Source organism: Hemitrygon akajei, unplaced genomic scaffold (genome assembly GCF_048418815.1).
Source record: "Hemitrygon akajei unplaced genomic scaffold, sHemAka1.3 Scf000178, whole genome shotgun sequence".
In the NCBI taxonomy this organism is placed as follows: domain Eukaryota; kingdom Metazoa; phylum Chordata; class Chondrichthyes; order Myliobatiformes; family Dasyatidae; genus Hemitrygon; species Hemitrygon akajei.
Window position 1 is genome coordinate 455,898 of NW_027332064.1, and position 144,179 is coordinate 600,076.

Sequence of the window (144,179 nt, forward strand, 5' to 3'; positions counted from 1 at the left end):
TGTGTCTGACCCCTGGCTTTTGTGATGGGACTATGTGGAGGGAGATTCAATCTGTTTCTGACCCCGGGATCGTGTGATGGAACGGTTTGGATGGAGGTTCACTCTGAGTCTGAACCCGGGAGTGTGTGATGGGACGGTGAATAGGGAGATTCACTCTGTGTCTTAAGCCGGGCTTTTGTGATGGGACGGTGAGGAGGGAGATTCACTCTGTGTCTGACACCGGAAGTTTGTGATGGGACGGTGTGGATGGAGATTCACTCTGTGTCTGACCCCGGGAGTGTGTGATAGGACGGTGAGGAGGGAGATTCACTCTCTGTCTGACCCCGGCAATGTGTGATGGGACGGTTTGGATGGAGGTTCACTCAGTGTCTGACCCCGGGAGTTTAAAAGATGTGACGGTGTGGATGGAGATTCACTCTGTGTATTACCCCGGGAATGTGTGATGGGACGGTTTGGATGGAGATTCACTCTGTGACTGACCCCGGGCTTTTGTGATGGGACGGTGAAGAGGGAGATTCACTCTGTGTCTGACCCCGGGATCGTGTGATGGAACGGTTTGGATGGAGGTTCACTCTGAGTCTGAACCCGGGAGTGTGTGATGGGACGGTGAATAGGGAGATTCACTCTGTGTCTGACGCCGGGCTTTTGTGATGGGACGGTGAGGAGGGAGATTCACTCTGTGTCTGACCCCGGAACTTTGTGATGGGACGGTGTGGATGGAGATTCACTCTGTGTCTGACCCCGGGAGTGTGTGATAGGACGGTCAGGAGGGAGATTCACTCTGTGGCTGACCCCGGGAACGTGTGATGGGACGGTTTGGATGCAGATTCACTCTGTGTCTGACCCCGGGAGTGTGTGATGGGACCGTGAGGAGTGAGATTTACTCTTTGTCTGACCCCGTGAGTTTGTCATGGAAAGGTGTGGATGCAGATTCTCTCTATGTCTGACCCCTTGAATTTGTGATGGAACGGTGTGGAAGGAGATTCACTCTGTGTCTGACCCCGGGAGTGTGTGATAGGACGGTGAGGAGGGAGATTCACTCTTTGTCTGACCCCGGGAGTTTGTCATGGAAAGATGTGGATGCAGATTCTCTCTATGTCTGACCCCTGGAATTTTGTGATGGGACGGTGAGGAGGGAGATTCAATCTCTGTCTGACCCCGGGAACGTGTGAAGGGACGGTTGGATTGAGATTTACTCTGTATCTGACCCCGAGAGTGTATGTTGGGACTGTTAGGATGGAGATTCACTCTGCGTCTGACCCCGGGACCCTGTGATGGGACGGTTTGGATGGAGATTCACTCTGTGTCAGACCCCGGGAGTGTGTGAAGGGACGGTGAGGAGGGAGTTTCACTCTGTTTCACACCCCGGGAGTTTGTGATGGATAGGTGTGAATGCAGATTCACTCTAAGTCTGACCCCGGGAATATGTGATGGGACGGTGAAGAGGGAGATTCACTCTGTGTCTGAGCCCGGGCTTTTGTGATGGGACGGAGAGGAGGGAGATTTACTCTATGTCTGACCCCTGGAATTTGTGATGGGATGGTGTGGAAGGAGATTCACTCTGTTTCTGACCCCGGCAATGTGTGATGGGACGGTTTAGATGGAGTTTCACTCTGTGTCTGACCCCTGCAATTTGTGATGGGATTGTGTGGAGGGAGGTTCACTTTGTGTCTGACCCCTGGAGTTTATGATGTGACGGTGTGGAGGGAGATTCAATCTGTGTCTGACCACGGCAATGTGAGATGGGACGGTTTGGATGGAGATTCTCTCTGTGTCTGACCCCGGGCTTTTGTGATGGGACGGTGAGGAGGGAGATTCAATCTGTTTCTGACCGCGGGAACGTGTGATGGGACGGTTGGATGGAGATTCAGTTTGTGTCTGACCCCTGGCTTTTGTGATGGGACGATGTGGAGGGAGATTCAATCTGTGTCTGACCACGGCAATGTGAGATTGGACGGTTTGGATGGAGATTCACTCTGTGTCTGACCCCGGGCTTTTGTGATGGGACGGTGAGGAGGGAGATTCACTCTGTGTCTGACCCCGGGAGTGTGTGATAGGACGGTGAGGGGGGAGATTCACTCTGTGTCTGACTCCGGGGACGTGTGATGGGACGGTTTGAATGCAGATTCACTCTGTGTCTGACCCCGGGAGTGTGTGATGGGACCGTGAGGAGGGAAATTTACTCTTTGTCTGACCCCGGGAGTTTGTCATGGAAAGGTGTGGATGCAGATTCTCTCTATGTCTGACCCCTGGAATTTTTGATGGGATGGTGTGGAAGGAGATTCACTCTGTGTCTGACCCCGGGCAATGTGAGATGGGACGGTGTGGATGCAGGTTCACTCAGTGTCTGACCACGGGCTTTTGTGATGGGACGGTGAGGAGGGAGATTCACTCTCTGTCTGACCCCGGCAATGTGTGATGGGACGGTGATGAGGGAGATTCACTCTGTGTCTGACCCAGGGAATGTGTGATGGGACGGTTTGGATGCAGATTCACTCTGTGTCTGACCCCGGGCTTTTGTGATGGGACGGTGAGGAGGGAGATTCAATATATGTCTGACCCCGGGCTTTTGTGTTGGGACGGTGTGGAGGGAGATTCACTCTGTGTCTGACCCCGGGCTTTTGTGATGGGACGGTGAGTAGGGAGATTCACTCTGTGTCTGACCCCGGGAGTGTGTGATGGGTCGGTTAGGAGGGAAATTCACTCTGTGTCTGACCCCGGGCTTTTGTGATGGGACGGTGTGGATGGAGATTCACTCTGAGTCTGACCCAGGGAAAGTATGATGGGACGGTTTGGATGGACATTCACTTTGTGTCTGACCCCGGGTTTTTGTGATGGGAAGGTCTGGATGGAGATTCACTCTGTGTCTGACCCCGGGAAATTATGATGGGCCGGTGTGTATGGAGCTTCACCTTCTGTCTGACCCCGGGTTTTTGTGATGGTCCGGTGTGGATGGAGATTCACTCTGTGTCTGACCCCGGGAGTTTGTGATGGGACGGTGTGGAGGGAGATACACTCTGTGTCTGACTCCGGGAGTGTGTGATAGGACGGTGAGGAGGGAGATTCACTCTGTGTCTGACCCCGGGAGTGTGTGATGGGACCGTGAGGAGTGAGATTTACTCTTTGTCTGACCCCGTGAGTTTGTCATGGAAAGGTGTGGATGCAGATTCACTCTAAGTCTGACCCCGGGAATATGTGATGGGACGGTGAAGAGGGAGATTCACTCTGTGTCTGAGCCCGGGCTTTTGTGATGGGACGGTGAGGAGGGAGATTTACTCTATGTCTGACCCCTGGAATTTGTGATGGGATGGTGTGGAAGGAGATTCACTCTGTTTCTGACCCCGGCAATGTGTGATGGGACGGTTTGGATGGAGGTTCACTCTGTGTCTGACCCCTGGAATTTGTGATGGGATTGTGAGGAGGGAGGTTCACTTTGTGTCTGACCCCTGGAGTTTATGATGTGACGGTGTGGAGGGAGATTCAATCTGTGTCTGACCACGGCAATGTGAGATGGGACGGTTTGGATGGAGATTCTCTCTGTGTCTGACCCCGGGCTTTTGTGATGGGACGGTGAGGAGGGAGATTCAATCTGTTTCTGACCGCGGGAACGTGTGATGGGACGGTTGGATGGAGATTCACTTTGTGTCTGACCCCTGGCTTTTGCGATGGGACGATGTGGAGGGAGATCCAATATGTGTCTGACCACGGCAATGTGAGATTGGACGGTTTGGATGGAGATTCACTCTGTGTCTGACCCCGGGCTTTTGTGATGGGACGGTGAGGAGGGAGATTCAATCTGTTTCTGACCGCGGGAACGTGTGATGGGACGGTTTGGATGGAGGTTCACTCCGAGTCTGACCCCGGGAGTGTGTGATGGGACGGTGAAGAGGGAGATTCACTCTGTGTCTGACCCCGGGCTTTTGTGATGGGACGGTGAGGAGGGTGATTCACTCTGTGTCTGACCCCGGGAGTGTGTGATAGGACGGTGAGGGGGGAGATTCTCTCTATGTCTGACCCCTGGAATTTTTGATGGGATGGTGTGGAAGGAGATTCACTCTGTGTCTGACCCCGGGCAATGTGCGATGGGACGGTGTGGATGCAGGTTCACTCAGTGTCTGACCACGGGCTTTTGTGATGGGACGGTGAGGAGGGAGATTCACTCTCTGTCTGACCCCGGCAATGTGTGATGGGACGGTTTGGATGGAGATTCACTCTGTGACTGACCCAGGGCTTTCGTGTAGGGACGGTGTGGAGGAAGATTCACTTTGTTTCTGACCCCGGGAGTTTTTGATGGAAATGTGTGGATGCAGATTCACTCTGTGTCTGACCCCGGGAGTTTATGATGTGACGGTGTGGAGGGAGATTCAATCTGTGTCTGACCACGGCAATGTGAGATGGGACGGTTTGGATGGAGATTCTCTCTGTGTCTGACCCCGGGCTTTTGTGATGGGACGGTGTGGAGGGAGATTCAATCTGTTTCTGACCGCGGGAACGTGTGATGGGACGGTTGGATGGAGATTCACTTTGTGTCTGACCCCTGGCTTTTGTGATGGGACGATGTGGAGGGAGATCCAATCTGTGTCTGACCACGGCAATGTGAGATTGGACGGTTTGGATGGAGATTCACTCTGTGTCTGACCCCGGGCTTTTGTGATGGGACGGTGAGGAGGGAGATTCAATCTGTTTCTGACCGCGGGAACGTGTGATGGGACGGTTTGGATGGAGGTTCACTCCGAGTCTGACCCCGGGAGTGTGTGATGGGACGGTGAAGAGGGAGATTCACTCTGTGTCTGACCCCGGGCTTTTGTGATGGGACGGTGAGGAGGGTGATTCACTCTGTGTCTGACCCCGGGAGTGTGTGATAGGACGGTGAGGGGGGAGATTCTCTCTATGTCTGACCCCTGGAATTTTTGATGGGATGGTGTGGAAGGAGATTCACTCTGTGTCTGACCCCGGGCAATGTGCGATGGGACGGTGTGGATGCAGGTTCACTCAGTGTCTGACCACGGGCTTTTGTGATGGGACGGTGAGGAGGGAGATTCACTCTCTGTCTGACCCCGGCAATGTGTGATGGGACGGTTTGGATGGAGATTCACTCTGTGACTGACCCAGGGCTTTCGTGTAGGGACGGTGTGGAGGAAGATTCACTTTGTTTCTGACCCCGGGAGTTTTTGATGGAAATGTGTGGATGCAGATTCACTCTGTGTCTGACCCCGGGAGTTTATGATGTGACGGTGTGGAGGGAGATTCAATCTGTGTCTGACCACGGCAATGTGAGATGGGACGGTTTGGATGGAGATTCTCTCTGTGTCTGACCCCGGGCTTTTGTGATGGGACGGTGAGGAGGGAGATTCAATCTGTTTCTGACCGCGGGAACGTGTGATGGGACGTTTGGATGGAGATTCACTTTGTGTCTGACCCCTGGCTTTTGTGATGGGACGATGTGGAGGGAGATCCAATCTGTGTCTGACCACGGCAATGTGAGATTGGACGGTTTGGATGGAGATTCACTCTGTGTCTGACCCCGGGCTTTTGTGATGGGACGGTGAGGAGGGAGATTCAATCTGTTTCTGACCGCGGGAACGTGTGATGGGACGGTTTGGATGGAGGTTCACTCCGAGTCTGACCCCGGGAGTGTGTGATGGGACGGTGAAGAGGGAGATTCACTCTGTGTCTGACCCCGGGCTTTTGTGATGGGACGGTGAGGAGGGTGATTCACTCTGTGTCTGACCCCGGGAGTGTGTGATAGGACGGTGAGGGGGGAGATTCTCTCTATGTCTGACCCCTGGAATTTTTGATGGGATGGTGTGGAAGGAGATTCACTCTGTGTCTGACCCCGGGCAATGTGCGATGGGACGGTGTGGATGCAGGTTCACTCAGTGTCTGACCACGGGCTTTTGTGATGGGACGGTGAGGAGGGAGATTCACTCTCTGTCTGACCCCGGCAATGTGTGATGGGACGGTTTGGATGGAGATTCACTCTGTGACTGACCCAGGGCTTTCGTGTAGGGACGGTGTGGAGGAAGATTCACTTTGTTTCTGACCCCGGGAGTTTTTGATGGAAATGTGTGGATGCAGATTCACTCTGTGTCTGACCCCGGGCAATGTGTGATTGGACGGTTTGGATGCAGGTTCACTGAGTGTCTGACCCCGGGCTTTTGTGATAGAATTGTGTGGAGGGAGATTCACTCTGTGTCTGACCACGTGAAAGTGTGATGGGACCGTTTGGATGGAGATTCACTCAGTGTCTGACCCCGGGCTTTTGTGATGGGATTGTGTGGAGGGAGATTCACTCTGTGTCTGACCCCGTGAGTTTGTGATGGACGGTGTGGATGGAGATTCACTCTATGTCTTACCCCTGGAATTTGTGATGGGCCGGTGTGTATGGAGATTCACTTTGTGTCTGACCCCGGGCTTTTGTGATGGGACGGTGAGGAGGGAGATTCAATCTGTTTCTGACCGCGGGAACGTGTGATGGGACGGTTTGGATGGAGGTTCACTCCGAGTCTGACCCCGGGAGTGTGTGATGGGACGGTGAAGAGGGAGATTCACTCTGTGTCTGACCCCGGGCTTTTGTGATGGGACGGTGAGGAGGGTGATTCACTCTGTGTCTGACCCCGGGAGTGTGTGATAGGACGGTGAGGGGGGAGATTCTCTCTATGTCTGACCCCTGGAATTTTTGATGGGATGGTGTGGAAGGAGATTCACTCTGTGTCTGACCCCGGGCAATGTGCGATGGGACGGTGTGGATGCAGGTTCACTCAGTGTCTGACCACGGGCTTTTGTGATGGGACGGTGAGGAGGGAGATTCACTCTCTGTCTGACCCCGGCAATGTGTGATGGGACGGTTTGGATGGAGATTCACTCTGTGACTGACCCAGGGCTTTCGTGTAGGGACGGTGTGGAGGAAGATTCACTTTGTTTCTGACCCCGGGAGTTTTTGATGGAAATGTGTGGATGCAGATTCACTCTGTGTCTGACCCCGGGAGTTTATGATGTGACGGTGTGGAGGGAGATTCAATCTGTGTCTGACCACGGCAATGTGAGATGGGACGGTTTGGATGGAGATTCTCTCTGTGTCTGACCCCGGGCTTTTGTGATGGGACGGTGTGGAGGGAGATTCAATCTGTTTCTGACCGCGGGAACGTGTGATGGGACGGTTGGATGGAGATTCACTTTGTGTCTGACCCCTGGCTTTTGTGATGGGACGATGTGGAGGGAGATCCAATCTGTGTCTGACCACGGCAATGTGAGATTGGACGGTTTGGATGGAGATTCACTCTGTGTCTGACCCCGGGCTTTTGTGATGGGACGGTGAGGAGGGAGATTCAATCTGTTTCTGACCGCGGGAACGTGTGATGGGACGGTTTGGATGGAGGTTCACTCCGAGTCTGACCCCGGGAGTGTGTGATGGGACGGTGAAGAGGGAGATTCACTCTGTGTCTGACCCCGGGCTTTTGTGATGGGACGGTGAGGAGGGTGATTCACTCTGTGTCTGACCCCGGGAGTGTGTGATAGGACGGTGAGGGGGGAGATTCTCTCTATGTCTGACCCCTGGAATTTTTGATGGGATGGTGTGGAAGGAGATTCACTCTGTGTCTGACCCCGGGCAATGTGCGATGGGACGGTGTGGATGCAGGTTCACTCAGTGTCTGACCACGGGCTTTTGTGATGGGACGGTGAGGAGGGAGATTCACTCTCTGTCTGACCCCGGCAATGTGTGATGGGACGGTTTGGATGGAGATTCACTCTGTGACTGACCCAGGGCTTTCATGTAGGGACGGTGTGGAGGAAGATTCACTTTGTTTCTGACCCCGGGAGTTTTTGATGGAAATGTGTGGATGCAGATTCACTCTGTGTCTGACCCCGGGAGTTTATGATGTGACGGTGTGGAGGGAGATTCAATCTGTGTCTGACCACGGCAATGTGAGATGGGACGGTTTGGATGGAGATTCTCTCTGTGTCTGACCCCGGGCTTTTGTGATGGGACGGTGAGGAGGGAGATTCAATCTGTTTCTGACCGCGGGAACGTGTGATGGGACGGTTGGATGGAGATTCACTTTGTGTCTGACCCCTGGCTTTTGTGATGGGACGATGTGGAGGGAGATCCAATCTGTGTCTGACCACGGCAATGTGAGATTGGACGGTTTGGATGGAGATTCACTCTGTGTCTGACCCCGGGCTTTTGTGATGGGACGGTGAGGAGGGAGATTCAATCTGTTTCTGACCGCGGGAACGTGTGATGGGACGGTTTGGATGGAGGTTCACTCCGAGTCTTACCCCGGGAGTGTGTGATGGGACGGTGAAGAGGGAGATTCACTCTGTGTCTGACCCCGGGCTTTTGTGATGGGACGGTGAGGAGGGTGATTCACTCTGTGTCTGACCCCGGGAGTGTGTGATAGGACGGTGAGGGGGGAGATTCTCTCTATGTCTGACCCCTGGAATTTTTGATGGGATGGTGTGGAAGGAGATTCACTCTGTGTCTGACCCCGGGCAATGTGCGATGGGACGGTGTGGATGCAGGTTCACTCAGTGTCTGACCACGGGCTTTTGTGATGGGACGGTGAGGAGGGAGATTCACTCTCTGTCTGACCCCGGCAATGTGTGATGGGACGGTTTGGATGGAGATTCACTCTGTGACTGACCCAGGGCTTTCGTGTAGGGACGGTGTGGAGGAAGATTCACTTTGTTTCTGACCCCGGGAGTTTTTGATGGAAATGTGTGGATGCAGATTCACTCTGTGTCTGACCCCGGGCAATGTGTGATTGGACGGTTTGGATGCAGGTTCACTGAGTGTCTGACCCCGGGCTTTTGTGATAGAATTGTGTGGAGGGAGATTAACTCTGTGTCTGACCACGTGAAAGTGTGATGGGACCGTTTGGATGGAGATTCACTCAGTGTCTGACCCCGGGCTTTTGTGATGGGATTGTGTGGAGGGAGATTCACTCTGTGTCTGACCCCGTGAGTTTGTGATGGACGGTGTGGATGGAGATTCACTCTATGTCTTACCCCTGGAATTTGTGATGGGCCGGTGTGTATGGAGATTCACTTTGTGTCTGACCCCGGGCTTTTGTGATGGGACGGTGAGGAGGGAGATTCAATCTGTTTCTGACCGCGGGAACGTGTGATGGGACGGTTTGGATGGAGGTTCACTCCGAGTCTGACCCCGGGAGTGTGTGATGGGACGGTGAAGAGGGAGATTCACTCTGTGTCTGACCCCGGGCTTTTGTGATGGGACGGTGAGGAGGGTGATTCACTCTGTGTCTGACCCCGGGAGTGTGTGATAGGACGGTGAGGGGGGAGATTCTCTCTATGTCTGACCCCTGGAATTTTTGATGGGATGGTGTGGAAGGAGATTCACTCTGTGTCTGACCCCGGGCAATGTGCGATGGGACGGTGTGGATGCAGGTTCACTCAGTGTCTGACCACGGGCTTTTGTGATGGGACGGTGAGGAGGGAGATTCACTCTCTGTCTGACCCCGGCAATGTGTGATGGGACGGTTTGGATGGAGATTCACTCTGTGACTGACCCAGGGCTTTCGTGTAGGGACGGTGTGGAGGAAGATTCACTTTGTGTCTGACCCCTGGAGTTTATGATGTGACGGTGTGGAGGGAGATTCAATCTGTGTCTGACCACGGCAATGTGAGATGGGACGGTTTGGATGGAGATTCTCTCTGTGTCTGACCCCGGGCTTTTGTGATGGGACGGTGAGGAGGGAGATTCAATCTGTTTCTGACCGCGGGAACGTGTGATGGGACGGTTGGATGGAGATTCACTTTGTGTCTGACCCCTGGCTTTTGTGATGGGACGATGTGGAGGGAGATCCAATCTGTGTCTGACCACGGCAATGTGAGATTGGACGGTTTGGATGGAGATTCACTCTGTGTCTGACCCCGGGCTTTTGTGATGGGACGGTGAGGAGGGAGATTCAATCTGTTTCTGACCGCGGGAACGTGTGATGGGACGGTTTGGATGGAGGTTCACTCCGAGTCTGACCCCGGGAGTGTGTGATGGGACGGTGAAGAGGGAGATTCACTCTGTGTCTGACCCCGGGCTTTTGTGATGGGACGGTGAGGAGGGTGATTCACTCTGTGTCTGACCCCGGGAGTGTGTGATAGGACGGTGAGGGGGGAGATTCACTCTGTGTCTGACTCCGGGAACGTGTGAAGGGACGGTTTGAATGCAGATTCACTCTGTGTCTGACCCCGGGAGTGTGTCATGGAAAGGTGTGGATGCAGATTCTCTCTATGTCTGACCCCTGGAATTTTTGATGGGATGGTGTGGAAGGAGATTCACTCTGTGTCTGACCCCGGGCAATGTGCGATGGGACGGTGTGGATGCAGGTTCACTCAGTGTCTGACCACGGGCTTTTGTGATGGGACGGTGAGGAGGGAGATTCACTCTCTGTCTGACCCCGGCAATGTGTGATGGGACGGTTTGGATGGAGATTCACTCTGTGACTGACCCAGGGCTTTCGTGTAGGGACGGTGTGGAGGAAGATTCACTTTGTTTCTGACCCCGGGAGTTTTTGATGGAAATGTGTGGATGCAGATTCACTCTGTGTCTGACCCCGGGCAATGTGTGATTGGACGGTTTGGATGCAGGTTCACTGAGTGTCTGACCCCGGGCTTTTGTGATAGAATTGTGTGGAGGGAGATTCACTCTGTGTCTGACCACGTGAAAGTGTGATGGGACCGTTTGGATGGAGATTCACTCAGTGTCTGACCCCGGGCTTTTGTGATGGGATTGTGTGGAGGGAGATTCACTCTGTGTCTGACCCCGTGAGTTTGTGATGGACGGTGTGGATGGAGATTCACTCTATGTCTTACCCCTGGAATTTGTGATGGGCCGGTGTGTATGGAGATTCACTTTGTGTCTGACCCAGGGAGTGTGTCATGGAAAGGTGTGGATGCAGATTCTCTCTATGTCTGACCCCTGGAATTTTTGATGGGATGGTGTGGAAGGAGATTCACTCTGTGTCTGACCCCGGGCAATGTGCGATGGGACGGTGTGGATGCAGGTTCACTCAGTGTCTGACCACGGGCTTTTGTGATGGGACGGTGAGGAGGGAGATTCACTCTCTGTCTGACCCCGGCAATGTGTGATGGGACGGTTTGGATGGAGATTCACTCTGTGACTGACCCAGGGCTTTCGTGTAGGGACGGTGTGGAGGAAGATTCACTTTGTTTCTGACCCCGGGAGTTTTTGATGGAAATGTGTGGATGCAGATTCACTCTGTGTCTGACCCCGGGCAATGTGTGATTGGACGGTTTGGATGCAGGTTCACTGAGTGTCTGACCCCGGGCTTTTGTGATAGAATTGTGTGGAGGGAGATTCACTCTGTGTCTGACCACGTGAAAGTGTGATGGGACCGTTTGGATGGAGATTCACTCAGTGTCTGACCCCGGGCTTTTGTGATGGGATTGTGTGGAGGGAGATTCACTCTGTGTCTGACCCCGTGAGTTTGTGATGGACGGTGTGGATGGAGATTCACTCTATGTCTTACCCCTGGAATTTGTGATGGGCCGGTGTGTATGGAGATTCACTTTGTGTCTGACCCCGCCAGTGTGTGATGGGACGGTGATGAGGGAGATTCACTCTGTGTCTGACCCAGGGAATGTGTGATGGGACGGTTTGGATGCAGATTCACTCTGTGTCTGACCCCGGGCTTTTGTGATGGGACGGTGAGGAGGGAGATTCAATACATGTCTGACCCCGGGCTTTTGTGTTGGGACGGTGTGGAGGGAGATTCACTCTGTGTCTGACCCCGGGCTTTTGTGATGGGACGGTGAGTAGGGAGATTCACTCTGTGTCTGACCCCGTGAGATCGTGATGGGCCGGTGTGGATGGAGATTCCCTCTGTGTCTGACCCCGGGAGTGTGTGATGGGACGGTGTGTTTGGAAATTCACTCTGTGTCTGACCCCGGGAGTGTGTGATGGGTCGGTTAGGAGATAGATTCACTCTGTGTCTGACCCCGGGCTTTTGTGATGGGACGGTGTGGATGGAGATTCACTCTGAGTCTGACCCAGGGAAAGTATGATGGGACGGTTTGGATGGACATTCACTTTGTGTCTGACCCCGGGTTTTTGTGATGGGAAGGTCTGGATGGAGATTCACTCTGTGTCTGACCCCGGGAAATTATGATGGGCCGGTGTGTATGGAGATTCACCTTCTGTCTGACCCCGGGTTTTTGTGATGGTCCGGTGTGGATGGAGATTCACTCTGTGTCTGACCCCGGGAGTTTGTGATGGGACGGTGTGTAGGGAGTTTCAATCTGTGTCTGACATCGGCAATGTGTGATGGGACGGTTTGGATGGAGATTCACTCTGTGTCTGACCCCGGGAGTCTGTGATTGGACGATGAGAAGGGAGCTTTACTCTTTGTCTGACCCCGGGAGTATGTGATGGAAAGGTGTGGATGCAGATTCACTCTATGTCTGACCCCTGGAATTTGTGATAGGATGGTGTGGAAGGAGAATCACTCTGTGTCTCACCCCGGCAATGTGTGATGAGACGGTTTGGATGGAGGTTCACTCCGAGTCTGACCACAGGAGTGTGTGATGGGACGGTGAAGAGGGAGATTCACTCTGTGTCAGACCCCGGGAACGTGTGATGGGACGGTTTGGATGGAGATTCAATCTCTATCTGACACCGGGCTTTTCTGATGGGCCGGTGTGTATGGAGATTCACTTTGTGTCTGACCCCGGTCTATTGTGATTGGACGGTGTGGAGGGAGATTCACACTGTGTCTGACACCGTGAGTTTGTGATGGGACGGTGTGATTGGAAATTCACTCTGTGTCTGACCCCGGGAGTGTGTGATGGGTCGGTGAGGAGGGAGATTCACTCTGTGTCTGACCACGGGAACGTGTGATGGGACGGATTGGATGCAGATTCACTCTGTGCATATCGCCGGGAGTGTGTGATGGGACGGTGAGGAGGGAGATTTACTCTTTGTCTGACACCGGGAGTTTGTGATGGAAAGGTGTGGATGCAGATTCACTCTATATCTGACCACTGGAATTTGTGATGGGATGATGTGGAAGGAGATTCACTCTGTGTCTGACCACGGCATTGCGTGATGGGACGGTTTAGATGGAGGTTCACTCAGTGTCTGACCCCAGGCTTTTGTGATGGGTTTGTGTGGAGGGAGATTCACTCTGTGTCTGACCCCGGGAGATTGTGATGGGACGGTTTGGATGGGGATTCACTCTGTGTCTGACCGCGGGGAAGTGTTAAGGGGCGTTTTGGATGTAGATTCACTCTGTGTCTGACCCCGGGCTTTTGTGATGGGAAGGTCTGAATGGAGATTCACTCTGTGTCTGACCCCGGGAGTTTGTGATGGGACGGTGTGGATGGAGACTCACTCTGTGTCAGACCCCGGGAGAGTGTGATGGGACGGTGAGGAGGGAGATTCACTCTGTTTCTGACCCCGGGAGTTTGTGATGGCAATGTGTGGTTGCAGATTCACTCTATGTCTGACCACGGAATTTGTGAATGGACGGTGTGGAGGGAGTTTCAATCTGTGTCTGACATCGGCAATGTGTGATGGGACGGTTTGGATGGAGATTCACTCTGTGTCTGACCCGGGGTTTTGTGATGGAACGGTGAGGAGGGAGATTCCCTCTGTGTCTGACCCCGGGCTTTTGTGATGGGACGGTGAGGAGGGCGATTCAATATCTGTCTGAACCCGGGCTTTTGTGATGGGACGGTGTGGAGGGAGATTCACTCTGTGTCTGACCCCTTGAGTTTGTGATGGGCCGGTGTGTATGGAGATTCACTTTGTGTCTGATCCAGGAGTGTGTGATAGGACGGTGAGGAGGGAGATTCACTCTGTGTCTGACCCCGGGAGTGTGTGATGGGACCGTGAGGAGTGAGATTTACTCTTTGTCTGACCCCGTGAGTTTGTCATGGAAAGGTGTGGATGCAGATTCTCTCTATGTCTGACCCCTTGAATTTGTGATGGGACGGTGTGGATGGAGATTCACTCTGTGTCAGACCCCGGGAGTGTGTAATGGGACGGTGAGGAGGGAGATTTACTCTTTGTCTGACCCCGGGAGTTTGTCATGGAAAGGTGTGGATGCAGATTCTCTCTATGTCTGACCCCTGGAATTTTGTGATGGGACGGTGAGGAGGGAGATTCAATCTCTGTCTGACCCCGGGAACGTGTGATGGGACGGTTGGATTGAGATTTACTCTGTATCTGACCCCGAGAGTGTATGTTGGGACTGTTAGGATGGAGATTCACTCTGCGTCTGACCCCGGGACCCTGTGATGGGACGGTTTGGATGGAGATTCACTCTGTGTCAGACCCCGGGAGTGTGTGAAGGGACGGTGAGGAGGGAGTTTCCCTCTGTTTCACACCCCGGGAGTTTGTGATGGATAGGTGTGGATGCAGATTCACTCTAAGTCTGACCCCGGGAATATGTGATGGGACGGTGAAGAGGGAGATTCACTCTGTGTCTGAGCCCGGGCTTTTGTGATGGGACCGTGAGGAGGGAGATTCACTCTAAGTCTGACCCCGGGAATATGTGATGGGACGGTGAAGAGGGAGATTCACTCTGTGTCTGAGCCCGGGCTTTTGTGATGGGACCGTGAGGAGGGAGATTTACTCTATGTCTGACCCCTGGAATTTGTGATGGGATGGTGTGGAAGGAGATTCACTCTGTTTCTGACCCCGGCAATGTGTGATGGGACGGTTTGGATGGAGGTTCACTCTGTGTCTGACCCCTGGAATTTGTGATGGGATTGTGAGGAGGGAGGTTCACTTTGTGTCTGACCCCTGGAGTTTATGATGTGACGGTGTGGAGGGAGATTCAATCTGCGTCTGACCACGGCAATGTGAGATGGGACGGTTTGGATGGAGATTCTCTCTGTGTCTGACCCCGGGCTTTTGTGATGGGACGGTGAGGAGGGAGATTCAATCTGTTTCTGACCGCGGGAACGTGTGATGGGACGGTTGGATGGAGATTCACTTTGTGTCTGACCCCTGGCTTTTGTGATGGGACGATGTGGAGGGAGATTCAATCTGTTTCTGACCCCGGGATCGTGTGATGGAACGGTTTGGATGGAGGTTCACTCTGAGTCTGAACCCGGGAGTGTGTGATGGGACGGTGAATAGGGAGATTCACTCTGTGTCTGACGCCGGGCTTGTGTGATGGGACGGTGAGGAGGGAGATTCACTCTGTGTCTGACCCCGGAAGTTTGTGATGGGACGGTGTGGATGGAGATTCACTCAGTGTCTGACCCCGGGAGTTTAAAAGATGTGACGGTGTGGATGGAGATTCACTCTGTGTATTACCCCGGGAATGTGTGATGGGACGGTTTGGATGGAGATTCACTCTGTGACTGACCCCGGGCTTTTGTGATGGGACAGTGAAGAGGGAGATTCACTCTGTGTCTGACCCCGGGATCGTGTGATGGAACGGTTTGGATGGAGGTTCACTCTGAGTCTGAACCCGGGAGTGTGTGATGGGACGGTGAATAGGGAGATTCGCTCTGTGTCTGACGCCGGGCTTTTGTGATGGGACGGTGAGGAGGGAGATTCACTCTGTGTCTGACCCCGGAAGTTTGTGATGGGACGGTGTGGATGGAGATTCACTCTGTGTCTGACCCCGGGAGTGTGTGATAGGACGGTGAGGAGGGAGATTCACTCTGTGTCTGACCCCGGGAACGTGTGATGGGACGGTTTGGATGCAGATTCACTCTGTGTCTGACCCCGGGAGTGTGTGATGGGACCGTGAGGAGTGAGATTTACTCTTTGTCTGACCCCGTGAGTTTGTCATGGAAAGGTGTGGATGCAGATTCTCTCTATGTCTGACCCCTTGAATTTGTGATGGAACGGTGTGGAAGGAGATTCACTCTGTGTCTGACCCCGGGAGTGTGTGATAGGACGGTGAGGAGGGAGATTCACTCTTTGTCTGACCCCGGGAGTTTGTCATGGAAAGGTGTGGATGCAGATTCTCTCTATGTCTGACCCCTGGAATTTTGTGATGGGACGGTGAGGAGGGAGATTCAATCTCTGTCTGACCCCGGGAACGTGTGAAGGGACGGTTGGATTGAGATTTACTCTGTATCTGACCCCGAGAGTGTATGTTGGGACTGTTAGGATGGAGATTCACTCTGCGTCTGACCCCAGGACCCTGTGATGGGACGGTTTGGATGGAGATTCACTCTGTGTCAGACCCCGGGAGATTATGATGGGCCGGTGTGTATGGAGCTTCACCTTCTGTCTGACCCCGGGTTTTTGTGATGGTCCGGTGTGGATGGAGATTCACTCTGTGTCTGACCCCGGGAGTTTGTGATGGGACGGTGTGGAGGGAGATTCACTCTGTGTCTGACTCCGGGAGTGTGTGATAGGACGGTGAGGAGGGAGATTCACTCTGTGTCTGACCCCGGGAGTGTGTGATGGGACCGTGAGGAGTGAGATTTACTCTTTGTCTGACCCCGTGAGTTTGTCATGGAAAGGTGTGGATGCAGATTCACTCTAAGTCTGACCCCGGGAATATGTGATGGGACGGTGAAGAGGGAGATTCACTCTGTGTCTGAGCCCGGGCTTTTGTGATGGGAAGGTGAGGAGGGAGATTTACTCTATGTCTGACCCCTGGAATTTGTGATGGGATGGTGTGGAAGGAGATTCACTCTGTTTCTGACCCCGGCAATGTGTGATGGGACGGTTTGGATGGAGGTTCACTCTGTGTCTGACCCCTGGAATTTGTGATGGGATTGTGAGGAGGGAGGTTCACTTTGTGTCTGACCCCTGGAGTTTATGATGTGACGGTGTAGAGGGAGATTCAATCTGTGTCTGACCACGGCAATGTGAGATGGGACGGTTTGGATGTAGATTCTCTCTGTGTCTGACCCCGGGCTTTTGTGATGGGACGGTGAGGAGGGAGATTCAATCTGTTTCTGACCGCGGGAACGTGTGATGGGACGGTGAGGGGGGAGATTCACTCTGTGTCTGACTCCGGGGACGTGTGATGGGACGGTTTAAATGCAGATTCACTCTGTTTCTGACCCCGGGAGTGTGTGATGGGACCGTGAGGAGGGAGATTTACTCTTTGTCTGACCCCGGGAGTTTGTCATGGAAAGGTGTGGATGCAGATTCTCTCTATGTCTGACCCCTGGAATTTTTGATGGGATGGTGTGGAAGGAGATTCACTCTGTGTCTGACCCCGGGCAATGTGCGATGGGACGGTGTGGATGCAGGTTCACTCAGTGTCTGACCACGGGCTTTTGTGATGGGACGGTGAGGAGGGAGATTCACTCTCTGTCTGACCCCGGCAATGTGTGATGGGACGGTTTGGATGGAGATTCACTCTGTGACTGACCCAGGGCTTTCGTGTAGGGACGGTGTGGAGGAAGATTCACTTTGTTTCTGACCCCGGGAGTTTTTGATGGAAATGTGTGGATGCAGATTCACTCTGTGTCTGACCCCGGGCAATGTGTGATTGGACGGTTTGGATGCAGGTTCACTGAGTGTCTGACCCCGGGCTTTTGTGATAGAATTGTGTGGAGGGAGATTCACTCTGTGTCTGACCACGTGAAAGTGTGATGGGACCGTTTGGATGGAGATTCACTCAGTGTCTGACCCCGGGCTTTTGTGATGGGATTGTGTGGAGGGAGATTCACTCTGTGTCTGACCCCGTGAGTTTGTGATGGACGGTGTGGATGGAGATTCACTCTATGTCTTACCCCTGGAATTTGTGATGGGCCGGTGTGTATGGAGATTCACTTTGTGTCTGACCCAGGGTTTTTGTGATGGGCCGGTGTTAATGGAGATTCACTTTGTGTCTGACCCCGCCAGTGTGTGATGGGACGGTGATGAGGGAGATTCACTCTGTGTCTGACCCAGGGAATGTGTGATGGGACGGTTTGGATGCAGATTCACTCTGTGTCTGACCCCGGGCTTTTGTGATGGGACGGTGAGGAGGGAGATTCAATATATGTCTGACCCCGGGCTTTTGTGTTGGGACGGTGTGGAGGGAGATTCACTCTGTGTCTGACCCCGGGCTTTTGTGATGGGACGGTGAGTAGGGAGATTCACTCTGTGTCTGACCCCGTGAGATCGTGATGGGCCGGTGTGGATGGAGATTCCCTCTGTGTCTGACCCCGGGAGTGTGTGATGGGACGGTGTGTTTGGAAATTCACTCTGTGTCTGACCCCGGGAGTGTGTGATGGGTCGGTTAGGAGGTAGATTCACTCTGTGTCTGACCCCGGGCTTTTGTGATGGGACGGTGTGGATGGAGATTCACTCTGAGTCTGACCCAGGGAAAGTATGATGGGACGGTTTGGATGGACATTCACTTTGTGTCTGACCCCGGGTTTTTGTGATGGGAAGGTCTGGATGGAGATTCACTCTGTGTCTGACCCCGGGAAATTATGATGGGCCGGTGTGTATGGAGATTCACCTTCTGTCTGACCCCGGGTTTTTGTGATGGTCCGGTGTGGATGGAGATTCACTCTGTGTCTGACCCCGGGAGTTTGTGATGGGACGGTGTGTAGGGAGTTTCAATCTGTGTCTGACATCGGCAATGTGTGATGGGACGGTTTGGATGGAGATTCACTCTGTGTCTAACCCCGGGAGTCTGTGATTGGACGATGAGAAGGGAGCTTTACTCTTTGTCTGACCCCGGGAGTATGTGATGGAAAGGTGTGGATGCAGATTCACTCTATGTCTGACCCCTGGAATTTGTGATAGGATGGTGTGGAAGGAGAATCACTCTGTGTCTGACCCCGGCAATGTGTGATGAGACGGTTTGGATGGAGGTTCACTCAGTGTCTGACCCCGAGGGGTTTAAGATGGGACGGTGTGGATGGAGACTCACTCTGTGTCTGACCACGGGAACGTGTGATGAGACGGTTTGGATGGAGGTTCACTCCGAGTCTGACCACAGGAGTGTGTGATGGGACGGTGAAGAGGGAGATTCACTCTGTGTCAGACCCCGGGAACGTGTGATGGGACGGTTTGGATGGAGATTCAATCTCTATCTGACACCGGGCTTTTCTGATGGGCCGGTGTGTATGGAGATTCACTTTGTGTCTGACCCCGGTCTATTGTGATTGGACGGTGTGGAGGGAGATTCACACTGTGTCTGACACCGTGAGTTTGTGATGGGACGGTGTGATTGGAAATTCACTCTGTGTCTGACCCCGGGAGTGTGTGATGGGTCGGTGAGGAGGGAGATTCACTCCGTGTCTGACCACGGGAACGTGTGATGGGACGGATTGGATGCAGATTCACTCTGTGCCTGTCGCCGGGAGTGTGTGATGGGACGGTGAGGAGGGAGATTTACTCTTTGTCTGACCCCGGGAGTTTGTGATGGAAAGGTGTGGATGCAGATTCACTCTATGTCTGACCACTGGAATTTGTGATGGGATGATGTGGAAGGAGATTCACTCTGTGTCTGACCACGGCATTGCGTGATGGGACGGTTTAGATGGAGGTTCACTCAGTGTCTGACCCCAGGCTTTTGTGATGGGTTTGTGTGGAGGGAGATTCACTCTGTGTCTGACCCCGGGAGATTGTGATGGGACGGTTTGGATGGGGATTCACTCTGTGTCTGACTGCGGGGAAGTGTTAAGGGGCGTTTTGGATGTAGATTCACTCTGTGTCTGACCCCGGGCTTTTGTGATGGGAAGGTCTGAATGGAGATTCACTCTGTGTCTGACCCCGGGAGTTTGTGATGGGACGGTGTGGATGGAGACTCACTCTGTGTCAGACCCCGGGAGAGTGTGATGGGACGGTGTGGAGGGAGATTCACTCTGTTTCTGACCCCGGGAGTTTGTGATGGCAATGTGTGGTTGCAGATTCACTCTATGTCTGACCACGGAATTTGTGAATGGACGGTGTGGAGGGAGTTTCAATCTGTGTCTGACATCGGCAATGTGTGATGGGACGGTTTGGATGGAGATTCACTCTGTGTCTGACCCGGGGTTTTGTGATGGAACGGTGAGGAGGGAGATTCACTCTGTGTCTGACCCCGGGCTTTTGTGATGGGACGGTGAGGAGGGCGATTCAATATCTGTCTGAACCCGGGCTTTTGTGATGGGACGGTGTGGAGGGAGATTCACTCTGTGTCTGACCCCTTGAGTTTGTGATGGGCCGGTGTGTATGGAGATTCACTTTGTGTCTGATCCAGGAGTGTGTGATAGGACGGTGAGGAGGGAGATTCACTCTGTGTCTGACCCCGGGAGTGTGTGATGGGACCGTGAGGAGTGAGATTTACTCTTTGTCTGACCCCGTGAGATTGTCATGGAAAGGTGTGGATGCAGATTCTCTCTATGTCTGACCCCTTGAATTTGTGATGGGACGGTGTGGATGGAGATTCACTCTGTGTCAGACCCCGGGAGTGTGTGATGGGACGGTTTGAATGGAGATTCACTCTGTGTCAGACCCCGGGAGTGTGTAATGGGACGGTGAGGAGGGAGATTTACTCTTTGTCTGACCCCGGGAGTTTGTCATGGAAAGGTGTGGATGCAGATTCTCTCTATGTCTGACCCCTGGAATTTTGTGATGGGACGGTGAGGAAGGAGATTCAATCTCTGTCTGACCCCGGGAACGTGTGATGGGACGGTTGGATTGAGATTTACTCTGTATCTGACGCCGAGAGTGTATGTTGGGACTGTTAGGATGGAGATTCACTCTGCGTCTGACCCCGGGACCCTGTGATGGGACGGTTTGGATGGAGATTCACTCTGTGTCAGACCCCGGGAGTGTGTGATGGGACGGTGAGGAGGGAGTTTCACTCTGTTTCACACCCCGGGAGTGTGTGATGGGACCGTGAGGAGTGAGATTTACTCTTTGTCTGACCCCGTGAGTTTGTCATGGAAAGGTGTGGATGCAGATTCTCTCTATGTCTGACCCCTTGAATTTGTGATGGTACGGTGTGGAAGGAGATTCACTCTGTGTCTGACCCCGGGAGTGTGTGATAGGACGGTGAGGAGGGAGATTCACTCTTTGTCTGACCCCGGGAGTTTGTCATGGAAAGGTGTGGATGCAGATTCTCTCTGTGTCTGACCCCTGGAATTTTGTGATGGGACGGTGAGGAGGGAGATTCAATCTCTGTCTGACCCCGGGAACGTGTGATGGGACGGTTGGATTGAGATTTACTCTGTATCTGACCCCGAGAGTGTATGTTGGGACTGTTAGGATGGAGATTCACTCTGCGTCTGACCCCGGGACCCTGTGATGGGACGGTTTGGATGGAGATTCACTCTGTGTCAGACCCCGGGAGTGTGTGAAGGGACGGTGAGGAGGGAGTTTCACTCTGTTTCACACCCCGGGAGTTTGTGATGGATAGGTGTGGATGCAGATTCACTCTAAATCTGACCCCGGGAATATGTGATGGGACGGTGAAGAGGGAGATTCACTCTGTGTCTGAGCCCGGGCTTTTGTGATGGGACGGTGAGGAGGGAGATTTACTCTATGTCTGACCCCTGGAATTTGTGATGGGATGGTGTGGAAGGAGATTCACTCTGTTTCTGACCCCGGCAATGTGTGATGGGACGGTTTGGATGGAGGTTCACTCTGTGTCTGACCCCTGGAATTTGTGATGGGATTGTGAGGAGGGAGGTTCACTTTGTGTCTGACCCCTGGAGTTTATGATGTGACGGTGTGGAGGGAGATTCAATCAGTGTCTGACCACGGCAATGTGAGATTGGACGGTTTGGATGGAGATTCTCTCTGTGTCTGACCCCGGGCTTTTGTGATGGGACGGTGAGGAGGGAGATTCAATCTGTTTCTGACCGCGGGAACGTGTGATGGGACGGTTGGATGGAGATTCACTTTGTGTCTGACCCCTGGCTTTTGTGATGGGACTATGTGGAGGGAGATTCAATCTGTTTCTGACCCCGGGATCGTGTGATGGAACGGTTTGGATGGAGGTTCACTCTGAGTCTGAACCCGGGAGTGTGTGATGGGACGGTGAATAGGGAGATTCACTCTGTGTCTGACGCCGGGCTTTTGTGATGGGACGGTGAGGAGGGAGATTCACTCTGTGTCTGACCCCGGAAGTTTGTGATGGGACGGTGTGGATGGAGATTCACTCAGTGTCTGACCCCGGGAGTTTAAAAGATGTGACGGTGTGGATGGAGATTCACTCTGTGTATTACCCCGGGAATGTGTGATGGGACGGTTTGGATGGAGATTCACTCTGTGACTGACCCCGGGCTTTTGTGATGGGACAGTGAAGAGGGAGATTCACTCTGTGTCTGACCCCGGGATCGTGTGATGGAACGGTTTGGATGGAGGTTCACTCTGAGTCTGAACCCGGGAGTGTGTGATGGGACGGTGAATAGGGAGATTCACTCTGTGTCTGACGCCGGGCTTTTGTGATGGGACGGTGAGGAGGGAGATTCACTCTGTGTCTGACCCCGGAAGTTTGTGATGGGACGGTGTGGATGGAGATTCACTCTGTGTCTGACCCCGGGAGTGTGTGATAGGACGGTGAGGAGGGAGATTCACTCTGTGTCTGACCCCGGGAACGTGTGATGGGACGGTTTGGATGCAGATTCACTCTGTGTCTGACCCCGGGAGTGTGTGATGGGACCGTGAGGAGTGAGATTTACTCTTTGTCTGACCCCGTGAGTTTGTCATGGAAAGGTGTGGATGCAGATTCTCTCTATGTCTGACCCCTTGAATTTGTGATGGAACGGTGTGGAAGGAGATTCACTCTGTGTCTGACCCCGGGAGTGTGTGATAGGACGGTGAGGAGGGAGATTCACTCTTTGTCTGACCCCGGGAGTTTGTCATGGAAAGGTGTGGATGCAGATTCTCTCTATGTCTGACCCCTGGAATTTTGTGATGGGACGGTGAGGAGGGAGATTCAATCTCTGTCTGACCCCGGGAACGTGTGAAGGGACGGTTGGATTGAGATTTACTCTGTATCTGACCCCGAGAGTGTATGTTGGGACTGTTAGGATGGAGATTCACTCTGCGTCTGACCCCGGGACCCTGTGATGGGACGGTTTGGATGGAGATTCACTCTGTGTCAGACCCCGGGAGTGTGTGAAGGGACGGTGAGGAGGGAGTTTCACTCTGTTTCACACCCCGGGAGTTTGTGATGGATAGGTGTGAATGCAGATTCACTCTAAGTCTGACCCCGGGAATATGTGATGGGACGGTGAAGAGGGAGATTCACTCTGTGTCTGAGCCCGGGCTTTTGTGATGGGACGGTGAGGAGGGAGATTTACTCTATGTCTGACCCCTGGAATTTGTGATGGGATGGTGTGGAAGGAGATTCACTCTGTTTCTGACCCCGGCAATGTGTGATGGGACGGTTTGGATGGAGGTTCACTCTGTGTCTGACCCCTGGAATTTGTGATGGGATTGTGTGGAGGGAGGTTCACTTTGTGTCTGACCCCTGGAGTTTATGATGTGACGGTGTGGAGGGAGATTCAATCTGTGTCTGACCACGGCAATGTGAGATGGGACGGTTTGGATGGAGATTCTCTCTGTGTCTGACCCCGGGCTTTTGTGATGGGACGGTGAGGAGGGAGATTCAATCTGTTTCTGACCGCGGGAACGTGTGATGGGACGGTTGGATGGAGATTCACTTTGTGTCTGACCCTGGCTTTTGTGATGGGACGATGTGGAGGGAGATTCAATCTGTGTCTGACCACGGCAATGTGAGATGGGACGGTTTGGATGGAGATTCACTCTGTGTCTGACCCCGGGCTTTTGTGATGGGACGGTGAGGAGGGAGATTCAATCTGTTTCTGAGCGCGGGAGCGTGTGATGGGACGGTTTGGATGGAGGTTCACTCCGAGTCTGACCCCGGGAGTGTGTGATGGGACGGTGAAGAGGGAGATTCACTCTGTGTCTGACCCCGGGCTTTTGTGATGGGACGGTGAGGAGGGTGATTCACTCTCTGTCTGACCCCGGGAACGTGTGATGGAACGGTTTGGATGGAGTTTCACTCTGTGTCTGACCCCGGAAGTTTGTGATGGGACGGTGTGGATGAAGATTCACTCTGTGTATTACCCCGGGAATGTTTGATGGGACGGTTTGGATGGAGATTCACTCTGTGACTGACCCCGGGCTTTTGTGATGGGACGGTGAAGAGGGAGATTCACTCTGTGTCTGACCCCGGGATCGTGTGATGGAACGGTTTGGATGGAGGTTCACTCTGAGTCTGAACCCGGGAGTGTGTGATGGGACGGTGAATAGGGAGATTCACTCTGAGTCTGACGCCGGGCTTTTGTGATGGGACGGTGAGGAGGGAGATTCACACTGTGTCTGACTCCGGAAGTTTGTGATGGGACGGTGTGGATGGAGATTCACTCTGTGTCTGACCCCGGGAGTGTGTGATAGGACGGTGAGGAGGGAGATTCACTCTGTGTCTGACCCCTGGAATTTTTGATGGGATGGTGTGGAAGGAGATTCACTCTGTGTCTGACCCCGGGCAATGTGCGATGGGACGGTGTGGATGCAGGTTCACTCAGTGTCTGACCACGGGCTTTTGTGATGGGACGGTGAGGAGGGAGATTCACTCTCTGTCTGACCCCGGCAATGTGTGATGGGACGGTTTGGATGGAGATTCACTCTGTGACTGACCCAGGGCTTTCGTGTAGGGACGGTGTGGAGGAAGATTCACTTTGTTTCTGACCCCGGGAGTTTTTGATGGAAATGTGTGGATGCAGATTCACTCTGTGTCTGACCCCGGGCAATGTGTGATTGGACGGTTTGGATGCAGGTTCACTGAGTGTCTGACCCCGGGCTTTTGTGATAGAATTGTGTGGAGTGAGATTCACTCTGTGTCTGACCACGTGAAAGTGTGATGGGACCGTTTGGATGGAGATTCACTCAGTGTCTGACCCCGGGCTTTTGTGATGGGATTGTGTGGAGGGAGATTCACTCTGTGTCTGACCCCGTGAGTTTGTGATGGACGGTGTGGATGGAGATTCACTCTATGTCTTACCCCTGGAATTTGTGCTGGGCCGGTGTGTATGGAGATTCACTTTGTGTCTGACCCAGGGTTTTTGTGATGGGCCGGTGTTAATGGAGATTCACTTTGTGTCTGACCCCGCCAGTGTGTGATGGGACGGTGATGAGGGAGATTCACTCTGTGTCTGACCCAGGGAATGTGTGATGGGACGGTTTGGATGCAGATTCACTCTGTGTCTGACCCCGGGCTTTTGTGATGGGACGGGGAGGAGGGAGATTCAATATATGTCTGACCCCGGGCTTTTGTGTTGGGACGGTGTGGAGGGAGATTCACTCTGTGTCTGACCCCGGGCTTTTGTGATGGGACGGTGAGTAGGGAGATTCACTCTGTGTCTGACCCCGTGAGATCGTGATGGGCCGGTGTGGATGGAGATTCCCTCTGTGTCTGACCCCGGGAGTGTGTGATGGGACGGTGTGTTTGGAAATTCACTCTGTGTCTGACCCCGGGAGTGTGTGATGGGTCGGTTAGGAGGTAGATTCACTCTGTGTCTGACCCCGGGCTTTTGTGATGGGACGGTGTGGATGGAGATTCACTCTGAGTCTGACCCAGGGAAAGTATGATGGGACGGTTTGGATGGACATTCACTTTGTGTCTGACCCCGGGTTTTTGTGATGGGAAGGTCTGGATGGAGATTCACTCTGTGTCTGACCCCGGGAAATTATGATGGGCCGGTGTGTATGGAGATTCACCTTCTGTCTGACCCCGGGTTTTTGTGATGGTCCGGTGTGGATGGAGATTCACTCTGTGTCTGACCCCGGGAGTTTGTGATGGGACGGTGTGTAGGGAGTTTCAATCTGTGTCTGACATCGGCAATGTGTGATGGGACGTTTTGGATGGAGATTCACTCTGTGTCTAACCCCGGGAGTCTGTGATTGGACGATGAGAAGGGAGCTTTACTCTTTGTCTGACCCCGGGAGTATGTGATGGAAAGGTGTGGAAGGAGAATCACTCTGTGTCTGACCCCGGCAATGTGTGATGAGACGGTTTGGATGGAGGTTCACTCAGTGTCTGACCCCGAGGGGTTTAAGATGGGACGGTGTGGATGGAGACTCACTCTGTGTCTGACCACGGGAACGTGTGATGAGACGGTTTGGATGGAGGTTCACTCCGAGTCTGACCACAGGAGTGTGTGATGGGACGGTGAAGAGGGAGATTCACTCTGTGTCAGACCCCGGGAACGTGTGATGGGACGGTTTGGATGGAGATTCAATCTCTATCTGACACCGGGCTTTTCTGATGGGCCGGTGTGTATGGAGATTCACTTTGTGTCTGACCCCGGTCTATTGTGATTGGACGGTGTGGAGGGAGATTCACACTGTGTCTGACACCGTGAGTTTGTGATGGGACGGTGTGATTGGAAATTCACTCTGTGTCTGACCCCGGGAGTGTGTGATGGGTCGGTGAGGAGGGAGATTCACTCTGTGTCTGACCACGGGAACGTGTGATGGGACGGATTGGATGCAGATTCACTCTGTGCCTGTCGCCGGGAGTGTGTGATGGGACGGTGAGGAGGGAGATTTACTCTTTGTCTGACCCCGGGAGTTTGTGATGGAAAGGTGTGGATGCAGATTCACTCTATGTCTGACCACTGGAATTTGTGATGGGATGATGTGGAAGGAGATTCACTCTGTGTCTGACCACGGCATTGCGTGATGGGACGGTTTAGATGGAGGTTCACTCAGTGTCTGACCCCAGGCTTTTGTGATGGGATTGTGTGGAGGGAGATTCACTCTGTGTCTGACCCCGTGAGTTTGTGATGGACGGTGTGGATGGAGATTCACTCTATGTCTTACCCCTGGAATTTGTGATGGGCCGGTGTGTATGGAGATTCACTTTGTGTCTGACCCAGGGTTTTTGTGATGGGCCGGTGTTAATGGAGATTCACTTTGTGTCTGACCCCGCCAGTGTGTGATGGGACGGTGATGAGGGAGATTCACTCTGTGTCTGACCCAGGGAATGTGTGATGGGACGGTTTGGATGCAGATTCACTCTGTGTCTGACCCCGGGCTTTTGTGATGGGACGGTGAGGAGGGAGATTCAATATATGTCTGACCCCGGGCTTTTGTGTTGGGACGGTGTGGAGGGAGATTCACTCTGTGTCTGACCCCGGGCTTTTGTGATGGGACGGTGAGTAGGGAGATTCACTCTGTGTCTGACCCCGTGAGATCGTGATGGGCCGGTGTGGATGGAGATTCCCTCTGTGTCTGACCCCGGGAGTGTGTGATGGGACGGTGTGTTTGGAAATTCACTCTGTGTCTGACCCCGGGAGTGTGTGATGGGTCGGTTAGGAGGTAGATTCACTCTGTGTCTGACCCCGGGCTTTTGTGATGGGACGGTGTGGATGGAGATTCACTCTGAGTCTGACCCAGGGAAAGTATGATGGGACGGTTTGGATGGACATTCACTTTGTGTCTGACCCCGGGTTTTTGTGATGGGAAGGTCTGGATGGAGATTCACTCTGTGTCTGACCCCGGGAAATTATGATGGGCCGGTGTGTATGGAGATTCACCTTCTGTCTGACCCCGGGTTTTTGTGATGGTCCGGTGTGGATGGAGATTCACTCTGTGTCTGACCCCGGGAGTTTGTGATGGGACGGTGTGTAGGGAGTTTCAATCTGTGTCTGACATCGGCAATGTGTGATGGGACGTTTTGGATGGAGATTCACTCTGTGTCTAACCCCGGGAGTCTGTGATTGGACGATGAGAAGGGAGCTTTACTCTTTGTCTGACCCCGGGAGTATGTGATGGAAAGGTGTGGATGCAGATTCACTCTATGTCTGACCCCTGGAATTTGTGATAGGATGGTGTGGAAGGAGAATCACTCTGTGTCTGACCCCGGCAATGTGTGATGAGACGGTTTGGATGGAGGTTCACTCAGTGTCTGACCCCGAGGGGTTTAAGATGGGACGGTGTGGATGGAGACTCACTCTGTGTCTGACCACGGGAACGTGTGATGAGACGGTTTGGATGGAGGTTCACTCCGAGTCTGACCACAGGAGTGTGTGATGGGACGGTGAAGAGGGAGATTCACTCTGTGTCAGACCCCGGGAACGTGTGATGGGACGGTTTGGATGGAGATTCAATCTCTATCTGACACCGGGCTTTTCTGATGGGCCGGTGTGTATGGAGATTCACTTTGTGTCTGACCCCGGTCTATTGTGATTGGACGGTGTGGAGGGAGATTCACACTGTGTCTGACACCGTGAGTTTGTGATGGGACGGTGTGATTGGAAATTCACTCTGTGTCTGACCCCGGGAGTGTGTGATGGGTCGGTGAGGAGGGAGATTCACTCTGTGTCTGACCACGGGAACGTGTGATGGGACGGATTGGATGCAGATTCACTCTGTGCCTGTCGCCGGGAGTGTGTGATGGGACGGTGAGGAGGGAGATTTACTCTTTGTCTGACCCCGGGAGTTTGTGATGGAAAGGTGTGGATGCAGATTCACTCTATGTCTGACCACTGGAATTTGTGATGGGATGATGTGGAAGGAGATTCACTCTGTGTCTGACCACGGCATTGCGTGATGGGACGGTTTAGATGGAGGTTCACTCAGTGTCTGACCCCAGGCTTTTGTGATGGGTTTGTGTGGAGGGAGATTCACTCTGTGTCTGACCCCGGGAGATTGTGATGGGACGGTTTGGATGGGGATTCACTCTGTGTCTGACTGCGGGGAAGTGTTAAGGGGCGTTTTGGATGTAGATTCACTCTGTGTCTGACCCCGGGCTTTTGTGATGGGAAGGTCTGAATGGAGATTCACTCTGTGTCTGACCCCGGGAGTTTGTGATGGGACGGTGTGGATGGAGACTCACTCTGTGTCAGACCCCGGGAGAGTGTGATGGGACGGTGTGGAGGGAGATTCACTCTGTTTCTGACCCCGGGAGTTTGTGATGGCAATGTGTGGTTGCAGATTCACTCTATGTCTGACCACGGAATTTGTGAATGGACGGTGTGGAGGGAGTTTCAATCTGTGTCTGACATCGGCAATGTGTGATGGGACGGTTTGGATGGAGATTCACTCTGTGTCTGACCCGGGGTTTTGTGATGGAACGGTGAGGAGGGAGATTCACTCTGTGTCTGACCCCGGGCTTTTGTGATGGGACGGTGAGGAGGGCGATTCAATATCTGTCTGAACCCGGGCTTTTGTGATGGGACGGTGTGGAGGGAGATTCACTCTGTGTCTGACCCCTTGAGTTTGTGATGGGCCGGTGTGTATGGAGATTCACTTTGTGTCTGATCCACGAGTGTGTGATAGGACGGTGAGGAGGGAGATTCACTCTGTGTCTGACCCCGGGAGTGTGTGATGGGACCGTGAGGAGTGAGATTTACTCTTTGTCTGACCCCGTGAGATTGTCATGGAAAGGTGTGGATGCAGATTCTCTCTATGTCTGACCCCTTGAATTTGTGATGGGACGGTGTGGATGGAGATTCACTCTGTGTCAGACCCCGGGAGTGTGTGATGGGACGGTTTGAATGGAGATTCACTCTGTGTCAGACCCCGGGAGTGTGTAATGGGACGGTGAGGAGGGAGATTTACTCTTTGTCTGACCCCGGGAGTTTGTCATGGAAATGTGTGGATGCAGATTCTCTCTATGTCTGACCCCTGGAATTTTGTGATGGGACGGTGAGGAAGGAGATTCAATCTCTGTCTGACCCCGGGAACGTGTGATGGGACGGTTGGATTGAGATTTACTCTGTATCTGACGCCGAGAGTGTATGTTGGGACTGTTAGGATGGAGATTCACTCTGCGTCTGACCCCGGGACCCTGTGATGGGACGGTTTGGATGGAGATTCACTCTGTGTCAGACCCCGGGAGTGTGTGATGGGACGGTGAGGAGGGAGTTTCACTCTGTTTCACACCCCGGGAGTGTGTGATGGGACCGTGAGGAGTGAGATTTACTCTTTGTCTGACCCCGTGAGTTTGTCATGGAAAGGTGTGGATGCAGATTCTCTCTATGTCTGACCCCTTGAATTTGTGATGGTACGGTGTGGAAGGAGATTCACTCTGTGTCTGACCCCGGGAGTGTGTGATAGGACGGTGAGGAGGGAGATTCACTCTTTGTCTGACCCCGGGAGTTTGTCATGGAAAGGTGTGGATGCAGATTCTCTCTGTGTCTGACCCCTGGAATTTTGTGATGGGACGGTGAGGAGGGAGATTCAATCTCTGTCTGACCCCGGGAACGTGTGATGGGACGGTTGGATTGAGATTTACTCTGTATCTGACCCCGAGAGTGTATGTTGGGACTGTTAGGATGGAGATTCACTCTGCGTCTGACCCCGGGACCCTGTGATGGGACGGTTTGGATGGAGATTCACTCTGTGTCAGACCCCGGGAGTGTGTGAAGGGACGGTGAGGAGGGAGTTTCACTCTGTTTCACACCCCGGGAGTTTGTGATGGATAGGTGTGGATGCAGATTCACTCTAAATCTGACCCCGGGAATATGTGATGGGACGGTGAAGAGGGAGATTCACTCTGTGTCTGAGCCCGGGCTTTTGTGATGGGACGGTGAGGAGGGAGATTTACTCTATGTCTGACCCCTGGAATTTGTGATGGGATGGTGTGGAAGGAGATTCACTCTGTTTCTGACCCCGGCAATGTGTGATGGGACGGTTTGGATGGAGGTTCACTCTGTGTCTGACCCCTGGAATTTGTGATGGGATTGTGAGGAGGGAGGTTCACTTTGTGTCTGACCCCTGGAGTTTATGATGTGACGGTGTGGAGGGAGATTCAATCAGTGTCTGACCACGGCAATGTGAGATTGGACGGTTTGGATGGAGATTCTCTCTGTGTCTGACCCCTGGCTTTTGTGATGGGACGGTGAGGAGGGAGATTCAATCTGTTTCTGACCGCGGGAACGTATGATGGGACGGTTGGATGGAGATTCACTTTGTGTCTGACCCCTGGCTTTTGTGATGGGACTATGTGGAGGAGGATTCAATCTGTTTCTGACCCCGGGATCGTGTGATGGAACGGTTTGGATGGAGGTTCACTCTGAGTCTGAACCCGGGAGTGTGTGATGGGACGGTGAATAGGGAGATTCACTCTGTGTCTGACGCCGGGCTTTTGTGATGGGACGGTGAGGAGGGAGATTCACTCTGTGTCTGACCCCGGAAGTTTGTGATGGGACGGTGTGGATGGAGATTCACTCAGTGTCTGACCCCGGGAGTTTAAAAGATGTGACGGTGTGGATGGAGATTCACTCTGTGTATTACCCCGGGAATGTGTGATGGGACGGTTTGGATGGAGATTCACTCTGTGACTGACCCCGGGCTTTTGTGATGGGACAGTGAAGAGGGAGATTCACTCTGTGTCTGACCCCGGGATCGTGTGATGGAACGGTTTGGATGGAGGTTCACTCTGAGTCTGAACCCGGGAGTGTGTGATGGGACGGTGAATAGGGAGATTCACTCTGTGTCTGACGCCGGGCTTTTGTGATGGGACGGTGAGGAGGGAGATTCACTCTGTGTCTGACCCCGGGAGTGTGTGATAGGACGGTGAGGAGGGAGATTCACTCTGTGTCTGACCCCGGGAACGTGTGATGGGACGGTTTGGATGCAGATTCACTCTGTGTCTGACCCCGGGAGTGTGTGATGGGACCGTGCGGAGTGAGATTTACTCTTTGTCTGACCCCGTGAGTTTGTCATGGAAAGGTGTGGATGCAGATTCTCTCTATGTCTGACCCCTTGAATTTGTGATGGAACGGTGTGGAAGGAGATTCACTCTGTGTCTGACCCCGGGAGTGTGTGATAGGACGGTGAGGAGGGAGATTCACTCTTTGTCTGACCCCGGGAGTTTGTCATGGAAAGGTGTGGATGCAGATTCTCTCTATGTCTGACCCCTGGAATTTTGTGATGGGACGGTGAGGAGGGAGATTCAATCTCTGTCTGACCCCGGGAACGTGTGAAGGGACGGTTGGATTGAGATTTACTCTGTATCTGACCCCGAGAGTGTATGTTGGGACTGTTAGGATGGAGATTCACTCTGCGTCTGACCCCGGGACCCTGTGATGGGACGGTTTGGATGGAGATTCACTCTGTGTCAGACCCCGGGAGTGTGTGAAGGGACGGTGAGGAGGGAGTTTCACTCTGTTTCACACCCCGGGAGTTTGTGATGGATAGGTGTGAATGCAGATTCACTCTAAGTCTGACCCCGGGAATATGTGATGGGACGGTGAAGAGGGAGATTCACTCTGTGTCTGAGCCCGGGCTTTTGTGATGGGACGGTGAGGAGGGAGATTTACTCTATGTCTGACCCCTGGAATTTGTGATGGGATGGTGTGGAAGGAGATTCACTCTGTTTCTGACCCCGGCAATGTGTGATGGGACGGTTTGGATGGAGGTTCACTCTGTGTCTGACCCCTGGAATTTGTGATGGGATTGTGTGGAGGGAGGTTCACTTTGTGTCTGACCCCTGGAGTTTATGATGTGACGGTGTGGAGGGAGATTCAATCTGTGTCTGACCACGGCAATGTGAGATGGGACGGTTTGGATGGAGATTCTCTCTGTGTCTGACCCCGGGCTTTTGTGATGGGACGGTGAGGAGGGAGATTCAATCTGTTTCTGACCGCGGGAACGTGTGATGGGACGGTTGGATGGAGATTCACTTTGTGTCTGACCCTGGCTTTTGTGATGGGACGATGTGGAGGGAGATTCAATCTGTGTCTGACCACGGCAATGTGAGATGGGACGGTTTGGATGGAGGTTCACTCCGAGTCTGACCCCGGGAGTGTGTGATGGGACGGTGAAGAGGGAGATTCACTCTGTGTCTGACCCCGGGCTTTTGTGATGGGACGGTGAGGAGGGTGATTCACTCTCTGTCTGACCCCGGGAACGTGTGATGGAACGGTTTGGATGGAGTTTCACTCTGTGTCTGACCCCGGAAGTTTGTGATGGGACGGTGTGGATGGAGATTCACTCTGTGTATTACCCCGGGAATGTTTGATGGGACGGTTTGGATGGAGATTCACTCTGTGACTGACCCCGGGCTTTTGTGATGGGACGGTGAAGAGGGAGATTCACTCTGTGTCTGACCCCGGGATCGTGTGATGGAACGGTTTGGATGGAGGTTCACTCTGAGTCTGAACCCGGGAGTGTGTGATGGGACGGTGAATAGGGAGATTCACTCTGAGTCTGACGCCGGGCTTTTGTGATGGGACGGTGAGGAGGGAGATTCACACTGTGTCTGACCCCGGAAGTTTGTGATGAGACGGTGTGGATGGAGATTCACTCTGTGTCTGACCCCGGGAGTGTGTGATAGGACGGTGAGGAGGGAGATTCACTCTGTGTCTGACCCCTGGAATTTTTGATGGGATGGTGTGGAAGGAGATTCACTCTGTGTCTGACCCCGGGCAATGTGCGATGGGACGGTGTGGATGCAGGTTCACTCAGTGTCTGACCACGGGCTTTTGTGATGGGACGGTGAGGAGGGAGATTCACTCTCTGTCTGACCCCGGCAATGTGTGATGGGACGGTTTGGATGGAGATTCACTCTGTGACTGACCCAGGGCTTTCGTGTAGGGACGGTGTGGAGGAAGATTCACTTTGTTTCTGACCCCGGGAGTTTTTGATGGAAATGTGTGGATGCAGGTTCACTGAGTGTCTGACCCCGGGCTTTTGTGATAGAATTGTGTGGAGTGAGATTCACTCTGTGTCTGACCACGTGAAAGTGTGATGGGACCGTTTGGATGGAGATTCACTCAGTGTCTGACCCCGGGCTTTTGTGATGGGATTGTGTGGAGGGAGATTCACTCTGTGTCTGACCCCGTGAGTTTGTGATGGACGGTGTGGATGGAGATTCACTCTATGTCTTACCCCTGGAATTTGTGATGGGCCGGTGTGTATGGAGATTCACTTTGTGTCTGACCCAGGGTTTTTGTGATGGGCCGGTGTTAATGGAGATTCACTTTGTGTCTGACCCCGCCAGTGTGTGATGGGACGGTGATGAGGGAGATTCACTCTGTGTCTGACCCAGGGAATGTGTGATGGGACGGTTTGGATGCAGATTCACTCTGTGTCTGACCCCGGGCTTTTGTGATGGGACGGTGAGGAGGGAGATTCAATATATGTCTGACCCCGGGCTTTTGTGTTGGGACGGTGTGGAGGGAGATTCACTCTGTGTCTGACCCCGGGCTTTTGTGATGGGACGGTGAGTAGGGAGATTCACTCTGTGTCTGACCCCGTGAGATCGTGATGGGCCGGTGTGGATGGAGATTCCCTCTGTGTCTGACCCCGGGAGTGTGTGATGGGACGGTGTGTTTGGAAATTCACTCTGTGTCTGACCCCGGGAGTGTGTGATGGGTCGGTTAGGAGGTAGATTCACTCTGTGTCTGACCCCGGGCTTTTGTGATGGGACGGTGTGGATGGAGATTCACTCTGAGTCTGACCCAGGGAAAGTATGATGGGACGGTTTGGATGGACATTCACTTTGTGTCTGACCCCGGGTTTTTGTGATGGGAAGGTCTGGATGGAGATTCACTCTGTGTCTGACCCCGGGAAATTATGATGGGCCGGTGTGTATGGAGATTCACCTTCTGTCTGACCCCGGGTTTTTGTGATGGTCCGGTGTGGATGGAGATTCACTCTGTGTCTGACCCCGGGAGTTTGTGATGGGACGGTGTGTAGGGAGTTTCAATCTGTGTCTGACATCGGCAATGTGTGATGGGACGGTTTGGATGGAGATTCACTCTGTGTCTAACCCCGGGAGTCTGTGATTGGACGATGAGAAGGGAGCTTTACTCTTTGTCTGACCCCGGGAGTATGTGATGGAAAGGTGTGGATGCAGATTCACTCTATGTCTGACCCCTGGAATTTGTGATAGGATGGTGTGGAAGGAGAATCACTCTGTGTCTGACCCCGGCAATGTGTGATGAGACGGTTTGGATGGAGGTTCACTCAGTGTCTGACCCCGAGGGGTTTAAGATGGGACGGTGAGGATGGAGACTCACTCTGTGTCTGACCACGGGAACGTGTGATGAGACGGTTTGGATGGAGGTTCACTCCGAGTCTGACCACAGGAGTGTGTGATGGGACGGTGAAGAGGGAGATTCACTCTGTGTCAGACCCCGGGAACGTGTGATGGGACGGTTTGGATGGAGATTCAATCTGTATCTGACACCGGGCTTTTCTGATGGGCCGGTGTGTATGGAGATTCACTTTGTGTCTGACCCCGGTCTATTGTGATTGGACGGTGTGGAGGGAGATTCACACTGTGTCTGACACCGTGAGTTTGTGATGGGACGGTGTGATTGGAAATTCACTCTGTGTCTGACCCCTTGAATTTGTGATGGGACGGTGTGGATGGAGATTCACTCTGTGTCAGACCCCGTGAGTGTGTAATGGGATGGTGAGGAGGGAGATTTACTCTTTGTCTGACCCCGGGAGTTTGTCATGGAAAGGTGTGGATGCAGATTCTCTCTATGTCTGACCCCTGGAATTTTGTGATGGGACGGTGAGGAGGGAGATTCAATCTCTGTCTGACCCCGGGAACGTGTGATGGGACGGTTGGATTGAGATTTACTCTGTATCTGACCCCGAGAGTGTATGTTGGGACTGTTAGGATGGAGATTCACTCTGCGTCTGACCCCGGGACCCTGTGATGGGACGGTTTGGATGGAGATTCACTCTGTGTCAGACCCCGGGAGTGTGTGAAGGGACGGTGAGGAGGGAGTTTCCCTCTGTTTCACACCCCGGGAGTTTGTGATGGATAGGTGTGGATGCAGATTCACTCTAAGTCTGACCCCGGGAATATGTGATGGGACGGTGAAGAGGGAGATTCACTCTGTGTCTGAGCCCGGGCTTTTGTGATGGGACCGTGAGGAGGGAGATTCACTCTAAGTCTGACCCCGGGAATATGTGATGGGACGGTGAAGAGGGAGATTCACTCTGTGTCTGAGCCCGGGCTTTTGTGATGGGACCGTGAGGAGGGAGATTTACTCTATGTCTGACCCCTGGAATTTGTGATGGGATGGTGTGGAAGGAGATTCACTCTGTTTCTGACCCCGGCAATGTGTGATGGGACGGTTTGGATGGAGGTTCACTCTGTGTCTGACCCCTGGAATTTGTGATGGGATTGTGAGGAGGGAGGTTCACTTTGTGTCTGACCCCTGGAGTTTATGATGTGACGGTGTGGAGGGAGATTCAATCTGCGTCTGACCACGGCAATGTGAGATGGGACGGTTTGGATGGAGATTCTCTCTGTGTCTGACCCCGGGCTTTTGTGATGGGACGGTGAGGAGGGAGATTCAATCTGTTTCTGACCGCGGGAACGTGTGATGGGACGGTTGGATGGAGATTCACTTTGTGTCTGACCCCTGGCTTTTGTGATGGGACGATGTGGAGGGAGATTCAATCTGTTTCTGACCCCGGGATCGTGTGATGGAACGGTTTGGATGGAGGTTCACTCTGAGTCTGAACCCGGGAGTGTGTGATGGGACGGTGAATAGGGAGATTCACTCTGTGTCTGACGCCGGGCTTGTGTGATGGGACGGTGAGGAGGGAGATTCACTCTGTGTCTGACCCCGGAAGTTTGTGATGGGACGGTGTGGATGGAGATTCACTCAGTGTCTGACCCCGGGAGTTTAAAAGATGTGACGGTGTGGATGGAGATTCACTCTGTGTATTACCCCGGGAATGTGTGATGGGACGGTTTGGATGGAGATTCACTCTGTGACTGACCCCGGGCTTTTGTGATGGGACAGTGAAGAGGGAGATTCACTCTGTGTCTGACCCGGGGATCGTGTGATGGAACGGTTTGGATGGAGGTTCACTCTGAGTCTGAACCCGGGAGTGTGTGATGGGACGGTGAATAGGGAGATTCGCTCTGTGTCTGACGCCGGGCTTTTGTGATGGGACGGTGAGGAGGGAGATTCACTCTGTGTCTGACCCCGGAAGTTTGTGATGGGACGGTGTGGATGGAGATTCACTCTGTGTCTGACCCCGGGAGTGTGTGATAGGACGGTGAGGAGGGAGATTCACTCTGTGTCTGACCCCGGGAACGTGTGATGGGACGGTTTGGATGCAGATTCACTCTGTGTCTGACCCCGGGAGTGTGTGATGGGACCGTGAGGAGTGAGATTTACTCTTTGTCTGACCCCGTGAGTTTGTCATGGAAAGGTGTGGATGCAGATTCTCTCTATGTCTGACCCCTTGAATTTGTGATGGAACGGTGTGGAAGGAGATTCACTCTGTGTCTGACCCCGGGAGTGTGTGATAGGACGGTGAGGAGGGAGATTCACTCTTTGTCTGACCCCGGGAGTTTGTCATGGAAAGGTGTGGATGCAGATTCTCTCTATGTCTGACCCCTGGAATTTTGTGATGGGACGGTGAGGAGGGAGATTCAATCTCTGTCTGACCCCGGGAACGTGTGAAGGGACGGTTGGATTGAGATTTACTCTGTATCTGACCCCGAGAGTGTATGTTGGGACTGTTAGGATGGAGATTCACTCTGCGTCTGACCCCAGGACCCTGTGATGGGACGGTTTGGATGGAGATTCACTCTGTGTCAGACCCCGGGAGATTATGATGGGCCGGTGTGTATGGAGCTTCACCTTCTGTCTGACCCCGGGTTTTTGTGATGGTCCGGTGTGGATGGAGATTCACTCTGTGTCTGACCCCGGGAGTTTGTGATGGGACGGTGTGGAGGGAGATTCACTCTGTGTCTGACTCCGGGAGTGTGTGATAGGACGGTGAGGAGGGAGATTCACTCTGTGTCTGACCCCGGGAGTGTGTGATGGGACCGTGAGGAGTGAGATTTACTCTTTGTCTGACCCCGTGAGTTTGTCATGGAAAGGTGTGGATGCAGATTCACTCTAAGTCTGACCCCGGGAATATGTGATGGGACGGTGAAGAGGGAGATTCACTCTGTGTCTGAGCCCGGGCTTTTGTGATGGGAAGGTGAGGAGGGAGATTTACCCTATGTCTGACCCCTGGAATTTGTGATGGGATGGTGTGGAAGGAGATTCACTCTGTTTCTGACCCCGGCAATGTGTGATGGGACGGTTTGGATGGAGGTTCACTCTGTGTCTGACCCCTGGAATTTGTGATGGGATTGTGAGGAGGGAGGTTCACTTTGTGTCTGACCCCTGGAGTTTATGATGTGACGGTGTGGAGGGAGATTCAATCTGTGTCTGACCACGGCAATGTGAGATGGGACGGTTTGGATGTAGATTCTCTCTGTGTCTGACCCCGGGCTTTTGTGATGGGACGGTGAGGAGGGAGATTCAATCTGTTTCTGACCGCGGGAACGTGTGATGGGACGGTTGGATGGAGATTCACTTTGTGTCTGACCCCTGGCTTTTGTGATGGGACGATGTGGAGGGAGATTCAATCTGTGTCTGACCACGGCAATGTGAGATTGGACGGTTTGGATGGAGATTCACTCTGTGTCTGACCCCGGGCTTTTGTGATGGGACGGTGAGGAGGGAGATTCAATCTGTTTCTGACCGCGGGAACGTGTGATGGGACGGTTTGGATGGAGGTTCACTACGAGTCTGACCCCGGGAGTGTGTGATGGGACGGTGAAGAGGGAGATTCACTCTGTGTCTGACCCCGGGCTTTTGTGATGGGACGGTGAGGAGGGTGATTCACTCTGTGTCTGACCCCGGGAGTGTGTGATAGGACGGTGAGGGGGGAGATTCACTCTGTGTCTGACTCCGGGGACGTGTGATGGGACGGTTTGAATGCAGATTCACTCTGTTTCTGACCCCGGGAGTGTGTGATGGGACCGTGAGGAGGGAGATTTACTCTTTGTCTGACCCCGGGAGTTTGTCATGGAAAGGTGTGGATGCAGATTCTCTCTATGTCTGACCCCTGGAATTTTTGATGGGATGGTGTGGAAGGAGATTCACTCTGTGTCTGACCCCGGGCAATGTGCGATGGGACGGTGTGGATGCAGGTTCACTCAATGTCTGACCACGGGCTTTTGTGATGGGACGGTGAGGAGGGAGATTCACTCTCTGTCTGACCCCGGCAATGTGTGATGGGACGGTTTGGATGGAGATTCACTCTGTGACTGACCCAGGGCTTTCGTGTAGGGACGGTGTGGAGGAAGATTCACTTTGTTTCTGACCCCGGGAGTTTTTGATGGAAATGTGTGGATGCAGATTCACTCTGTGTCTGACCCCGGGCAATGTGTGATTGGACGGTTTGGATGCAGGTTCACTGAGTGTCTGACCCCGGGCTTTTGTGATAGAATTGTGTGGAGGGAGATTCACTCTGTGTCTGACCACGTGAAAGTGTGATGGGACCGTTTGGATGGAGATTCACTCAGTGTCTGACCCCGGGCTTTTGTGATGGGATTGTGTGGAGGGAGATTCACTCTGTGTCTGACCCCGTGAGTTTGTGATGGACGGTGTGGATGGAGATTCACTCTATGTCTTACCCCTGGAATTTGTGAAGGGCCGGTGTGTATGGAGATTCACTTTGTGTCTGACCCAGGGTTTTTGTGATGGGCCGGTGTTAATGGAGATTCACTTTGTGTCTGACCCCGCCAGTGTGTGATGGGACGGTGATGAGGGAGATTCACTCTGTGTCTGACCCAGGGAATGTGTGATGGGACGGTTTGGATGCAGATTCACTCTGTGTCTGACCCCGGGCTTTTGTGATGGGACGGTGAGGAGGGAGATTCAATATATGTCTGACCCCGGGCTTTTGTGTTGGGACGGTGTGGAGGGAGATTCACTCTGTGTCTGACCCCGGGCTTTTGTGATGGGACGGTGAGTAGGGAGATTCACTCTGTGTCTGACCCCGTGAGATCGTGATGGGCCGGTGTGGATGGAGATTCCCTCTGTGTCTGACCCCGGGAGTGTGTGATGGGACGGTGTGTTTGGAAATTCACTCTGTGTCTGACCCCGGGAGTGTGTGATGGGTCGGTTAGGAGGTAGATTCACTCTGTGTCTGACCCCGGGCTTTTGTGATGGGACGGTGTGGATGGAGATTCACTCTGAGTCTGACCCAGGGAAAGTATGATGGGACGGTTTGGATGGACATTCACTTTGTGTCTGACCCCGGGTTTTTGTGATGGGAAGGTCTGGATGGAGATTCACTCTGTGTCTGACCCCGGGAAATTATGATGGGCCGGTGTGTATGGAGATTCACCTTCTGTCTGACCCCGGGTTTTTGTGATGGTCCGGTGTGGATGGAGATTCACTCTGTGTCTGACCCCGGGAGTTTGTGATGGGACGGTGTGTAGGGAGTTTCAATCTGTGTCTGACATCGGCAATGTGTGATGGGACGGTTTGGATGGAGATTCACTCTGTGTCTAACCCCGGGAGTCTGTGATTGGACGATGAGAAGGGAGCTTTACTCTTTGTCTGACCCCGGGAGTATGTGATGGAAAGGTGTGGATGCAGATTCACTCTATGTCTGACCCCTGGAATTTGTGATAGGATGGTGTGGAAGGAGAATCACTCTGTGTCTGACCCCGGCAATGTGTGATGAGACGGTTTGGATGGAGGTTCACTCAGTGTCTGACCCCGAGGGGTTTAAGATGGGACGGTGTGGATGGAGACTCACTCTGTGTCTGACCACGGGAACGTGTGATGAGACGGTTTGGATGGAGGTTCACTCCGAGTCTGACCACAGGAGTGTGTGATGGGACGGTGAAGAGGGAGATTCACTCTGTGTCAGACCCCGGGAACGTGTGATGGGACGGTTTGGATGGAGATTCAATCTCTATCTGACACCGGGCTTTTCTGATGGGCCGGTGTGTATGGAGATTCACTTTGTGTCTGACCCCGGTCTATTGTGATTGGACGGTGTGGAGGGAGATTCACACTGTGTCTGACACCGTGAGTTTGTGATGGGACGGTGTGATTGGAAATTCACTCTGTGTCTGACCCCGGGAGTGTGTGATGGGTCGGTGAGGAGGGAGATTCACTCTGTGTCTGACCACGGGAACGTGTGATGGGACGGATTGGATGCAGATTCACTCTGTGCCTGTCGCCGGGAGTGTGTGATGGGACGGTGAGGAGGGAGATTTACTCTTTGTCTGACCCCGGGAGTTTGTGATGGAAAGGTGTGGATGCAGATTCACTCTATGTCTGACCACTGGAATTTGTGATGGGATGATGTGGAAGGAGATTCACTCTGTGTCTGACCACGGCATTGCGTGATGGGACGGTTTAGATGGAGGTTCACTCAGTGTCTGACCCCAGGCTTTTGTGATGGGTTTGTGTGGAGGGAGATTCACTCTGTGTCTGACCCCGGGAGATTGTGATGGGACGGTTTGGATGGGGATTCACTCTGTGTCTGACTGCGGGGAAGTGTTAAGGGGCGTTTTGGATGTAGATTCACTCTGTGTCTGACCCCGGGCTTTTGTGATGGGAAGGTCTGAATGGAGATTCACTCTGTGTCTGACCCCGGGAGTTTGTGATGGGACGGTGTGGATGGAGACTCACTCTGTGTCAGACCCCGGGAGAGTGTGATGGGACGGTGTGGAGGGAGATTCACTCTGTTTCTGACCCCGGGAGTTTGTGATGGCAATGTGTGGTTGCAGATTCACTCTATGTCTGACCACGGAATTTGTGAATGGACGGTGTGGAGGGAGTTTCAATCTGTGTCTGACATCGGCAATGTGTGATGGGACGGTTTGGATGGAGATTCACTCTGTGTCTGACCCGGGGTTTTGTGATGGAACGGTGAGGAGGGAGATTCACTCTGTGTCTGACCCCGGGCTTTTGTGATGGGACGGTGAGGAGGGCGATTCAATATCTGTCTGAACCCGGGCTTTTGTGATGGGACGGTGTGGAGGGAGATTCACTCTGTGTCTGACCCCTTGAGTTTGTGATGGGCCGGTGTGTATGGAGATTCACTTTGTGTCTGATCCAGGAGTGTGTGATAGGACGGTGAGGAGGGAGATTCACTCTGTGTCTGACCCCGGGAGTGTGTGATGGGACCGTGAGGAGTGAGATTTACTCTTTGTCTGACCCCGTGAGATTGTCATGGAAAGGTGTGGATGCAGATTCTCTCTATGTCTGACCCCTTGAATTTGTGATGGGACGGTGTGGATGGAGATTCACTCTGTGTCAGACCCCGGGAGTGTGTGATGGGACGGTTTGAATGGAGATTCACTCTGTGTCAGACCCCGGGAGTGTGTAATGGGACGGTGAGGAGGGAGATTTACTCTTTGTCTGACCCCGGGAGTTTGTCATGGAAAGGTGTGGATGCAGATTCTCTCTATGTCTGACCCCTGGAATTTTGTGATGGGACGGTGAGGAAGGAGATTCAATCTCTGTCTGACCCCGGGAACGTGTGATGGGACGGTTGGATTGAGATTTACTCTGTATCTGACGCCGAGAGTGTATGTTGGGACTGTTAGGATGGAGATTCACTCTGCGTCTGACCCCGGGACCCTGTGATGGGACGGTTTGGATGGAGATTCACTCTGTGTCAGACCCCGGGAGTGTGTGATGGGACGGTGAGGAGGGAGTTTCACTCTGTTTCACACCCCGGGAGTGTGTGATGGGACCGTGAGGAGTGAGATTTACTCTTTGTCTGACCCCGTGAGTTTGTCATGGAAAGGTGTGGATGCAGATTCTCTCTATGTCTGACCCCTTGAATTTGTGATGGTACGGTGTGGAAGGAGATTCACTCTGTGTCTGACCCCGGGAGTGTGTGATAGGACGGTGAGGAGGGAGATTCACTCTTTGTCTGACCCCGGGAGTTTGTCATGGAAAGGTGTGGATGCAGATTCTCTCTGTGTCTGACCCCTGGAATTTTGTGATGGGACGGTGAGGAGGGAGATTCAATCTCTGTCTGACCCCGGGAACGTGTGATGGGACGGTTGGATTGAGATTTACTCTGTATCTGACCCCGAGAGTGTATGTTGGGACTGTTAGGATGGAGATTCACTCTGCGTCTGACCCCGGGACCCTGTGATGGGACGGTTTGGATGGAGATTCACTCTGTGTCAGACCCCGGGAGTGTGTGAAGGGACGGTGAGGAGGGAGTTTCACTCTGTTTCACACCCCGGGAGTTTGTGATGGATAGGTGTGGATGCAGATTCACTCTAAATCTGACCCCGGGAATATGTGATGGGACGGTGAAGAGGGAGATTCACTCTGTGTCTGAGCCCGGGCTTTTGTGATGGGACGGTGAGGAGGGAGATTTACTCTATGTCTGACCCCTGGAATTTGTGATGGGATGGTGTGGAAGGAGATTCACTCTGTTTCTGACCCCGGCAATGTGTGATGGGACGGTTTGGATGGAGGTTCACTCTGTGTCTGACCCCTGGAATTTGTGATGGGATTGTGAGGAGGGAGGTTCACTTTGTGTCTGACCCCTGGAGTTTATGATGTGACGGTGTGGAGGGAGATTCAATCAGTGTCTGACCACGGCAATGTGAGATTGGACGGTTTGGATGGAGATTCACTCTGTGTCTGACCCCTGGCTTTTGTGATGGGACGGTGAGGAGGGAGATTCAATCTGTTTCTGACCGCGGGAACGTGTGATGGGACGGTTGGATGGAGATTCACTTTGTGTCTGACCCCTGGCTTTTGTGATGGGACTATGTGGAGGGAGATTCAATCTGTTTCTGACCCCGGGATCGTGTGATGGAACGGTTTGGATGGAGGTTCACTCTGAGTCTGAACCCGGGAGTGTGTGATGGGACGGTGAATAGGGAGATTCACTCTGTGTCTGACGCCGGGCTTTTGTGATGGGACGGTGAGGAGGGAGATTCACTCTGTGTCTGACCCCGGAAGTTTGTGATGGGACGGTGTGGATGGAGATTCACTCAGTGTCTGACCCCGGGAGTTTAAAAGATGTGACGGTGTGGATGGAGATTCACTCTGTGTATTACCCCGGGAATGTGTGATGGGACGGTTTGGATGGAGATTCACTCTGTGACTGACCCCGGGCTTTTGTGATGGGACAGTGAAGAGGGAGATTCACTCTGTGTCTGACCCCGGGATCGTGTGATGGAACGGTTTGGATGGAGGTTCACTCTGAGTCTGAACCCGGGAGTGTGTGATGGGACGGTGAATAGGGAGATTCACTCTGTGTCTGACGCCGGGCTTTTGTGATGGGACGGTGAGGAGGGAGATTCACTCTGTGTCTGACCCCGGAAGTTTGTGATGGGACGGTGTGGATGGAGATTCACTCTGTGTCTGACCCCGGGAGTGTGTGATAGGACGGTGAGGAGGGAGATTCACTCTGTGTCTGACCCCGGGAACGTGTGATGGGACGGTTTGGATGCAGATTCACTCTGTGTCTGACCCCGGGAGTGTGTGATGGGACCGTGAGGAGTGAGATTTACTCTTTGTCTGACCCCGTGAGTTTGTCATGGAAAGGTGTGGATGCAGATTCTCTCTATGTCTGACCCCTTGAATTTGTGATGGAACGGTGTGGAAGGAGATTCACTCTGTGTCTGACCCCGGGAGTGTGTGATAGGACGGTGAGGAGGGAGATTCACTCTTTGTCTGACCCCGGGAGTTTGTCATGGAAAGGTGTGGATGCAGATTCTCTCTATGTCTGACCCCTGGAATTTTGTGATGGGACGGTGAGGAGGGAGATTCAATCTCTGTCTGACCCCGGGAACGTGTGAAGGGACGGTTGGATTGAGATTTACTCTGTATCTGACCCCGAGAGTGTATGTTGGGACTGTTAGGATGGAGATTCACTCTGCGTCTGACCCCGGGACCCTGTGATGGGACGGTTTGGATGGAGCTTCACTCTGTGTCAGACCCCGGGAGTGTGTGAAGGGACGGTGAGGAGGGAGTTTCACTCTGTTTCACACCCCGGGAGTTTGTGATGGATAGGTGTGAATGCAGATTCACTCTAAGTCTGACCCCGGGAATATGTGATGGGACGGTGAAGAGGGAGATTCACTCTGTGTCTGAGCCCGGGCTTTTGTGATGGGACGGTGAGGAGGGAGATTTACTCTATGTCTGACCCCTGGAATTTGTGATGGGATGGTGTGGAAGGAGATTCACTCTGTTTCTGACCCCGGCAATGTGTGATGGGACGGTTTGGATGGAGGTTCACTCTGTGTCTGACCCCTGGAATTTGTGATGGGATTGTGTGGAGGGAGGTTCACTTTGTGTCTGACCCCTGGAGTTTATGATGTGACGGTGTGGAGGGAGATTCAATCTGTGTCTGACCACGGCAATGTGAGATGGGACGGTTTGGATGGAGATTCTCTCTGTGTCTGACCCCGGGCTTTTGTGATGGGACGGTGAGGAGGGAGATTCAATCTGTTTCTGACCGCGGGAACGTGTGATGGGACGGTTGGATGGAGATTCACTTTGTGTCTGACCCTGGCTTTTGTGATGGGACGATGTGGAGGGAGATTCAATCTGTGTCTGACCACGGCAATGTGAGATGGGACGGTTTGGATGGAGATTCACTCTGTGTCTGACCCCGGGCTTTTGTGATGGGACGGTGAGGAGGGAGATTCAATCTGTTTCTGAGCGCGGGAACGTGTGATGGGACGGTTTGGATGGAGGTTCACTCCGAGTCTGACCCCGGGAGTGTGTGATGGGACGGTGAAGAGGGAGATTCACTCTGTGTCTGACCCCGGGCTTTTGTGATGGGACGGTGAGGAGGGTGATTCACTCTCTGTCTGACCCCGGGAACGTGTGATGGAACGGTTTGGATGGAGTTTCACTCTGTGTCTGACCCCGGAAGTTTGTGATGGGACGGTGTGGATGGAGATTCACTCTGTGTATTACCCCGGGAATGTTTGATGGGACGGTTTGGATGGAGATTCACTCTGTGACTGACCCCGGGCTTTTGTGATGGGACGGTGAAGAGGGAGATTCACTCTGTGTCTGACCCCGGGATCGTGTGATGGAACGGTTTGGATGGAGGTTCACTCTGAGTCTGAACCCGGGAGTGTGTGATGGGACGGTGAATAGGGAGATTCACTCTGAGTCTGACGCCGGGCTTTTGTGATGGGACGGTGAGGAGGGAGATTCACACTGTGTCTGACCCCGGAAGTTTGTGATGGGACGGTGTGGATGGAGATTCACTCTGTGTCTGACCCCGGGAGTGTGTGATAGGACGGTGAGGAGGGAGATTCACTCTGTGTCTGACCCCTGGAATTTTTGATGGGATGGTGTGGAAGGAGATTCACTCTGTGTCTGACCCCGGGCAATGTGCGATGGGACGGTGTGGATGCAGGTTCACTCAGTGTCTGACCACGGGCTTTTGTGATGGGACGGTGAGGAGGGAGATTCACTCTCTGTCTGACCCCGGCAATGTGTGATGGGACGGTTTGGATGGAGATTCACTCTGTGACTGACCCAGGGCTTTCGTGTAGGGACGGTGTGGAGGAAGATTCACTTTGTTTCTGACCCCGGGAGTTTTTGATGGAAATGTGTGGATGCAGGTTCACTGAGTGTCTGACCCCGGGCTTTTGTGATAGAATTGTGTGGAGTGAGATTCACTCTGTGTCTGACCACGTGAAAGTGTGATGGGACCGTTTGGATGGAGATTCACTCAGTGTCTGACCCCGGGCTTTTGTGATGGGATTGTGTGGAGGGAGATTCACTCTGTGTCTGACCCCGTGAGTTTGTGATGGACGGTGTGGATGGAGATTCACTCTATGTCTTACCCCTGGAATTTGTGATGGGCCGGTGTGTATGGAGATTCACTTTGTGTCTGACCCAGGGTTTTTGTGATGGGCCGGTGTTAATGGAGATTCACTTTGTGTCTGACCCCGCCAGTGTGTGATGGGACGGTGATGAGGGAGATTCACTCTGTGTCTGACCCAGGGAATGTGTGATGGGACGGTTTGGATGCAGATTCACTCTGTGTCTGACCCCGGGCTTTTGTGATGGGACGGTGAGGAGGGAGATTCAATATATGTCTGACCCCGGGCTTTTGTGTTGGGACGGTGTGGAGGGAGATTCACTCTGTGTCTGACCCCGGGCTTTTGTGATGGGACGGTGAGTAGGGAGATTCACTCTGTGTCTGACCCCGTGAGATCGTGATGGGCCGTTGTGGATGGAGATTCCCTCTGTGTCTGACCCCGGGAGTGTGTGATGGGACGGTGTGTTTGGAAATTCACTCTGTGTCTGACCCCGGGAGTGTGTGATGGGTCGGTTAGGAGGTAGATTCACTCTGTGTCTGACCCCGGGCTTTTGTGATGGGAATGTGTGGATGGAGATTCACTCTGAGTCTGACCCAGGGAAAGTATGATGGGACGGTTTGGATGGACATTCACTTTGTGTCTGACCCCGGGTTTTTGTGATGGGAAGGTCTGGATGGAGATTCACTCTGTGTCTGACCCCGGGAAATTATGATGGGCCGGTGTGTATGGAGATTCACCTTCTGTCTGACCCCGGGTTTTTGTGATGGTCCGGTGTGGATGGAGATTCACTCTGTGTCTGACCCCGGGAGTTTGTGATGGGACGGTGTGTAGGGAGTTTCAATCTGTGTCTGACATCGGCAATGTGTGATGGGACGGTTTGGATGGAGATTCACTCTGTGTCTAACCCCGGGAGTCTGTGATTGGACGATGAGAAGGGAGCTTTACTCTTTGTCTGACCCCGGGAGTATGTGATGGAAAGGTGTGGATGCAGATTCACTCTATGTCTGACCCCTGGAATTTGTGATAGGATGGTGTGGAAGGAGAATCACTCTGTGTCTGACCCCGGCAATGTGTGATGAGACGGTTTGGATGGAGGTTCACTCAGTGTCTGACCCCGAGGGGTTTAAGATGGGACGGTGTGGATGGAGACTCACTCTGTGTCTGACCACGGGAACGTGTGATGAGACGGTTTGGATGGAGGTTCACTCCGAGTCTGACCACAGGAGTGTGTGATGGGACGGTGAAGAGGGAGATTCACTCTGTGTCAGACCCCGGGAACGTGTGATGGGACGGTTTGGATGGAGATTCAATCTCTATCTGACACCGGGCTTTTCTGATGGGCCGGTGTGTATGGAGATTCACTTTGTGTCTGACCCCGGTCTATTGTGATTGGACGGTGTGGAGGGAGATTCACACTGTGTCTGACACCGTGAGTTTGTGATGGGACGGTGTGATTGGAAATTCACTCTGTGTCTGACCCCGGGAGTGTGTGATGGGTCGGTGAGGAGGGAGATTCACTCTGTGTCTGACCACGGGAACGTGTGATGGGACGGATTGGATGCAGATTCACTCTGTGCCTGTCGCCGGGAGTGTGTGATGGGACGGTGAGGAGGGAGATTTACTCTTTGTCTGACCCCGGGAGTTTGTGATGGAAAGGTGTGGATGCAGATTCACTCTATGTCTGACCACTGGAATTTGTGATGGGATGATGTGGAAGGAGATTCACTCTGTGTCTGACCACGGCATTGCGTGATGGGACGGTTTAGATGGAGGTTCACTCAGTGTCTGACCCCAGGCTTTTGTGATGGGTTTGTGTGGAGGGAGATTCACTCTGTGTCTGACCCCGGGAGATTGTGATGGGACGGTTTGGATGGGGATTCACTCTGTGTCTGACTGCGGGGAAGTGTTAAGGGGCGTTTTGGATGTAGATTCACTCTGTGTCTGACCCCGGGCTTTTGTGATGGGAAGGTCTGAATGGAGATTCACTCTGTGTCTGACCCCGGGAGTTTGTGATGGGACGGTGTGGATGGAGACTCACTCTGTGTCAGACCCCGGGAGAGTGTGATGGGACGGTGTGGAGGGAGATTCACTCTGTTTCTGACCCCGGGAGTTTGTGATGGCAATGTGTGGTTGCAGATTCACTCTATGTCTGACCACGGAATTTGTGAATGGACGGTGTGGAGGGAGTTTCAATCTGTGTCTGACATCGGCAATGTGTGATGGGACGGTTTGGATGGAGATTCACTCTGTGTCTGACCCGGGGTTTTGTGATGGAACGGTGAGGAGGGAGATTCACTCTGTGTCTGACCCCGGGCTTTTGTGATGGGACGGTGAGGAGGGCGATTCAATATCTGTCTGAACCCGGGCTTTTGTGATGGGACGGTGTGGAGGGAGATTCACTCTGTGTCTGACCCCTTGAGTTTGTGATGGGCCGGTGTGTATGGAGATTCACTTTGTGTCTGATCCAGGAGTGTGTGATAGGACGGTGAGGAGGGAGATTCACTCTGTGTCTGACCCCGGGAGTGTGTGATGGGACCGTGAGGAGTGAGATTTACTCTTTGTCTGACCCCGTGAGATTGTCATGGAAAGGTGTGGATGCAGATTCTCTCTATGTCTGACCCCTTGAATTTGTGATAGGACGGTGTGGATGGAGATTCACTCTTTGTCAGACCCCGGGAGTGTGTGATGGGACGGTTTGAATGGAGATTCACTCTGTGTCAGACCCCGGGAGTGTGTAATGGGACGGTGAGGAGGGAGTTTTACTCTTTGTCTGACCCCGGGAGTTTGTCATTGAAAGGTGTGGATGCAGATTCTCTCTTTGTCTGACCCCGGGAGTTTGTCATGGAAAGGTGTGGATGCAGATTCTCTCTATGTCTGACCCCTTGAATTTGTGATGCTACGGTGTGGAAGGAGATTCACTCTGTGTCTGACCCCGGGAGTGTGTGATAGGACGGTGAGGAGGGAGATTCACTCTTTGTCTGACCCCGGGAGTTTGTCATGGAAAGGTGTGGATGCAGATTCTCTCTGTGTCTGACCCCTGGAATTTTGTGATGGGACGGTGAGGAGGGAGATTCAATCTCTGTCTGACCCCGGGAACGTGTGATGGGACGGTTGGATTGAGATTTACTCTGTATCTGACCCCGAGAGTGTATGTTGGGACTGTTAGGATGGAGATTCACTCTGCGTCTGACCCCGGGACCCTGTGATGGGACGGTTTGGATGGAGATTCACTCTGTGTCAGACCCCGGGAGTGTGTGAAGGGACGGTGAGGAGGGAGTTTCACTCTGTTTCACACCCCGGGAGTTTGTGATGGATAGGTGTGGATGCAGATTCACTCTAAATCTGACCCCGGGAATATGTGATGGGACGGTGAAGAGGGAGATTCACTCTGTGTCTGAGCCCGGGCTTTTGTGATGGGACGGTGAGGAGGGAGATTTACTCTATGTCTGACCCCTGGAATTTGTGATGGGATGGTGTGGAAGGAGATTCACTCTGTTTCTGACCCCGGCAATGTGTGATGGGACGGTTTGGATGGAGGTTCACTCTGTGTCTGACCCCTGGAATTTGTGATGGGATTGTGAGGAGGGAGGTTCACTTTGTGTCTGACCCCTGGAGTTTATGATGTGACGGTGTGGAGGGAGATTCAATCTGTGTCTGACCACGGCAATGTGAGATGGGACGGTTTGGATGGAGATTCTCTCTGTGTCTGACCCCGGGCTTTTGTGATGGGACGGTGAGGAGGGAGATTCAATCTGTTTCTGACCGCGGGAACGTGTGATGGGACGGTTGGATGGAGATTCACTTTGTGTCTGACCCCTGGCTTTTGTGATGGGACTATGTGGAGGGAGATTCAATCTGTTTCTGACCCCGGGATCGTGTGATGGAACGGTTTGGATGGAGGTTCACTCTGAGTCTGAACCCGGGAGTGTGTGATGGGACGGTGAATAGGGAGATTCACTCTGTGTCTGACGCCGGGCTTTTGTGATGGGACGGTGAGGAGGGAGATTCACTCTGTGTCTGACCCCGGAAGTTTGTGATGGGACGGTGTGGATGGAGATTCACTCAGTGTCTGACCCCGGGAGTTTAAAAGATGTGACGGTGTGGATGGAGATTCACTCTGTGTATTACCCCGGGAATGTGTGATGGGACGGTTTGGATGGAGATTCACTCTGTGACTGACCCCGGGCTTTTGTGATGGGACAGTGAAGAGGGAGATTCACTCTGTGTCTGACCCCGGGATCGTGTGATTGAACGGTTTGGATGGAGGTTCACTCTGAGTCTGAACCCGGGAGTGTGTGATGGGACGGTGAATAGGGAGATTCACTCTGTGTCTGACGCCGGGCTTTTGTGATGGGACGGTGAGGAGGGAGATTCACTCTGTGTCTGACCCCGGAAGTTTGTGATGGGACGGTGTGGATGGAGATTCACTCTGTGTCTGACCCCGGGAGTGTGTGATAGGACGGTGAGGAGGGAGATTCACTCTGTGTCTGACCCCGGGAACGTGTGATGGGACGGTTTGGATGCAGATTCACTCTGTGTCTGACCCCGGGAGTGTGTGATGGGACCGTGAGGAGTGAGATTTACTCTTTGTCTGACCCCGTGAGTTTGTCATGGAAAGGTGTGGATGCAGATTCTCTCTATGTCTGACCCCTTGAATTTGTGATGGAACGGTGTGGAAGGAGATTCACTCTGTGTCTGACCCCGGGAGTGTGTGATAGGACGGTGAGGAGGGAGATTCACTCTTTGTCTGACCCCGGGAGTTTGTCATGGAAAGGTGTGGATGCAGATTCACTCTATGTCTGACCACTGGAATTTGTGATGGGATGATGTGGAAGGAGATTCACTCTGTGTCTGACCACGGCATTGCGTGATGGGACGGTTTAGATGGAGGTTCACTCAGTGTCTGACCCCAGGCTTTTGTGATGGGTTTGTGTGGAGGGAGATTCACTCTGTGTCTGACCCCGGGAGATTGTGATGGGACGGTTTGGATGGGGATTCACTCTGTGTCTGACTGCGGGGAAGTGTTAAGGGGCGTTTTGGATGTAGATTCACTCTGTGTCTGACCCCGGGCTTTTGTGATGGGAAGGTCTGAATGGAGATTCACTCTGTGTCTGACCCCGGGAGTTTGTGATGGGACGGTGTGGATGGAGACTCACTCTGTGTCAGACCCCGGGAGAGTGTGATGGGACGGTGTGGAGGGAGATTCACTCTGTTTCTGACCCCGGGAGTTTGTGATGGCAATGTGTGGTTGCAGATTCACTCTATGTCTGACCACGGAATTTGTGAATGGATGGTGTGGAGGGAGTTTCAATCTGTGTCTGACATCGGCAATGTGTGATGGGACGGTTTGGATGGAGATTCACTCTGTGTCTGACCCGGGGTTTTGTGATGGAACGGTGAGGAGGGAGATTCACTCTGTGTCTGACCCCGGGCTTTTGTGATGGGACGGTGAGGAGGGCGATTCAATATCTGTCTGAACCCGGGCTTTTGTGATGGGACGGTGTGGAGGGAGATTCACTCTGTGTCTGACCCCTTGAGTTTGTGATGGGCCGGTGTGTATGGAGATTCACTTTGTGTCTGATCCAGGAGTGTGTGATAGGACGGTGAGGAGGGAGATTCACTCTGTGTCTGACCCCGGGAGTGTGTGATGGGACCGTGAGGAGTGAGATTTACTCTTTGTCTGACCCCGTGAGATTGTCATGGAAAGGTGTGGATGCAGATTCTCTCTATGTCTGACCCCTTGAATTTGTGATAGGACGGTGTGGATGGAGATTCACTCTGTGTCAGACCCCGGGAGTGTGTGATGGGACGGTTTGAATGGAGATTCACTCTGTGTCAGACCCCGGGAGTGTGTAATGGGACGGTGAGGAGGGAGATTTACTCTTTGTCTGACCCCGGGAGTTTGTCATTGAAAGGTGTGGATGCAGATTCTCTCTATGTCTGACCCCTTGAATTTGTGATGCTACGGTGTGGAAGGAGATTCACTCTGTGTCTGACCCCGGGAGTGTGTGATAGGACGGTGAGGAGGGAGATTCACTCTTTGTCTGACCCCGGGAGTTTGTCATGGAAAGGTGTGGATGCAGATTCTCTCTGTGTCTGACCCCTGGAATTTTGTGATGGGACGGTGAGGAGGGAGATTCAATCTCTGTCTGACCCCGGGAACGTGTGATGGGACGGTTGGATTGAGATTTACTCTGTATCTGACCCCGAGAGTGTATGTTGGGACTGTTAGGATGGAGATTCACTCTGCGTCTGACCCCGGGACCCTGTGATGGGACGGTTTGGATGGAGATTCACTCTGTGTCAGACCCCGGGAGTGTGTGAAGGGACGGTGAGGAGGGAATTTCACTCTGTTTCACACCCCGGGAGTTTGTGATGGATAGGTGTGGATGCAGATTCACTCTAAATCCGACCCCGGGAATATGTGATGGGACGGTGAAGAGGGAGATTCACTCTGTGTCTGAGCCCGGGCTTTTGTGATGGGACGGTGAGGAGGGAGATTTACTCTATGTCTGACCCCTGGAATTTGTGATGGGATGGTGTGGAAGGAGGTTCACTTTGTGTCTGACCCCTGGAGTTTATGATGTGACGGTGTGGAGGGAGATTCAATCTGTGTCTGACCACGGCAATGTGAGATGGGACGGTTTGGATGGAGATTCTCTCTGTGTCTGACCCCGGGCTTTTGTGATGGGACGGTGAGGAGGGAGATTCAATCTGTTTCTGACCGCGGGAACGTGTGATGGGACGGTTGGATGGAGATTCACTTTGTGTCTGACCCCTGGCTTTTGTGATGGGACTCTGTGGAGGGAGATTCAATCTGTTTCTGACCCCGGGATCGTGTGATGGAACGGTTTGGATGGAGGTTCACTCTGAGTCTGAACCCGGGAGTGTGTGATGGGACGGTGAATAGGGAGATTCACTCTGTGTCTGACGCCGGGCTTTTGTGATGGGACGGTGAGGAGGGAGATTCACTCTGTGTCTGACCCCGGAAGTTTGTGATGGGACGGTGTGGATGGAGATTCACTCAGTGTCTGACCCCGGGAGTTTAAAAGATGTGACGGTGTGGATGGAGATTCACTCTGTGTATTACCCCGGGAATGTGTGATGGGACGGTTTGGATGGAGATTCACTCTGTGACTGACCCCGGGCTTTTGTGATGGGACAGTGAAGAGGGAGATTCACTCTGTGTCTGACCCCGGGATCGTGTGATGGAACGGTTTGGATGGAGGTTCACTCTGAGTCTGACCCCGGGATCGTGTGATGGAACGGTTTGGATGGAGGTTCACTCTGAGTCTGAACCCGGGAGTGTGTGATGGGACGGTGAATAGGGAGATTCACTCTGTGTCTGACGCCGGGCTTTTGTGATGGGACGGTGAGGAGGGAGATTCACTCTGTGTCTGACCCCGGAAGTTTGTGATGGGACGGTGTGGATGGAGATTCACTCTGTGTCTGACCCCGGGAGTGTGTGATAGGACGGTGAGGAGGGAGATTCACTCTGTGTCTGACCCCGGGAACGTGTGATGGGACGGTTTGGATGCAGATTCACTCTGTGTCTGACCCCGGGAGTGTGTGATGGGACCGTGAGGAGTGAGATTTACTCTTTGTCTGACCCCGTGAGTTTGTCATGGAAAGGTGTGGATGCAGATTCTCTCTATGTCTGACCCCTTGAATTTGTGATGGAACGGTGTGGAAGGAGATTCACTCTGTGTCTGACCCCGGGAGTGTGTGATAGGACGGTGAGGAGGGAGATTCACTCTTTGTCTGACCCCGGGAGTTTGTCATGGAAAGGTGTGGATGCAGATTCTCTCTATGTCTGACCCCTGGAATTTTGTGATGGGACGGTGAGGAGGGAGATTCAATCTCTGTCTGACCCCGGGAACGTGTGAAGGGACGGTTGGATTGAGATTTACTCTGTATCTGACCCCGAGAGTGTATGTTGGGACTGTTAGGATGGAGATTCACTCTGCGTCTGACCCCGGGACCCTGTGATGGGACGGTTTGGATGGAGATTCACTCTGTGTCAGACCCCGGGACTGTGTGAAGGGACGGTGAGGAGGGAGTTTCACTCTGTTTCACACCCCGGGAGTTTGTGATGGATAGGTGTGAATGCAGATTCACTCTAAGTCTGACCCCGGGAATATGTGATGGGACGGTGAAGAGGGAGATTCACTCTGTCTCTGAGCCCGGGCTTTTGTGATGGGACGGTGAGGAGGGAGATTTACTCTATGTCTGACCCCTGGAATTTGTGATGGGATGGTGTGGAAGGAGATTCACTCTGTTTCTGACCCCGGCAATGTGTGATGGGACGGTTTGGATGGAGGTTCACTCTGTGTCTGACCCCTGGAATTTGTGATGGGATTGTGTGGAGGGAGGTTCACTTTGTGTCTGACCCCTGGAGTTTATGATGTGACGGTGTGGAGGGAGATTCAATCTGTGTCTGACCACGGCAATGTGAGATGGGACGGTTTGGATGGAGATTCTCTCTGTGTCTGACCCCGGGCTTTTGTGATGGGACGGTGAGGAGGGAGATTCAATCTGTTTCTGACCGCGGGAACGTGTGATGGGACGGTTGGATGGAGATTCACTTTGTGTCTGACCCTGGCTTTTGTGATGGGACGATGTGGAGGGAGATTCAATCTGTGTCTGACCACGGCAATGTGAGATGGGACGGTTTGGATGGAGATTCACTCTGTGTCTGACCCCGGGCTTTTGTGATGGGACGGTGAGGAGGGAGATTCAATCTGTTTCTGAGCGCGGGAACGTGTGATGGGACGGTTTGGATGGAGGTTCACTCCGAGTCTGACCCCGGGAGTGTGTGATGGGACGGTGAAGAGGGAGATTCACTCTGTGTCTGACCCCGGGCTTTTGTGATGGGACGGTGAGGAGGGTGATTCACTCTCTGTCTGACCCCGGGAACGTGTGATGGAACGGTTTGGATGGAGTTTCACTCTGTGTCTGACCACGGAAGTTTGTGATGGGACGGTGTGGATGGAGATTCACTCTGTGTATTACCCCGGGAATGTTTGATGGGACGGTTTGGATGGAGATTCACTCTGTGACTGACCCCGGGCTTTTGTGATGGGACGGTGAAGAGGGAGATTCACTCTGTGTCTGACCCCGGGATCGTGTGATGGAACGGTTTGGATGGAGGTTCACTCTGAGTCTGAACCCGGGAGTGTGTGATGGGACGGAGAATAGGGAGATTCACTCTGTGTCTGACGCCGGGCTTTTGTGATGGGACGGTGAGGAGGGAGATTCACACTGTGTCTGACCCCGGAAGTTTGTGATGGGACGGTGTGGATGGAGATTCACACTGTGTCTGACCCCGGGAGTGTGTGATAGGACGGTGAGGAGGGAGATTCACTCTGTGTCTGACCCCGGGAACGTGTGATGGGACGGTTTGGATGCAGATTCACTCTGTGTCTGACCCCGGGAGTGTGTGATGGGACCGTGAGGAGTGAGATTTACTCTTTGTCTGACCCCGTGAGTTTGTCATGGAAAGGTGTGGATGCAGATTCTCTCTATGTCTGACCCCTTGAATTTGTGATGGAACGGTGTGGAAGGAGATTCACTCTGTGTCTGACCCTGGGAGTGTGTGATAGGACGGTGAGGAGGGAGATTCACTCTTTGTCTGACCCCGGGAGTTTGTCATGGAAGGGTGTGGATGCAGATTCTCTCTATGTCTGACCCCTGGAATTTTGTGATGGGACGGTGAGGAGGGTGATTCACTCTCTGTCTGACCCCGGGAACGTGTGAAGGGACGGTTGGATTCAGATTTACTCTGTATCTGACCCCGAGAGTGTATGTTGGGACTGTTAGGATGGAGATTCACTCTGCGTCTGACCCCGGGACCCTGTGATGGGACGGTTTGGATGGAGATTCACTCTGTGTCAGACCCCGGGAGTGTGTGAAGGGACGGTGAGGAGGGAGTTTCACTCTGTTTCACACCCCGGGAGTTTGTGATGGATAGGTGTGAATGCAGATTCACTCTAAGTCTGACCCCGGGAATATGTGATGGGACGGTGAATAGGTAGATTCACTCTGTGTCTGAGCCCGGGCTTTTGTGATGGGACGGTGAGGAGGGAGATTTACTCTATGTCTGACCCCTGGAATTTGTGATGGGATGGTGTGGAAGGAGATTCACTCTGTTTCTGACCCCGGCAATGTGTGATGGGACGGTTTGGATGGAGGTTCACTCTGTGTCTGACCCCTGGAATTTGTGATGGGACGGTGAGGAGGGAGATTCAATCTCTGTCTGACCCCGGGAACGTGTGAAGGGACGGTTGGATTGAGATTTACTCTGTATCTGACCCCGAGAGTGTATGTTGGGACTGTTAGGATGGAGATTCACTCTGCGTCTGACCCCGGGACCCTGTGATGGGACGGTTTGGATGGAGATTCACTCTGTGTCAGACCCCGGGAGTGTGTGAAGGGACGGTGAGGAGGGAATTTCACTCTGTTTCACACCCCGGGAGTTTGTGATGGATAGGTGTGGATGCAGATTCACTCTAAATCCGACCCCGGGAATATGTGATGGGACGGTGAAGAGGGAGATTCACTCTGTGTCTGAGCCCGGGCTTTTGTGATGGGACGGTGAGGAGGGAGATTTACTCTATGTCTGACCCCTGGAATTTGTGATGGGATGGTGTGGAAGGAGGTTCACTTTGTGTCTGACCCCTGGAGTTTATGATGTGACGGTGTGGAGGGAGATTCAATCTGTGTCTGACCACGGCAATGTGAGATGGGACGGTTTGGATGGAGATTCTCTCTGTGTCTGACCCCGGGCTTTTGTGATGGGACGGTGAGGAGGGAGATTCAATCTGTTTCTGACCGCGGGAACGTGTGATGGGACGGTTGGATGGAGATTCACTTTGTGTCTGACCCCTGGCTTTTGTGATGGGACTCTGTGGAGGGAGATTCAATCTGTTTCTGACCCCGGGATCGTGTGATGGAACGGTTTGGATGGAGGTTCACTCTGAGTCTGAACCCGGGAGTGTGTGATGGGACGGTGAATAGGGAGATTCACTCTGTGTCTGACGCCGGGCTTTTGTGATGGGACGGTGAGGAGGGAGATTCACTCTGTGTCTGACCCCGGAAGTTTGTGATGGGACGGTGTGGATGGAGATTCACTCAGTGTCTGACCCCGGGAGTTTAAAAGATGTGACGGTGTGGATGGAGATTCACTCTGTGTATTACCCCGGGAATGTGTGATGGGACGGTTTGGATGGAGATTCACTCTGTGACTGACCCCGGGCTTTTGTGATGGGACAGTGAAGAGGGAGATTCACTCTGTGTCTGACCCCGGGATCGTGTGATGGAACGGTTTGGATGGAGGTTCACTCTGAGTCTGAACCCGGGAGTGTGTGATGGGACGGTGAATAGGGAGATTCACTCTGTGTCTGACGCCGGGCTTTTGTGATGGGACGGTGAGGAGGGAGATTCACTCTGTGTCTGACCCCGGAAGTTTGTGATGGGACGGTGTGGATGGAGATTCACTCTGTGTCTGACCCCGGGAGTGTGTGATAGGACGGTGAGGAGGGAGATTCACTCTGTGTCTGACCCCGGGAACGTGTGATGGGACGGTTTGGATGCAGATTCACTCTGTGTCTGACCCCGGGAGTGTGTGATGGGACCGTGAGGAGTGAGATTTACTCTTTGTCTGACCCCGTGAGTTTGTCATGGAAAGGTGTGGATGCAGATTCTCTCTATGTCTGACCCCTTGAATTTGTGATGGAACGGTGTGGAAGGAGATTCACTCTGTGTCTGACCCCGGGAGTGTGTGATAGGACGGTGAGGAGGGAGATTCACTCTTTGTCTGACCCCGGGAGTTTGTCATGGAAAGGTGTGGATGCAGATTCTCTCTATGTCTGACCCCTGGAATTTTGTGATGGGACGGTGAGGAGGGAGATTCAATCTCTGTCTGACCCCGGGAACGTGTGAAGGGACGGTTGGATTGAGATTTACTCTGTATCTGACCCCGAGAGTGTATGTTGGGACTGTTAGGATGGAGATTCACTCTGCGTCTGACCCCGGGACCCTGTGATGGGACGGTTTGGATGGAGATTCACTCTGTGTCAGACCCCGGGAGTGTGTGAAGGGACGGTGAGGAGGGAGTTTCACTCTGTTTCACACCCCGGGAGTTTGTGATGGATAGGTGTGAATGCAGATTCACTCTAAGTCTGACCCCGGGAATATGTGATGGGACGGTGAAGAGGGAGATTCACTCTGTCTCTGAGCCCGGGCTTTTGTGATGGGACGGTGAGGAGGGAGATTTACTCTATGTCTGACCCCTGGAATTTGTGATGGGATGGTGTGGAAGGAGATTCACTCTGTTTCTGACCCCGGCAATGTGTGATGGGACGGTTTGGATGGAGGTTCACTCTGTGTCTGACCCCTGGAATTTGTGATGGGATTGTGTGGAGGGAGGTTCACTTTGTGTCTGACCCCTGGAGTTTATGATGTGACGGTGTGGAGGGAGATTCAATCTGTGTCTGACCACGGCAATGTGAGATGGGACGGTTTGGATGGAGATTCTCTCTGTGTCTGACCCCGGGCTTTTGTGATGGGACGGTGAGGAGGGAGATTCAATCTGTTTCTGACCGCGGGAACGTGTGATGGGACGGTTGGATGGAGATTCACTTTGTGTCTGACCCTGGCTTTTGTGATGGGACGATGTGGAGGGAGATTCAATCTGTGTCTGACCACGGCAATGTGAGATGGGACGGTTTGGATGGAGATTCACTCTGTGTCTGACCCCGGGCTTTTGTGATGGGACGGTGAGGAGGGAGATTCAATCTGTTTCTGAGCGCGGGAACGTGTGATGGGACGGTTTGGATGGAGGTTCACTCCGAGTCTGACCCCGGGAGTGTGTGATGGGACGGTGAAGAGGGAGATTCACTCTGTGTCTGACCCCGGGCTTTTGTGATGGGACGGTGAGGAGGGTGATTCACTCTCTGTCTGACCCCGGGAACGTGTGATGGAACGGTTTGGATGGAGTTTCACTCTGTGTCTGACCACGGAAGTTTGTGATGGGACGGTGTGGATGGAGATTCACTCTGTGTATTACCCCGGGAATGTTTGATGGGACGGTTTGGATGGAGATTCACTCTGTGACTGACCCCGGGCTTTTGTGATGGGACGGTGAAGAGGGAGATTCACTCTGTGTCTGACCCCGGGATCGTGTGATGGAACGGTTTGGATGGAGGTTCACTCTGAGTCTGAACCCGGGAGTGTGTGATGGGACGGAGAATAGGGAGATTCACTCTGTGTCTGACGCCGGGCTTTTGTGATGGGACGGTGAGGAGGGAGATTCACACTGTGTCTGACCCCGGAAGTTTGTGATGGGACGGTGTGGATGGAGATTCACACTGTGTCTGACCCCGGGAGTGTGTGATAGGACGGTGAGGAGGGAGATTCACTCTGTGTCTGACCCCGGGAACGTGTGATGGGACGGTTTGGATGCAGATTCACTCTGTGTCTGACCCCGGGAGTGTGTGATGGGACCGTGAGGAGTGAGATTTACTCTTTGTCTGACCCCGTGAGTTTGTCATGGAAAGGTGTGGATGCAGATTCTCTCTATGTCTGACCCCTTGAATTTGTGATGGAACGGTGTGGAAGGAGATTCACTCTGTGTCTGACCCTGGGAGTGTGTGATAGGACGGTGAGGAGGGAGATTCACTCTTTGTCTGACCCCGGGAGTTTGTCATGGAAGGGTGTGGATGCAGATTCTCTCTATGTCTGACCCCTGGAATTTTGTGATGGGACGGTGAGGAGGGTGATTCACTCTCTGTCTGACCCCGGGAACGTGTGAAGGGACGGTTGGATTCAGATTTACTCTGTATCTGACCCCGAGAGTGTATGTTGGGACTGTTAGGATGGAGATTCACTCTGCGTCTGACCCCGGGACCCTGTGATGGGACGGTTTGGATGGAGATTCACTCTGTGTCAGACCCCGGGAGTGTGTGAAGGGACGGTGAGGAGGGAGTTTCACTCTGTTTCACACCCCGGGAGTTTGTGATGGATAGGTGTGAATGCAGATTCACTCTAAGTCTGACCCCGGGAATATGTGATGGGACGGTGAATAGGTAGATTCACTCTGTGTCTGAGCCCGGGCTTTTGTGATGGGACGGTGAGGAGGGAGATTTACTCTATGTCTGACCCCTGGAATTTGTGATGGGATGGTGTGGAAGGAGATTCACTCTGTTTCTGACCCCGGCAATGTGTGATGGGACGGTTTGGATGGAGGTTCACTCTGTGTCTGACCCCTGGAATTTGTGATGGGATTGTGTGGAGGGAGGTTCACTTTGTGTCTGACCCCTGGAGTTTATGATGTGACGGTGTGGAGGGAGATTCAATCTGTGTCTGACCACGGCAATGTGAGATGGGACGTTTTGGATGGAGATTCTCTCTGTCTGACCCCGGGCTTTTGTGATGGGACGCTGAGGAGGGAGATTCAATCTGTTTCTGACCGCGGGAACGTGTGATGGGACGGTTGGATGTAGATTCGGTTTGTGTCTGACCTCTGGCTTTTGTGATGGGACGATGTGGAGGGAGATTCGATCTGTGTCTGACCACGGCAATGTGAGATTGGACGGTTTGGATGGAGATTCACTCTGTGTCTGACCCCGGGCTTTTGTGATGGGACGGTGAGGAGGGAGATTCAATCTGTTTCTGACCGCGGGAACGTGTGATGGGACGGTTTGGATGGAGGTTCACTCCGAGTCTGACCCCGGGAGTGTGTGATGGGACGGTGAAGAGGGAGATTCACTCTGTGTCTGACCCCGGGCTTTTGTGATGGGACGGTTTGGATGCAGATTCACTCTGTGTCTGACCCCGGGAGTGTGTGATGGGACCGTGAGGAGGGAGATTTACTCTTTGTCTGACCCCGGGAGTTTGTCATGGAAAGGTGTGGATGCAGATTCTCTCTATGTCTGACCCCTGGAATTTTTGATGGGATGGTGTGGAAGGAGATTCACTCTGTGTCTGACCCCGGGCAATGTGCGATGGAACGGTGTGGATGCAGGTTCACTCAGTGTCTGACCACGGGCTTTTGTGATGGGACGGTGAGGAGGGAGATTGACTCTCTGTCTGACCCCGGCAATGTGTGATGGGACGGTTTGGATGGAGATTCACTCTGTGTCTGACCCCGGGCTTTTGTGATGGGACGGTGAGTAGGGAGATTCAATATATGTCTGACCCAGGGCTTTCGTGTAGGGACGGTGTGGAGGAAGATTCACTTTGTTTCTGACCCCGGGAGTTTTTGATAGAAATGTGTGGATGCAGATTCACTCTGTGTCTGACCCCGGGCAATGTGTGATTGGACTGTTTGGATGCAGGTTCACTGAGTGTCTGACCCCGGGCTTTTGTGATAGAATTGTGTGGAGGGAGATTCACTCTGTGTCTGAACACGTGAAAGTGTGATGGGACCGTTTGGATGGAGATTCACTCAGTGTCTGACCCCGGGCTTTTGTGATGGGATTGTGTGGAGGGAGATTCACTCTGTGTCTGACCCCGTGAGTTTGTGATGGACGGTGTGGATGGAGATTCACTCTATGTCTTACCCCTGGAATTTGTGATGGGCCGGTGTGTATGGAGATTCACTTTGTGTCTGACCCAGGGTTTTTGTGATGGGCCGGTGTTAATGGAGATTCACTTTGTGTCTGACCCCGCCAGTGTGTGATGGGACGGTGATGAGGGAGATTCACTCTGTGTCTGACCCAGGGAATGTGTGATGGGACGGTTTGGATGCAGATTCACTCTGTGTCTGACCCCGGGCTTTTGAGATGGGACGGTGAGGAGGGAGATTCAATATATGTCTGACCACGGGCTTTTGTGTTGGGACCGTGTGGAGGGAGATTCACTCTGTGTCTGACCCCGGCCTTTTGTGATGGGACGGTGAGTAGGGAGATTCACTCTGTGTCTGACCCCGTGAGATCGTGATGGGCCGGTGTGGAAGGAGATTCCCTCTGTGTCTGACCCCGGGAGTGTGTGATGGGTCGGTTAGGAGGGAGATTCACTCTGTGTCTGACCCCGGGCTTTTGTGATGGGACGGTTTGGATGCAGATTCACTCTGTGTCTGACCCCGGGAGTGTGTGATGGGACCGTGAGGAGTGAGATTTACTCTTTGTCTGACCCCGTGAGTTTGTCATGGAAAGGTGTGGATGCAGATTCTCTCTATGTCTGACCCCTTGAATTTGTGATGGAACGGTGTGGAAGGAGATTCACTCTGTGTCTGACCCTGGGAGTGTGTGATAGGACGGTGAGGAGGGAGATTCACTCTTTGTCTGACCCCGGGAGTTTGTCATGGAATGGTGTGGATGCAGATTCTCTCTATGTCTGACCCCTGGAATTTTGTGATGGGACGGTGAGGAGGGTGATTCACTCTCTGTCTGACCCCGGGAACGTGTGAAGGGACGGTTGGATTCAGATTTACTCTGTATCTGACCCCGAGAGTGTATGTTGGGACTGTTAGGATGGAGATTCACTCTGCGTCTGACCCCGGGACCCTGTGATGGGACGGTTTGGATGGAGATTCACTCTGTGTCAGACCCCGGGAGTGTGTGAAGGGACGGTGAGGAGGGAGTTTCACTCTGTTTCACACCCCGGGAGTTTGTGATGGATAGGTGTGAATGCAGATTCACTCTAAGTCTGACCCCGGGAATATGTGATGGGACGGTGAAGAGGTAGATTCACTCTGTGTCTGAGCCCGGGCTTTTGTGATGGGACGGTGAGGAGGGAGATTTACTCTATGTCTGACCCCTGGAATTTGTGATGGGATGGTGTGGAAGGAGATTCACTCTGTTTCTGACCCCGGCAATGTGTGATGGGACGGTTTGGATGGAGGTTCACTCTGTGTCTGACCCCTGGAATTTGTGATGGGATTGTGTGGAGGGAGGTTCACTTTGTGTCTGACCCCTGGAGTTTATGATGTGACGGTGTGGAGGGAGATTCAATCTGTGTCTGACCACGGCAATGTGAGATGGGACGTTTTGGATGGAGATTCTCTCTGTCTGACCCCGGGCTTTTGTGATGGGACGGTGAGGAGGGAGATTCAATCTGTTTCTGACCGCGGGAACGTGTGATGGGACGGTTGGATGTAGATTCAGTTTGTGTCTGACCTCTGGCTTTTGTGATGGGACGATGTGGAGGGAGATTCGATCTGTGTCTGACCACGGCAATGCGAGATTGGACGGTTTGGATGGAGATTCACTCTGTGTCTGACCCCGGGCTTTTGTGATGGGACGGTGAGGAGGGAGATTCAATCTGTTTCTGACCGCGGGAACGTGTGATGGGACGGTTTGGATGGAGGTTCACTCCGAGTCTGACCCCGGGAGTGTGTGATGGGACGGTGAAGAGCGAGATTCACTCTGTGTCTGAACCCGGGCTTTTGTGATGGGACGGTTTGGATGCAGATTCACTCTGTGTCTGACCCCGGGAGTGTGTGATGGGACCGTGAGGAGGGAGATTTACTCTTTGTCTGACCCCGGGAGTTTGTCATGGAAAGGTGTGGATGCAGATTCTCTCTATGTCTGACCCCTGGAATTTTTGATGGGATGGTGTGGAAGGAGATTCACTCTGTGTCTGACCCCGGGCAATGTGCGATGGGACGGTGTGGATGCAGGTTCACTCAGTGTCTGACCACGGGCTTTTGTGATGGGACGGTGAGGAGGGAGATTGACTCTCTGTCTGACCCCGGCAATGTGTGATGGGACGGTTTGGATGGTGATTCACTCTGTGTCTGACCCCGGGCTTTTGTGATGGGACGGTGAGGAGGGAGATTCAATATATGTCTGACCCAGGGCTTTCGTGTTGGGACGGTGTGGAGGAAGATTCACTTTGTTTCTGACCCGGGGAGTTTTTGATAGAAATGTGTGGATGCAGATTCACTCTGTGTCTGACCCCGGGCAATGTGTGATTGGACTGTTTGGATGCAGGTTCACTGAGTGTCTGACCCCGGGCTTTTGTGATAGAATTGTGTGGAGGGAGATTCACTCTGTGTCTGACCACGTGAAAGTGTGATGGGACCGTTTGGATGGAGATTCACTCAGTGTCTGACCCCGGGCTTTTGTGATGGGATTGTGTGGAGGGAGATTCACTCTGTGTCTGACCCCGTGAGTTTGTGATGGACGGTGTGGATGGAGATTCACTCTATGTCTTACCCCTGGAATTTGTGATGGGCCGGTGTGTATGGAGATTCACTTTGTGTCTGACCCCGCCAGTGTGTGATGGGACGGTGATGAGGGAGATTCACTCTGTGTCTGACCCAGGGAATGTGTGATGGGACGGTTTGGATGCAGATTCACTCTGTGTCTGACCCCGGGCTTTTGAGATGGGACGGTGAGGAGGGAGATTCAATATATGTCTGACCCCGGGCTTTTGTGTTGGGACCGTGTGGAGGGAGATTCACTCTGTGTCTGACCCCGGCCTTTTGTGATGGGACGGTGAGTAGGGAGATTCACTCTGTATCTGACCCCGTGAGATCGTGATGGGCCGGTGTGGATGGAGATTCCCTCTGTGTCTGACCCCGGGAGTGTGTGATGGGTCGGTTAGGAGGGAGATTCACTCTGTGTCTGACCCCGGGCTTTTGTGATGGGACGGTGTGGATGGAGATTCACTCTGAGTCTGACCCAGGGAAAGTATGATGGGACGGTTTGGATGGACATTCACTTTGTGTCTGACCCCGGGTTTTTGTGATGGGAAGGTCTGGATGGAGATTCACTCTGTGTCTGACCCCGGGAAATTATGATGGGCCGGTGTGTATGGAGATTCACCTTCTGTCTGACCCCGGGTTTTTGTGATGGTCCGGTGTGGATGGAGATTCACTCTGTGTCTGACCCCGGGAGTTTGTGATGGGACGGTGTGTAGGGAGTTTCAATCTGTGTCTGACATCGGCAATGTGTGATGGGACGGTTTGGATGGAGATTCACTCTGTGTCTGACCCCGGGAGTCTGTGATTGGACGATGAGAAGGGAGCTTTACTCTTTGTCTGACCCCGGGAGTATGTGATGGAAAGGTGTGGATGCAGATTCACTCTATGTCTGACCCCTGGAATTTGTGATAGGATGGTGTGGAAGGAGAATCACTCTGTGTCTGACCCCGGCAATGTGTGATGAGACGGTTTGGATGGAGGTTCACTCAGTGTCTGACCCCGAGGGGTTTAAGATGGGACGGTGTGGATGGAGATTCACTCTGTGTCTGACCAGGGGAACGTGTGATGAGACGGTTTGGATGGAGGTTCACTCCGAGTCTGACCACAGGAGTGTGTGATGGGACGGTGAAGAGGGAGATTCACTCTGTGTCAGACCCCGGGAACGTGTGATGGGACGGTGAAGAGGGAGATTCACTCTGTGTCTGAGCCCGGGCTTTTGTGATGGGACGGTGAGGAGGGAGATTTACTCTATGTCTGACCCCTGGAATTTGTGATGGGATGGTGTGGAAGGAGATTCACTCTGTTTCTGACCCCGGCAATGTGTGATGGGACGGTTTGGATGGAGGTTCACTCTGTGTCTGACCCCTGGAATTTGTGATGGGATTGTGAGGAGGGAGGTTCACTTTGTGTCTGACCCCTGGAGTTTATGATGTGACGGTGTGGAGGGAGATTCAATCTGTGTCTGACCACGGCAATGTGAGATGGGACGGTTTGGATGGAGATTCTCTCTGTGTCTGACCCCGGGCTTTTGTGATGGGACGGTGAGGAGGGAGATTCAATCTGTTTCTGACCGCGGGAACGTGTGATGGGACGGTTGGATGGAGATTCACTTTGTGTCTGACCCCTGGCTTTTGTGATGGGACGATGTGGAGGGAGATTCAATCTGTTTCTGACCCCGGGATCGTGTGATGGAACGGTTTGGATGGAGGTCCACTCTGAGTCTGAACCCGGGAGTGTGTGATGGGACGGTGAATAGGGAGATTCACTCTGTGTCTGACGCCGGGCTTTTGTGATGGGACGGTGAGGAGGGAGATTCACTCTGTGTCTGACCCCGGAAGTTTGTGATGGGACGGTGTGGATGGAGATTCACTCTGTGTCTGACCCCGGGAGTGTGTGATAGGACGGTGAGGAGGGTGATTCACTCTCTGTCTGACCTCGGCAATGTGTGATGGGACGGTTTGGATGGAGGTTCACTCAGTGACTGACCCCGGGAGTTTAAAAGATGTGACGGTGTGGATGGAGATTCACTCTGTGACTGACCCCGGGCTTTTGTGATGGGACAGTGAAGAGGGAGATTCACTCTGTGTCTGACCCCGGGATCGTGTGATGGAACGGTTTGGATGGAGGTTCACTCTGAGTCTGAACCCGGGAGTGTGTGATGGGACGGTGAATAGGGAGATTCACTCTGTGTCTGACGCCGGGCTTTTGTGATGGGACGGTGAGGAGGGAGATTCACTCTGTGTCTGACCCCGGAAGTTTGTGATGGGACGGTGTGGATGGAGATTCACTCTGTGTCTGACCCCGGGAGTGTGTGATAGGACGGTGAGGAGGGAGATTCACTCTGTGTCTGACCCCGGGAACGTGTGATGGGACGGTTTGGATGCAGATTCACTCTGTGTCTGACCCCCGGAGTGTGTGATGGTACCGTGAGGAGTGAGATTTACTCTTTGTCTGACCCCGTGAGTTTGTCATGGAAAGGTGTGGATGCAGATTCTCTCTATGTCTGACCCCTTGAATTTGTGATGGAACGGTGTGGAAGGAGATTCACTCTGTTTCTGACCCCGGGAGTGTGTGATAGGACGGTGAGGAGGGAGATTCACTCTTTGTCTGACCCCGGGAGTTTGTCATGGAAAGGTGTGGATGCAGATTCTCTCTATGTCTGACCCCTGGAATTTTGTGATGGGACGGTGAGGAGGGAGATTCAATCTCTGTCTGACCCCGGGAACGTGTGAAGGGACGGTTGGATTGAGATTTACTCTGTATCTGACCCCGAGAGTGTATGTTGGGACTGTTAGGATGGAGATTCACTCTGCGTCTGACCCCGGAACCCTGTGATGGGACGGTTTGGATGGAGATTCACTCTGTGTCACACCCCGGGAGTGTGTGAAGGGACGGTGAGGAGGGAGTTTCACTCTGTTTCACACCCCGGGAGTTTGTGATGGATAGGTGTGAATGCAGATTCACTCTAAGTCTGACCCCGGGAATATGTGATGGGACGGTGAAGAGGGAGATTCACTCTGTGTCTGAGCCCGGGCTTTTGTGATGGGACGGTGAGGAGGGAGATTTACTCTATGTCTGACCCCTGGAATTTGTGATGGGATGGTGTGGAAGGAGATTCACTCTGTTTCTGACCCCGGCAATGTGTGATGGGACGGTTTGGATGGAGGTTCACTCTGTGTCTGACCCCTGGAATTTGTGATGGGATTGTGTGGAGGGAGGTTCACTTTGTGTCTGACCCCTGGAGTTTATGATGTGACGGTGTGGAGGGAGATTCAATCTGTGTCTGACCACGGCAATGTGAGATGGGACGGTTTGGATGGAGATTCTCTCTGTGTCTGACCCCGGGCTTTTGTGATGGGACGGTGAGGAGGGAGATTCAATCTGTTTCTGACCGCGGGAACGTGTGATGGGACGGTTGGATGGAGATTCACTTTGTGTCTGACCCCTGGCTTTTGTGATGGGACGACGTGGAGGGAGATTCGATCTGTGTCTGACCACGGCAATGTGAGATGGGACGGTTTGGATGGAGATTCACTCTGAGTCTGAACCCGGGAGTGTGTGATGGGACGGTGAATAGGGAGATTCACTCTGTGTCTGACGCCGGGCTTTTGTGATGGGACGGTGAGGAGGGAGATTCACTCTGTGTCTGACCCCGGAAGTTTGTGATGGGACGGTGTGGATGGAGATTCACTCTGTGTCTGACCCCGGGAGTGTGTGATAGGACGGTGAGGAGGGAGATTCACTCTGTGTCTGACCCCGGGAACGTGTGATGGGACGGTTTGGATGCAGATTCACTCTGTGTCTGACCCCCGGAGTGTGTGATGGTACCGTGAGGAGTGAGATTTACTCTTTGTCTGACCCCGTGAGTTTGTCATGGAAAGGTGTGGATGCAGATTCTCTCTATGTCTGACCCCTTGAATTTGTGATGGAACGGTGTGGAAGGAGATTCACTCTGTTTCTGACCCCGGGAGTGTGTGATAGGACGGTGAGGAGGGAGATTCACTCTTTGTCTGACCCCGGGAGTTTGTCATGGAAAGGTGTGGATGCAGATTCTCTCTATGTCTGACCCCTGGAATTTTGTGATGGGACGGTGAGGAGGGAGATTCAATCTCTGTCTGACCCCGGGAACGTGTGAAGGGACGGTTGGATTGAGATTTACTCTGTATCTGACCCCGAGAGTGTATGTTGGGACTGTTAGGATGGAGATTCACTCTGCGTCTGACCCCGGAACCCTGTGATGGGACGGTTTGGATGGAGATTCACTCTGTGTCACACCCCGGGAGTGTGTGAAGGGACGGTGAGGAGGGAGTTTCACTCTGTTTCACACCCCGGGAGTTTGTGATGGATAGGTGTGAATGCAGATTCACTCTAAGTCTGACCCCGGGAATATGTGATGGGACGGTGAAGAGGGAGATTCACTCTGTGTCTGAGCCCGGGCTTTTGTGATGGGACGGTGAGGAGGGAGATTTACTCTATGTCTGACCCCTGGAATTTGTGATGGGATGGTGTGGAAGGAGATTCACTCTGTTTCTGACCCCGGCAATGTGTGATGGGACGGTTTGGATGGAGGTTCACTCTGTGTCTGACCCCTGGAATTTGTGATGGGATTGTGTGGAGGGAGGTTCACTTTGTGTCTGACCCCTGGAGTTTATGATGTGACGGTGTGGAGGGAGATTCAATCTGTGTCTGACCACGGCAATGTGAGATGGGACGGTTTGGATGGAGATTCTCTCTGTGTCTGACCCCGGGCTTTTGTGATGGGACGGTGAGGAGGGAGATTCAATCTGTTTCTGACCGCGGGAACGTGTGATGGGACGGTTGGATGGAGATTCACTTTGTGTCTGACCCCTGGCTTTTGTGATGGGACGACGTGGAGGGAGATTCGATCTGTGTCTGACCACGGCAATGTGAGATGGGACGGTTTGGATGGAGATTCACTCTGTGTCTGACCCCGGGCTTTTGTGATGGGACGGTGAGGAGGGAGATTCAATCTGTTTCTGATCGCGGGAACGTGTGATGGGACGGTTTGGATGGAGGTTCACTCTGCGTCTGACCCCGGGAGTGTGTGATGGGACGGTGAGGAGGGAGATTCACTCTTTGTCTGACGCCGGGAAAGTGTGATGGGACGGTTTGGATGGATATTCACTCTGTGTCTGACCCCGGGCTTTTGTGATGGGACGGTGAGGAGGGTGATTCACTCTCTGTCTGACCCCGGGAACGTGTGATGGAACGGTTTGGATGGAGTTTCACTCTGTGTCTGACCCCGGAAGTTTGTGATGGGACGGTGTGGATGGAGATTCACTCTGTGTATTACCCCGGGAATGTGTGATGGGACGGTTTGGATGGAGATTCACTCTGTGACTGACCCCGGGCTTTTGTGATGGGACGGTGAAGAGGGAGATTCACTCTGTGTCTGACCCCGGGATCGTGTGATGGAACGGTTTTGATGGAGGTTCACTCTGAGTCTGAACCCGGGAGTGTGTGATGGGACGGTGAATAGGGAGATTCACTCTGTGTCTGACGCCGGGCTTTTGTGATGGGACGGTGAGGAGGGAGATTCACTCTGTGTCTGACCCCGGAAGTTTGTGATGGGACGGTGTGCATGGAGATTCACTCTGTGTCTGACCCCGGGAGTGTGTGATAGGACGGTGAGGAGGGAGATTCACTCTGTGTCTGACCCCGGGAACGTGTGATGGGACGGTTTGGATGCAGATTCACTCTGTGGCTGACCCCGGGAGTGTGTGATGGGACCGTGAGGAGTGAGATTTACTCTTTGTCTGACCCCGTGAGTTTGTCATGGAAAGGTGTGGATGCAGATTCTCTCTATGTCTGACCCCTTGAATTTGTGATGGAACGGTGTGGAAGGAGATTCACTCTGTGTCTGACCCCGGGAGTGTGTGATAGGACGGTGAGGAGGGAGATTCACTCTTTGTCTGACCCCGGGAGTTTGTCATGGAAAGGTGTGGATGCAGATTCTCTCTATGTCTGACACCTGGAATTTTGCGATGGGACGGTGAGGAGGGAGATTCAATCTCTGTCTGACCCCGGGAACGTGTGAAGGGACGGTTGGATTGAGATTTACTCTGTATCTGACCCCGAGAGTGTATGTTGGGACTGTTAGGATGGAGATTCACTCTGCGTCTGACCCCGGGACCCTGTGATGGGACGGTTTGGATGGAGATTCACTCTGTGTCAGACCCCGGGAGTGTGTGAAGGGACGGTGAGGAGGGAGTTTCACTCTGTTTCACATCCCGGGAGTTTGTGATGGATAGGTGTGAATGCAGATTCACTCTAAGTCTGACCCCGGGAATATGTGATGGGACGGTGAAGAGGGAGATTCACTCTGTGTCTGAGCAAGGGCTTTTGTGATGGGACGGTGAGGAGGGAGATTTACTCTATGTCTGACCCCTGGAATTTGTAATGGGATGGTGTGGAAGGAGATTCACTCTGTTTCTGACCCCGGCAATGTGTGATGGGACGGTTTGGATGGAGGTTCACTCTGTGTCTGACCCCTGGAATTTGTGATGGGATTGTGTGGAGGGAGGTTCACTTTGTGTCTGACCCCTGGAGTTTATGATGTGACGGTGTGGAGGGAGATTCAATCTGTGTCTGACCACGGCAATGTCAGATGGGACGGTTTGGATGGAGATTCTCTCTGTGTCTGACCCCGGGCTTTTGTGATGGGACGGTGAGGAGGGAGATTCAATCTGTTTCTGACCGCGGGAACGTGTGATGGGACGGTTGGATGGAGATTCACTTTGTGTCTGACCCCTGGCTTTTGTGATGGGACGATGTGGAGGGAGATTCAATCTGTGTCTGACCACGGCAATGTGAGATGGGACGGTTTGGATGGAGATTCACTCTGTATCTGACCCCGGGCTTTTGTGATGGGACGGTGAGGAGGGAGATTCAATCTGTTTCTGAGCGCGGGAACGTGTGATGGGACGGTTTGGATGGAGGTTCACTCCGACTCTGACCCCGGGAGTGTGTGATGGGACGGTGAAGAGGGAGATTCACTCTGTGTCTGACCCCGGGCTTTTGTGATGGGACGGTGAGGAGGGTGATTCACTCTCTGTCTGACCCCGGGAACGTGTGATGGAACGGTTTGGATGGAGTTTCACTCTGTGTCTGACCCCGGAAGTTTGTGATGGGACGGTGTGGATGGAGATTCACTCTGTGTCTGACCCCGGGAGTGTGTGATAGGACGGTGAGGGGGGAGATTCACTCTGTGTCTGACTCCGGGGACGTGTGATGGGACGGTTTGGATGCAGATTCACTCTGTGTCTGACCCCGGGAGTGTGTGATGGGACCGTGAGGAGGGAGATTTACTCTTTTTCTGACCCCGGGAGTTTGTCATGGAAAGGTGTGGATGCAGATTCTCTCTATGTCTGACCCCTGGAATTTTTGATGGGATGGTGCGGAAGGAGATTCACTCTGTGTCTGACCCCGGGCAATGTGCGATGGGACGGTGTGGATGCAGGTTCACTCAGTGTCTGACCACGGGCTTTTGTGATGGGACGGTGAGGAGGGAGATTCAATCTGTTTCTGACCGCGGGAACGTGTGATGGGACGGTTGGATGGAGATTCACTTTGTGTCTGACCCCTGGCTTTTGTGATGGGACGATGTGGAGGGAGATTCAATCTGTGTCTGACCACGGCAATGTGAGATGGGACGGTTTGGATGGAGATTCACTCTGTGTCTGACCCCGGGCTTTTGTGATGGGACGGTGAGGAGGGAGATTCAATCTGTTTCTGACCGCGGGAACGTGTGATGGGACGGTTTGGATGGAGGTTCACTCCGAGTCTGACCCCGGGAGTGTGTGATGGGACGGTGAAGAGGGAGATTCACTCTGTGTCTGACCCCGGGCGTTTGTGATGGGACGGTGAGGAGGGTGATTCACTCTCTGTCTGACCCCGGGAACGTGTGATGGAACGGTTTGGATGGAGTTTCACTCTGTGTCTGACCCCGGAAGTTTGTGATGGGACGGTGTGGATGGAGATTCACTCTGTGTCTGACCCCGGGAGTGTGTGATAGGACGGTGAGGGGGGAGATTCACTCTGTGTCTGACTCCGGGGACGTGTGATGGGACGGTTTGGATGCAGATTCACTCTGCGTCTGACCCCGGGAGTGTGTGATGGGACCGTGAGGAGGGAGATTTACTCTTTGTCTGACCCCGGGAGTTTGTCATGGAAAGGTGTGGATGCAGATTCTCTCTATGTCTGACCCCTGGAATTTTTGATGGGATGGTGTGGAAGGAGATTCACTCTGTGTCTGACCCCGGGCAATGTGCGATGGGACGGTGTGGATGCAGGTTCACTCAGTGTCTGACCACGGGCTTTTGTGATGGGACGGTGAGGAGGGAGATTCACTCTCTGTCTGACCCCGGCAATGTGTGATGGGACGGTTTGGATGGAGATTCACTCTGTGACTGACCCAGGGCTTTCGTGTAGGGACGGTGTGGAGGAAGATTCACTTTGTTTCTGACCCCGGGAGTTTTTGATGGAAATGTGTGGATGCAGATTCACTCTGTGTCTGACCCCGGGCAATGTGTGATTGGACGGTTTGGATGCAGGTTCACTGAGTGTCTGACCCCGGGCTTTTGTGATAGAATTGTGTGGAGGGAGATTCACTCTGTGTCTGACCACGTGAAAGTGTGACGGGACCGTTTGGATGGAGATTCACTCAGTGTCTGACCCCGGGCTTTTGTGATGGGATTGTGTGGAGGGAGATTCACTCTGTGTCTGACCCCGTGAGTTTGTGATGGACGGTGTGGATGGAGATTCACTCTATGTCTTACCCCTGGAATTTGTGATGGGCCGGTGTGTATGGAGATTCACTTTGTGTCTGACCCAGGGTTTTTGTGATGGGCCGGTGTTAATGGAGATTCACTTTGTGTCTGACCCCGCCAGTGTGTGATGGGACGGTGATGAGGGAGATTCACTCTGTGTCTGACCCAGGGAATGTGTGATGGGACGGTTTGGATGTAGATTCACTCTGTGTCTGACCCCGGGCTTTTGTGATGGGACGGTGAGGAGGGAGATTCAATATATGTCTGACCCCGGGCTTTTGTGTTGGGACGGTGTGGGGGGAGATTCACTCTGTGTCTGACCCCGGGCTTTTGTGATGGGACGGTGAGTAGGGAGATTCACTCTGTGTCTGACCCCGTGAGATCGTGATGGGCCGGTGTGGATGGAGATTCCCTCTGTGTCTGACCCCGGGAGTGTGTGATGGGACGGTGTGTTTGGAAATTCACTCTGCGTCTGACCCCGGGAGTGTGTGATGGGTCGGTTAGGAGGGAGATTCACTCTGTGTCTGACCCCGGGCTTTTGTGATGGGACGGTGTGGATGGAGATTCACTCTGAGTCTGACCCAGGGAAAGTATGATGGGACGGTTTGGATGGACATTCACTTTGTGTCTGACCCCGGGTTTTTGTGATGGGAAGGTCTGGATGGAGATTCACTCTGTGTCTGACCCCGGGAAATTATGATGGGCCGGTGTGTATGGAGATTCACCTTCTGTCTGACCCCGGGTTTTTGTGATGGTCCGGTGTGGATGGAGATTCACTCTGTGTCTGACCCCGGGAGTTTGTGATGGGACGGTGTGTAGGGAGTTTCAATCTGTGTCTGACATCGGCAATGTGTGATGGGACGGTTTGGATGGAGATTCACTCTGTGTCTGACCCCGGGAGTCTGTGATTGGACGATGAGAAGGGAGCTTTACTCTTTGTCTGACCCCGGGAGTATGTGATGGAAAGGTGTGGATGCAGATTCACTCTATGTCTGACCCCTGGAATTTGTGATAGGATGGTGTGCAAGGAGAATCACTCTGTGTCTGACCCCGGCAATGTGTGATGAGACGGTTTGGATGGAGGTTCACTCAGTGTCTGACCCCGAGGGGTTTAAGATGGGACGGTGTGGATGGAGATTCACTCTGTGTCTGACCACGGGAACGTGTGATGAGACGGTTTGGATGGAGGTTCACTCCGAGTCTGACCACAGGAGTGTGTGATGGGACGGTGAAGAGGGAGATTCACTCTGTGTCAGACCCCGGGAACGTGTGATGGGACGGTTTGGATGGAGATTCAATATCTATCTGACACCGGGCTTTTCTGATGGGCCGGTGTGTATGGAGATTCACTTTGTGTCTGACCCCGGTCTATTGTGATTGGACGGTGTGGAGGGAGATTCACACTGTGTCTGACCCCGTGAGTTTGTGATGGGACGGTGTGATTGGAAATTCACTCTGTGTCTGACCCCGGGAGTGTGTGATGGGTCGGTGAGGAGGGAGATTCACTCTGTGTCTGACCACGGGAACGTGTGATGGGACGGATTGGATGCAGATTCACTCTGTGCCTGTCGCCGGGAGTGTGTGATGGGACGGTGAGGAGGGAGATTTACTCTTTGTCTGACCCCGGGAGTTTGTGATGGAAAGGTGTGGATGCAAATTCACTCTATGTCTGACCACTGGAATTTGTGATGGGATGATGTGGAAGGAGATTCACTCTGTGTCTGACCACGGCATTGTGTGATGGGACGGTTTAGATGGAGGTACACTCAGTGTCTGACCCCAGGCTTTTGTGATGGGTTTGTGTGGAGGGAGATTCACTCTGTGTCTGACCCCGGGAGATTGTGATGGGACGGTTTGGATGGGGATTCACTCTGTGTCTGACCGCGGGGAATTGTTAAGGGGCGTTTTGGATGTAGATTCACTCTGTGTCTGACCCCGGGCTTTTGTGATGGGACGGTGTGGATGGAGACTCACTCTGTGTCAGACCCCGGGAGAGTGTGATGGGACGGTGTGGAGGGAGATTCACTCTGTTTCTGACCCCGGGAGTTTGTGATGGCAATGTGTGGTTGCAGATTCACTCTATGTCTGACCACGGAATTTGTGAATGGACGGTGTGCAGGGAGTTTCAATCTGTGTCTGACATCGGCAATGTGTGATGGGACGGTTTGGATGGAGATTCAATCTGTGTCTGACCCCGGGCTTTTGTGATGGAACGGTGAGGAGGGAGATTCACTCTGTGTCTGACCCCGGGGTTTTGTAATGGGACGGTGAGGAGGGCGATTCAATATCTGTCTGAACCAGGGCTTTTGTGATGGGACGGTGTGGAGGGAGATTCACTCTGTGTCTGACCCCTTGAGTTTGTGATGGGCCGGTGTGTATGGAGATTCACTTTGTGTCTGACCCAGGGTTTTTGTGATCGGCCGGTGTTAATGGAGATTCACCTTGTGTCTGACCCCGCCAGTGTGTGATGGGACGGTGATGAGGGAGATTCACTCTGTGTCTGACCCAGGGACTGTGTGATGGGACGGTTTGGATGCAGATTCACTCTGTGTCTGACCCCGGGCTTTTGTGATGGGACGGTGAGGAGGGAGATTCAATATCTGTCTGACCCCGGGCTTTTGTGATGGGACGGTGTGGAGGGAGATTCACTCTGTGTCTGACCCCGTGAGTTTGTGATGGGCCGGTGTTTATGGAGTTTCACGTTGTGTCTGACCACGCCAGTGTGTGATGGGTCGCTGATGAGGGAGATTCACTCTGTGTCTGACCCAGGGAATGTGTGATGGGACGGTGAGGAGAGAGATTCAATATATGTCTGACCCCGGGCTTTTGTGATGGGACGGTGTGGATGGAGATTCACTCTGTGTCTGACCCCGGGAGTGTGTGATAGGACGGTGAGGGGGGAGATTCACTCTGTGTCTGACTCCGGGGACGTGTGATGGGACGGTTTGGATGCAGATTCACTCTGCGTCTGACCCCGGGAGTGTGTGATGGGACCGTGAGGAGGGAGATTTACTCTTTGTCTGACCCCGGGAGTTTGTCATGGAAAGGTGTGGATGCAGATTCTCTCTATGTCTGACCCCTGGAATTTTTGATGGGATGGTGTGGAAGGAGATTCACTCTGTGTCTGACCCCGGGCAATGTGCGATGGGACGGTGTGGATGCAGGTTCACTCAGTGTCTGACCACGGGCTTTTGTGATGGGACGGTGAGGAGGGAGATTCACTCTCTGTCTGACCCCGGCAATGTGTGATGGGACGGTTTGGATGGAGATTCACTCTGTGACTGACCCAGGGCTTTCGTGTAGGGACGGTGTGGAGGAAGATTCACTTTGTTTCTGACCCCGGGAGTTTTTGATGGAAATGTGTGGATGCAGATTCACTCTGTGTCTGACCCCGGGCAATGTGTGATTGGACGGTTTGGATGCAGGTTCACTGAGTGTCTGACCCCGGGCTTTTGTGATAGAATTGTGTGGAGGGAGATTCACTCTGTGTCTGACCACGTGAAAGTGTGACGGGACCGTTTGGATGGAGATTCACTCAGTGTCTGACCCCGGGCTTTTGTGATGGGATTGTGTGGAGGGAGATTCACTCTGTGTCTGACCCCGTGAGTTTGTGATGGACGGTATGGATGGAGATTCACTCTATGTCTTACCCCTGGAATTTGTGATGGGCCGGTGTGTATGGAGATTCACTTTGTGTCTGACCCAGGGTTTTTGTGATGGGCCGGTGTTAATGGAGATTCACTTTGTGTCTGACCCCGCCAGTGTGTGATGGGACGGTGATGAGGGAGATTCACTCTGTGTCTGACCCAGGGAATGTGTGATGGGACGGTTTGGATGTAGATTCACTCTGTGTCTGACCCCGGGCTTTTGTGATGGGACGGTGAGGAGGGAGATTCAATATATGTCTGACCCCGGGCTTTTGTGTTGGGACGGTGTGGGGGGAGATTCACTCTGTGTCTGACCCCGGGCTTTTGTGATGGGACGGTGAGTAGGGAGATTCACTCTGTGTCTGACCCCGTGAGATCGTGATGGGCCGGTGTGGATGGAGATTCCCTCTGTGTCTGACCCCGGGAGTGTGTGATGGGACGGTGTGTTTGGAAATTCACTCTGCGTCTGACCCCGGGAGTGTGTGATGGGTCGGTTAGGAGGGAGATTCACTCTGTGTCTGACCCCGGGCTTTTGTGATGGGACGGTGTGGATGGAGATTCACTCTGAGTCTGACCCAGGGAAAGTATGATGGGACGGTTTGGATGGACATTCACTTTGTGTCTGACCCCGGGTTTTTGTGATGGGAAGGTCTGGATGGAGATTCACTCTGTGTCTGACCCCGGGAAATTATGATGGGCCGGTGTGTATGGAGATTCACCTTCTGTCTGACCCCGGGTTTTTGTGATGGTCCGGTGTGGATGGAGATTCACTCTGTGTCTGACCCCGGGAGTTTGTGATGGGACGGTGTGTAGGGAGTTTCAATCTGTGTCTGACATCGGCAATGTGTGATGGGACGGTTTGGATGGAGATTCACTCTGTGTCTGACCCCGGGAGTCTGTGATTGGACGATGAGAAGGGAGCTTTACTCTTTGTCTGACCCCGGGAGTATGTGATGGAAAGGTGTGGATGCAGATTCACTCTATGTCTGACCCCTGGAATTTGTGATAGGATGGTGTGCAAGGAGAATCACTCTGTGTCTGACCCCGGCAATGTGTGATGAGACGGTTTGGATGGAGGTTCACTCAGTGTCTGACCCCGAGGGGTTTAAGATGGGACGGTGTGGATGGAGATTCACTCTGTGTCTGACCACGGGAACGTGTGATGAGACGGTTTGGATGGAGGTTCACTCCGAGTCTGACCACAGGAGTGTGTGATGGGACGGTGAAGAGGGAGATTCACTCTGTGTCAGACCCCGGGAACGTGTGATGGGACGGTTTGGATGGAGATTCAATATCTATCTGACACCGGGCTTTTCTGATGGGCCGGTGTGTATGGAGATTCACTTTGTGTCTGACCCCGGTCTATTGTGATTGGACGGTGTGGAGGGAGATTCACACTGTGTCTGACCCCGTGAGTTTGTGATGGGACGGTGTGATTGGAAATTCACTCTGTGTCTGACCCCGGGAGTGTGTGATGGGTCGGTGAGGAGGGAGATTCACTCTGTGTCTGACCACGGGAACGTGTGATGGGACGGATTGGATGCAGATTCACTCTGTGCCTGTCGCCGGGAGTGTGTGATGGGACGGTGAGGAGGGAGATTTACTCTTTGTCTGACCCCGGGAGTTTGTGATGGAAAGGTGTGGATGCAAATTCACTCTATGTCTGACCACTGGAATTTGTGATGGGATGATGTGGAAGGAGATTCACTCTGTGTCTGACCACGGCATTGTGTGATGGGACGGTTTAGATGGAGGTACACTCAGTGTCTGACCCCAGGCTTTTGTGATGGGTTTGTGTGGAGGGAGATTCACTCTGTGTCTGACCCCGGGAGATTGTGATGGGACGGTTTGGATGGGGATTCACTCTGTGTCTGACCGCGGGGAAGTGTTAAGGGGCGTTTTGGATGTAGATTCACTCTGTGTCTGACCCCGGGCTTTTGTGATGGGACGGTGTGGATGGAGACTCACTCTGTGTCAGACCCCGGGAGAGTGTGATGGGACGGTGTGGAGGGAGATTCACTCTGTTTCTGACCCCGGGAGTTTGTGATGGCAATGTGTGGTTGCAGATTCACTCTATGTCTGACCACGGAATTTGTGAATGGACGGTGTGCAGGGAGTTTCAATCTGTGTCTGACATCGGCAATGTGTGATGGGACGGTTTGGATGGAGATTCAATCTGTGTCTGACCCCGGGCTTTTGTGATGGAACGGTGAGGAGGGAGATTCACTCTGTGTCTGACCCCGGGGTTTTGTGATGGGACGGTGAGGAGGGCGATTCAATATCTGTCTGAACCAGGGCTTTTGTGATGGGACGGTGTGGAGGGAGATTCACTCTGTGTCTGACCCCTTGAGTTTGTGATGGGCCGGTGTGTATGGAGATTCACTTTGTGTCTGACCCAGGGTTTTTGTGATCGGCCGGTGTTAATGGAGATTCAACTTGTGTCTGACCCCGCCAGTGTGTGATGGGACGGTGATGAGGGAGATTCACTCTGTGTCTGACCCAGGGACTGTGTGATGGGACGGTTTGGATGCAGATTCACTCTGTGTCTGACCCCGGGCTTTTGTGATGGGACGGTGAGGAGGGAGATTCAATATCTGTCTGACCCCGGGCTTTTGTGATGGGACGGTGTGGAGGGAGATTCACTCTGTGTCTGACCCCGTGAGTTTGTGATGGGCCGGTGTTTATGGAGTTTCACGTTGTGTCTGACCACGCCAGTGTGTGATGGGTCGCTGATGAGGGAGATTCACTCTGTGTCTGACCCAGGGAATGTGTGATGGGACGGTGAGGAGAGAGATTCAATATATGTCTGACCCCGGGCTTTTGTGATGGGACGGTGTGGATGGAGATTCAGTCTGAGTCTGACCCAGGGAAAGTATGATGGGACGGTTTGGATGGACATTCACTTTGTGTCTGACCCCGGGCTTTTGTGATGGGAAGGTCTGGATGGAGATTCACTCTGTGTCTGATCCCGGGAGTTTCTGATGGGACGGTGTGGATGGAGATTCACTCTGTGTCTGACCCCGGGAAAGTGTGATGGGACGGTGTGGATGGAGATTCACTCTGTGTCAGACCCCGGGAGAGTGTGATGGGACGGTGTGGAGGGAGATTCACTCTGTTTCTGACCCCAGGAGTTTGTGATGGAAATGTGTGGTTGCAGATTCACTCTATGTCTGACCACGGTATTTGTGAATGGACGGTGTGGAGGGAGTTTCAATCTGTGTCTGACATCGGCAATGTGTGATGGGACGTTTTGGATGGAGATTCACTCTGTGTCTGACCCCGGGCTTTTGTGATGGAACGGTGAGGAGGGAGATTCACTCTGTGTCTGTCCCCGGGCTTTTGTGATGGGACGGTGAGGAGGGAGATTCAATATCTGTCTGACCCCGGTCTTTTGTGATGGGACGGTGTGGAGGGAGATTCACTCTGTGTCTGACCCCTTGAGTTTGTGATGGGCCGGTGTGTATGGAGATTCACTTTGTGTCTGACCCAGGGTTTTTGTGATGGGCCGGTGTTAATGGAGATTCACCTTGTGTCTGACCCCGCCAGTGTGTGATGGGACGGTGATGAGGGAGATTCACTCTGAGTCTGACCCAGGGAATGTGTAATGGGACGGTTTGGATGCAGTTTCACTCTGTGTCTGAACCCGGGCTTTTGTGATGCGACGGTGAGGAGGGAGATTCAATATCTGTCTGACCCCGGGCTTTTGTGATGGGACGGTGTGGAGGGAGATTCACTCTGTGTCTGACCCCGGGCTTTTGTGATGGGACGGTGAGTAGGGAGATTCAATCTGTGTCTGACCCCGTGAGTTCGTGATGGGCCGGTGTGGATGGAGATTCCCTCTGTGTCTGACCCCGGGAGTGTGTGATGGGACGGTGTGTTTGGAAATTCCCTCTGTGTCTGACCCCGGGAGTGTGTGATGGGTCGGTGAGGAGGGAGATTTACTCTTTGTCTGACCCCGGGAGATTGTGATGGAAAGGTGTGGATGCAGATTCACTCTATGTCTGACCACTGGAATTTGTGATGGGATGATGTGGAAGGAGATTCACTCTGTGTCTGACCACGGCATTGTGTGATGGGACGGTTTGGATGGAGGTTCACTCAGTGTCTGCCCCAGGCTTTTGTGATAGGAAGGTGTGGAAGGAGAATCACTCTGTGTCTGACCCCGGCAATGTGTGATGAGACGGTTTGGATGGTGGTTCACTCAGTGTCTGAACCCGGGGGGTTTAAGATGGGACGGTGTGGATGGAGATTCACTCTGTGTCTGACCACGGGAACGTGTGATGAGACGGTTTGGATGGAGGTTCACTCCGAGTCTGACCACAGGAGTGTGTGATGGGACGGTGAAGAGGGAGATTCACTCTGTGTCAGACCCCGGGAACGTGTGATGGGACGGTTTGGATGGAGATTCAATCTCTATCTGACACCGGGCTTTTCTGATGGGCCGGTGTGTATGGAGATTCACTTTTTGTCTGACCCCGGTATATTGTGATTGGACGGTGTGGAGGGAGATTCACACTGTGTCTGACCCCGTGAGTTTGTGATGGGACGGTGTGATTGGAAATTCACTCTGTGTCTGACCCCGGGAGTGTGTGATGGGTCGGTGAGGAGGGAGATTCACTCTGTGTCTGACCACGGGAACGTGTGAAAGGACGGATTGGATGCAGATTCACTCTGTGCCTGTCGCCGGGAGTGTGTGATGGGACGGTGAGGAGGGAGATTTACTCCTTGTCTGACCCCGGGAGTTTGTGATGGAAAGGTGTGGATGCAGATTCACTCTATGTCTGACCACTGGAATTTGTGATTGGATGATGTGGAAGGAGATTCACTCTGTGTCTGACCACGGCTTTGTGTGATGGGACGGTTTAGATGGAGGTTCACTCAGTGTCTGACCCCAGGCTTTTGTGATGGGTTTGTGTGGAGGGAGATTCACTCTGTGTCTGACCCCGGGAGATTGTGATGGGACGGTTTGGATGGGGATTCACTCTGTGTCTGACCACGGGGAAGTGTTAAGGGGCGTTTTGGATGTAGATTCACTCTGTGTCTGACCCCGGGCTTTTGTGATGGGAAGGTCTGAATGTAGATTCACTCTGTGTCTGACCCCGGGAGTGTGTGATGGGACGGTGAGGAGGGAGATTTACTCTTTGTCTGACCCCGGGAGTTTGTGATGGAAAGGTGTGGATGCAGATTCACTCTATGTCTGACCACTGGAATTTGTGATTGGATGATGTGGAAGGAGATTCACTCTGTGTCTGACCACGGCTTTGTGTGATGGGACGGTTTAGATGGAGGTTCACTCAGTGTCTGACCCCAGGCTTTTGTGATGGGTTTGTTTGGAGGGAGATTCACTCTGTGTCTGACCCCGGGAGATTGTGATGGGACGGTTTGGATGGGGATTCACTCTGTGTCTGACCACGGGGAAGTGTTAAGGGGCGTTTTGGATGTAGATTCACTCTGTGTCTGACCCCGGGCTTTTGTGATGGGAAGGTCTGAATGTAGATTCACTCTGTGTCTGACCCCGGGAGTTTGTGATGGGACGGTGTGGATGGAGATTCACTCTGTGTCTGACCCCGGGAATGTGTGATGGGACGGTGTGGATGGAGACTCACTCTGTGTCAGACCCCGGGAGAGTGTGATGGGACGGTGTGGAGGGAGATTCACTCTGTTTCTGACCCCGGGAGTTTGTGATGGCAATGTGTGGTTGCAGATTCACTCTATGTCTGACCACGGAATTTGTGAATGGACGGTGTGGAGGGAGTTTCAATCTGTGTCTGACATCGGCAATGTGTGATGGGACGGTTTGGATGGAGATTCACTCTGTGTCTGACCCCGGGCTTTTGTGATGGAACGGTGAGGAGGGAGATTCACTTTGTGTCTGATCCAGGGTTTTTGTGATGGGCCGGTGTTAATGGAGATTCACCTTGTGTCTGACCCCGCCAGTGTGTGATGGGACGGTGATGAGGGAGATTCACTCTGTGTCTGACCCCGGGAGATTGTGATGGAAAGGTGTGGATGCAGATTCACTCTATGTCTGACCACTGGAATTTGTGATGGGATGATGTGGAAGGAGATTCACTCTGTGTCTGTCCACGGCATTGTGTGATGAGACGGTTTGGATGGTGGTTCACTCAGTGTCTGACCCCGAGGGGTTTAAGATGGGACGGTGTGGATGGAGATTCACTCTGTGTCTGACCACGGGAACGTGTGATGAGACGGTTTGGATGGAGGTTCACTCCGAGTCTGACCACAGGAGTGTGTGATGGGACGGTGAAGAGGGAGATTCACTCTGTGTCAGACCCCGGGAACGTGTGATGGGACGGTTTGGATGGAGATTCAATCTCTATCTGACACCGGGCTTTTCTGATGGGCCGGTGTGTATGGAGATTCACTTTGTGTCTGACCCCGGTATATTGTGATTGGACGGTGTGGAGGGAGATTCACTCTGTGTCTGACCCCTTGAGTTTGTGATGGGACGGTTTGTATGGAGATTCACTTTGTGTCTGATCCAGGGTTTTTGTGATGGGCCGGTGTTAATGGAGATTCACCTTGTGTCTGACCCCGCCAGTGTGTGATGGGACGGTGATGAGGGAGATTCACTCTGTGTCTGACCCCGGGAGATTGTGATGGAAAGGTGTGGATGCAGATTCACTCTATGTCTGACCACTGGAATTTGTGATGGGATGATGTGGAAGGAGATTCACTCTGTGTCTGTCCACGGCATTGTGTGATGGGACGGTTTGGATGGAGGTTCACTCAGTGTCTGACCCCAGGCTTTTGTGATAGGAAGGTGTGGAAGGAGAATCACTCTGTGTCTGACCCCGGCAATGTGTGATGAGACGGTTTGGATGGTGGTTCACTCAGTGTCTGACCCCGAGGGGTTTAAGATGGGACGGTGTGGATGGAGATTCACTCTGTGTCTGACCACGGGAACGTGTGATGAGACGGTTTGGATGGAGGTTCACTCCGAGTCTGACCACAGGAGTGTGTGATGGGACGGTGAAGAGGGAGATTCACTCTGTGTCAGACCCCGGGAACGTGTGATGGGACGGTTTGGATGGAGATTCAATCTCTATCTGACACCGGGCTTTTCTGATGGGCCGGTGTGTATGGAGATTCACTTTGTGTCTGACCCCGGTATATTGTGATTGGACGGTGTGGAGGGAGATTCACACTGTGTCTGACCCCGTGAGTTTGTGATGGGACGGTGTGATTGGAAATTCACTCTGTGTCTGACCCCGGGAGTGTGTGATGGGTCGGTGAGGAGGGAGATTCACTCTGTGTCTGACCACGGGAACGTGTGAAAGGACGGATTGGATGCAGATTCACTCTGTGCCTGTCGCCGGGAGTGTGTGATGGGACGGTGAGGAGGGAGATTTACTCTTTGTCTGACCCCGGGAGTTTGTGATGGAAAGGTGTGGAAACAGATTCACTCTATGTCTGACCACTGGAATTTGTGATTGGATGATGTGGAAGGAGATTCACTCTGTGTCTGACCACGGCTTTGTGTGATGGGACGGTTTAGATGGAGGTTCACTCAGTGTCTGACCCCAGGCTTTTGTGATGGGTTTGTGTGGAGGGAGATTCACTCTGTGTCTGACCCCGGGAGATTGTGATGGGACGGTTTGGATGGGGATTCACTCTGTGTCTGACCACGGGGAAGTGTTAAGGGGCGTTTTGGATGTAGATTCACTCTGTGTCTGACCCCGGGCTTTTGTGATGGGAAGGTCTGAATGTAGATTCACTCTGTGTCTGACCCCGGGAGTTTGTGATGGGACGGTGTGGATGGAGATTCACTCTGTGTCTGACCCCGGGAATGTGTGATGGGACGGTGTGGATGGAGACTCACTCTGTGTCAGACCCCGGGAGAGTGTGATGGGACGGTGTGGAGGGAGATTCACTCTGTTTCTGACCCCGGGAGTTTGTGATGGCAATGTGTGGTTGCAGATTCACTCTATGTCTGACCACGGAATTTGTGAATGGACGGTGTGGAGGGAGTTTCAATCTGTGTCTGACATCGGCAATGTGTGATGGGACGGTTTGGATGGAGATTCACTCTGTGTCTGACCCCGGGCTTTTGTGATGGAACGGTGAGGAGGGAGATTCACTCTGTGTCTGACCCCGGGCTTTTGTGATGGGACGGTGAGGAGGGCGATTCAATATCTGTCTGAACCCGGGCTTTTGTGATGGGACGGTGTGGAGGGAGATTCACTCTGTGTCTGACCCCTTGAGTTTGTGATAGGCCGGTTTGTATGGAGATTCACTTTGTGTCTGATCCAGGGTTTTTGTGATGGGCCGGTGTTAATGGAGATTCACCTTGTGTCTGACCCCGCCAGTGTGTGATGGGACGGTGATGAGGGAGATTCACTCTGTGTCTGACCCCGGGAGTGTGTGATGGGTCGGTGAGGAGGGAGATTCACTCTGTGTCTGACCACGGGAACGTGTGATGGGACGGATTGGATGCAGATTCACTCTGTGCCTGTCGCCGGGAGTGTGTGATGGGACGGTGAGGAGGGAGATTTACTCTTTGTCTGACCCCGGGAGTTTGTGATGGAAAGGTGTGGATGCAGATTCACTCTATGTCTGACCACTGGAATTTGTGATGGGATGATGTGGAAGGAGATTCACTCTGTGTCTGACCACGGCATTGTGTGATGGGACGGTTTAGATGGAGGTTCACTCAGTGTCTGACTCCAGGCTTTTGTGATGGGTTTGTGTGGAGGGAGATTCACTCTGTGTCTGACCCCGGGAGATTGTGATGGGACGGTTTGGATGGGGATTCAATCTGTGTCTGACCGCGGGGAAGTGTTAAGGGGCGTTTTGGATGTAGATTCACTCTGTGTCTGACCCCGGGCTTTTGTGATGGGAAGGTCTGAATGGAGATTCAATCTGTGTCTGACCCCGGGAGTTTGTGATGGGACGGTGTGGATGGAGATTCACTCTGTGTCTGACCCCGGGAATGTGTGATGGGACGGTGTGGATGGAGCCACACTCTGTGTCAGACCCCGGGAGAGTGTGATGGGACGGTGTGGAGGGAGATTCACTCAGTTTCTGACCCCGGGAGTTTGTGATGGCAATGTGTGGTTGCAGATTCACTCTATGTCTGACCACGGAATTTGTGAATGGACGGTGTGGAGGGAGTTTCAATCTGTGTCTGACATCGGCAATGTGTGATGGGACGGTTTGGATGGAGATTCACTCTGTGTCTGACCCCGGGCTTTTGTGATGGAACGGTGAGGAGGGAGATTCACTCTGTGTCTGACCCCGGGCTTTTGTGATGGGACGGTGAGCAGGGCGATTCAATATCTGTCTGAACCCGGGCTTTTGTGATGGGACGGTGTGGAGGGAGATTCACTCTGTGTCTGACCCCTTGAGTTTGTGATGGGCCGGTTTGTATGGAGATTCACTTTGTGTCTGATCCAGGGTTTTTGTGATGGGCCGGTGTTAATGGAGATTCACCTTGTGTCTGACCCCGCCAGTGTGTGATGGGACGGTGATGAGGGAGATTCACTCTGTGTCTGACCCCGGGAGTGTGTGATGGGTCGGTGAGGAGGGAGATTCACTCTGTGTCTGACCACGGGAACGTGTGATGGGACGGATTGGATGCATATTCACTCTGTGCCTGTCGCCGGGAGTGTGTGATGGGACGGTGAGGAGGGAGATTTACTCTTTGTCTGACCCCGGGAGTTTGTGATGGAAAGGTGTGGATGCAGATTCACTCTATGTCTGACCACTGGAATTTGTGATGGGATGATGTGGAAGGAGATTCACTCTGTGTCTGACCACGGCATTGTGTGATGGGACGGTTTAGATGGAGGTTCACTCAGTGTCTGACCCCAGGCTTTTGTGATGGGTTTGTGTGGAGGGAGATTCACTCTGTGTCTGACCCCGGGAGATTGTGATGGGACGGTTTGGATGGGGATTCACTCTGTGTCTGACCGCGGGGAAGTGTTAAGGGGCGTTTTGGATGGAGGTTCACTCAGTGTCTGACCCCAGGCTTTTGTGATGGGTTTGTGTGGAGGGAGATTCCCTCTGTGTCTGACCCCGCCAGTGTGTGATGGGACGGTGATGAGGGAGATTCACTCTGAGTCTGACCCAGGGAATGTGTAATGGGACGGTTTGGATGCAGTTTCACTCTGTGTCTGAACCCGGGCTTTTGTGATGGGACGGTGAGGAGGGAGATTCAATATCTGTCTGACCCCGGGCTTTTGTGATGGGACGGTGTGGAGGGAGATTCACTCTGTGTCTGACCCCGGGCTTTTGTGATGGGACGGTGAGTAGGGAGATTCAATCTGTGTCTGACCCCGTGAGTTCGTGATGGGCCGGTGTGGATGGAGATTCCCTCTGTGTCTGATCCCGGGAGTGTGTGATGGGACGGTTTGTTTGGAAATTCCCTCTGTGTCTGACCCCGGGAGTGTGTGATGGGTCGGTGAGGAGGGAGATTTACTCTTTGTCTGACCCCGGGAGTTTGTGATGGAAAGGTGTGGATGCAGATTCACTCTATGTCTGACCACTGGAATTTGTGATGGGATGATGTGGAAGGAGATTCACTCTGTGTCTGACCACGGCATTGTGTGATGGGACGGTTTGGATGGAGGTTCACTCAGTGTCTGACCCCAGGCTTTTGTGATAGGATGGTGTGGAAGGAGAATCACTCTGTGTCTGACCCCGGCAATGTGTGATGAGACGGTTTGGATGGAGGTTCACTCAGTGTCTGACCCCGAGGGGTTTAAGATGGGACGGTGTGGATGGAGATTCACTCTGTGTCTGACCACGGGAACGTGTGATGAGACGGTTTGGATGGAGGTTCACTCCGAGTCTGACCACAGGAGTGTGTGATGGGACGGTGAAGAGGGAGATTCACTCTGTGTCAGACCCCGGGAACGTGTGATGGGACGGTTTGGATGGAGATTCAATCTCTATCTGACACCGGGCTTTTCTGATGGGCCGGTGTGTATGGAGATTCACTTTGTGTCTGACCCCGGTATATTGTGATTGGACGGTGTGGAGGGAGATTCACACTGTGTCTGACCCCGTGAGTTTGTGATGGGACGGTGTGATTGGAAATTCACTCTGTGTCTGACCCCGGGAGTGTGTGATGGGTCGGTGAGGAGGGAGATTCACTCTGTGTCTGACCACGGGAACGTGTGAAAGGACGGATTGGATGCAGATTCACTCTGTGCCTGTCGCCGGGAGTTTGTGATGGGACGGTGTGGATGGAGATTCACTCTGTGTCTGACCCCGGGAATGTGTGATGGGACGGTGTGGATGGAGACTCACTCTGTGTCAGACCCCGGGAGAGTGTGATGGGTCGCTGATGAGTGAGATTCACTCTGTGTCTGACCCAGGGAATGTGTGATGGGACGGTGAGGAGAGAGATTCAATATATGTCTGACCCCGGGCTTTTGTGATGGGACGGTGTGGATGGAGATTCAGTCTGAGTCTGACCCAGGGAAAGTATGATGGGACGGTTTGGATGGACATTCACTTTGTGTCTGACCCCGGGCTTTTGTGATGGGAAGGTCTGGATGGAGATTCACTCTGTGTCTGATCCCGGGAGTTTCTGATGGGACGGTGTGGATGGAGATTCACTCTGTGTCTGACCCCGGGAAAGTGTGATGGGACGGTGTGGATGGAGATTCACTCTGTGTCAGACCCCGGGAGAGTGTGATGGGACGGTGTGGAGGGAGATTCACTCTGTTTCTGACCCCAGGAGTTTGTGATGGAAATGTGTGGTTGCAGATTCACTCTATGTCTGACCACGGTATTTGTGAATGGACGGTGTGGAGGGAGTTTCAATCTGTGTCTGACATCGGCAATGTGTGATGGGACGTTTTGGATGGAGATTCACTCTGTGTCTGACCCCGGGCTTTTGTGATGGAACGGTGAGGAGGGAGATTCACTCTGTGTCTGTCCCCGGGCTTTTGTGATGGGACGGTGAGGAGGGAGATTCAATATCTGTCTGACCCCGGTCTTTTGTGATGGGACGGTGTGGAGGGAGATTCACTCTGTGTCTGACCCCTTGAGTTTGTGATGGGCCGGTGTGTATGGAGATTCACTTTGTGTCTGACCCAGGGTTTTTGTGATGGGCCGGTGTTAATGGAGATTCACCTTGTGTCTGACCCCGCCAGTGTGTGATGGGACGGTGATGAGGGAGATTCACTCTGAGTCTGACCCAGGGAATGTGTAATGGGACGGTTTGGATGCAGTTTCACTCTGTGTCTGAACCCGGGCTTTTGTGATGCGACGGTGAGGAGGGAGATTCAATATCTGTCTGACCCCGGGCTTTTGTGATGGGACGGTGTGGAGGGAGATTCACTCTGTGTCTGACCCCGGGCTTTTGTGATGGGACGGTGAGTAGGGAGATTCAATCTGTGTCTGACCCCGTGAGTTCGTGATGGGCCGGTGTGGATGGAGATTCCCTCTGTGTCTGACCCCGGGAGTGTGTGATGGGACGGTGTGTTTGGAAATTCCCTCTGTGTCTGACCCCGGGAGTGTGTGATGGGTCGGTGAGGAGGGAGATTTACTCTTTGTCTGACCCCGGGAGATTGTGATGGAAAGGTGTGGATGCAGATTCACTCTATGTCTGACCACTGGAATTTGTGATGGGATGATGTGGAAGGAGATTCACTCTGTGTCTGACCACGGCATTGTGTGATGGGACGGTTTGGATGGAGGTTCACTCAGTGTCTGCCCCAGGCTTTTGTGATAGGAAGGTGTGGAAGGAGAATCACTCTGTGTCTGACCCCGGCAATGTGTGATGAGACGGTTTGGATGGTGGTTCACTCAGTGTCTGAACCCGGGGGGTTTAAGATGGGACGGTGTGGATGGAGATTCACTCTGTGTCTGACCACGGGAACGTGTGATGAGACGGTTTGGATGGAGGTTCACTCCGAGTCTGACCACAGGAGTGTGTGATGGGACGGTGAAGAGGGAGATTCACTCTGTGTCAGACCCCGGGAACGTGTGATGGGACGGTTTGGATGGAGATTCAATCTCTATCTGACACCGGGCTTTTCTGATGGGCCGGTGTGTATGGAGATTCACTTTTTGTCTGACCCCGGTATATTGTGATTGGACGGTGTGGAGGGAGATTCACACTGTGTCTGACCCCGTGAGTTTGTGATGGGACGGTGTGATTGGAAATTCACTCTGTGTCTGACCCCGGGAGTGTGTGATGGGTCGGTGAGGAGGGAGATTCACTCTGTGTCTGACCACGGGAACGTGTGAAAGGACGGATTGGATGCAGATTCACTCTGTGCCTGTCGCCGGGAGTGTGTGATGGGACGGTGAGGAGGGAGATTTACTCCTTGTCTGACCCCGGGAGTTTGTGATGGAAAGGTGTGGATGCAGATTCACTCTATGTCTGACCACTGGAATTTGTGATTGGATGATGTGGAAGGAGATTCACTCTGTGTCTGACCACGGCTTTGTGTGATGGGACGGTTTAGATGGAGGTTCACTCAGTGTCTGACCCCAGGCTTTTGTGATGGGTTTGTGTGGAGGGAGATTCACTCTGTGTCTGACCCCGGGAGATTGTGATGGGACGGTTTGGATGGGGATTCACTCTGTGTCTGACCACGGGGAAGTGTTTAGGGGCGTTTTGGATGTAGATTCACTCTGTGTCTGACCCCGGGCTTTTGTGATGGGAAGGTCTGAATGTAGATTCACTCTGTGTCTGACCCCGGGAGTGTGTGATGGGACGGTGAGGAGGGAGATTTACTCTTTGTCTGACCCCGGGAGTTTGTGATGGAAAGGTGTGGATGCAGATTCACTCTATGTCTGACCACTGGAATTTGTGATTGGATGATGTGGAAGGAGATTCACTCTGTGTCTGACCACGGCTTTGTGTGATGGGACGGTTTAGATGGAGGTTCACTCAGTGTCTGACCCCAGGCTTTTGTGATGGGTTTGTTTGGAGGGAGATTCACTCTGTGTCTGACCCCGGGAGATTGTGATGGGACGGTTTGGATGGGGATTCACTCTGTGTCTGACCACGGGGAAGTGTTAAGGGGCGTTTTGGATGTAGATTCACTCTGTGTCTGACCCCGGGCTTTTGTGATGGGAAGGTCTGAATGTAGATTCACTCTGTGTCTGACCCCGGGAGTTTGTGATGGGACGGTGTGGATGGAGATTCACTCTGTGTCTGACCCCGGGAATGTGTGATGGGACGGTGTGGATGGAGACTCACTCTGTGTCAGACCCCGGGAGAGTGTGATGGGACGGTGTGGAGGGAGATTCACTCTGTTTCTGACCCCGGGAGTTTGTGATGGCAATGTGTGGTTGCAGATTCACTCTATGTCTGACCACGGAATTTGTGAATGGACGGTGTGGAGGGAGTTTCAATCTGTGTCTGACATCGGCAATGTGTGATGGGACGGTTTGGATGGAGATTCACTCTGTGTCTGACCCCGGGCTTTTGTGATGGAACGGTGAGGAGGGAGATTCACTCTGTGTCTGACCCCGGGCTTTTGTGATGGGACGGTGAGGAGGGCGATTCAATATCTGTCTGAACCCGGGCTTTTGTGATGGGACGGTGTGGAGGGAGATTCACTCTGTGTCTGACCCCTTGAGTTTGTGATGGGCCGGTTTGTATGGAGATTCACTTTGTGTCTGATCCAGGGTTTTTGTGATGGGCCGGTGTTAATGGAGATTCACCTTGTGTCTGACCCCGCCAGTGTGTGATGGGACGGTGATGAGGGAGATTCACTCTGTGTCTGACCCCGGGAGATTGTGATGGAAAGGTGTGGATGCAGATTCACTCTATGTCTGACCACTGGAATTTGTGATGGGATGATGTGGAAGGAGATTCACTCTGTGTCTGTCCACGGCATTGTGTGATGAGACGGTTTGGATGGTGGTTCACTCAGTGTCTGACCCCGAGGGGTTTAAGATGGGACGGTGTGGATGGAGATTCACTCTGTGTCTGACCACGGGAACGTGTTAAGGGGCGTTTTGGATGTAGATTCACTCTGTGTCTGACCCCGGGCTTTTGTGATGGGAAGGTCTGAATGTAGATTCACTCTGTGTCTGACCCCGGGAGTGTGTGATGGGACGGTGAGGAGGGAGATTTACTCTTTGTCTGACCCCGGGAGTTTGTGATGGAAAGGTGTGGATGCAGATTCACTCTATGTCTGACCACTGGAATTTGTGATTGGATGATGTGGAAGGAGATTCACTCTGTGTCTGACCACGGCTTTGTGTGATGGGACGGTTTAGATGGAGGTTCACTCAGTGTCTGACCCCAGGCTTTTGTGATGGGTTTGTTTGGAGGGAGATTCACTCTGTGTCTGACCCCGGGAGATTGTGATGGGACGGTTTGGATGGGGATTCACTCTGTGTCTGACCACGGGGAAGTGTTAAGGGGCGTTTTGGATGTAGATTCACTCTGTGTCTGACCCCGGGCTTTTGTGATGGGAAGGTCTGAATGTAGATTCACTCTGTGTCTGACCCCGGGAGTTTGTGATGGGACGGTGTGGATGGAGATTCACTCTGTGTCTGACCCCGGGAATGTGTGATGGGACGGTGTGGATGGAGACTCACTCTGTGTCAGACCCCGGGAGAGTGTGATGGGACGGTGTGGAGGGAGATTCACTCTGTTTCTGACCCCGGGAGTTTGTGATGGCAATGTGTGGTTGCAGATTCACTCTATGTCTGACCACGGAATTTGTGAATGGACGGTGTGGAGGGAGTTTCAATCTGTGTCTGACATCGGCAATGTGTGATGGGACGGTTTGGATGGAGATTCACTCTGTGTCTGACCCCGGGCTTTTGTGATGGAACGGTGAGGAGGGAGATTCACTCTGTGTCTGACCCCGGGCTTTTGTGATGGGACGGTGAGGAGGGCGATTCAATATCTGTCTGAACCCGGGCTTTTGTGATGGGACGGTGTGGAGGGAGATTCACTCTGTGTCTGACCCCTTGAGTTTGTGATGGGCCGGTTTGTATGGAGATTCACTTTGTGTCTGATCCAGGGTTTTTGTGATGGGCCGGTGTTAATGGAGATTCACCTTGTGTCTGACCCCGCCAGTGTGTGATGGGACGGTGATGAGGGAGATTCACTCTGTGTCTGACCCCGGGAGATTGTGATGGAAAGGTGTGGATGCAGATTCACTCTATGTCTGACCACTGGAATTTGTGATGGGATGATGTGGAAGGAGATTCACTCTGTGTCTGTCCACGGCATTGTGTGATGAGACGGTTTGGATGGTGGTTCACTCAGTGTCTGACCCCGAGGGGTTTAAGATGGGACGGTGTGGATGGAGATTCACTCTGTGTCTGACCACGGGAACGTGTGATGAGACGGTTTGGATGGAGGTTCACTCCGAGTCTGACCACAGGAGTGTGTGATGGGACGGTGAAGAGGGAGATTCACTCTGTGTCAGACCCCGGGAACGTGTGATGGGAGGGTTTGGATGGAGATTCAATCTCTATCTGACACCGGGCTTTTCTGATGGGCCGGTGTGTATGGAGATTCACTTTGTGTCTGACCCCGGTATATTGTGATTGGACGGTGTGGAGGGAGATTCACTCTGTGTCTGACCCCTTGAGTTTGTGATGGGACGGTTTGTATGGAGATTCACTTTGTGTCTGATCCAGGGTTTTTGTGATGGGCCGGTGTTAATGGAGATTCACCTTGTGTCTGACCCCGCCAGTGTGTGATGGGACGGTGATGAGGGAGATTCACTCTGTGTCTGACCCCGGGAGATTGTGATGGAAAGGTGTGGATGCAGATTCACTCTATGTCTGACCACTGGAATTTGTGATGGGATGATGTGGAAGGAGATTCACTCTGTGTCTGTCCACGGCATTGTGTGATGGGACGGTTTGGATGGAGGTTCACTCAGTGTCTGACCCCAGGCTTTTGTGATAGGAAGGTGTGGAAGGAGAATCACTCTGTGTCTGACCCCGGCAATGTGTGATGAGACGGTTTGGATGGTGGTTCACTCAGTGTCTGACCCCGAGGGGTTTAAGATGGGACGGTGTGGATGGAGATTCACTCTGTGTCTGACCACGGGAACGTGTGATGAGACGGTTTGGATGGAGGTTCACTCCGAGTCTGACCACAGGAGTGTGTGATGGGACGGTGAAGAGGGAGATTCACTCTGTGTCAGACCCCGGGAACGTGTGATGGGACGGTTTGGATGGAGATTCAATCTCTATCTGACACCGGGCTTTTCTGATGGGCCGGTGTGTATGGAGATTCACTTTGTGTCTGACCCCGGTATATTGTGATTGGACGGTGTGGAGGGAGATTCACACTGTGTCTGACCCCGTGAGTTTGTGATGGGACGGTGTGATTGGAAATTCACTCTGTGTCTGACCCCGGGAGTGTGTGATGGGTCGGTGAGGAGGGAGATTCACTCTGTGTCTGACCACGGGAACGTGTGAAAGGACGGATTGGATGCAGATTCACTCTGTGCCTGTCGCCGGGAGTGTGTGATGGGACGGTGAGGAGGGAGATTTACTCTTTGTCTGACCCCGGGAGTTTGTGATGGAAAGGTGTGGAAACAGATTCACTCTATGTCTGACCACTGGAATTTGTGATTGGATGATGTGGAAGGAGATTCACTCTGTGTCTGACCACGGCTTTGTGTGATGGGACGGTTTAGATGGAGGTTCACTCAGTGTCTGACCCCAGGCTTTTGTGATGGGTTTGTGTGGAGGGAGATTCACTCTGTGTCTGACCCCGGGAGATTGTGATGGGACGGTTTGGATGGGGATTCACTCTGTGTCTGACCACGGGGAAGTGTTAAGGGGCGTTTTGGATGTAGATTCACTCTGTGTCTGACCCCGGGCTTTTGTGATGGGAAGGTCTGAATGTAGATTCACTCTGTGTCTGACCCCGGGAGTTTGTGATGGGACGGTGTGGATGGAGATTCACTCTGTGTCTGACCCCGGGAATGTGTGATGGGACGGTGTGGATGGAGACTCACTCTGTGTCAGACCCCGGGAGAGTGTGATGGGACGGTGTGGAGGGAGATTCACTCTGTTTCTGACCCCGGGAGTTTGTGATGGCAATGTGTGGTTGCAGATTCACTCTATGTCTGACCACGGAATTTGTGAATGGACGGTGTGGAGGGAGTTTCAATCTGTGTCTGACATCGGCAATGTGTGATGGGACGGTTTGGATGGAGATTCACTCTGTGTCTGACCCCGGGCTTTTGTGATGGAACGGTGAGGAGGGAGATTCACTCTGTGTCTGACCCCGGGCTTTTGTGATGGGACGGTGAGGAGGGCGATTCAATATCTGTCTGAACCCGGGCTTTTGTGATGGGACGGTGTGGAGGGAGATTCACTCTGTGTCTGACCCCTTGAGTTTGTGATAGGCCGGTTTGTATGGAGATTCACTTTGTGTCTGATCCAGGGTTTTTGTGATGGGCCGGTGTTAATGGAGATTCACCTTGTGTCTGACCCCGCCAGTGTGTGATGGGACGGTGATGAGGGAGATTCACTCTGTGTCTGACCCCGGGAGTGTGTGATGGGTCGGTGAGGAGGGAGATTCACTCTGTGTCTGACCACGGGAACGTGTGATGGGACGGATTGGATGCAGATTCACTCTGTGCCTGTCGCCGGGAGTGTGTGATGGGACGGTGAGGAGGGAGATTTACTCTTTGTCTGACCCCGGGAGTTTGTGATGGAAAGGTGTGGATGCAGATTCACTCTATGTCTGACCACTGGAATTTGTGATGGGATGATGTGGAAGGAGATTCACTCTGTGTCTGACCACGGCATTGTGTGATGGGACGGTTTAGATGGAGGTTCACTCAGTGTCTGACCCCAGGCTTTTGTGATGGGTTTGTGTGGAGGGAGATTCACTCTGTGTCTGACCCCGGGAGATTGTGATGGGACGGTTTGGATGGGGATTCAATCTGTGTCTGACCGCGGGGAAGTGTTAAGGGGCGTTTTGGATGTAGATTCACTCTGTGTCTGACCCCGGGCTTTTGTGATGGGAAGGTCTGAATGGAGATTCAATCTGTGTCTGACCCCGGGAGTTTGTGATGGGACGGTGTGGATGGAGATTCACTCTGTGTCTGACCCCGGGAATGTGTGATGGGACGGTGTGGATGGAGCCACACTCTGTGTCAGACCCCGGGAGAGTGTGATGGGACGGTGTGGAGGGAGATTCACTCAGTTTCTGACCCCGGGAGTTTGTGATGGCAATGTGTGGTTGCAGATTCACTCTATGTCTGACCACGGAATTTGTGAATGGACGGTGTGGAGGGAGTTTCAATCTGTGTCTGACATCGGCAATGTGTGATGGGACGGTTTGGATGGAGATTCACTCTGTGTCTGACCCCGGGCTTTTGTGATGGAACGGTGAGGAGGGAGATTCACTCTGTGTCTGACCCCGGGCTTTTGTGATGGGACGGTGAGCAGGGCGATTCAATATCTGTCTGAACCCGGGCTTTTGTGATGGGACGGTGTGGAGGGAGATTCACTCTGTGTCTGACCCCTTGAGTTTGTGATGGGCCGGTTTGTATGGAGATTCACTTTGTGTCTGATCCAGGGTTTTTGTGATGGGCCGGTGTTAATGGAGATTCACCTTGTGTCTGACCCCGCCAGTGTGTGATGGGACGGTGATGAGGGAGATTCACTCTGTGTCTGACCCCGGGAGTGTGTGATGGGTCGGTGAGGAGGGAGATTCACTCTGTGTCTGACCACGGGAACGTGTGATGGGACGGATTGGATGCATATTCACTCTGTGCCTGTCGCCGGGAGTGTGTGATGGGACGGTGAGGAGGGAGATTTACTCTTTGTCTGACCCCGGGAGTTTGTGATGGAAAGGTGTGGATGCAGATTCACTCTATGTCTGACCACTGGAATTTGTGATGGGATGATGTGGAAGGAGATTCACTCTGTGTCTGACCACGGCATTGTGTGATGGGACGGTTTAGATGGAGGTTCACTCAGTGTCTGACCCCAGGCTTTTGTGATGGGTTTGTGTGGAGGGAGATTCACTCTGTGTCTGACCCCGGGAGATTGTGATGGGACGGTTTGGATGGGGATTCACTCTGTGTCTGACCGCGGGGAAGTGTTAAGGGGCGTTTTGGATGGAGGTTCACTCAGTGTCTGACCCCAGGCTTTTGTGATGGGTTTGTGTGGAGGGAGATTCCCTCTGTGTCTGACCCCGCCAGTGTGTGATGGGACGGTGATGAGGGAGATTCACTCTGAGTCTGACCCAGGGAATGTGTAATGGGACGGTTTGGATGCAGTTTCACTCTGTGTCTGAACCCGGGCTTTTGTGATGGGACGGTGAGGAGGGAGATTCAATATCTGTCTGACCCCGGGCTTTTGTGATGGGACGGTGTGGAGGGAGATTCACTCTGTGTCTGACCCCGGGCTTTTGTGATGGGACGGTGAGTAGGGAGATTCAATCTGTGTCTGACCCCGTGAGTTCGTGATGGGCCGGTGTGGATGGAGATTCCCTCTGTGTCTGATCCCGGGAGTGTGTGATGGGACGGTTTGTTTGGAAATTCCCTCTGTGTCTGACCCCGGGAGTGTGTGATGGGTCGGTGAGGAGGGAGATTTACTCTTTGTCTGACCCCGGGAGTTTGTGATGGAAAGGTGTGGATGCAGATTCACTCTATGTCTGACCACTGGAATTTGTGATGGGATGATGTGGAAGGAGATTCACTCTGTGTCTGACCACGGCATTGTGTGATGGGACGGTTTGGATGGAGGTTCACTCAGTGTCTGACCCCAGGCTTTTGTGATAGGATGGTGTGGAAGGAGAATCACTCTGTGTCTGACCCCGGCAATGTGTGATGAGACGGTTTGGATGGAGGTTCACTCAGTGTCTGACCCCGAGGGGTTTAAGATGGGACGGTGTGGATGGAGATTCACTCTGTGTCTGACCACGGGAACGTGTGATGAGACGGTTTGGATGGAGGTTCACTCCGAGTCTGACCACAGGAGTGTGTGATGGGACGGTGAAGAGGGAGATTCACTCTGTGTCAGACCCCGGGAACGTGTGATGGGACGGTTTGGATGGAGATTCAATCTCTATCTGACACCGGGCTTTTCTGATGGGCCGGTGTGTATGGAGATTCACTTTGTGTCTGACCCCGGTATATTGTGATTGGACGGTGTGGAGGGAGATTCACACTGTGTCTGACCCCGTGAGTTTGTGATGGGACGGTGTGATTGGAAATTCACTCTGTGTCTGACCCCGGGAGTGTGTGATGGGTCGGTGAGGAGGGAGATTCACTCTGTGTCTGACCACGGGAACGTGTGAAAGGACGGATTGGATGCAGATTCACTCTGTGCCTGTCGCCGGGAGTTTGTGATGGGACGGTGTGGATGGAGATTCACTCTGTGTCTGACCCCGGGAATGTGTGATGGGACGGTGTGGATGGAGACTCACTCTGTGTCAGACCCCGGGAGAGTGTGATGGGACGGTGTGGAGGGAGATTCACTCTGTTTCTGACCCCGGGAGTTTGTGATGGCAATGTGTGGTTGCAGATTCACTCTATGTCTGACCACGGAATTTGTGAATGGACGGTGTGGAGGGAGTTTCAATCTGTGTCTGACATCGGCAATGTGTGATGGGACGGTTTGGATGGAGATTCACTCTGTGTCTGACCCCGGGCTTTTGTGATGGAACGGTGAGGAGGGAGATTCACTCTGTGTCTGACCCCGGGCTTTTGTGATGGGACGGTGAGGAGGGCGATTCAATATCTGTCTGAACCCGGGCTTTTGTGATGGGACGGTGTGGAGGGAGATTCACTCTGTGTCTGACCCCTTGAGTTTGTGATGGGCCGGTTTGTATGGAGATTCACTTTGTGTCTGATCCAGGGTTTTTGTGATGGGCCGGTGATAATGGAGATTCACCTTGTGTCTGACCCCGCCAGTGTGTGATGGGACGGTGATGAGGGAGATTCACTCTGTGTCTGACCCCGGGAGTGTGTGATGGGTCGGTGAGGAGGGAGATTCACTCTGTGTCTGACCACGGGAACGTGTGATGGGACGGATTGGATGCAGATTCACTCTGTGCCTGTCGCCGGGAGTGTGTGATGGGACGGTGAGGAGGGAGATTTACTCTTTGTCTGACCCCGGGAGTTTCTGATGGAAAGGTGTGGATGCAGATTCACTCTATGTCTGACCACTGGAATTTGTGATGGGATGATGTGGAAGGAGATTCACTCTGTGTCTGACCACGGCATTGTGTGATGGGACGGTTTAGATGGAGGTTCACTCAGTGTATGACCCCAGGCTTTTGTGATGGGTTTGTGTGGAGGGAGATTCACTCTGTGTCTGACCCCGGGAGATTGTGATGGGACGGTTTGGATGGGGATTCACTCTGTGTCTGACCGCGGGGAAGTGTTAAGGGGCGTTTTGGATGTAGATTCACTCTGTGTCTGACCCCGGGAATGTGTGATGGGACGGTGAGGAGGGAGATTCAATATATGTCTGACCCCGGGTTTTTGTGATGGGAAGGTCTGGATGGAGATTCACTCTGTGTCTGACCCCGGGAGTTTGTGATGGGACGGTGTGGATGGAGATTCACTCTGTGTCTGACGCCGGGAAAGTGTGATGGGACGGTGTGGATGGAGATTCACTCTGTGTCAGACCCCGGGAGAGTGTGATGGGACGGTGTGGAGGGAGATTCACTCTGTTTCTGACCCCAGGAGTTTGTGATGAAAATGTGTGGTTGCAGATTCACTCTATGTCTGACCACGGAATTTGTGAATGGACGGTGTGGAGGGAGTTTCAATCTGTGTCTGACATCGGCAATATGTGATGGGACGGTTTGGATGGAGATTCACTCTGTGTCTGACCCCGGGCTTTTGTGATGGAACGGTGAGGAGGGAGATTCACTCTGTGTCTGTCCCCGGGCTTTTGTGATGGGACGGTGAGGAGGGAGATTCAATATCTGTCTGACCCCGGTCTTTTGTGATGGGACGGTGTGGAGGGAGATTCACTCTGTGTCTGACCACTTGAGTTTGTGATGGGCCGGTGTGTATGGAGATTCACTTTGTGTCTGACCCAGGGTTTTTGTGATGGGCGGGTGTTAATGGAGATTCACCTTGTGTCTGACCCCGCCAGTGTGTGATGGGACGGTGATGAGGGAGATTCACTCTGAGTCTGACCCAGGGAATGTGTGATGGGACGGTTTGGATGCAGTTTCACTCTGTGTCTGAACCCGGGCTTTTGTGATGGGACGGTGAGGAGGGAGATTCAATATCTGTCTGACCCCGGGCTTTTGTGATGGGACGGTGTGGAGGGAGATTCACTCTGTGTCTGACCCCGGGCTTTTGTGATGGGAAGGTCGGAATGGAGATTCACTCTGTGTCTGACCCCGGGAGTTTGTGATGGGACGGGGTGGATGGAGATTCACTCTGTGTCTGACCCCTGGAATGTGTGATGGGACGGTGTGGATTGAGATTCACTCTGTGTCAGACCCCGGGAGAGTGTGATGGGACGGTGTGGAGGGACATTCACTCTGTTTCTGACCCCGGGAGTTTGTGATGGAAATGTGTGGTTGCAGATTCACTCTATGTCTGACCACGGAATTTGTGAATGGACGGTGTGGAGGGAGTTTCAATCTGTGTCTGACATCGGCAATGTGTGATGGGACGGTTTGGATGGAGATTCACTCTGTGTCTGACCCCGGGCTTTTGTGATGGAACGGTGAGGAGGGAGATTCACTCTGTGTCTGACCCCGGGCTTTTGTGATGGGACGGTGAGGAGGGAGATTCTCTCTGTGTCTGACCCCGGGCTTTTGTGATGGGACGGTGTGGAGGGAGATTCACTCTGTGTCTGACCCCTTGAGTTTGTGATGGGCCGGTGTGTATGGAGATTCACTTTGTGTCTGACCCAGGGTTTTTGTGATCGGCCGGTGTTAATGGAGATTCACCTTGTGTCTGACCCCGCCAGTGTGTGATGGGACGGTGATGAGGGAGATTCACTCTGTGTCTGACCCAGGGAATGTGTGATGGGACGGTTTGAATGCAGATTCACTCTGTGTCTGACCCGGGGCTTTTGTGATGGGACGGTGAGGAGGGAGATTCAATATCTCTCTGACCCCGGGCTTTTGTGATGGGACGGTGTGGAGGGAGATTCACTCTGTGTCTGACCCCTTCAGTTTGTGATGGGCCGGTGTGTATGGAGATTCACTTTGTGACTGACCCCGGGTTTTTGTGATGGGCCGGTGTGGATGGAGATTCACTCTGGGTCTGACCCCGGGAGTGTGTGATGGGACGGTGATGAGGGATATTCACTCTGTGTCTGACCCAGGGAACGTGTGATGGGACGGTTTGGATTAAGATTCACTCTGTGTCTGACCCCGGGAGTCTGTGATGGGACGATGAGAAGGGAGCTTTACTCTTTGTCTGACCCCGGGAGTATGTGATGGAAAGGTGTGGATGCAGATTCACTCTATGTCTGACCCCTGGAATTTGTGATAGGATGGTGTGGAAGGAGATTCACTCTGTGTCTGAACCCGGCAATGTGTGATGGGACAGTTTGGATGGAGATTCACTCTGTGACTGCCCCGGGCTTTTGTGATGGGACGGTGAAGAGGGAGATTCACTCTGTGTCTGACCCCGGGAACGTGTGATGGGACGGTTTGGATGGAGGTTCACTCTGAGTCTGACCCCAGGAGTGTGTGATGGGACGGTGAAGAGGGAGATTCACTCTGTGTCAGACCCCGGGAACGTGTGATGGGACGGTTTGGATGGAGATTCAATCTCTATCTGACCCCGGTCTATTGTGATGGGACGGTGTGGAGGGAGATTCACACTGTGTCTGACCTCGGGAGTTTGTGCTGGGACCGTGAGGAGGGAGATTCCCATTGTGTCTGACCCCGGGAACGTGTGATGGGACGGTTTGGATGCAGATTCACTCTGTTCCTGACGCCGGGAGTGTGTGATGGGACGGTGAGGAGGGAGATTTACTCTTTGTCTGACCCCGGGAGTTTGTGATGGAAAGGTGAGGATGCAGATTCACTCAATGTCTGACCCCTGGAATTTGTGATGGGATGGTGTGGAGGGAGATTCACTCTCTGTCTGACCTCGGGAGTTTGTGATGGACGGTGTGGTTGGAAATTCACTCTATGTCTCACCCCTGGAATTTGTGGTGGGATGGTGTGGAGGGAGTTTCAATCTGTGTCTGACATCAGCAATGTGTGATGGGACGGTTTGGATGGAGATTCACTCTGTGTCTGACCCCGGGCTTTTGTGATGGGACGGTGAGGAGGCAGATTCACTCTGTGTCTGACCCCTGGAATTTGTGATAGGATGGTGTGGAAGGAGATTCACTCTGTGTCTGACCCCGGCAATGTGTGATGAGACGGTTTGGATGGAGGTTCACTCAGTGTCTGACCCCGAGGGGTTTAAGATGGGACGGTGTGGATGGAGATTCACTCTGTGTCTGACCCCGGCAATGTGTGATGAGACGGTTTGGATGGAGGTTCACTCAGTGTCTGACCCGGGGGGTTTAAGATGGGACGGTTTGGATGGAGATTCAATCTCTATCTGACCCCGGGCTTTTCTGATGGGACGGTGTGGAGGGAGATTCACTTTGTGTCTGACCCCGGTCTATTGTGATGGGACGGTGTGGAGGGAGATTCACACTGAGTCTGACCCCGGGAGTTTGTGATGGGACGGTGTGACTGGAAATTCACTCTGTGTCTGACCCCGGGAGTGTGTGTTGGGACGGTGAGGAGGGAGATTCACTCTGTGTCTGACCCCGGGAGATTGTGATTGACGGTGTGGATGGAGATTCACTCTATGTCTCACCCCTGGAATTTGTGATGGGATGGTGTGGAAGGAGATTCACTCTGTGTCTGACCACGGCAATGTGTGATGGAAAGGTGTGGATGCAGTTTCACTCTATGTCTTACCCCTGGAATTTGTGATGGGATGGTGTGGAGGGAGATTCACTCTGTGTCTGACCCCGTGAAAGTGTGATGGGACCGTTTGGATGGAGATTCACTCTGTGTCTGACCCCGCACTTTTGTGATGGGACAGTGTGGATGGAGATTCACTCTGTGTCTGACCCCGCACTTTTGTGATGGGACGGTGTGGATGGAGATTCACTCTGTGTCAGACCCCGGGAGTGTGTGATGGGACGGTGACGAGGGAGATTCACTCTGTTTCTGACCCCCGGAGTTTGTGATGGAAATGTGTGGATGCAGATTCACTCTATGTCTGACCACGGAATTTGTGATTGGACGGGGTGGAGGGAGATTCAATCTGTGTCTGACATCGGCAATGTGTTGTGGGACGGTTTGGATTGAGATTCACTCTGTGTCTGACCCCGGGCTTTTGTGATGGAACGGTGAGGAGGGAGATTCACTCTGTGTCTGACGCCGGGCTTTTCTGATGGGACGGTGAGGAGGGAGATTCAATATTTGTCTGACCCCGGGCTTTTGTGATGGGACAGTGTGGAGGGAGATTCACTCTGTGTCTGACCCCTTGAGTTTGTGATGGGACGGTGATGAGGGAGATTCACTCTGTGTCTGACCCAGGGAATGTGTGATGGGACGGTTTGGATGCAGATTCACTCTGTGTCTGTCCCCGGGAGTCTTGATTGGACGGTGAGAAGGGAGCTTTACTCTTTGTCTGACCCCGGGAGTATGTGATGGAAAGGTGTGGATGCAGATTCACTCTATGTCTGACCCCTGGAATTTGTGATGGGCCGGTGTGGATTGAGATGCACTCTGTGTCTGACCCCGGGAGTATGTGATGGAAAGTAGTGGATGCAGATTCACTCTATGTCTGACCCCTGGAATTTGTGATAGGATGGTGTGGAAGGAGATTCCCTCTGTGTCTGACCCCGTCAATGAGTGATGAGACGGTTTGGATGGAGGTTCTCTCAGTGTCTGACCCCGAGGGGTTTAAGATGGGACGGTGTGGATGGAGATTCACTCTGTGACTGACCCGGGCTTTTGTGATGGGACGGTGAAGTGGGAGATTCACTCTGTGTCTGACCCCGGGAACGTTTGATGGGACGGTTTGGATGGAGGTTCACTCTGAGTCTGACCCCAGGAGTGTGTGATGGGACGGTGAAGAGGGAGATTCACTCTGTGTCAGACCCCGGGAACGTGTGATGGGACGGTGAAGAGGGAGATTCACTCTGTGTCAGACCCCGGGAACGTGTGATGGGACGATTTGGATGGAGATTCAATCTCTATCTGACCCCGGGCTTTTCTGATGGGCCGGTGTGTATGGAGATTCACTTTGTGTCTGACCCCGGTCTATTGTGATGGGACGGTGTGGAGGGAGATTCACACTGTGTCTGACCTCGGGAGTTTGTGCTGGGACCGTGAGGAGGGAGATTCACACTGTGTCTGACCCCGGGAACGTGTGATGGGACGGTTTGGATGCAGATTCACTCTGTTCCTGACGCCGGGAGTGTGTGATGGGACGGTGAGGAGGGAGATTTACTCTTTGTCTGACCCCGGGAGTTTGTGATGGAAAGGTGTGGATGCAGATTCACTCAATGTCTGACCCCTGGAATTTGTGATGGGATGGTGTGGAGGGAGATTCACTCTCTGTCTGACCTCGGGAGTTTGTGATGGACGGTGTGGTTGGAAATTCACTCTATGTCTCACCCCTGGAATTTGTGGTGGGATGGTGTGGAGGGAGTTTCAATCTGTGTCTGACATCAGCAATGTGTGATGGGACGGTTTGGATGGAGATTCACTCTGTGTCTGACCCCGGGCTTTTGTGATGGGACGGTGAGGAGGCAGATTCACTCTGTGTCTGACCCCTGGAATTTGTGATAGGATGGTGTGGATGGAGGTTCACTCAGTGTCTGACCCCGAGGGGTTTAAGATGGGACGGTGTGGATGGAGATTCACTCTGTGACTGACCCGGGCTTTTGTGATGGGACGGTGAAGTGGGAGATTCACTCTGTGTCTGACCCCGGGAACGTTTGATGGGACGGATTGGATGGAGGTTCACTCTGAGTCTGACCCCAGGAGTGTGTGATGGGACGGTGAAGAGGGAGATTCACTCTGTGTCAGACCCCGGGAACGTGTGATGGGACGGTTTGGATGGAGATTCAATCTCTATCTGACACCGGGCTTTTCTCTTGGGCCGGTGTGTATGGAGATTCACTTTGTGTCTGACCCCGGTATATTGTGATTGGACGGTGTGGAGGGAGATTCACACTGTGTCTGACCCCGTGAGTTTGTGATGGGACGGTGTGATTGGAAATTCACTCTGTGTCTGACCCCGGGCTTTTCTGATGGGACGGTGTGGAGGGAGATTCACTCTGTGTCTGACCCCGTGAGTTTGTGATGGGCCGGTGTGTATGGAGATTCACTTTATGTCTGACCCCGGTCTATTGTGATGGGACGGTGTGGATGGAGATTCACTCTGTGTCTGACCCCTGGAAAGTGTGATGGGACGGTGTGGATGGAGATATACTCTGTGTCAAACCCCGGGAGTGTGGGATGGGACGGTGTGGAGGGAGATTCACTCTCTTTCTGACCCCGGGAGTTTGTGATGGAAATGTGTGGTTGCAGTTTCACTCTATGTCTGACCACGGAATTTGTGAATGGACGGTGTGGAGGGAGTTTCAATCTGTGTCTGACATCGGCAATGTGTGATGGGACGGTTTGGGTGGAGATTCACTCTGTGTCTGACCCCGGGAGTCTGTGATTGGACGATGAGAAGGGAGCTTTACTCTTTGTCTGACCCCGGGAGTATGTGATGGAAAGGTGTGGATGCAGATTCACTCTATGTCTGACCCCTGGAATTTGTGATAGGATAGTGTGCAAGGAGAATCACTCTGTGTCTGACCCCGGCAATGTGTGATGAGACGGTTTGGGTGGAGATTCACTCTGTGTCTGACCCCGGGAGTCTGTGATTGGACGATGAGAAGGGAGCTTTACTCTTTGTCTGACCCCGGGAGTATGTGATGGAAAGGTGTGGATGCAGATTCACTCTATGTCTGACCCCTGGAATTTGTGATAGGATGGTGTGTAAGGAGAATCACTCTGTGTCTGACCCCGGCAATGTGTGATGAGACGGTTTGGATGGAGGTTCACTCAGTGTCTGACCCCGAGGGGTTTAAGATGGGACGGTGTGGATGGAGATTCACTCTGTGACTGACCCGGGCTTTTGTGATGGGACGGTGAAGTGGGAGATTCACTCTGTGTCTGACCCCGGGAACGTTTGATGGGACGGTTTGGATGGAGGTTCACTCTGAGTCTGACCCCAGGAGTGTGTGATGGGACGGTGAAGAGGGAGATTCACTCTGTGTCAGACCCCGGGAACGTGTGATGGGACGGTGAAGAGGGAGATTCACTCTGTGTCAGACCCCGGGAACGTGTGATGGGACGATTTGGATGGAGATTCAATCTCTATCTGACCCCGGGCTTTTCTGATGGGCCGGTGTGTATGGAGATTCACTTTGTGTCTGACCCCGGTCTATTGTGATGGGACGGTGTGGAGGGAGATTCACACTGTGTCTGACCTCGGGAGTTTGTGCTGGGACCGTGAGGAGGGAGATTCACACTGTGTCTGACCCCGGGAACGTGTGATGGGACGGTTTGGATGCAGATTCACTCTGTTCCTGACGCCGGGAGTGTGTGATGGGACGGTGAGGAGGGAGATTTACTCTTTGTCTGACCCCGGGAGTTTGTGATGGAAAGGTGTGGATGCAGATTCACTCAATGTCTGACCCCTGGAATTTGTGATGGGATGGTGTGGAGGGAGATTCACTCTCTGTCTGACCTCGGGAGTTTGTGATGGACGGTGTGGTTGGAAATTCACTCTATGTCTCACCCCTGGAATTTGTGGTGGGATGGTGTGGAGGGAGTTTCAATCTGTGTCTGACATCAGCAATGTGTGATGGGACGGTTTGGATGGAGATTCACTCTGTGTCTGACCCCGGGCTTTTGTGATGGGACGGTGAGGAGGCAGATTCACTCTGTGTCTGACCCCTGGAATTTGTGATAGGATGGTGTGGATGGAGGTTCACTCAGTGTCTGACCCCGAGGGGTTTAAGATGGGACGGTGTGGATGGAGATTCACTCTGTGACTGACCCGGGCTTTTGTGATGGGACGGTGAAGTGGGAGATTCACTCTGTGTCTGACCCCGGGAACGTTTGATGGGACGGATTGGATGGAGGTTCACTCTGAGTCTGACCCCAGGAGTGTGTGATGGGACGGTGAAGAGGGAGATTCACTCTGTGTCAGACCCCGGGAACGTGTGATGGGACGGTTTGGATGGAGATTCAATCTCTATCTGACACCGGGCTTTTCTCTTGGGCCGGTGTGTATGGAGATTCACTTTGTGTCTGACCCCGGTATATTGTGATTGGACGGTGTGGAGGGAGATTCACACTGTGTCTGACCCCGTGAGTTTGTGATGGGACGGTGTGATTGGAAATTCACTCTGTGTCTGACCCCGGGCTTTTCTGATGGGACGGTGTGGAGGGAGATTCACTCTGTGTCTGACCCCGTGAGTTTGTGATGGGCCGGTGTGTATGGAGATTCACTTTATGTCTGACCCCGGTCTATTGTGATGGGACGGTGTGGATGGAGATTCACTCTGTGTCTGACCCCTGGAAAGTGTGATGGGACGGTGTGGATGGAGATATACTCTGTGTCAAACCCCGGGAGTGTGGGATGGGACGGTGTGGAGGGAGATTCACTCTCTTTCTGACCCCGGGAGTTTGTGATGGAAATGTGTGGTTGCAGTTTCACTCTATGTCTGACCACGGAATTTGTGAATGGACGGTGTGGAGGGAGTTTCAATCTGTGTCTGACATCGGCAATGTGTGATGGGACGGTTTGGGTGGAGATTCACTCTGTGTCTGACCCCGGGAGTCTGTGATTGGACGATGAGAAGGGAGCTTTACTCTTTGTCTGACCCCGGGAGTATGTGATGGAAAGGTGTGGATGCAGATTCACTCTATGTCTGACCCCTGGAATTTGTGATAGGATAGTGTGCAAGGAGAATCACTCTGTGTCTGACCCCGGCAATGTGTGATGAGACGGTTTGGGTGGAGATTCACTCTGTGTCTGACCCCGGGAGTCTGTGATTGGACGATGAGAAGGGAGCTTTACTCTTTGTCTGACCCCGGGAGTATGTGATGGAAAGGTGTGGATGCAGATTCACTCTATGTCTGACCCCTGGAATTTGTGATAGGATGGTGTGTAAGGAGAATCACTCTGTGTCTGACCCCGGCAATGTGTGATGAGACGGTTTGGATGGAGGTTCACTCAGTGTCTGACCCCGAGGGGTTTAAGATGGGACGGTGTGGATGGAGATTCACTCTGTGTCTGACCACGGGAACGTGTGATGAGACGGTTTGGAGGGAGATTCACTCTGAGTCTGACCCCGGGAGTGTGTGATGGGACGGTTTGGAGGGAGATTCACTCTATGTCTCACCCCTGGAATTTGTGATGGGATGGTGTGGAGGGAGTTTCAATCTGTGTCTGACATCGGCAATGTGTGATGGGACGGTTTGGATGGAGATTCACTCTGTGTCTGACCCCTTGAATTTGTGTTAGGATGGTGTGGAAGGAGATTCACTCTGTGTCTGACCCCGGCAATGTGTGATGAGACGGTTTGGATGGAGGTTCACTCAGTGTCTGACCCCGAGAGGTTTAAGATGGGACGGTGTTTATGGAGATTCACTTTGTGTCTGATCCAGGGTTTTTGTGATGGGCCGGTGTTAATGGAGATTCACCTTGTGTCTGACCCCGCCAGTGTGTGATGGGACGGTGATGAGGGAGATTCACCCTGTGTCTGACCCAGGGAATGTGTGATGGGACGGTTTGGATGCAGATTCACTCTGTGTCTGACACCGGGCTTTTGTGATGGGACGGTGAGGAGGGAGATTCAATATCTGTCTGACCCCGGGCTTTTGTGATGGGACGGTGTGGAGGGAGATTCACTCTGTGTCTGACCCCTTGAGTTTGTGATGGGCCGGTGTGTATGGAGATTCACTCTGAGTCTGACCCAGGGAAAGTATGATGGGACGGTTTGGATGGACATTCACTTTGTGCCTGACCCCGGGTTTTTGTGATGGGAAGGTCTGGATGGAGATTCACTCTGTGTCTGACCCCGGGCTTTTGTGATGGGACGGTGAGGAGGGAGATTCAATATCTGTCTGACCCCGGGCTTTTGTGATGGGACGGTGTGGAGGGAGATTCACTCTGTGTCTGACCCAGGGTTTTTGTGATGGGCCGGTGTTTATGGAGTTTCACCTTGTGTCTGACCCCGCCAGTGTGTGATGGGTCGCTGATGAGGGAGATTCACTCTGTGTCTGACCCAGGGAATGTGTGATGGGACGGTGAGGAGGGAGATTCAATATATGTCTGACCCCGGGCTTTTGTGATGGGACGGTGTGGATGGAGATTCACTCTGAGTCTGACCCAGGGAAAGTATGATGGGACGGTTTGGATGGACATTCACTTTGTGTCTGACCCCGGGTTTTTGTGATGGGAAGGTCTGGATGGAGATTCACTCTGTGTCTGACCCCGGGAGTTTGTGATGGGACGGTGTGGATGGAGATTCACTCTGTGTCTGACCCCGGGAAAGTGTGATGGGACGGTGTGGATGGAGATTCACTCTGTGTCAGACCCCGGGAGAGTGTGATGGGACGGTGTGGAGGGAGATTCACTCTGTTTCTGACCCCAGGAGTTTGTGATGGAAATGTGTGGTTGCAGATTCACTCTATGTCTGACCACGGAATTTGTGAATGGACGGTGTGGAGGGAGTTTCAATCTGTGTCTGACATCGGCAATATGTGATGGGACGGTTTGGATGGAGATTCACTCTGTGTCTGACCCCGGGCTTTTGTGATGGAACGGTGAGGAGGGAGATTCACTCTGTGTCTGTCCCCGGGCTTTTGTGATGGGACGGTGAGGAGGGAGATTCAATATCTGTCTGACCCCGGTCTATTGTGATGGGACGGTGTGATTGGAAATTCACTCTGTGTCTGACCCCGGGAGTGTGTGTTGGGACGGTGAGGAGGGAGATTCACTCTGTGTCTGACCCCGGGAGATTGTGATGGACGGTGTGGATGGAGATTCACTCTATGTCTCACCCCTGGAATTTGTGATGGGATGGTGTGGAAGGAGATTCACTCTGTGTCTGACCACGGCAATGTGTGATGGAAAGGTGTGGATGCAGTTTCACTCTATGTCTTACCCCTGGAATTTGTGATGGGATGGTGTGGAGGGAGATTCACTCTGTGTCTGACCCCGTGAAAGTGTGATGGGACCGTTTGGATGGAGATTCACTCTGTGTCTGACCCCGCACTTTTGTGATGGGACAGTGTGGATGGAGATTCACTCTGTGTCTGACCCCGCACTTTTGTGATGGGACGGTGTGGAGGGAGATTCACTCTGTGTCTGACGCCGGGCTTTTGTGATGGGACGGTGAGGAGGGAGATTCAATATCTGTCTGACCCCGGGCTTTTGTGATGGGACAGTGTGGAGGGAGATTCACTCTGTGTCTGACCCCTTGAGTTTGTGATGGGACGGTGATGAGGGAGATTCACTCTGTGTCTGACCCAGGGAATGTGTGATGGGACGTTTTGGATGCAGATTCACTCTGTGTCTGTCCCCGGGAGTCTTGATTGGACGGTGAGAAGGGAGCTTTACTCTTTGTCTGACCCCGGGAGTATGTGATGGAAAGGTGTGGATGCAGATTCACTCTATGTCTGACCCCTGGAATTTGTGATGGGCCGGTGTGGATTGAGATGCACTCTGTGTCTGACCCCGGGAGTATGTGATGGAAAGTAGTGGATGCAGATTCACTCTATGTCTGACCCCTGGAATTTGTGATAGGATGGTGTGGAAGGAGATTCCCTCTGTGTCTGACCCCATCAATGAGTGATGAGACGGTTTGAATGGAGGTTCTCTCAGTGTCTGACCCCGAGGGGTTTAAGATGGGACGGTGTGGATGGAGATTCACTCTGTGACTGACCCGGGCTTTTGTGATGGGACGGTGAAGTGGGAGATTCACTCTGTGTCTGACCCCGGGAACGTTTGATGGCACGGTTTGGATGGAGGTTCAATCTCTATCTGACACCGGGCTTTTCTGATGGGCCGGTGTGTATGGAGATTCACTTTGTGTCTGACCCCGGTCTATTGTGATGGGACGGTGTGGATGGAGATTCACTCTGTGTCTGACCCCTGGAAAGTGTGATGGGACGGTGTGGATGGAGATATACTCTGTGTCAGACCCCGGGAGTGTGTGATGGGACGGTGTGGAGGGAGATTCACTCTCTTTCTGACCCCGGGAGTTTGTGATGGAAATGTGTGGTTGCAGTTTCACTCTATGTCTGACCACGGAATTTGTGAATGGACGGTGTGGAGGGAGTTTCAATCTGTGTCTGACATCGGCAATGTGTGATGGGACGGTTTGGGTGGAGATTCACTCTGTGTCTGACCCCGGGAGTCTGTGATTGGACGATGAGAAGGGAGCTTTACTCTTTGTCTGACCCCGGGAGTATGTGATGGAAAGGTGTGCATGCAGATTCACTCTATGTCTGACCCCTGGAATTTGTGATAGGATAGTGTGCAAGGAGAATCACTCTGTGTCTGACCCCGGCAATGTGTGATGAGACGGTTTGGATGGAGGTTCACTCAGTGTCTGACCCCGAGGGGTTTAAGATGGGACGGTGTGGATGGAGATTCACTCTGTATCTGACCACGGGAACGTGTGATGAGACGGTTTGGATGGAGGTTCACTCCGAGTCTGACCACAGGAGTGTGTGATGGGACGGTGTGGAGGGAGATTCACTCAGTGTCTGACCCCGGGCTTTTGTGATGGGATTGTGTGGAGGGAGATTCACTCTGTGTCTGACCCCGGGAGTTTGTGATGGACGGTGTGGATGGAGATTCACTCTATGTCTCACCCCTGGAATTTGTGATGGGATGGTGTGGAGGGAGTTTCAATCTGTGTCTGACATCGGCAATGTGTGATGGGACGGTTTGGATGGAGATTCACTCTGTGTCTGACCCCGGGCTTAAGTGATGGGACGGTGAGGAGGGAGATTCACTCTGTGTCTGACCACGGGCTTTTGTGATGGGACGGTGAGGAGGCAGATTCACTCTGTGTCTGACCCCTTGAATTTGTGATAGGATGGTGTGGAAGGAGATTCACTCTGTGTCTTACCCCGGGAATGTGTGATGGGACAGTTTGGATGGAGATTCACTCTGTGACTGACCCGGGCTTTCGTGATGGGACGGTGAAGAGGGAGATTCACTCTGTGTCTGACCCCGGGAACGTGTGATGGGACGGTCTGGATGGAGATTCACTCTGTGACTGACCCGGGCTTTCGTGATGGGACGGTGAAGAGGGAGATTCACTCTATGTCTCACCCCTGGAATTTGTGATGGGATGGTGTGGAAGGAGATTCACTCTGTGTCTGACCACGGCAATGTGTGATGGAAAGGTGTGGATGCAGTTTCACTCTATGTCTTACCCCTGGAATTTGTGATGGGATGGTGTGGAGGGAGATTCACTCTGTGTCTGACCCCGTGAAAGTGTGATGGGACCGTTTGGATGGAGATTCACTCTGTGTCTGACCCCGCACTTTTGTGATGGGTCAGTGTGGATGGAGATTCACTCTGTGTCTGACCCCGCACTTTTGTGATGGGACGGTGTGGAGGGAGATTCACTCTGTGTCTGACGCCGGGCTTTTGTGATGGGACGGTGAGGAGGGAGATTCAATATCTGTCTGACCCCGGGCTTTTGTGATGGGACAGTGTGGAGGGAGATTCACTCTGTGTCTGACCCCTTGAGTTTGTGATGGGCCGGTGTGTATGGAGATTCACTCTGAGTCTGACCCAGGGAAAGTATGATGGGACGGTTTGGATGGACATTCACTTTGTGCCTGACCCCGGGTTTTTGTGATGGGAAGGTCTGGATGGAGATTCACTCTGTGTCTGACCCCGGGCTTTTGTGATGGGACGGTGAGGAGGGAGATTCAATATCTGTCTGACCCCGGGCTTTTGTGATGGGACGGTGTGGAGGGAGATTCACTCTGTGTCTGACCCAGGGTTTTTGTGATGGGCCGGTGTTTATGGAGTTTCACCTTGTGTCTGACCCCGCCAGTGTGTGATGGGTCGCTGATGAGGGAGATTCACTCTGTGTCTGACCCAGGGAATGTGTGATGGGACGGTGAGGAGGGAGATTCAATATATGTCTGACCCCGGGCTTTTGTGATGGGACGGTGTGGATGGAGATTCACTCTGAGTCTGACCCAGGGAAAGTATGATGGGACGGTTTGGATGGACATTCACTTTGTGTCTGACCCCGGGTTTTTGTGATGGGAAGGTCTGGATGGAGATTCACTCTGTGTCTGACCCCGGGAGTTTGTGATGGGACGGTGTGGATGGAGATTCACTCTGTGTCTGACCCCGGGAAAGTGTGATGGGACGGTGTGGATGGAGATTCACTCTGTGTCAGACCCCGGGAGAGTGTGATGGGACGGTGTGGAGGGAGATTCACTCTGTTTCTGACCCCAGGAGTTTGTGATGGAAATGTGTGGTTGCAGATTCACTCTATGTCTGACCACGGAATTTGTGAATGGACGGTGTGGAGGGAGTTTCAATCTGTGTCTGACATCGGCAATATGTGATGGGACGGTTTGGATGGAGATTCACTCTGTGTCTGACCCCGGGCTTTTGTGATGGAACGGTGAGGAGGGAGATTCACTCTGTGTCTGTCCCCGGGCTTTTGTGATGGGACGGTGAGGAGGGAGATTCAATATCTGTCTGACCCCGGTCTATTGTGATGGGACGGTGTGATTGGAAATTCACTCTGTGTCTGACCCCGGGAGTGTGTGTTGGGACGGTGAGGAGGGAGATTCACTCTGTGTCTGACCCCGGGAGATTGTGATGGACGGTGTGGATGGAGATTCACTCTATGTCTCACCCCTGGAATTTGTGATGGGATGGTGTGGAAGGAGATTCACTCTGTGTCTGACCACGGCAATGTGTGATGGAAAGGTGTGGATGCAGTTTCACTCTATGTCTTACCCCTGGAATTTGTGATGGGATGGTGTGGAGGGAGATTCACTCTGTGTCTGACCCCGTGAAAGTGTGATGGGACCGTTTGGATGGAGATTCACTCTGTGTCTGACCCCGCACTTTTGTGATGGGACAGTGTGGATGGAGATTCACTCTGTGTCTGACCCCGCACTTTTGTGATGGGACGGTGTGGAGGGAGATTCACTCTGTGTCTGACGCCGGGCTTTTGTGATGGGACGGTGAGGAGGGAGATTCAATATCTGTCTGACCACGGGCTTTTGTGATGGGACAGTGTGGAGGGAGATTCACTCTGTGTCTGACCCCTTGAGTTTGTGATGGGACGGTGATGAGGGAGATTCACTCTGTGTCTGACCCAGGGAATGTGTGATGGGACGTTTTGGATGCAGATTCACTCTGTGTCTGTCCCCGGGAGTCTTGATTGGACGGTGAGAAGGGAGCTTTACTCTTTGTCTGACCCCGGGAGTATGTGATGGAAAGGTGTGGATGCAGATTCACTCTATGTCTGACCCCTGGAATTTGTGATGGGCCGGTGTGGATTGAGATGCACTCTGTGTCTGACCCCGGGAGTATGTGATGGAAAGTAGTGGATGCAGATTCACTCTATGTCTGACCCCTGGAATTTGTGATAGGATGGTGTGGAAGGAGATTCCCTCTGTGTCTGACCCCGTCAATGAGTGATGAGACGGTTTGAATGGAGGTTCTCTCAGTGTCTGACCCCGAGGGGTTTAAGATGGGACGGTGTGGATGGAGATTCACTCTGTGACTGACCCGGGCTTTTGTGATGGGACGGTGAAGTGGGAGATTCACTCTGTGTCTGACCCCGGGAACGTTTGATGGCACGGTTTGGATGGAGGTTCACTCTGAGTCTGACCCCAGGAGTGTGTGATGGGACGGTGAAGAGGGAGATTCACTCTGCGTCAGACCCCGGGAACGTGTGATGGGACGGTTTGGATGGAGATTCAATCTCTATCTGACACCGGGCTTTTCTGATGGGCCGGTGTGTATGGAGATTCACTTTGTGTCTGACCCCGGTCTATTGTGATGGGACGGTGTGGATGGAGATTCACTCTGTGTCTGACCCCTGGAAAGTGTGATGGGACGGTGTGGATGGAGATATACTCTGTGTCAGACCCCGGGAGTGTGTGATGGGACGGTGTGGAGGGAGATTCACTCTCTTTCTGACCCCGGGAGTTTGTGATGGAAATGTGTGGTTGCAGTTTCACTCTATGTCTGACCACGGAATTTGTGAATGGACGGTGTGGAGGGAGTTTCAATCTGTGTCTGACATCGGCAACGTGTGATGGGACGGTTTGGGTGGAGATTCACTCTGTGTCTGACCCCGGGAGTCTGTGATTGGACGATGAGAAGGGAGCTTTACTCTTTGTCTGACCCCGGGAGTATGTGATGGAAAGGTGTGCATGCAGATTCACTCTATGTCTGACCCCTGGAATTTGTGGTAGGATAGTGTGCAAGGAGAATCACTCTGTGTCTGACCCCGGCAATGTGTGATGAGACGGTTTGGATGGAGATTCACTCAGTGTCTGACCCCGAGGGGTTTAAGATGGGACGGTGTGGATGGAGATTCACTCTGTATCTGACCACGGGAACGTGTGATGAGACGGTTTGGATGGAGGTTCACTCCGAGTCTGAGCACAGGAGTGTGTGATGGGACGGTGTGGAGGGAGATTCACTCTGAGTCTGACCCCGGGAGTGTGTGATGGGACGGTTTGGAGGGAGATTCACTCAGTGTCTGACCCCGGGCTTTTGTGATGGGATTGTGTGGAGGGAGATTCACTCTGTGTCTGACCCCGGGAGTTTGTGATGGACGGTGTGGATGGAGATTCACTCTATGTCTCACCCCTGGAATTTGTGATGGGATGGGGTGGAGGGAGTTTCAATCTGTGTCTGACATCGGCAATGTGTGATGGGACGGTTTGGATGGAGATTCACTCTGTGACTGACCCGGGCTTTCGTGATGGGACGGTGAGGAGGGAGATTCACTCTATGTCTCACCCCTGGAATTTGTGATGGGATGGTGTGGAAGGAGATTCACTCTGTGTCTGACCACGGCAATGTGTGATGGAAAGGTGTGGATGCAGTTTCACTCTATGTCTTACCCCTGGAATTTGTGATGGGATGGTGTGGAGGGAGATTCACTCTGTGTCTGACCCCGTGAAAGTGTGATGGGACCGTTTGGATGGAGATTCACTCTGTGTCTGACCCCGCACTTTTGTGATGGGACGGTGTGGAGGGAGATTCACTCTGTGTCTGACGCCGGGCTTTTGTGATGGGACGGTGAGGAGGGAGATTCAATATCTGTCTGACCCCGGGCTTTTGTGATGGGACAGTGTGGAGGGAGATTCACTCTGTGTCTGACCCCTTGAGTTTGTGATGGGACGGTGATGAGGGAGATTCACTCTGTGTCTGACCCAGGGAATGTGTGATGGGACGTTTTGGATGCAGATTCACTCTGTGTCTGTCCCCGGGAGTCTTGATTGGACGGTGAGAAGGGAGCTTTACTCTTTGTCTGACCCCGGGAGTATGTGATGGAAAGGTGTGGATGCAGATTCACTCTATGTCTGACCCCTGGAATTTGTGATGGGCCGGTGTGGATTGAGATGCACTCTGTGTCTGACCCCGGGAGTATGTGATGGAAAGTAGTGGATGCAGATTCACTCTATGTCTGACCCCTGGAATTTGTGATAGGATGGTGTGGACGGAGATTCCCTCTGTGTCTGACCCCGTCAATGAGTGATGAGACGGTTTGAATGGAGGTTCTCTCAGTGTCTGACCCCGAGGGGTTTAAGATGGGACGGTGTGGATGGAGATTCACTCTGTGACTGACCCGGGCTTTTGTGATGGGACGGTGATGTGGGAGATTCACTCTGTGTCTGACCCCGGGAACGTTTGATGGCACGGTTTGGATGGAGGTTCACTCTGAGTCTGACCCCAGGAGTGTGTGATGGGACGGTGAAGAGGGAGATTCACTCTGCGTCAGACCCCGGGAACGTGTGATGGGACGGTTTGGATGGAGATTCAATCTCTATCTGACACCGGGCTTTTCTGATGGGCCGGTGTGTATGGAGATTCACTTTGTGTCTGACCCCGGTCTATTGTGATGGGACGGTGTGGATGGAGATTCACTCTGTGTCTGACCCCTGGAAAGTGTGATGGGACGGTGTGGATGGAGATTCACTCTGTGTCTGACCCCGCACTTTTGTGATGGGACGGTGTGGAGGGAGATTCACTCTGTGTCTGACGCCGGGCTTTTGTGATGGGACGGTGAGGAGGGAGATTCAATATCTGTCTGACCCCGGGCTTTTGTGATGGGACAGTGTGGAGGGAGATTCACTCTGTGTCTGACCCCTTGAGTTTGTGATTGGACGGTGATGAGGGAGATTCACTCTGTGTCTGACCCAGGGAATGTGTGATGGGACGGTTTGGATGCAGATTCACTCTGTGTCTGTCCCCGGGAGTCTTGATTGGACGGTGAGAAGGGAGCTTTACTCTTTGTCTGAACCCGGGAGTATGTGATGGAAAGGTGTGGATGCAGATTCACTCTATGTCTGACCCCTGGAATTTGTGATGGGCCGGTGTGGATTGAGATGCACTCTGTGTCTGACCCCGGGAGTATGTGATGGAAAGTAGTGGATGCAGATTCACTCTATGTCTGACCCCTGGAATTTGTGATAGGATGGTGTGGAAGGAGATTCCCTCTGTGTCTGACCCCGTGAGTTTGTGATGGGACGGTGTGATTGGAAATTCACTCTGTGTCTGACCCCGGGCTTTTCTGATGGGACGGTGTGGAGGGAGATTCACTCTGTGTCTGACCCCGTGAGTTTGTGATGGGCCGGTGTGTATGGAGATTCACTTTATGTCTGACCCCGGTCTATTGTGATGGGACGGTGTGGATGGAGATTCACTCTGTGTCTGACCCCTGGAAAGTGTGATGGGTCGGTGTGGATGGAGATATACTCTGTGTCAGACCCCGGGAGTGTGTGATGGGACGGTGTGGAGGGAGATTCACTCTGTGTCTGACCCCGTGAAAGTGTGATGGGACCGTTTGGATGGAGATTCACTCTGTGTCTGACCCCGCACTTTTGTGATGGGTCAGTGTGGATGGAGATTCACTCTGTGTCTGACCCCGCACTTTTGTGATGGGACGGTGTGGAGGGAGATTCACTCTGTGTCTGACGCCGGGCTTTTGTGATGGGACGGTGAGGAGGGAGATTCAATATCTGTCTGACCCCGGGCTTTTGTGATGGGACAGTGTGGAGGGAGATTCACTCTGTGTCTGACCCCTTGAGTTTGTGATGGGCCGGTGTGTATGGAGATTCACTCTGAGTCTGACCCAGGGAAAGTATGATGGGACGGTTTGGATGGACATTCACTTTGTGCCTGACCCCGGGTTTTTGTGATGGGAAGGTCTGGATGGAGATTCACTCTGTGTCTGACCCCGGGCTTTTGTGATGGGACGGTGAGGAGGGAGATTCAATATCTGTCTGACCCCGGGCTTTTGTGATGGGACGGTGTGGAGGGAGATTCACTCTGTGTCTGACCCAGGGTTTTTGTGATGGGCCGGTGTTTATGGAGTTTCACCTTGTGTCTGACCCCGCCAGTGTGTGATGGGTCGCTGATGAGGGAGATTCACTCTGTGTCTGACCCAGGGAATGTGTGATGGGACGGTGAGGAGGGAGATTCAATATATGTCTGACCCCGGGCTTTTGTGATGGGACGGTGTGGATGGAGATTCACTCTGAGTCTGACCCAGGGAAAGTATGATGGGACGGTTTGGATGGACATTCACTTTGTGTCTGACCCCGGGTTTTTGTGATGGGAAGGTCTGGATGGAGATTCACTCTGTGTCTGACCCCGGGAGTTTGTGATGGGACGGTGTGGATGGAGATTCACTCTGTGTCTGACCCCGGGAAAGTGTGATGGGACGGTGTGGATGGAGATTCACTCTGTGTCAGACCCCGGGAGAGTGTGATGGGACGGTGTGGAGGGAGATTCACTCTGTTTCTGACCCCAGGAGTTTGTGATGGAAATGTGTGGTTGCAGATTCACTCTATGTCTGACCACGGAATTTGTGAATGGACGGTGTGGAGGGAGTTTCAATCTGTGTCTGACATCGGCAATATGTGATGGGACGGTTTGGATGGAGATTCACTCTGTGTCTGACCCCGGGCTTTTGTGATGGAACGGTGAGGAGGGAGATTCACTCTGTGTCTGTCCCCGGGCTTTTGTGATGGGACGGTGAGGAGGGAGATTCAATATCTGTCTGACCCCGGTCTATTGTGATGGGACGGTGTGATTGGAAATTCACTCTGTGTCTGACCCCGGGAGTGTGTGTTGGGACGGTGAGGAGGGAGATTCACTCTGTGTCTGACCCCGGGAGATTGTGATGGACGGTGTGGATGGAGATTCACTCTATGTCTCACCCCTGGAATTTGTGATGGGATGGTGTGGAAGGAGATTCACTCTGTGTCTGACCACGGCAATGTGTGATGGAAAGGTGTGGATGCAGTTTCACTCTATGTCTTACCCCTGGAATTTGTGATGGGATGGTGTGGAGGGAGATTCACTCTGTGTCTGACCCCGTGAAAGTGTGATGGGACCGTTTGGATGGAGATTCACTCTGTGTCTGACCCCGCACTTTTGTGATGGGACAGTGTGGATGGAGATTCACTCTGTGTCTGACCCCGCACTTTTGTGATGGGACGGTGTGGAGGGAGATTCACTCTGTGTCTGACGCCGGGCTTTTGTGATGGGACGGTGAGGAGGGAGATTCAATATCTGTCTGACCACGGGCTTTTGTGATGGGACAGTGTGGAGGGAGATTCACTCTGTGTCTGACCCCTTGAGTTTGTGATGGGACGGTGATGAGGGAGATTCACTCTGTGTCTGACCCAGGGAATGTGTGATGGGACGTTTTGGATGCAGATTCACTCTGTGTCTGTCCCCGGGAGTCTTGATTGGACGGTGAGAAGGGAGCTTTACTCTTTGTCTGACCCCGGGAGTATGTGATGGAAAGGTGTGGATGCAGATTCACTCTATGTCTGACCCCTGGAATTTGTGATGGGCCGGTGTGGATTGAGATGCACTCTGTGTCTGACCCCGGGAGTATGTGATGGAAAGTAGTGGATGCAGATTCACTCTATGTCTGACCCCTGGAATTTGTGATAGGATGGTGTGGAAGGAGATTCCCTCTGTGTCTGACCCCGTCAATGAGTGATGAGACGGTTTGAATGGAGGTTCTCTCAGTGTCTGACCCCGAGGGGTTTAAGATGGGACGGTGTGGATGGAGATTCACTCTGTGACTGACCCGGGCTTTTGTGATGGGACGGTGAAGTGGGAGATTCACTCTGTGTCTGACCCCGGGAACGTTTGATGGCACGGTTTGGATGGAGGTTCACTCTGAGTCTGACCCCAGGAGTGTGTGATGGGACGGTGAAGAGGGAGATTCACTCTGCGTCAGACCCCGGGAACGTGTGATGGGACGGTTTGGATGGAGATTCAATCTCTATCTGACACCGGGCTTTTCTGATGGGCCGGTGTGTATGGAGATTCACTTTGTGTCTGACCCCGGTCTATTGTGATGGGACGGTGTGGATGGAGATTCACTCTGTGTCTGACCCCTGGAAAGTGTGATGGGACGGTGTGGATGGAGATATACTCTGTGTCAGACCCCGGGAGTGTGTGATGGGACGGTGTGGAGGGAGATTCACTCTCTTTCTGACCCCGGGAGTTTGTGATGGAAATGTGTGGTTGCAGTTTCACTCTATGTCTGACCACGGAATTTGTGAATGGACGGTGTGGAGGGAGTTTCAATCTGTGTCTGACATCGGCAACGTGTGATGGGACGGTTTGGGTGGAGATTCACTCTGTGTCTGACCCCGGGAGTCTGTGATTGGACGATGAGAAGGGAGCTTTACTCTTTGTCTGACCCCGGGAGTATGTGATGGAAAGGTGTGCATGCAGATTCACTCTATGTCTGACCCCTGGAATTTGTGGTAGGATAGTGTGCAAGGAGAATCACTCTGTGTCTGACCCCGGCAATGTGTGATGAGACGGTTTGGATGGAGATTCACTCAGTGTCTGACCCCGAGGGGTTTAAGATGGGACGGTGTGGATGGAGATTCACTCTGTATCTGACCACGGGAACGTGTGATGAGACGGTTTGGATGGAGGTTCACTCCGAGTCTGAGCACAGGAGTGTGTGATGGGACGGTGTGGAGGGAGATTCACTCTGAGTCTGACCCCGGGAGTGTGTGATGGGACGGTTTGGAGGGAGATTCACTCAGTGTCTGACCCCGGGCTTTTGTGATGGGATTGTGTGGAGGGAGATTCACTCTGTGTCTGACCCCGGGAGTTTGTGATGGACGGTGTGGATGGAGATTCACTCTATGTCTCACCCCTGGAATTTGTGATGGGATGGGGTGGAGGGAGTTTCAATCTGTGTCTGACATCGGCAATGTGTGATGGGACGGTTTGGATGGAGATTCACTCTGTGACTGACCCGGGCTTTCGTGATGGGACGGTGAGGAGGGAGATTCACTCTATGTCTCACCCCTGGAATTTGTGATGGGATGGTGTGGAAGGAGATTCACTCTGTGTCTGACCACGGCAATGTGTGATGGAAAGGTGTGGATGCAGTTTCACTCTATGTCTTACCCCTGGAATTTGTGATGGGATGGTGTGGAGGGAGATTCACTCTGTGTCTGACCCCGTGAAAGTGTGATGGGACCGTTTGGATGGAGATTCACTCTGTGTCTGACCCCGCACTTTTGTGATGGGACAGTGTGGATGTAGATTCACTCTGTGTCTGACCCCGCACTTTTGTGATGGGACGGTGTGGAGGGAGATTCACTCTGTGTCTGACGCCGGGCTTTTGTGATGGGACGGTGAGGAGGGAGATTCAATATCTGTCTGACCCCGGGCTTTTGTGATGGGACAGTGTGGAGGGAGATTCACTCTGTGTCTGACCCCTTGAGTTTGTGATGGGACGGTGATGAGGGAGATTCACTCTGTGTCTGACCCAGGGAATGTGTGATGGGACGTTTTGGATGCAGATTCACTCTGTGTCTGTCCCCGGGAGTCTTGATTGGACGGTGAGAAGGGAGCTTTACTCTTTGTCTGACCCCGGGAGTATGTGATGGAAAGGTGAGGATGCAGATTCACTCTATGTCTGACCCCTGGAATTTGTGATGGGCCGGTGTGGATTGAGATGCACTCTGTGTCTGACCCCGGGAGTATGTGATGGAAAGTAGTGGATGCAGATTCACTCTATGTCTGACCCCTGGAATTTGTGATAGGATGGTGTGGACGGAGATTCCCTCTGTGTCTGACCCCGTCAATGAGTGATGAGACGGTTTGAATGGAGGTTCTCTCAGTGTCTGACCCCGAGGGGTTTAAGATGGGACGGTGTGGATGGAGATTCACTCTGTGACTGACCCGGGCTTTTGTGATGGGACGGTGAAGTGGGAGATTCACTCTGTGTCTGACCCCGGGAACGTTTGATGGCACGGTTTGGATGGAGGTTCACTCTGAGTCTGACCCCAGGAGTGTGTGATGGGACGGTGAAGAGGGAGATTCACTCTGCGTCAGACCCCGGGAACGTGTGATGGGACGGTTTGGATGGAGATTCAATCTCTATCTGACACCGGGCTTTTCTGATGGGCCGGTGTGTATGGAGATTCACTTTGTGTCTGACCCCGGTCTATTGTGATGGGACGGTGTGGATGGAGATTCACTCTGTGTCTGACCCCTGGAAAGTGTGATGGGACGGTGTGGATGGAGATTCACTCTGTGTCTGACCCCGCACTTTTGTGATGGGACGGTGTGGAGGGAGATTCACTCTGTGTCTGACGCCGGGCTTTTGTGATGGGACGGTGAGGAGGGAGATTCAATATCTGTCTGACCCCGGGCTTTTGTGATGGGACAGTGTGGAGGGAGATTCACTCTGTGTCTGACCCCTTGAGTTTGTGATTGGACGGTGATGAGGGAGATTCACTCTGTGTCTGACCCAGGGAATGTGTGATGGGACGGTTTGGATGCAGATTCACTCTGTGTCTGTCCCCGGGAGTCTTGATTGGACGGTGAGAAGGGAGCTTTACTCTTTGTCTGAACCCGGGAGTATGTGATGGAAAGGTGTGGATGCAGATTCACTCTATGTCTGACCCCTGGAATTTGTGATGGGCCGGTGTGGATTGAGATGCACTCTGTGTCTGACCCCGGGAGTATGTGATGGAAAGTAGTGGATGCAGATTCACTCTATGTCTGACCCCTGGAATTTGTGATAGGATGGTGTGGAAGGAGATTCCCTCTGTGTCTGACCCCGTGAGTTTGTGATGGGACGGTGTGATTGGAAATTCACTCTGTGTCTGACCCCGGGCTTTTCTGATGGGACGGTGTGGAGGGAGATTCACTCTGTGTCTGACCCCGTGAGTTTGTGATGGGCCGGTGTGTATGGAGATTCACTTTATGTCTGACCCCGGTCTATTGTGATGGGACGGTGTGGATGGAGATTCACTCTGTGTCTGACCCCTGGAAAGTGTGATGGGACGGTGTGGATGGAGATATACTCTGTGTCAGACCCCGGGAGTGTGTGATGGGACGGTGTGGAGGGAGATTCACTCTCTTTCTGACCCCGGGAGTTTGTGATGGAAATGTGTGGTTGCAGTTTCACTCTATGTCTGACCACGGAATTTGTGAATGGACGGTGTGGAGGGAGTTTCAATCTGTGTCTGACATCGGCAATGTGTGATGGGACGGTTTGGGTGGAGATTCACTCTGTGTCTGACCCCGGGAGTCTGTGATTGGACGATGAGAAGGGAGCTTTACTCTTTGTCTGACCCCGGGAGTATGTGATGGAAAGGTGTGGATGCAGATTCACTCTATGTCTGACCCCTGGAATTTGTGATAGGATGGTGTGTAAGGAGAATCACTCTGTGTCTGACCCCGGCAATGTGTGATGAGACGGTTTGGATGGAGGTTCACTCAGTGTCTGACCCCGAGGGGTTTAAGATGGGACGGTGTGGACGGAGATTCACTCTGTGTCTGACCACGGGAACGTGTGATGAGACGGTTTGGATGGAGGTTCACTCCGAGTCTGACCACAGGAGTGTGTGATGGGACGGTGTGGAGGGAGATTCACTCTGAGTCTGACCCCGGGAGTGTGTGATGGGACGGTTTGGAGGGAGATTCACTCAGTGTCTGACCCCGGGCTTTTGTGATGGGATTGTGTGGAGGGAGATTCACTCTATGTCTCACCCCTGGAATTTGTGATGGGATGGTGTGGAGGGAGTTTCAATCTGTGTCTGACATCGGCAATGTGTGATGGGACGGTTTGGATGGAGATTCACTCTGTGTCTGACCCCGGGCTTATGTGATGGGACGGGGAGGAGGGAGATTCACTCTGTGTCTGACCACGGGCTTTTGTGATGGGACGGTGAGGAGGCAGATTCACTCTGTGTCTGACCCCTTGAATTTGTGATAGGATGGTGTGGAAGGAGATTCACACTGTGTCTGACCCCGTGAGTTTGTGATGGGACGGTGTGATTGGAAATTCACTCTGTGTCTGACCCCGGGCTTTTCTGATGGGACGGTGTGGAGGGAGATTCACTCTGTGTCTGACCCCGTGAGTTTGTGATGGGCCGGTGTGTATGGAGATTCACTTTATGTCTGACCCCGGTCTATTGTGATGGGACGGTGTGGATGGAGATTCACTCTGTGTCTGACCCCTGGAAAGTGTGATGGGACGGTGTGGATGGAGATATACTCTGTGTCAGACCCCGGGAGTGTGTGATGGGACGGTGTGGAGGGAGATTCACTCTCTTTCTGACCCCGGGAGTTTGTGATGGAAATGTGTGGTTGCAGTTTCACTCTATGTCTGACCACGGAATTTGTGAATGGACAGTGTGGAGGGAGTTTCAATCTGTGTCTGACATCGGCAATGTGTGATGGGACGGTTTGGGTGGAGATTCACTCTGTGTCTGACCCCGGGAGTCTGTGATTGGACGATGAGAAGGGAGCTTTACTCTTTGTCTGACCCCGGGAGTATGTGATGGAAAGGTATGCATGCAGATTCACTCTATGTCTGACCCCTGGAATTTGTGATAGGATAGTGTGCAAGGAGAATCACTCTGTGTCTGACCCCGGCAACGTGTGATGAGACGGTTTGGGTGGAGATTCACTCTGTGTCTGACCCCGGGAGTCTGTGATTGGACGATGAGAAGGGAGCTTTACTCTTTGTCTGACCCCGGGAGTATGTGATGGAAAGGTGTGGATGCAGATTCACTCTATGTCTGACCCCTGGAATTTGTGATAGGATGGTGTGTAAGGAGAATCACTCTGTGTCTGACCCCGGCAATGTGTGATGAGACGGTTTGGATGGAGGTTCACTCAGTGTCTGACCCCGAGGGGTTTAAGATGGGACGGTGTGGATGGAGATTCACTCTGTGTCTGACCACGGGAACGTGTGATGAGACGGTTTGGATGGAGGTTCACTCCGAGTCTGACCACAGGAGTCTGTGATGGGACGTTGTGGAGGGAGATTCACTCTGAGTCTGACCCCGGGAGTGTGTGATGGGACGGTTTGGAGGGAGATTCACTCAGTGTCTGACCCCGGGCTTTTGTGATGGGATTGTGTGGAGGGAGATTCACTCTGTGTCTGACCCCGGGAGTTTGTGATGGACGGTGTGGATGGAGATTCACTCTATGTCTCACCCCTGGAATTTGTGATGGGATGGTGTGGAGGGAGTTTCAATCTGTGTCTGACATCGGCAATGTGTGATGGGACGGTTTGGATGGAGATTCACTCTGTGTCTGACCCCGGGCTTAAGTGATGGGACGGTGAGGAGGGAGATTCACTCTGTGTCTGACCACGGGCTTTTGTGATGGGACGGTGAGGAGGCAGATTCACTCTGTGTCTGACCCCTTGAATTTGTGATAGGATGGTGTGGAAGGAGATTCACTCTGTGTCTTACCCCGGGAATGTGTGATGGGACAGTTTGGATGGAGATTCACTCTGTGACTGACCCGGGCTTTCGTGATGGGACGGTGAAGAGGGAGATTCACTCTGTGTCTGACCCCGGGAACGTGTGATGGGACGGTCTGGATGGAGATTCACTCTGTGACTGACCCGGGCTTTCGTGATGGGACGGTGAAGAGGGAGATTCACTCTATGTCTCACCCCTGGAATTTGTGATGGGATGGTGTGGAAGGAGATTCACTCTGTGTCTGACCACGGCAATGTGTGATGGAAAGGTGTGGATGCAGTTTCACTCTATGTCTTACCCCTGGAATTTGTGATGGGATGGTGTGGAGGGAGATTCACTCTGTGTCTGACCCCGTGAAAGTGTGATGGGACCGTTTGGATGGAGATTCACTCTGTGTCTGACCCCGCACTTTTGTGATGGGACAGTGTGGATGGAGATTCACTCTGTGTCTGACCCCGCACTTTTGTGATGGGACGGTGTGGAGGGAGATTCACTCTGTGTCTGACGCCGGGCTTTTGTGATGGGACGGTGAGGAGGGAGATTCAATATCTGTCTGACCCCGGGCTTTTGTGATGGGACAGTGTGGAGGGAGATTCACTCTGTGTCTGACCCCTTGAGTTTGTGATTGGACGGTGATGAGGGAGATTCACTCTGTGTCTGACCCAGGGAATGTGTGATGGGACGGTTTGGATGCAGATTCACTCTGTGTCTGTCCCCGGGAGTCTTGATTGGACGGTGAGAAGGGAGCTTTACTCTTTGTCTGACCCCGGGAGTATGTGATGGAAAGGTGTGGATGCAGATTCACTCTATGTCTGACCCCTGGAATTTGTGATGGGCCGGTGTGGATTGAGATGCACTCTGTGTCTGACCCCGGGAGTATGTGATGGAAAGTAGTGGATGCAGATTCACTCTATGTCTGACCCCTGGAATTTGTGATAGGATGGTGTGGAAGGAGATTCCCTCTGTGTCTGACCCCGTCAATGAGTGATGAGACGGTTTGGATGGAGGTTCTCTCAGTGTCTGACCCCGAGGGGTTTAAGATGGGACGGTGTGGATGGAGATTCACTCTGTGACTGACCCGGGCTTTTGTGATGGGACGGTGAAGTGGGAGATTCACTCTGTGTCTGACCCCGGGAACGTTTGATGGGACGGTTTGGATGGAGGTTCACTCTGAGTCTGACCCCAGGAGTGTGTGATGGGACGGAGAAGAGGGAGATTCACTCTGTGTCAGACCCCGGGAACGTGTGATGGGACGGTTTGGATGGAGATTCAATCTCTATCTGACACCGGGCTTTTCTGATGGGCCGGTGAGTATGGAGATTCACTTTGTGTCTGACCCCGGTATATTGTGATTGGACTGTGTGGAGGGAGATTCACACTGTGTCTGACCCCGTGAGTTTGTGATGGGACGGTGTGATTGGAAATTCACTCTGTGTCTGACCCCGGGCTTTTCTGATGGGACGGTGTGGAGGGAGATTCACTCTGTGTCTGACCCCGTGAGTTTGTGATGGGCCGGTGTGTATGGAGATTCACTTTATGTCTGACCCCGGTCTATTGTGATGGGACGGTGTGGATGGAGATTCACTCTGTGTCTGACCCCTGGAAAGTGTGATGGGACGGTGTGGATGGAGATATACTCTGTGTCAGACCCCGGGAGTGTGTGATGGGACGGTGTGGAGGGAGATTCACTCTCTTTCTGACCCCGGGAGTTTGTGATGGAAATGTGTGGTTGCAGTTTCACTCTATGTCTGACCACGGAATTTGTGAATGGACGGTGTGGAGGGAGTTTCAATCTGTGTCTGACATCGGCAATGTGTGATGGGGCGGTTTGGGTGGAGATTCACTCTGTGTCTGACCCCGGGAGTCTGTGATTGGACGATGAGAAGGGAGCTTTACTCTTTGTCTGACCCCGGGAGTATGTGATGGAAAGGTGTGGATGCAGATTCACTCTATGTCTGACCCCTGGAATTTGTGATAGGATGGTGTGTAAGGAGAATCACTCTGTGTCTGACCCCGGCAATGTGTGATGAGACGGTTTGGATGGAGGTTCACTCAGTGTCTGACCCCGAGGGGTTTAAGATGGGACGGTGTGGACGGAGATTCACTCTGTGTCTGACCACGGGAACGTGTGATGAGACGGTTTGGATGGAGGTTCACTCCGAGTCTGACCACAGGAGTGTGTGATGGGACGGTGTGGAGGGAGATTCACTCTGAGTCTGACCCCGGGAGTGTGTGATGGGACGGTTTGGAGGGAGATTCACTCAGTGTCTGACCCCGGGCTTTTGTGATGGGATTGTGTGGAGGGAGATTCACTCTATGTCTCACCCCTGGAATTTGTGATGGGATGGTGTGGAGGGAGTTTCAATCTGTGTCTGACATCGGCAATGTGTGATGGGACGGTTTGGATGGAGATTCACTCTGTGTCTGACCCCGGGCTTATGTGATGGGACGGGGAGGAGGGAGATTCACTCTGTGTCTGACCACGGGCTTTTGTGATGGGACGGTGAGGAGGCAGATTCACTCTGTGTCTGACCCCTTGAATTTGTGATAGGATGGTGTGGAAGGAGATTCACACTGTGTCTGACCCCGTGAGTTTGTGATGGGACGGTGTGATTGGAAATTCACTCTGTGTCTGACCCCGGGCTTTTCTGATGGGACGGTGTGGAGGGAGATTCACTCTGTGTCTGACCCCGTGAGTTTGTGATGGGCCGGTGTGTATGGAGATTCACTTTATGTCTGACCCCGGTCTATTGTGATGGGACGGTGTGGATGGAGATTCACTCTGTGTCTGACCCCTGGAAAGTGTGATGGGACGGTGTGGATGGAGATATACTCTGTGTCAGACCCCGGGAGTGTGTGATGGGACGGTGTGGAGGGAGATTCACTCTCTTTCTGACCCCGGGAGTTTGTGATGGAAATGTGTGGTTGCAGTTTCACTCTATGTCTGACCACGGAATTTGTGAATGGACGGTGTGGAGGGAGTTTCAATCTGTGTCTGACATCGGCAATGTGTGATGGGACGGTTTGGGTGGAGATTCACTCTGTGTCTGACCCCGGGAGTCTGTGATTGGACGATGAGAAGGGAGCTTTACTCTTTGTCTGACCCCGGGAGTATGTGATGGAAAGGTGTGCATGCAGATTCACTCTATGTCTGACCCCTGGAATTTGTGATAGGATAGTGTGCAAGGAGAATCACTCTGTGTCTGACCCCGGCAACGTGTGATGAGACGGTTTGGGTGGAGATTCACTCTGTGTCTGACCCCGGGAGTCTGTGATTGGACGATGAGAAGGGAGCTTTACTCTTTGTCTGACCCCGGGAGTATGTGATGGAAAGGTGTGGATGCAGATTCACTCTATGTCTGACCCCTGGAATTTGTGATAGGATGGTGTGTAAGGAGAATCACTCTGTGTCTGACCCCGGCAATGTGTGATGAGACGGTTTGGATGGAGGTTCACTCAGTGTCTGACCCCGAGGGGTTTAAGATGGGACGGTGTGGATGGAGATTCACTCTGTGTCTGACCACGGGAACGTGTGATGAGACGGTTTGGATGGAGGTTCACTCCGAGTCTGACCACAGGAGTCTGTGATGGGACGTTGTGGAGGGAGATTCACTCTGAGTCTGACCCCGGGAGTGTGTGATGGGACGGTTTGGAGGGAGATTCACTCAGTGTCTGACCCCGGGCTTTTGTGATGGGATTGTGTGGAGGGAGATTCACTCTGTGTCTGACCACGGGAGTTTGTGATGGACGGTGTGGATGGAGATTCACTCTATGTCTCACCCCTGGAATTTGTGATGGGATGGTGTGGAGGGAGTTTCAATCTGTGTCTGACATCGGCAATGTGTGATGGGACGGATTGGATGGAGATTCACTCTGTGTCTGACCCCGGGCTTAAGTGATGGGACGGTGAGGAGGGAGATTCACTCTGTGTCTGACCACGGGCTTTTGTGATGGGACGGTGAGGAGGCAGATTCACTCTGTGTCTGACCCCTTGAATTTGTGATAGGATGGTGTGGAAGGAGATTCACTCTGTGTCTTACCCCGGGAATGTGTGATGGGACAGTTTGGATGGAGATTCACTCTGTGACTGACCCGGGCTTTCGTGATGGGACGGTGAAGAGGGAGATTCACTCTGTGTCTGACACCGGGAACGTGTGATGGGACGGTCTGGATGGAGATTCACTCTGTGACTGACCCGGGCTTTCGTGATGGGACGGTGAAGAGGGAGATTCACTCTATGTCTCACCCCTGGAATTTGTGATGGGATGGTGTGGAAGGAGATTCACTCTGTGTCTGACCACGGCAATGTGTGATGGAAAGGTGTGGATGCAGTTTCACTCTATGTCTTACCATTGGAATTTGTGATGGGATGGTGTGGAGGGAGATTCACTCTGTGTCTGACCCCGTGAAAGTGTGATGGGACCGTTTGGATGGAGATTCACTCTGTGTCTGACCCCGCACTTTTGTGATGGGACAGTGTGGATGGAGATTCACTCTGTGTCTGACCCCGCACTTTTGTGATGGGACGGTGTGGAGGGAGATTCACTCTGTGTCTGACGCCGGGCTTTTGTGATGGGACGGTGAGGAGGGAGATTCAATATCTGTCTGACCCCGGGATTTTGTGATGGGACAGTGTGGAGGGAGATTCACTCTGTGTCTGACCCCTTGAGTTTGTGATGGGACGGTGATGAGGGAGATTCACTCTGTGTCTGACCCAGGGAATGTGTGATGGGACGGTTTGGATGCAGATTCACTCTGTGTCTGTCCCCGGGAGTCTTGATTGGACGGTGAGAAGGGAGCTTTACTCTTTGTCTGACCCCGGGAGTATGTGATGGAAAGGTGTGGATGCAGATTCACTCTATGTCTGACCCCTGGAATTTGTGATGGGCCGGTGTGGATTGAGATGCACTCTGTGTCTGACCCCGGGAGTATGTGATGGAAAGTAGTGGATGCAGATTCACTCTATGTCTGACCCCTGGAATTTGTGATAGGATGGTGTGGAAGGAGATTCCCTCTGTGTCTGACCCCGTCAATGAGTGATGAGACGGTTTGGATGGAGGTTCTCTCAGTGTCTGACCCCGAGGGGTTTAAGATGGGACGGTGTGGATGGAGATTCACTCTGTGACTGACCCGGGCTTTTGTGATGGGACGGTGAAGTGGGAGATTCACTCTGTGTCTGACCCCGGGAACGTTTGATGGGACGGTTTGGATGGAGGTTCACTCTGAGTCTGACCCCAGGAGTGTGTGATGGGACGGTGAAGAGGGAGATTCACTCTGTGTCAGACCCCGGGAACGTGTGATGGGACGGTTTGGATGGAGATTCAATCTCTATCTGACACCGGGCTTTTCTGATGGGCCGGTGTGTATGGAGATTCACTTTGTGTCTGACCCCGGTATATTGTGATTGGACGGTGTGGAGGGAGATTCACACTGTGTCTGACCCCGTGAGTTTGTGATGGGACGGTGTGATTGGAAATTCACTCTGTGTCTGACCCCGGGCTTTTCTGATGGGACGGTGTGGAGGGAGATTCACTCTGTGTCTGACCCCGTGAGTTTGTGATGGGCCGGTGTGTATGGAGATTCACTTTATGTCTGACCCCGGTCTATTGTGATGGGACGGTGTGGATGGAGATTCACTCTGTGTCTGACCCCTGGAAAGTGTGATGGGACGGTGTGGATGGAGATATACTCTGTGTCAGACCCCGGGAGTGTGTGATGGGACGGTGTGGAGGGAGATTCACTCTCTTTCTGACCCCGGGAGTTTGTGATGGAAATGTATGGTTGCAGTTTCACTCTATGTCTGACCACGGAATTTGTGAATGGACGGTGTGGAGGGAGTTTCAATCTGTGTCTGACATCGGCAATGTGTGATGGGACGGTTTGGGTGGAGATTCACTCTGTGTCTGACCCCGGGAGTCTGTGATTGGACGATGAGAAGGGAGCTTTACTCTTTGTCTGACCCCGGGAGTATGTGATGGAAAGGTGTGCATGCAGATTCACTCTATGTCTGACCCCTGGAATTTGTGATAGGATAGTGTGTAAGGAGAATCACTCTGTGTCTGACCCCGGCAATGTGTGATGAGACGGTTTGGATGGAGGTTCACTCAGTGTCTGACCCCGAGGGGTTTAAGATGGGACGGTGTGGACGGAGATTCACTCTGTGTCTGACCACGGGAACGTGTGATGAGACGGTTTGGATGGAGGTTCACTCCGAGTCTGACCACAGGAGTGTGTGATGGGACGGTGTGGAGGGAGATTCACTCTGAGTCTGACCCCGGGAGTGTGTGATGGGACGGTTTGGAGGGAGATTCACTCAGTGTCTGACCCCGGGCTTTTGTGATGGGATTGTGTGGAGGGAGATTCACTCTATGTCTCACCCCTGGAATTTGTGATGGGATGGTGTGGAGGGAGTTTCAATCTGTGTCTGACATCGGCAATGTGTGATGGGACGGTTTGGATGGAGATTCACTCTGTGTCTGACCCCGGGCTTATGTGATGGGACGGGGAGGAGGGAGATTCACTCTGTGTCTGACCACGGGCTTTTGTGATGGGACGGTGAGGAGGCAGATTCACTCTGTGTCTGACCCCTTGAATTTGTGATAGGATGGTGTGGAAGGAGATTCACACTGTGTCTGACCCCGTGAGTTTGTGATGGGACGGTGTGATTGGAAATTCACTCTGTGTCTGACCCCGGGCTTTTCTGATGGGACGGTGTGGAGGGAGATTCACTCTGTGTCTGACCCCGTGAGTTTGTGATGGGCCGGTGTGTATGGAGATTCACTTTATGTCTGACCCCGGTCTATTGTGATGGGACGGTGTGGATGGAGATTCACTCTGTGTCTGACCCCTGGAAAGTGTGATGGGACGGTGTGGATGGAGATATACTCTGTGTCAGACCCCGGGAGTGTGTGATGGGACGGTGTGGAGGGAGATTCACTCTCTTTCTGACCCTGGGAGTTTGTGATGGAAATGTGTGGTTGCAGTTTCACTCTATGTCTGACCACGGAATTTGTGAATGGACGGTGTGGAGGGAGTTTCAATCTGTGTCTGACATCGGCAATGTGTGATGGGACGGTTTGGGTGGAGATTCACTCTGTGTCTGACCCCGGGAGTCTGTGATTGGACGATGAGAAGGGAGCTTTACTCTTTGTCTGACCCCGGGAGTATGTGATGGAAAGGTGTGCATGCAGATTCACTCTATGTCTGACCCCTGGAATTTGTGATAGGATAGTGTGCAAGGAGAATCACTCTGTGTCTGACCCCGGCAACGTGTGATGAGACGGTTTGGGTGGAGATTCACTCTGTGTCTGACCCCGGGAGTCTGTGATTGGACGATGAGAAGGGAGCTTTACTCTTTGTCTGACCCCGGGAGTATGTGATGGAAAGGTGTGGATGCAGATTCACTCTATGTCTGACCCCTGGAATTTGTGATAGGATGGTGTGTAAGGAGAATCACTCTGTGTCTGACCCCGGCAATGTGTGATGAGACGGTTTGGATGGAGGTTCACTCAGTGTCTGACCCCGAGGGGTTTAAGATGGGACGGTGTGGATGGAGATTCACTCTGTGTCTGACCACGGGAACGTGTGATGAGACGGTTTGGATGGAGGTTCACTCCGAGTCTGACCACAGGAGTCTGTGATGGGACGTTGTGGAGGGAGATTCACTCTGAGTCTGACCCCGGGAGTGTGTGATGGGACGGTTTGGAGGGAGATTCACTCAGTGTCTGACCCCGGGCTTTTGTGATGGGATTGTGTGGAGGGAGATTCACTCTGTGTCTGACCCCGGGAGTTTGTGATGGACGGTGTGGATGGAGATTCACTCTATGTCTCACCCCTGGAATTTGTGATGGGATGGTGTGGAGGGAGTTTCAATCTGTGTCTGACATCGGCAATGTGTGATGGGACGGTTTGGATGGAGATTCACTCTGTGTCTGACCCCGGGCTTAAGTGATGGGACGGTGAGGAGGGAGATTCACTCTGTGTCTGACCACGGGCTTTTGTGATGGGACGGTGAGGAGTCAGATTCACTCTGTGTCTGACCCCTTGAATTTGTGATAGGATGGTGTGGAAGGAGATTCACTCTGTGTCTTACCCCGGGAATGTGTGATGGGACAGTTTGGATGGAGATTCACTCTGTGACTGACCCGGGCTTTCGTGATGGGACGGTGAAGAGGGAGATTCACTCTGTGTCTGACCCCGGGAACGTGTGATGGGACGGTCTGGATGGAGATTCACTCTGTGTCTGACCCCGTGAGTTTGTGATGGGCCGGTGTGTATGGAGATTCACTTTATGTCTGACCCCGGTCTATTGTGATGGGACGGTGTGGATGGAGATTCACTCTGTGTCTGACCCCTGGAAAATGTGATGGGACGGTGTGGATGGAGATATACTCTGTGTCAGACCCCGGGAGTGTGTGATGGGACGGTGTGGAGGGAGATTCACTCTCTTTCTGACCCCGGGAGTTTGTGATGGAAATGTATGGTTGCAGTTTCACTCTATGTCTGACCACGGAATTTGTGAATGGACGGTGTGGAGGGAGTTTCAATCTGTGTCTGACATCGGCAATGTGTGATGGGACGGTTTGGGTGGAGATTCACTCTGTGTTTTACCCCGGGAGTCTGTGATTGGACGATGAGAAGGGAGCTTTACTCTTTGTCTGACCCCGGGAGTATGTGATGGAAAGGTGTGCATGCAGATTCACTCTATGTCTGACCCCTGGAATTTGTGATAGGATAGTGTGCAAGGAGAATCACTCTGTGTCTGACCCCGGCAATGTGTGATGAGACGGTTTGGGTGGAGATTCACTCTGTGTCTGACCCCGGGAGTCTGTGATTGGACGATGAGAAGGGAGCTTTACTCTTTGTCTGACCCCGGGAGTAGGTGATGGAAAGGTGTGGATGCAGATTCACTCTATGTCTGACCCCTGGAATTTGTGATAGGATGGTGTGTAAGGAGAATCACTCTGTGTCTGACCCCGGCAATGTGTGATGAGACGGTTTGGATGGAGGTTCACTCAGTGTCTGACCCCGAGGGGTTTAAGATGGGACGGTGTGGACGGAGATTCACTCTGTGTCTGACCACGGGAACGTGTGATGAGACGGTTTGGATGGAGGTTCACTCCGAGTCTGACCACAGGAGTGTGTGATGGGACGGTGTGGAGGGAGATTCACTCTGAGTCTGACCCCGGGAGTGTGTGATGGGACGGTTTGGAGGGAGATTCACTCAGTGTCTGACCCCGGGCTTTTGTGATGGGATTGTGTGGAGGGAGATTCACTCTGTGTCTGACCCCGGGAGTTTGTGATGGACGGTGTGGATGGAGATTCACTCTATGTCTCACCCCTGGAATTTGTGATGGGATGGTGTGGAGGGAGTTTCAATCTGTGTCTGACATCGGCAATGTGTGATGGGACGGTTTGGATGGAGATTCACTCTGTGTCTGACCCCGGGCTTATGTGATGGGACGGTGAGGAGGGAGATTCACTCTGTGTCTGACCACGGGCTTTTGTGATGGGACGGTGAGGAGGCAGATTCACTCTGTGTCTGACCCCTTGAATTTGTGATAGGATGGTGTGGAAGGAGATTCACACTGTGTCTGACCCCGTGAGTTTGTGATGGGACGGTGTGATTGGAAATTCACTCTGTGTCTGACCCCGGGCTTTTCTGATGGGACGGTGTGGAGGGAGATTCACTCTGTGTCTGACCCCGTGAGTTTGTGATGGGCCGGTGTGTATGGAGATTCACTTTATGTCTGACCCCGGTCTATTGTGATGGGACGGTGTGGATGGAGATTCACTCTGTGTCTGACCCCTGGAAAGTGTGATGGGACGGTGTGGATGGAGATATACTCTGTGTCAGACCCCGGGAGTGTGTGATGGGACGGTGTGGAGGGAGATTCACTCTCTTTCTGACCCCGGGAGTTTGTGATGGAAATGTGTGGTTGCAGTTTCACTCTATGTCTGACCACGGAATTTGTGAATGGACGGTGTGGAGGGAGTTTCAATCTGTGTCTGACATCGGCAATGTGTGATGGGACGTTTTGGGTGGAGATTCACTCTGTGTCTGACCCCGGGAGTCTGTGATTGGACGATGAGAAGGGAGCTTTACTCTTTGTCTGACCCCGGGAGTATGTGATGGAAAGGTGTGGATGCAGATTCACTCTATGTCTGACCCCTGGAATTTGTGATAGGATGGTGTGTAAGGAGAATCACTCTGTGTCTGACCCCGGCAATGTGTGATGAGACGGTTTGGATGGAGGTTCACTCAGTGTCTGACCCCGAGGGGTTTAAGATGGGACGGTGTGGATGGAGATTCACTCTGTGTCTGACCACGGGAACGTGTGATGAGACGGTTTGGATGGAGGTTCACTCCGAGTCTGACCACAGGAGTGTGTGATGGGACGGTGTGGAGGGAGATTCACTCTGAGTCTGACCCCGGGAGTGTGTGATGGGACGGTTTGGAGGGAGATTCACTCAGTGTCTGACCCCGGGCTTTTGTGATGGGATTGTGTGGAGGGAGATTCACTCTGTGTCTGACCCCGGGAGTTTGTGATGGACGGTGTGGATGGAGATTCACTCTATGTCTCACCCCTGGAATTTGTGATGGGATGGTGTGGAGGGAGTTTCAATCTGTGTCTGACATCGGCAATGTGTGATGGGACGGTTTGGATGGAGATTCACTCTGTGTCTGACCCCGGGCTTATGTGATGGGACGGTGAGGAGGGAGATTCACTCTGTGTCTGACCACGGGCTTTTGTGATGGGACGGTGAGGAGGCAGATTCACTCTGTGTCTGACCCCTTGAATTTGTGATAGGATGGTGTGGAAGGAGTTTCACTCTGTGTCTTACCCCGGGAATGTGTGATGGGACAGTTTGGATGGAGATTCACTCTGTGACTGACCCGGGCTTTCGTGATGGGACGGTGAAGAGGGAGATTCACTCTGTGTCTGACCCCGGGAACGTGTGATGGGACGGTCTGGATGGAGATTCACTCTGTGACTGACCCGGGCTTTCGTGATGGGACGGTGAAGAGGGAGATTCACTCTGTGTCTGACCCCGGGAACGTGTGATGGGACGGTCTGGATGGAGGTTCACAGTGAGTCTGACCCCAGGAGTGTGTGATGGGACGGTGAAGAGGGAGATTCACTCTGTGTCTGACCCCGGGAACGTGTGATGGGACGGTTTGGATGGAGGTTCACAGTGAGTCTGACCCCAGGAGTGTGTGATGGGACGGTGAAGAGGGAGATTCACTCTGTGACAGACCCCGGGAACGTGTGATGGGACGGTTTGGATGGAGATTCAATCTCTATCTGACCCCGGGGTTTTCTGATGGGACGGTGTGGAGGGAGATTTTTCTCTTTGTCTGACCCCGGGAGTTTGTGATGGAAAGGTGTGCTTGCAGATTCACTCTATGTCTGACCCCGGGTGTGTGTGTTGGGACGGTGAGGAGGGAGATTCACTCTGTGTCTGACCCCGGGAACGTGTGATGGGACGGTTTGGATGCAAATTCACTCTGTTCCTGACGCCGGGAGTGTGTGATGGGACGGTGAGGAGGGAGATTTTTCTCTTTGTCTGACCCCGGGAGTTTGTGATGGAAAGGTGTGCTTGCAGATTCACTCTATGTCTGACCCCTGGAATTTGTGATGGGATGGTGTGGAAGGAGATTCACTCAGTGTCTGACCCTGGGCTTTTGTGATGGGATTGTGTGGAGGGAGATTCACTCTGTGTCTGACCCCGTGAGTTTGTGATGGACGGTGTGGATGGAGATTCACTCTATGTCTCACCCCTGGAATTTGTGATGGGATGGTGTGGAAGGAAATTCACGCTGTGTCTGACCACGGCAATGTGTGATGGAAAGGTGTGGATGCAGTTTCACTCTATGTCTGACCCCTGGAATTTGTGATGGGTTGGTGTGGAAGGAGATTCACTCTGTGTCTGACCCCGGGCAATGTGTGATGGGACGGTTTGGATGCAGGTTCACTGAGTGTCTGACCCCGGGCTTTTGTGATAGGATTGTGTGGAGGGAGATTCACTCTGTGTCTGACCACGTGAAAGTGTGATGGGACCGTTTGGATGGAGATTCACTCTGTGTCTGACCCCGCACTTTTGTGATGGGACAGTGTGGATGGAGAATCACTGTGTCTGACCCCGCACTTTTGTGATGGGACGGTGTGGATGGAGATTCACTCTGTGTCAGACCCCGGGAGTGTGTGATGGGACGGTGTGGAGGAAGATTCACTTTGTTTCTGACCCCGGGAGTTTTTGATGGAAATGTGTGGATGCAGATTCACTCTAAATCTGACCACGGAATTTGCGATTTGACGGGGTGGAGGGAGTTTCAATCTGTGTCTGACATCGGCAATGTGTGATGGGACGGATTGGATGGAGATTCACTCTGTGTCTGACCCCGGGCTTTTGCGATGGGACGGTGAGGATGGAGATTCCCTCTGTGTCTGACCCCGGGACTGTGTGATGGGACGGTGTGTTTGGAAATTCACTCTGTGTCTGACCCCGGGAGTGTGTGATGGGTCGGTGTGGAGGGAGATTCACTCTGTGTCTGACCACGGGAACGTGTGATGGGACGGTTTGGAGGGAGATTCACTCAGTGTCTGACCCCGGGCTTTTGTGATGGGATTGTGTGGAGGGAGATTCACTCTGTGTCTGACCCCGGGAGTTTGTGATGGACGGTGTGGATGGAGATTCACTCTATGTCTCACCCCTGGAATTTGTGATGGGATGGTGTGGAGGGAGTTTCAATCTGTGTCTGACATCGGCAATGTGTGATGGGACGGTTTGGATGGAGATTCACTCTGTGTCTGACCCCGGGCTTAAGTGATGGGACGGTGAGGAGGGAGATTCACTCTGTGTCTGACCACGGGCTTTTGTGATGGGACGGTGAGGAGTCAGATTCACTCTGTGTCTGACCCCTTGAATTTGTGATAGGATGGTGTGGAAGGAGATTCACTCTGTGTCTTACCCCGGGAATGTGTGATGGGACAGTTTGGATGGAGATTCACTCTGTGACTGACCCGGGCTTTCGTGATGGGACGGTGAAGAGGGAGATTCACTCTGTGTCTGACCCCGGGAACGTGTGATGGGACGGTCTGGATGGAGATTCACTCTGTGTCTGACCCCGTGAGTTTGTGATGGGCCGGTGTGTATGGAGATTCACTTTATGTCTGACCCCGGTCTATTGTGATGGGACGGTGTGGATGGAGATTCACTCTGTGTCTGACCCCTGGAAAATGTGATGGGACGGTGTGGATGGAGATATACTCTGTGTCAGACCCCGGGAGTGTGTGATGGGACGGTGTGGAGGGAGATTCACTCTCTTTCTGACCCCGGGAGTTTGTGATGGAAATGTATGGTTGCAGTTTCACTCTATGTCTGACCACGGAATTTGTGAATGGACGGTGTGGAGGGAGTTTCAATCTGTGTCTGACATCGGCAATGTGTGATGGGACGGTTTGGGTGGAGATTCACTCTGTGTCTGACCCCGGGAGTCTGTGATTGGACGATGAGAAGGGAGCTTTACTCTTTGTCTGACCCCGGGAGTATGTGATGGAAAGGTGTGCATGCAGATTCACTCTATGTCTGACCCCTGGAATTTGTGATAGGATAGTGTGCAAGGAGAATCACTCTGTGTCTGACCCCGGCAATGTGTGATGAGACGGTTTGGGTGGAGATTCACTCTGTGTCTGACCCCGGGAGTCTGTGATTGGACGATGAGAAGGGAGCTTTACTCTTTGTCTGACCCCGGGAGTAGGTGATGGAAAGGTGTGGATGCAGATTCACTCTATGTCTGACCCCTGGAATTTGTGATAGGATGGTGTGTAAGGAGAATCACTCTGTGTCTGACCCCGGCAATGTGTGATGAGACGGTTTGGATGGAGGTTCACTCAGTGTCTGACCCCGAGGGGTTTAAGATGGGACGGTGTGGACGGAGATTCACTCTGTGTCTGACCACGGGAACGTGTGATGAGACGGTTTGGATGGAGGTTCACTCCGAGTCTGACCACAGGAGTGTGTGATGGGACGGTGTGGAGGGAGATTCACTCTGAGTCTGACCCCGGGAGTGTGTGATGGGACGGTTTGGAGGGAGATTCACTCAGTGTCTGACCCCGGGCTTTTGTGATGGGATTGTGTGGAGGGAGATTCACTCTGTGTCTGACCCCGGGAGTTTGTGATGGACGGTGTGGATGGAGATTCACTCTATGTCTCACCCCTGGAATTTGTGATGGGATGGTGTGGAGGGAGTTTCAATCTGTGTCTGACATCGGCAATGTGTGATGGGACGGTTTGGATGGAGATTCACTCTGTGTCTGACCCCGGGCTTATGTGATGGGACGGTGAGGAGGGAGATTCACTCTGTGTCTGACCACGGGCTTTTGTGATGGGACGGTGAGGAGGCAGATTCACTCTGTGTCTGACCCCTTGAATTTGTGATAGGATGGTGTGGAAGGAGATTCACACTGTGTCTGACCCCGTGAGTTTGTGATGGGACGGCGTGATTGGAAATTCACTCTGTGTCTGACCCCGGGCTTTTCTGATGGGACGGTGTGGAGGGAGATTCACTCTGTGTCTGACCCCGTGAGTTTGTGATGGGCCGGTGTGTATGGAGATTCACTTTATGTCTGACCCCGGTCTATTGTGATGGGACGGTGTGGATGGAGATTCACTCTGTGTCTGACCCCTGGAAAGTGTGATGGGACGGTGTGGATGGAGATATACTCTGTGTCAGACCCCGGGAGTGTGTGATGGGACGGTGTGGAGGGAGATTCACTCTCTTTCTGACCCCGGGAGTTTGTGATGGAAATGTGTGGTTGCAGTTTCACTCTATGTCTGACCACGGAATTTGTGAATGGACGGTGTGGAGGGAGTTTCAATCTGTGTCTGACATCGGCAATGTGTGATGGGACGTTTTGGGTGGAGATTCACTCTGTGTCTGACCCCGGGAGTCTGTGATTGGACGATGAGAAGGGAGCTTTACTCTTTGTCTGACCCCGGGAGTATGTGATGGAAAGGTGTGGATGCAGATTCACTCTATGTCTGACCCCTGGAATTTGTGATAGGATGGTGTGTAAGGAGAATCACTCTGTGTCTGACCCCGGCAATGTGTGATGAGACGGTTTGGATGGAGGTTCACTCAGTGTCTGACCCCGAGGGGTTTAAGATGGGACGGTGTGGATGGAGATTCACTCTGTGTCTGACCACGGGAACGTGTGATGAGACGGTTTGGATGGAGGTTCACTCCGAGTCTGACCACAGGAGTGTGTGATGGGACGGTGTGGAGGGAGATTCACTCTGAGTCTGACCCCGGGAGTGTGTGATGGGACGGTTTGGAGGGAGATTCACTCAGTGTCTGACCCCGGGCTTTTGTGATGGGATTGTGTGGAGGGAGATTCACTCTGTGTCTGACCCCGGGAGTTTGTGATGGACGGTGTGGATGGAGATTCACTCTATGTCTCACCCCTGGAATTTGTGATGGGATGGTGTGGAGGGAGTTTCAATCTGTGTCTGACATCGGCAATGTGTGATGGGACGGTTTGGATGGAGATTCACTCTGTGTCTGACCCCGGGCTTATGTGATGGGACGGTGAGGAGGGAGATTCACTCTGTGTCTGACCACGGGCTTTTGTGATGGGACGGTGAGGAGGCAGATTCACTCTGTGTCTGACCCCTTGAATTTGTGATAGGATGGTGTGGAAGGAGTTTCACTCTGTGTCTTACCCCGGGAATGTGTGATGGGACAGTTTGGATGGAGATTCACTCTGTGACTGACCCGGGCTTTCGTGATGGGACGGTGAAGAGGGAGATTCACTCTGTGTCTGACCCCGGGAACGTGTGATGGGACGGTCTGGATGGAGATTCACTCTGTGACTGACCCGGGCTTTCGTGATGGGACGGTGAAGAGGGAGATTCACTCTGTGTCTGACCCCGGGAACGTGTGATGGGACGGTCTGGATGGAGGTTCACAGTGAGTCTGACCCCAGGAGTGTGTGATGGGACGGTGAAGAGGGAGATTCACTCTGTGTCTGACCCCGGGAACGTGTGATGGGACGGTTTGGATGGAGGTTCACAGTGAGTCTGACCCCAGGAGTGTGTGATGGGACGGTGAAGAGGGAGATTCACTCTGTGACAGACCCCGGGAACGTGTGATGGGACGGTTTGGATGGAGATTCAATCTCTATCTGACCCCGGGGTTTTCTGATGGGACGGTGTGGAGGGAGATTTTTCTCTTTGTCTGACCCCGGGAGTTTGTGATGGAAAGGTGTGCTTGCAGATTCACTCTATGTCTGACCCCGGGTGTGTGTGTTGGGACGGTGAGGAGGGAGATTCACTCTGTGTCTGACCCCGGGAACGTGTGATGGAACGGTTTGGATGCAAATTCACTCTGTTCCTGACGCCGGGAGTGTGTGATGGGACGGTGAGGAGGGAGATTTTTCTCTTTGTCTGACCCCGGGAGTTTGTGATGGAAAGGTGTGCTTGCAGATTCACTCTATGTCTGACCCCTGGAATTTGTGATGGGATGGTGTGGAAGGAGATTCACTCAGTGTCTGACCCTGGGCTTTTGTGATGGGATTGTGTGGAGGGAGATTCACTCTGTGTCTGACCCCGTGAGTTTGTGATGGACGGTGTGGATGGAGATTCACTCTATGTCTCACCCCTGGAATTTGTGATGGGATGGTGTGGAAGGAAATTCACGCTGTGTCTGACCACGGCAATGTGTGATGGAAAGGTGTGGATGCAGTTTCACTCTATGTCTGACCCCTGGAATTTGTGATGGGTTGGTGTGGAAGGAGATTCACTCTGTGTCTGACCCCGGGCAATGTGTGATGGGACGGTTTGGATGCAGGTTCACTGAGTGTCTGACCCCGGGCTTTTGTGATAGGATTGTGTGGAGGGAGATTCACTCTGTGTCTGACCACGTGAAAGTGTGATGGGACCGTTTGGATGGAGATTCACTCTGTGTCTGACCCCGCACTTTTGTGATGGGACAGTGTGGATGGAGAATCACTGTGTCTGACCCCGCACTTTTGTGATGGGACGGTGTGGATGGAGATTCACTCTGTGTCAGACCCCGGGAGTGTGTGATGGGACGGTGTGGAGGAAGATTCACTTTGTTTCTGACCCCGGGAGTTTTTGATGGAAATGTGTGGATGCAGATTCACTCTAAATCTGACCACGGAATTTGCGATTTGACGGGGTGGAGGGAGTTTCAATCTGTGTCTGACATCGGCAATGTGTGATGGGACGGATTGGATGGAGATTCACTCTGTGTCTGACCCCGGGCTTTTGCGATGGGACGGTGAGGATGGAGATTCCCTCTGTGTCTGACCCCGGGACTGTGTGATGGGACGGTGTGTTTGGAAATTCACTCTGTGTCTGACCCCGGGAGTGTGTGATGGGTCGGTGTGGAGGGAGATTCACTCTGTGTCTGACCACGGGAACGTGTGATGGGACGGTTTGGAGGGAGATTCACTCAGTGTCTGACCCCGGGCTTTTGTGATGGGATTGTGTGGAGGGAGATTCACTCTGTGTCTGACCCCGGGAGTTTGTGATGGACGGTGTGGATGGAGATTCACTCTATGTCTCACCCCTGGAATTTGTGATGGGATGGTGTGGAGGGAGTTTCAATCTGTGTCTGACATCGGCAATGTGTGATGGGACGGTTTGGATGGAGATTCACTCTGTGTCTGACCCCGGGCTTAAGTGATGGGACGGTGAGGAGGGAGATTCACTCTGTGTCTGACCACGGGCTTTTGTGATGGGACGGTGAGGAGTCAGATTCACTCTGTGTCTGACCCCTTGAATTTGTGATAGGATGGTGTGGAAGGAGATTCACTCTGTGTCTTACCCCGGGAATGTGTGATGGGACAGTTTGGATGGAGATTCACTCTGTGACTGACCCGGGCTTTCGTGATGGGACGGTGAAGAGGGAGATTCACTCTGTGTCTGACCCCGGGAACGTGTGATGGGACGGTCTGGATGGAGATTCACTCTGTGTCTGACCCCGTGAGTTTGTGATGGGCCGGTGTGTATGGAGATTCACTTTATGTCTGACCCCGGTCTATTGTGATGGGACGGTGTGGATGGAGATTCACTCTGTGTCTGACCCCTGGAAAATGTGATGGGACGGTGTGGATGGAGATATAC